This window comes from Lepeophtheirus salmonis, chromosome 6 (genome assembly GCF_016086655.4).
Source record: "Lepeophtheirus salmonis chromosome 6, UVic_Lsal_1.4, whole genome shotgun sequence".
In the NCBI taxonomy this organism is placed as follows: domain Eukaryota; kingdom Metazoa; phylum Arthropoda; class Copepoda; order Siphonostomatoida; family Caligidae; genus Lepeophtheirus; species Lepeophtheirus salmonis.
The window spans coordinates 12448168-12589887 of NC_052136.2; the positions used below are offsets into that span (position 1 = coordinate 12448168).

Below are 141720 nucleotides of genomic sequence, written 5' to 3' on the forward strand. Positions count from 1 at the left end.
GTTAAAAGTGATGTTCCTTTGGAATTTTGTAATCAAATTACGTAAAGTATATTATAAAAAAACGCATTAAATAATTGTTTTCTGATAGAAAAATGATGGAATCCTGTCCCAAAATTTCAATGCATACACCAGCAAAATCTCGCAATGTAATGAATTCTAACCTGAGAAATAAAATAGGTAATAAAATTAGTATAATAAAAAAACAACCATTCCAAAGGAAAGTGCTAAATACTTCTATAATCATAAGACATGATTGAATATTCATACTAGAAAAAACTCATGGATTTACGAACAATCTTAATATGAGGCATGATCATAATTCCAAGGGAAAACAAACATTTAATAATTTTATAGTAAAAAATATATTTTATATTGTGATTTAAAAAATTCAAAGGGATCATCAATTTCAACCAAACGACGTATATACCTCATTTATTTAAACATTAAGGGGAAATATTCTTGAAAAAATGGTTTTACTGTTAAAATATCCTTAGGCGAATTGTTTTGAGGCAAAATTACCGGGCACTATGAGTTAAATAGATTCAAGATCGAAAGGACTTCATAAGCCCCAACCAACTGGATTTCTAACGCACTGTTCATATGTAGATAGTTAGTTTTTTTATGTCAAAAGTTTAAATAACACTTCATTAATTAATAATTAAGTCATTTGTTGAGAAATCAAATTGGGAAACAAAATCAAAAATTTCGCCCCAAATACATTTTGATAAAAAAATTGTCACTTAAAAAAATAGATTCCAATGAAAGACTAGGCGACAAGACAGTTGAAATTAGTTATGAAGATTGCGTGTATTTTGGGCATGTTAAAAAAATCAAGCGAAAATCAACATGGAGAGACTGGCAATTTGAAGACTTTTTGGAAAAGAAAAAAGAATAATGCACATTACGTTTCATTAGATCGCTTTTTTTAACTTTTAAATTTTTTTTCAAAAATCCAGTTATTCACAGAAAATTAAATTTTGAAGAAAAAATTTCAAAAATCTATAGTTATTTACAGAAAATTACATTTTTTGGAAAAAAATTTAAAAAAGTTAAATTTCGAATATTAAATTTTTAGGAAATTTTTTTCAAAAATTCACAGTTATCCAAAAAATTTTTTTTTTTTTAAATAATTACAAAAATCTATAACCATTGACAAAAAACAAAAATTTTTCAAAATTTATAGAAAAATTACATTTCAAATTTTACATTTTTTGCTTGGCTGCATAATTTCCCCGAATGATGAATAAAATTTATAGTAAAAAGTTAAAATTACTTAATTTGGAGGGGGACAGCCGCCCCAGCCCACTACAGCAGATGTCCCTGCTGCCTCAACGAATTGGGCAAGGGGGAATATGTTCCTTGTATATATTTAGTGGATTTTTTAATCCCTCGAAATGGAAATAATTGTTCATCAATGGTTATATATATTGATGTTGTTTGTAGCACCTCCAAGAAATGTTTTAACATGAACGAAAGATCTTGTATTTGTGCAGCATTATCTGCCTGAGCAGGCTCTGCACAGGTTTTTTTTGTTGTCAAACTTAATCAATCTTAGCATCATCATGTAGAGGTGATAGACAAAACTGCACGCATAAGAGGTTGAGCATCTATTATCGACATTTCCTCAAGATTCTCTTTGTATTTTCGATGTATACTAGCAGTAAAGAGAAATATACAAAAAAAAAAAATATAATAAACTCAACATTAGTACATGGATCGAATGGTATAAGTGTTGGATTTTTCCACCAGTCAGTTTCATCCTTCACAATCCAATTTGTGTTTGAGATACAGCAGTGGCAAGTTCTACGTTTTTGTTTCTTCATGTTCTATCGAACATCAAAGGCAGCAAAGACTAATATTTTTGAATAAAAATGTAGTAAAGCATTGAAAAAAGGACAACTATTTCAACCTAAATATGTGTGGGTACAATTATACACATGTCGTCTGATAAGGCTGTAAAATTATTCAGTCTGCCTAAGCTTAAGAGTTATATGGAGTTAATCGGTGTAATATTCAATGAACTATATATTTTTAAAGTCAAAAAATAGACGGGAACAACAAAATGCAGAAATATAAAGGCAAAAAGCCTCGAATAAAAAATTTAAACTATATAGAGACTCCTTCAAACTTATTGATTTGCATGTATGTAGTACCTTCGTAATACATTATTCATGGTTTTAATTCGAATGGAGAGTTGCTTAATTTGCAGGGGAAGTTATGTTACTATGCATGTGTGTGTACCACCTAAATATTCTTATCTAAAAATCACATTTTGTAAAGTTACATAGGAGAGTCCTCGTTGAAATATTATTTGTCGTGTAAGTTCTAGCATTTCATTTGTATAACAAATAAAGAGGGGATCTTCTGTTGACTCTTGTATAATAATAACTTCACATATGAGTTAGATTCCTTCCTGGACAGTGCTCGTTAGTCACAAAAACTCGTAAAGTCAGCACAACTTATCCCATTAATAATAATATATAAAAAATAATATATTCCAGCATTAATAATTAACTTGGCTAAATATGGATTTTCTCTATTAATCAAGTTAATGTTGGGTGAGCCCGTAAACTTACCAAGCGATGTGGGACACCGCAAAAGATGCTCGGCTACCTGTGCAATCCTTTCGCATAGGGCCCCACTACACATGTTGTGTAGTTACTTATAAAGTTCGGTCTTTGAAGACGTCAACTTTTTTTTTTAATCCGTTCTATTACTAACAGTCCGAAGGACTTCTAGGATAAGTCCTAAGACTGAACTAGATTGGAACGAAAAAATGAAGACTGAAACAACACTACACACAATAGCGAAGGTGGGCTCTGGTTCTCCCGTCCCGCTATGAAGTCTAAATCAGCTACAAAAAATCGTTTGTCAATGTATATTTTAAGCTCAGAACCTACATTGCATCTAAAAAACTCGTAGGTTGGATCACTCGTATCTCCAGGTATATCTGTAGTTCTGTTTCTATTTATTGTATTGTAATTTATTTTTCAAGTAGAACAGGTGTGTCCAGATAATTAAAAGCTATTACATCTATATGATAAATAATTTTGTTTGTTTGAGTAAATGAGGACTGATATCATTGTTTGCATTTGCCAATTAAATGTTAAGTGTCGTCCATGGACATATGTAAGGTTAAAAGCTGTTTTATATATTTTATGGTCCCTTTTTAGGAAGGTGCCCCTCACACCTGATCAATGCTGTTTTCAATTATGGAGTAGTTTGGGACATAATATCAATCTAACAAAGAATAGTAAAACAATAAAATTATCAGTTAGGGGAAATGATTTTATAACTGCATAGTTTTGAATTCAAGGTTACTTAATTATGTCTGGAATTCACTTCATGTCATTTAATATCGAAATATAATAACCCTACCTTCTAGGAGTCATTTTGTTCCTACATAATAAAGGTTCATATAAGGTAGTAGCTATAAAATCAAGAATGAAAGGTTTTGTGACATTTTAACATTTGTTCTCAACTATTTACTTAAAGATTATGCGAATTCGCCGATTGTTACAGGAAATGTACTTGAAAGTAATAATTTAAAATAACCACATTTTTAGTGTTCCATAGATTAGAATTGTATAATGAGGCGTTCAAAAAGTATGTAAATATTTCTGTTTCGTATGTTTCTGGATACATATTGTTTTATACAGCCTGGGTACATTAAATAATGTTTAAAACAAAAGTGAAGTCGAGTCCATATTTTTTAAAGTCAAGTTCGAGTCATCAATACCCGTTCTAGGTCCGTTAAAAAAACACGAGTCCGGACTCAAGCACTGGTTTATACTTATTTTAAATTCCTAAGGCAAACATGTAAAATTCAGTTAGGAACTGGAGACAGTCAAGGACTATTTCGTCTCTTGTGGGATGAACTAGTTAAATAATGGAAAAAAGTCTATTGTCAGTGTCGCAAGTATTATTTTTTTTTATCAGGGAGGTAGTTGAAATTACATCAGAGGCCAAGGGGCGAGGAGGTTGACTTTAATTATCTAAGAAAATGGGGAAACAATACTTCTTAATTTGAGCCAACCTGAAAAAAATTGAATCTAGAGCACAGAGGGAATTAACTTTGTTTAATTTATATTTATTAACAACTAATTATGATTGATATATTTATGAATTTTTTGTTTCTAGTCGTCATTAATAATTAGTTAAACATTAAAAAAAGTAAACAATTTTGTTATTTGTTTATGAAATTCCTTTATACATAATAAGAAATCGGAATTGTCCATAAAGAGGGTATCGGAATTGGCAAAAAATTTGATATCGGTACATCCCAAATTAAAAACGATCTATGGATTTATATTGTAGTTATTCATACAATCCCTCTCAAATATCTCCAAAACATTAATAAGTTCTATGTACTTTTTGGTAAACTGTCGATTTGTATTTATTATTGTTGCTCCTAATAAAAGCAATAATATCAAATAGGTAAATTACCAAATACCAATTTAGAGTGGGGAAAAAACTTGGAGGAGGCGTGTACAGAACTCTAGAAGTGTTTGAAGGATCCACATAGAAATTATAGATTTCCATTACTTAAATGGGGGAAATCAATTAATTTAGTGTCATTTATATTTAATGTAGATAAATATGAATCCTTCATCTTTTAAAAAATATAATCAATAGGTTTCTTTTTTAAATCGCCTTATTCTCTGTAAAATAAGTCACCTCAAGATATTCTTCAAAATCACATAAAGTGTGATGGATTAATTATAAGGTATAATGGACGTAAAAAAATTTATTTATCTAGTATTTTATAAAGTTTTTAATCAATTTGCGGATGCGATCTACATACATTTTGACCCGACATTAGCACCTTCAATCTTTATTATTGGACAATATGAAAGTACTTAGCCTGATTATTATCATTTTTTTTCAATTGCAGGTAATTAAAATTAACAAATTTTGGAAAATACTATACTCTGTTAACTCTGAGTAATACTCTATTTAACTATTTTTAAAAATTTCAGAGTGTGCAGTTTTAGAAGTGCACACATGCACCTTAATATACATTAGAGTAGACTTAACTAGAGTTCAGGCGGGACATAAAGAACTTAAAATTAACTCTGAGCTCTTTTGCTTCATTTAAAAATAAATAAAGAACGTAAAATGTTAAGAATTATTCTTGCTGCATTCTGGTATATATTCTTGCACACTTCTAATACCGACTGTTGAATTGGGGTTCGCTTTACTGTGATGTTAAGGCTTATGGTTGGTCAAAAATACCATATCTTATTCTTTTTTCCTTCTCTAAACCTTAAAATCTCCTTTATTAAAAGTGTGTAAAGATATATACCAACCTGGAGGGAGAATAATTTTTAAAATTTTACGGTCTTTATTTTATGTTTTATATGAAGTAGTCGTTTTTTAGTGGAAAAATTAGTTTGTAGAAAAATGCTATTTTAAGGCTACCATGCCCTTGAAAGCCAAACACTTTGTTACCAGAGTCATCACTAGAGCCTTAAAAACCTACAGGCAAAATTTCAGTAAAATCTTTTCCTTGAGTTGTCTTTTACCTCATAAAAATAATTTTGTGGAAGTTTCATAAATTTTGATTAACATTTACCTGGCCACATCAATGTTAAAAAATGGGAATATCACAAGATTTATGTCCGTAAACTAAATATGTGAGACAAAATTAATTTAAATCATAAGAAATATATTTCCTGTATATACTTTATTGCTCAATACATAAGCCATTAAATAGAATTATTTGTTTTTGATCTTCACAGCTACTCATGTTTACTTACTATTACATTAGCTTTCTCTTGCGTAATCCTCCCCTTTTCTACTACTTGTAAAACATTCTGCAATTGTTCTTCTAATTTAGCAACACCAGTAAAGTCCGAGCTTAGTTTTACACCACTTTCTTCACAGTCATTAATGTCTTTAATGGAATTGATCTTTGATTTGGAAGACACATAATACGACAAATTTATCAACTATGAGACTTTTTTGGTTATGAAATTAGTTTCTAAGCCCAGCAGTGCAAATCTGCAAGCGTTACCGTATTTTTCCCATGCTTTGACATGTGAAAAGAAAGAAAATCATTTTTTGGGGGTTCTGAATACACCCTAGACCCTCGCACTTTTTGCTTAAATTTTTGAAAATTGTCATTTTTTTCGAAAAATAGTACTTCTTCATCAATTATTGGAAAATGGTTGACAGCACAAGTTTTAAAGATGAAACAATTTACGTTTAAATCTATTTTTGTCATGTTGCGAAAAAATTACGATAAGGGCTATTTTTTTTGGTAAGATATTAGCTAATTTGTTGAAAGCTCAATATATCATCCATTTTGATGGCGGACTCTTAAATCTACAAAAAAGAAGAAATTACGGGTTTTAAAGTTTCAGTCACTATATCACTAAAGTAAATATTAACCAACAAATTGACTTTTCCGGATAACACTTCCGGACTGTCCCGGATTTTCATGTTCAAATATCCTTATGAAGCAAAAGTTTTTTTCTTATGAAATAAAATTTAAAAAGTGTAAGAACAAAAATTATTGTTTGTGCTAAGACAGTAATACACTATTATTTAAAAAAAGTTGTCAGTTAGTTAAGTAGGATTTTATGAAATTACCATTTTACAATAAAAACGTATAAAATGGTAAAAATATGTTATTTAAATACACTTATACGGACTCCAGATCCTCGAAGTACCTTAAACACAAGCTCTTTAGCTTGTTTAGACAAATAAGAATAATACTCTTATATTCTTTTTGCCACATTATAACGTATTGCAACATAAGATTGTCACGTACACATTGTCCTGTCTGTCACGGAGTTCATATTTCATACCTATGAGCTTCTTAGCCATATCGTGTCGCTCACTTAAATTACTGATGAGGGCAAGTGATACACTTTCTGCAGGTAAATACCACAGATGACGAGATGGAGCAGATATGGGACTGTTAGACACGGTTGGATTGATTACCATATATTGCTGGGATTTCTTGGAATGACAAATAATTATTCCAAAGAGTCTTTACGGCTGTGTTTCATGTATTCCGCTATGAAATGTAGATAAACATACAAAATTGACAAAAACATGTAACTTCTCACTCTGATATATGGAATGAATGGTTCCAGTTGATAAGGATAATATATTGTGGTGTAAAATAACAATTCTGATTGAAAACAGCAATTTCAAACATCCAGTGGGGCTTGTGTACTGCACCAGGAAGTTTGAGGCAAAAAAACCTTGTTGCTGAGGGCTCCTAAATACAACAATTATTTAATTATTGAAATTTTTTTACCAAAAATTGAATATTTGAAATTTAATAATTGAATTTTTTTCCCGAAAATTTAATTTCATCTGAATAAATATGGATTTTTGAAATTTTTCCTCAAAAAAATTAATTTTATCTGAATAGATATGGATTTTTGAAATTTTTCTCCAAAAAATTAATATTTGTTATTATAATTTTTTTCGTACAAAATTAATATTTCCAATTTTTTGTGCAAAAAATTAAATGAATTAAAGAAAAAAAATATAATCCTGTGGACACCCTCGAAATGTATTCGTTAACAAATGTTTTTGAAATGATGGTTACTAGACGAAAACAATTATTTTTAATGTTACGACAGATTACAAACAAATCTTTTCATGAAGTCACCATATAAAGAAGTGACTAAATTTGAAAGTACGGGACAAACTGTAAGAAACTGGTTAACAATGCTATTGTATACTCGTAAATAAACTTTAAAAATGTACAAATTACCATAATATGAAATTAAATACACAATTAAAGTTACTTAAAGTTTATTTTGAACCAAAATTATGGCTCTAATTAATATTATGTACAATTAGTTGTGACAATTTATGAAAGTTCTAAATGTTTGTTGAATATATACATAATATGAGATATGAGCATGTCTTATAAGTTAACACAAAAATAATCTCGAAGAAAAATCAAGAAAAGGAGAAATGTCAAATTTATTTTTTATATAATATATATTTATCCAATAAAATATATATTATATTTCATATTATACATGTTACACTCAACTATAGGTATTGTATTCAAATTTCTAAGATAAGTTGAAATATCGAAGAATTTTAACTCTCCGTTTGTGAACAGAGAACATTCTTTTTATAACAAGTTTAATGAACTGGATAAAAAAGAAAACCCCAAAAAATAAAACGTATTTCATTATAGTAATTACGTCATTTAAATTTTTATCATTTTTTTTATTATTGCTTCTATTTTTCACTCGTAAATGGCAAATAAAATACTAAAAATACTTCTATGAATATAAAACATCGATAAAAATTAATCTGTATTTTAAGATAATCTTAGTAACGAAGTCAAGTGAGGCCGGAGTTCCCTGCAAGACAAATTTTGTTAAGTATGACTACAGGATATTGCATAAAATTTGGTTGTAAAGAATATTTATCACGTTGGGTCCCACATAATCTGATAAATGATCAAATCAAGGATCGTGTCGATTGGTGCCAGGAAATGCTGGCAAAAAAAATGTGAAAGGTGAATCAAAAGCTGTGTATTATATTTCAACTGTTGATCCAACATGTAAGCATAAAAAAATGAATCAGGGGCATTGCAGGGGGTGAACTGGGGGAGGGGGGCCTATAGCCCACACCAAAATAAGGGGTTTCCCCTTTTTACTAGAAAATATAATATTTCCTGTTTTTTTTTCAAAAAATTTATTATTTGAAATTTATTTAATTTTTCAATTTTTTTTTACAAAATTTTTTATTTTTTGTGAAGAACAATATATTTTTGAAATTAAAAGATTTTTTTTTGTATAGAGCTGTGAATTTTTGAAATATTTCTCCAAAAAATTTAATATTTGACATTAAACATTTGACATTTTTTTCCATAAAATTTAATTTTTAGAGAATAGCTATAACTTTTTAATTTTTCCCCCTTAAAATTCTATTTTTCGTGAATAGCTGTGGATTTTTTGAAAAATTTTAATTTTCATGTGTTTTTCAGAAAATTATAATTTTTGATTTTATTCTTTCAATTCCAAAAACCAAACCCCCTCCCCCCAAAAAAAAAAAAAATATATATATATGTATATTTAATCCTGAAGACGTCCCTGGCAATAGACATTATGGGCCTTTCAAAACGAGCCAAACTCAATTAAATTGAGAAATTGAGTTTTGTCAGAGAAGCACTCAAAGCAAATGCTGCCTGTTTTTGCGGTTTAAAATTACTGAATGAAAGGCTCGTTAATATCTGCTACCTGTAATATGTTTTTTTTTGGGGGGGGGGATTAATTACAGATTAAAAAGGAAGCAATTAGAGGACCATATACTCTGAAAATAGCATAGTGTAGTGTTAAGGTGGATCGGACTTTCCATTTTTTCGAAAATCCAATCCTGTAGTGTTTGTTTACGCTACATCAATTTCACTTTGAAAATTAGAGAAAATGCAGTTTTTTCTATATTTTCCAGTGCTGGTTTTCTTTATATAATTTATAGATATTTATATTAAAGGAATATATTTATATGTATTGTCCTTGATGTGAAGAATTCAAATTAGAAGAAATTTTTATCATTAAAACCCAATTATTTGTGCACTTTAAAATAGATAAATAAGCAGGAATTTCAATACTGTTTTTTTTTTTTTTGGAGAATACTTAAATCATTTACTTTTATTTACTAACCTTATGATGCATATCTGTTGATGTTACATGTATTTAGTTTGTTTATTTTGATTCTAAATATGTCATAAGAGAAAATAAATATCCGAATTCAGAATAATTTATTTACAAAATTTTTGTTTTATTGATTGATGAAAATATTTAAATTACACTTTAATCAATTAAAGAGTTTCAACTTTGTCTTTCAGTGTATCTTTCTTATAATTTATTTAATTTTAGAAGGTTATAGAGGTCGGAGTCATTCTTTGACATACCTGTTTCCTAATTACTCCATCTCTCTTTTCTTGTGAGAATTACTGGGAAGACCATTTTAAAAACCCTCTCACAACTTTTTGTGTGGCATGGCCATTTCAACACTTTCATTGGTGTTGTGTTTGGATAGAGTTCTTCAACTCGAAAGTTAGCAGTAGTGGATCAGCGGCTTTGGTAAACAGGTCCGATCTGCGAGAAAATCGTCCTTCCTTGATAGCATACACTAGCATATAATCATAGTGTTAATATGTAACAAATATTAAATAACCTTATCACAAAGTTTGACTTTTGGTGGGCCAATAGAGATGGGGGAACGTTTGAATTGATATCCAAGGCTGTATCCGAGTCTAGCAACTTTTACTATTGGTGCAAGATTTGGGTCATCAAGATCAAGAACTATAGGGTGTAATGAAAATTAATTAGTACGCAGAGTACACATTAACCAGACCAGTTTTCTCCCAAACTTCATTTCAAGTTTTCGTATAACTCAAGTATTTACACTCTAATTCACATTTGTTGAGTTCCCTCCGATCGTTATGATATTTTATCAAAACCTCTCTCCTTTAACCATTTAAATATAAGCTTTGTAATTTGTGTAGCGTGTGATTCCTCCTTGTTTGCTTTCTTTGTTATAAAGTGGAACAAGTAATTACTCCCAGGCTCAATAAAAACACTATAGTGTTCTTGTTTGATCCAACCCATAAATGACTGTTCACTGCCCATTTCTTCCGTCACCACATTAGTAAAGTCGATTATTCCATCAAAGAGACTACAGGAGATTGGCTCCCTCCTCTAAACCTCTTCTCAAACTCATATTTCCTTTCTTTCATCAACTTCTCCTGCACTTTTCTAATCTTATTGTTGTCAATGATTTACGTTAACGTTTTATTAAATTAATTCATGACTCTGTTATTATGCGTGTTAACTAGTATAAAGTCGATGTAAATTATGTAGAAATAAACATAGAATAATAAAATATTTAAAAGGTAACTTAAATTACCCATGGGGCTCAATTAATACTCTGATATCTACCCTAAATATAGCATCATCAAATCATAAATTTACTTACCTTAATATTAAGTTATGATTAAAATTTCTTCATATTTGAACTCTTACCATCAATTGCAATATACATACATTCCCTTAATATGAATATCTATAAAGTACATAAAGAAAAAATCGTCACTGGAAGCATCGAAAAAACATCATTTTCTTTAATTTTCAAAGTGAAATTGATGTAGCATAGGGTCATTCTATTGTTTTGAAAATTACGTTTTTGAAATTTATGTAAAAAAACAAACACAGTAAAAGCACTACTGGTTTTTGATTTTCGAAAAAATGGAAAGTATGACCCAGCTTAGTGTACTCTGTAAAATATTATACTTATATTTAAATACATATATGTATGTTTCATTAAGCATATTTTAAACAACTTATATCAAAAATAGGTAATAATTTTTCCTACAGAAAAAGGTGTTTACTCCATCACGATCTATTAAAGAATGAATAAAAAAGAAAGAAAAACGATTAGACCAACCGTTTTTCTTTTTATAATCTCAAAACTGTTATTTTTTTTTCTATGTCACGCTACTTATAAGTAGGTATGTGTAAAACGTAGAGAAAAACAGCTGCTGCTATTGTTTATGTTTATTCTGTAATGCATCTTTTTGGTGTTAAAATCTCGTACTGTATGTTGAATTCCCAACTAAGATTGCTGTTTTTATTTTTAAATGTATTTTTTTTATATATTATATGCCTTAATATAATTTCACTGTATTTTTACTGCACTAATGCCATTTTCAATGTTGCAAAAATACGTTTTCTCCCTACAAAATTATATAACAGGGAGCTGTTGTTAAGAAAGATCCTGCAGAAGTCTGGCTCTCCCCTTCTTCTCACCCTTATAAGTTATATGAGAGGGTTTCGCAAAAGTGATGACATGGACTCGAAAGCTAAGACTCCCCTGTTTTTACCGAACTTGACCCATTTTTTAAAGAAATTTTCTCCCAATCATTTCAAAGGGACAAACTCAATTCGAGTCAAAATACATATTGTAACAAAATATGATTCTCAAACTGATCTTGATAAAACTATTTAATTACTTGGACTTCTGAACAAAGAATTGATAATTAATGGACTCAAAACTCAATACTTAAGGCCTGAAAACCTTTTTGTACATGCAATATATGTGGGGCTTTCTACCACTTCCGGTTGTTATGCCTTGTAGTACACTTTTTTTGCGTATTATTCCATATAGGGTACTCAAAGGCTTATAAATACATTTTTGATTTGATAACACGACATTACAAGAATATATTGTGTATTTTGTTGTCAGCTGTCGATGTTTCTGTTTTTTTTTCTTCAAATCAATGCTCTGAACGTTCACTAGTTTAATTCGATTTAGCTACTATTTTTAAACTGCAAACAATTACAAACAATTACTAAATAACAATTCCATATTTGGGGGAATTGGTTTACTTATGTTTGACAGTTTTTTTTTGTTTCTTTCCATGAGAAAGGTAAAGTGATACAATAAAAGTCACAACCTGATAGAAGACATCAAACCATGCTCAAAGTTGCTGTGTCATCCTTATTTATGCCCATTATGTTCATATAGTAATTACATATAAATTTAGTTCGTGGAAGGAGATGACTTTTCTATATGAACAAGCCTTACTTCGAAAATAATGACTCTTATAAAATATATGTTTATACATATTTATTATGTATTGAACATGGTTCTTAGCTCTTTTTATTCATAGTATCAAAATTATGTTGATATAATCGTAGGTATAACTATCATCTCTTTATATAGATAAGAGTTTCTCAAACTATTTCCAACTCTACATAGATAGTATGACGTCATACGACAGGAGAATCTAATCGTTTTGAGGTAGAATTGCAAATTATTTATCGAGTGACAAATACAAAAAGAAAAAATAATTAATTCTGTTATTAAACAGAAAGAAATAGATTTATCTGGTTGAGAGTTGGTGTGTCTTCTTCCAAGAGATGCTACAAAGTTATAATTGACGCGATACGTGCCGGTAGTGCCATTTCTCTGACTTTGCATGGGCTTTACAAACGATTATAGTACAATTATGATAAACTAAATAACAGTTTTATTCATTTCACAAAACATCATTTTAAACAATTAGTCAAAATATTCCATATTTTATTGAATTCATGAGTGATTCTTTATTAAATAGTTACATTTGATTGAATAAGGAATTCCATACCTAAAATGCTTTCATTAATTTGTCCATTTGTATCAACTACAACATGCAACAGTATTTTTACAAACAGGCTGAACCCCATATTTATAACACAAAAATGACCGTTGAAACTTTGAACCTCTACAAGTTTGGCCTTAAAGCCTTTTTTTTAAATCAAGATTTTAAGGTATAGCTACGATTCAGGGGAATATTTCGACATAAAAGCACTATATAGATGAAAATCAAAGTAAATTACAAATTGATACAAAAATGAATTATCTATTAAAAATCAAGTAAAATGAAGGACCTTACTTAAAAGCTAATAAATTTTTGTTTCAAGTGCTTATTATCCTAGCTGAAGTTATAGAATAAACCAGACATTTAATTTTTTAAAAATGTCTATCAAAAAGATCGATTTTGATTTATTTTTGTCAATTTAGTTTTCAATATCTATTAAGAAATTTTCATAAACTAAGATTGTGTTGAATCCAGATTACAATATCATTCCGACGAAAAAAATTTGAACTCTTCATGAGTTTTTAAGTAATTATATATTAATATAAAAAAATAATTCATATGTAGGGGACTTAAAACAAGTTTGTAGACGGTTATTATTCAAAATAATTGATAAAATGGTATATATAAACAATTTTATTTTATGTTACATATAAACGATTTTTTTCCTCCGGAATATTATTGTAACTATATTCACGCAACCTATCTACTCTAACCATTACTAAACTAATCGTGTCTTCCATTCCACGGTCCCATTTTTCTTCTTTTGGAGCTCGTGACAAAGCATCTGCAATAATATTATCTTTTCCTTTCGTCTATGATACTTTGAAATGGTAAATGTGATGGAACATTCTATTCTTCTGCACTTTGGCGTTTTCAATTTGGTTTAGAGTAAATAAACACAAACCCCACTGCGTATCTAGGAATCATATAGACATGAATTATCAATACTACTCTGAGCCCAAAAAGGACTTATAACTCTTCAACAAATCCCCTGTGTTATTTTTCGTCTTTTACACCCTAGGGATTACTTTTAACTTATAAGCTATATGTTTTTAAAGACATCATTAGATACAATTCTGATTAAAAAAAAACCTTTATTTTCTCATCCCAGACGCAATTCTTAAGTTAATTGTTTTATTATGTTGGTACACATGTCCACGACTTAGGTTGAGAATATCAGCCATTTTGATTAGTTAGTTTATTTTAATAGATTAAAATATCGGATATCTTTTGGTGTGCTCCGTGATTTTCTATTATGTAATATAATGGAATGAAAAATCAATTCAAGGGAAAATTTGTAAAGAAACTTTGGAAATAATTTATATTCGTCTAAAAAAGTTTTTCTTTTCTTTTTTATAAATTGCTACATTTGAAAGAATAAACGATATATCAAAAGTGTTTTTAAAGTTTTATATATAGATGAAAACTTTAAGTAACAACAATTGATAAAAAACGTTGCAACATTCTAAAGGTAAATTATTTATTAAGTTGTCCAGACTATATTTCCTAGAAAATGGGTCTACTCATAAAAAATCAAGTAAAATGAAGGATCATAATATGAAAGTAAAAAAATTCAATTGCTTTATAATGTAATAACTAAAACTAAAGAATTAACCTCATTTTAAAAACTTTAAAAAATTTGCTCTAAAAAAAGTTCGATTTTGATTGATTTCATCAGTTTTACTTTTATTTTATAATATTGAATAACTAAGTAATGTAATGTTGTGTGAAAATGATTCGAAGTTAAATATATTTAAGTCAATTAATTGACTAATTGTAAAGAGTTATTAATGTTTTTAGAGGGAAGGAAATTTCAGAAATTTGATACAAATAAGTCGATTGGATTACTTACATCCAATAAATAAATACTAATGAAATACCTTGGATGTGAAACATAATCAAATTAGGGATAATCTTCATGCCTCTAATATATTAATGATTTTATACAATACATACGTCAAATAATCTACTGAACTATACTAAACTTCCAAAAACTTTCACGCAACCTTACAGTGCTTATTTATTAAATAATCCCATAAGAAAATTAAACGTTCGACTTAAAAAATCAATCAAAAAAGAACATTTGTTTGACAGCAAATCTTTTGGAGTTGTATCATACAGTTTATATTTTTGTTTTAGCTATACTATAATGCAAACAATTGCAAGCAAAAAGATGAGCTTCCAATCAAGCCCCTTTATATAATAGCTAAAAATCTAGAATAAATTTTATCAAAAGGTTTGCCGTCAAACAAAAATGCAATTTTGATTGATACGACCCATTTTTTAGGAACTGTATCCAAGATAAATTAATAAATATTTTATCTTTCCAATGGTGAAATGTTCTTTTTATTAAATTGTTATTTCCTTTCATTTTTATGCATATAGTTATTTCATTTCGATATATGGGTCTAAATCGAAATTATACTCTAAAAATGTGATTTAAAAAAGGCTTTAAAGGCCCAACATACTCTGATTATTTTCAATGGCTTAAATAACAATTATAGTTATCATAGGTTTAGCTGGGACGTTCCAAAACCCTTATTTTTTGTTGCTAATTAAAAAAAGAAAAATTCAAACTCTTCGCATCGTTTCCTCATGGTTCGTGACTCAGTGGTTTGGGATTTTTGCCTTAAAGTATTTCAGTTCAATGAAGAGGATAATTAACCAATAATACAAGCTGAATATTTATTTATTTTGTAATTTATATACTTTGTTAGTTGAATTCATTTTTTATGTGTGTAGATTTGTATCTGGTTTTTATTTGCTCAGTTTTATTTTTCTAATGAATTATTGGGGTCAATCGATTATTATTTTAATTATAAATTAAAATACTTATTCCTGTTTTTCTGACGCAATTCAAACCGATATATTTTTTAAATTCCTATTATATTCATAATATATACTAATGTTGAGATTCGGTACAAGATTTTTTTTCGGTTCAGTCTTAAATATTTTTTTCTATAATTCCTTGGACCGATATTTTGATCCAGACGACAATCTCATACCATGGACCGAAATTAAATATTTTTCAAATAGTAAACCGGTTTTTTTTCTGTTTCAATCTTTGAACAGATTTTCTCCCCGTTACTAATTTAAGAGTTGTACAAATGTGAATTGTCAACACATTTAACTTCATATGACGTTATTGTTCTCTACGTTAACAATTTTGAAACATAACTTACATCAACAAAAATATCTCTATAAAATTCGTCTAGAACAGTCCAAACCCAGCCCCACATTATTTATCATTTATTCATCTCTACTATGCAAATTTTGAGAGGTTAAGAGTTATTGTTTTACAATTTTCCCATGCGCAATCTTGTAGAACACATCATTAGTTGTCGATTACTAAGAAAAACATTGTCCTAGTTCTCACGCTGAGCACACAGAACTGGAAGATGATTAAGATAGCAGCTCTCCTACACGCGTAATTGTCAAAGAAGGCCTTCGGGGAGCAGACTGGGGCCTCGAGAAAGACGGTTTATAATGTCTTCTATGCATGGGCACATGCCTTTTCAATCCTTTTCTCGTACTGTATGCTCAAGGTAGGGACTATGACATTTTTTTCTTACCAAACAACACCTAATTATGTGTTCTACAACATGGCTCATAGGAAAATTGTAAAAAATATTACTCTAACTTCTCTTTTTCTTTTTTTTTTACATAATAGAGATTAGAGATGAGTATATAATAACGGCGGTTGGCCCTGTATAAACTGAAATAATCTTGGAAATAAAGACACGTTATGAAAATAATTAAAAATAGTTATGCAATCACATACTAATTTGTAGGTTTTCATTATCAACAGAGTAGTATTGAAGGAGGTGTTTGTGATACACAACCCCCTCTCTGCTTATAAATACCATTGGTAAAAAATTGGACATACGTTCAGAGGCCTCTAATAACTATCGGGCCTACACCTTTAATATTTTGTTTATTAGTCGTAATTATTGGTCAATTATTCGTGAGTTATCCATAATTACTCCGGTAAGGTTCCCAATAACAAAACAATGATAGCAACACTGGTCGGAAATTTTGATGTAATGTCAGCAACATTTGTAATATTTTGTTCAAAAGACAGCGGTGTATAGCAAAAATTTAGAATTCCATAATATTTGAAAAAAAAATTAAATGTATTTTATAGGAAAAGGTAATTCCAAATGTTGTTAAAAGTTAAAAGAAGCTTATATTTTACTTAGTTATATTATGAGATAATTGTAATGATATTTCCTGGGAATTCATCGTATATCTAAAATAATCTTGGGAAGAAAACTTAATATTGATGGTTATGAAATAAACAGAAAATTTACTTGAATAAGACCCTCTTTAATAATCAACCTTGGATTTGTTCGCCCTTTCCCGTTCATTCGTTCGTTTTATGAATAGTTTACGTTCATTCATTATTTTTTTTATTCGCTAACTCGTTTATTTTGGAACTAAAAAATGTTAATGCAAATTATTGCATAAATAAGATAATAAATAATTTAATAGACAAAAATAATGAGACAAATTGAATAATCTCATAATTAAATAAAAGGAAGCCATGTGACAAATTGAATCAGCAAAAAAATTGGCAATCATTATTGTCACCTCCCTCCCAAATTATAATGGGGAAATATGATTGGTTATGAGCAACTATTGGTGTATAGTTGGCCATCACCATCAGTTAGTTGCTATAAATTCCCAGTTTGGCCTTGGAAGTGAGTTACAAGTTGCTACTTTGATCAACGCCGACAAGAGTACTCACGTTATCATCTAACACAGAGGTCGGGGAATAGCGTTAAATGATCCCAAATGGGGTAATTTAGAAAAATTTTGGGGTAATGGGAGTAGATATTTTAAGTGAGGAAATGAAAATGAAATAAACATCGTGCCACTGGTTTGGGGTAAATAAATTTTACTACAAGTTCTATTTGGGTAACACTAAAAAAAAGTTACTTGACTCCTGATCTAGCAGGTGAAGATCCGCCAATATACCGTTTATAATGTCCATAAATGATTAGGAAAGGGAAAAGCCTCAAGGATCTTCCTGACTCATAATGACTGTTCAAACTTAATCCTGGGACCAGAAAAAAGGTATTTAAATCCAATCCAGGAATGTTAATCGATGAAATTAGCCAGAAGAAGTCCGTGTGACCCACCACCGTATACAATTATGAAAAAGGTGCCAGACTCGAGTCCTTGAGATATTGAAAAAACACAGAAAACTCTGTTTGGAACGTGGTCGGTGCCCATTAAATTTTATACAACATCATACCAATTTTATTGCCATTTTTCCAAATAAGAAGACATTTGATATTGATTCCGTAATAAATTGGCAAAATAATTGGGTCATGGGATAGATTTAATGAAATACAACACCTACTCTGGACAAAATATATTTTGCATCAAATATTGAAATAATGTAACGTTGTTAATCATTTTTGGGGCTAAGCCACTCCAAATAATGAAAGCTCGTATGACCTCTGTTGATATACAAAATCGCAAATGAGTCTCAAAAGTCTAATTTGGTATTCTCATACTTTAAATATTGTTCAACAGTGAATAAAAAAAAAAATATATATATTTGATTGAACAAACTTTGGCTTCCACAAAAACCTGACATGAACTCATTAGATTACTCTATAGGGTGGCAAATGTAGCCCAGAGCCTGTCAAATACGCCATAGTAATATTGAAGATCTGAAGTCAAATGCCAACAAAGAATGGATAAAAATGACCATGACTATATTTATAAAGTTTGTATGACTTTCCAGCATCGCCAGGAAGTCATTATTAAGGGCAATTCTGATCATATTAATGGTTAAGGATACTTTATATATGTTGAATAAATTCATATAAAAACAATACAGTAATTGACTTCATCCAACTGAATTAGGATTAAAAAATTAATCTAGTAGTGATGTGTTAAAATACTTTCTAAAAACCCGGTATGTAGTTAAATTAAATGTAGAGAGAGAACCCGATGTTAATTATATACTCACATAGTTTTAAAGTATGAAAAATAATTATCAATCAGCAGCTGCTATTTTTTGCACTAAAGTTTTGTTTTTGTTTTTATGAGTCAGTAGTTTTGAAGTTGATCCATAGAATTGTAAAGTTAATTAATTATTCTACGCAAATGTGAATAAAAAACTTTCGTCATTTATTACCATACATACTCTAAGTACACAAAAGAATCCCCAGAGACTCAATGCCCGTCATGCATCACTTTTTTTCTTTTTATTTGTTTTATAACATTCAAAGTGATACTGACATTATTCAGATACATTTCACAACAATTATTCCTCACAAAAATATATATAAAAAGTTTTTCTGTCAATCAGCAAAAGAATTACAAATCCTTATTAAAGGGATAAAGTACAATGATTATAGGTGTAGAGAGTAGTGTTGTGAACGTCCTTATTTATTCTGTCCAATCTAGTATTTGAAACGATCCTATCGGTCCTTGGGAACAGTAGATAGCCGTCGGTCCTTTTAATCTTTTCTAAAAATGTCAATGGTTTTAATAAGCCAAATAAGAAAATATATATTAAGAGTCAGGTCACATTTGGCCGGTTTTCGATTTTGGCTAAAAGGAAATACATCTGAAGGGAGATCATAGGAAACAGACAAAAAGAATGTAAGGAAGTCAAAGTGTCAACTTATTTAAGGACTAAACATAAAGAGTAAATTGACCCATATAGGAAAAGAAAAAATGATCTCTGTATTATTCAAGATATCTAGAGCTCCATGGGATAATTCAGAGGGGACAATCAAATTATTTATGTAGACAGGACATTCCTTCTCATTGGTACATAAAGTACAAAGTAGGGGTGAGGACTTGGACTCGATTTAATCTCAGAATCAAAGACTCGTGACTTGACTTGCACTTGATGGCTAGTTTATATAGAGCTCCAAAAAATCCAGTCGGCTTCCTTAAATAAGAATTTAATTAAGGTTTTATGACATAATAAATTATATAACTAAGTTAATGTTATATATGTTTGTTTTATGTACATATATCACGAGGTTAATGACAGCAATAACATGTGCAAAGCTCTGATACATATCTCATATATATACCACTTTATATTTGGCTTAATAAACACACGGCATTTTTAAGCAAAAAGTTTACTTCCAGGATAGAACCGTTCCTAACACAATACTGGACCGAATAAATAAGTACCAGCACAACACTAACCAGAGATTCAAATAAGATTAATGCTTGTATCTTAAAAAAAAAAAATTGAATGACCCGGTACTCCTGACAATTTGAAGAATGTTTTGGAGTAGAGCATCTTAGCATTTCATGAGGTTTCACGATACCCATCTTCAATTCAATTGTCATGACTAGTGATGGGACGATTCCCAAAAAAAATCCCGATGTCGATTCCAATGCAATTCCAGTAAAAATTAGCAATGCTGATTCCGATCCTTAAAAATTTAAATTATAGTTAAAAAATACAATTTTGCTCAATTTTTTTATGTTCATATTTTAGGGAGAGGGGACAAAGTTTTTTTTCAAATAATTTAATATTTGAAATTTAATTTTCAAATATTAAATTATTTGAAAAAAAAAAAAATTTAAATATTAATTTTTTTTTTCAAAAAATTAATATTTAAATTTTTGAAAAAATAAAATCACATATTAAATATTTGAAGAAAAAAATTAAAAATATAAAATTTGATATTTAAAATGTTTTCCCACAAATTTTTTAGAAAAAATAAAATTTTTGGAAAAAAAATCAAAATTAAATTTCTTATATAAAATTTTTTGTTCAAAAATTAGAAAAATTAAATTTTTTGGAGAAAAAATTAGAAAAATTAAATTAAATTTCAAATTTTAAATATTAAAAAAAATCAATTATTGATTTTTTTAATTTTTCTTGTAAAAAGCAAAAATTCCTTTCTTTGGGGGAGATATTTTTATAACTTAGAAAAGTAATCAATAGTTAAATACCAGTAATAAATAGTTGTATATAAGAATAGGAATCCAAAATTAAACATTATTTTCCTGATGCTGATTCCGATTAAAAAACACCTGATTCTCCAATTCCAATTAATCGTCCCATCCTTAGTAATGCAAGCATCTAATTTAATGAAGGAAATATACTTCAACCCCACTCAGTATCTAGCAATGATATAGAAATGAAGTAGTACAGCCATGTCGATCCTCAATTCTACTTCAGCCCAACAAGGACCTCATCAAATCCTTATATTTACTCCTCGACGTTCATGCACATATATCTTTCACGTCTGCTATGGACCCTATTTATAATTATGGACTTGAAAGGAGCTCAAGAGAAATATTCTTAGAACTCTATAAAAATATTCAAGAACTTGGATTTGACTTGAGACTCGATTTGTACTGGCAGTAGTAAGACTTTTCTCCAACTCATGTGGAGTCAACACAACTCTATTTACGATCATGCTATACTTTATAAAATCTACAAAAAAGAATAATTAAAAAAAAATGCCGAAAAGTGTTGATCCCTTATCTTTTTTAATTTTATTTTTAATGAGTTGTTTAAATTAATGAATTAAAAACTTTCGAAAACAATATACATATACATTATAAATAATATCATTTAACCATAAAACCCTACTATTATAATTACTCTTTATGTGCCTCCTCATTTTTTTCTAGTTCTAAATAGAAAGCACATGCCCCCACAACACAAGAAAAAAGGAGAAACAAAATCTTTTTACATGTCATTATTGAATGAGGAGGGGGAGAAACTTTCAAGGATTTTTTTGTGCGTGATTTAATTTTCTTTTCTTTTTTAAAGGGAGAACTTGACAGAAAATAAAACAAAATAAACTAAAACAATTCATGAGATAAAATGATATTTATAATATTAATATTCCAGTCAAAATTCGTACTATACATCATCACCTGTCATAAAAACATTCCCCAAATGAGAAACATTCTACAAGGGTGGGTTATTTTTCAGCTTACTTTCGAATTTGGAAAGAAAAGGACTTATGGAAAATTTCACTACTTTTTTACAACAGTGCAACTTATTTCTATATAAGAACGACATCTATTCAATACAATCTTCAATCATATTAAACACATGCACTAACAAACCGGGGTACTGAGAGGTTCTCGTATTTCTTAATTTATATAAAATATTCTGTATTTTGATAACAGTAAAATGTATTTTTTCCGACTCAAGACCAATATAAATAAAATAGAAATCTTTTGGTCTTCAAATCTAGTTGAATTTAGAAAAAAAAATCCCGGGTAATGTAGTCCCATATGTTACTACTCATTTATTTAGAATCAAATAAAAAATGGTTTTACGTCTCTATATTGTTCCTTCAGAAGAAGCAAATCTTTTCTACGATAGACCTTGCCTGAGTACTACCAAAAGGGAGAGTGCTCGTAATAATTCGATATTTACACCAATATAAGGAAAAATCAAACTCTACATTCCGGAGGGCCCTATGGGATTAGATTCTCATTGTATTCCTTGGATCTTTCCCTCAATCAACTGTAATATGTTATTTTTAATTACGAGGTTTCATTGCACACCCAAAACAAGGCTGAAACAACAAAAAAAAAAGTTTTCTTATGATCTCTTATGGCTAAATGTGAAATGTCGGACAGCACCTAAAAAGGGAACACGTATACGATCTCTTCTTTGCCGGTGCTGGTACCGAAAAGGCTGGAGATACCTATAACGCACACTACTTTATTTCCCTAAAAAACAGCTAAAACTATAAAAATTAACATTAGTTTTACAATTCCAGTTGTAATTTAATTTTATATAACTCATTCATCAAAAATATATTAACTTCAACGGGTTTCATATAATTTTTAAAGCATTTATCCTTGAATTTATGGAAAAAAAGTGATTAATACTGGCATTGCTCATTTCTTAATTTAATACTTCTCCAGATTCTTTAGAATAAAGCCTAATTGGAAAAACAAATGACTCAATGACTAGTTGTTCATGTATAAAGACTTTATTGATAAATGGACGCATAATGTATATAGAAGTATTGGTTGACAGACAAGAAGAGGGGAACATGTTCATTATAGAGGATATCTTCCCAAAATAAAAATTGTGATAGGAAAGATTTAAGCATGACGAAAGTTGTGTCAAGTTGTGTCTTGGAAATAGACATGAAAATAGGTACATTTTTTGGGGGCACCATCTTTTTATATCAAACAGTGCGCGCTTCATTGATTATTGAACCCTTGAAAAATCCCTTGATAATTTTTTAATAGCATAAGATATTCATTAGATGATGGTACACATATTTTTTTTTAAATGACGCATAAAAAAATTACTTCATTTGGGTAGGTGAGGGGTGTCCCCTAAACTTGTATTAATCTACGTTCATTTCTATTATCAAGACGCAAATTTTGCCATGGTTAACTCCTTGCTATCTCAATTTTTGTTTTGGACAATACCCACTAGATTGTTCAATCTTACAGTACACTATCAAGCAAAATCCTTATTTGGAAAAGTGCGCAGGCTTATTTTATTTAATAATCTTCATTAGTGATATATCTACCTATCACACTTTTTCTTCTTTATTAAAACAATAGATATATAAATAATTTTATTTATTTAAATCATAAAAATAGTAAAACTTTCACAACAAAAAAAACAAATTGTATATAAGTATTAAACTTCCAAAAAAATTACTGTAAAATAGTTACTTTTAATTAATTGCCATATTTTTATTTAAAATTGTGAAAGCTCTAAATAGCCTTCAAAATTTAACTTAATTATAGTATATTTTTTGTATAATCTCATATGTATAATATACTTGCGAATTAAGTTATAAAAAACAATATTAGTGTTCATTAACTTATTTTTAATGCCTGGACAACAAAATATAGCCACATTTTTATTAGATGTATACAAAAAAAACTTAATTTCCCAATATTAATATTTATGGGTTTTGGCCGTTTTTTCTCTAAGAAAGAGCACTGTGCAACGTCAAGAAGTTCATTATGGAAGGGGATATTGTTAAAAGGCTCATGCAGCCAAAAAGAACCAAAATACTGAGGCAACAATATGGCTGACTTAGGGGATGCCTCCATGTGGTCTCCCCTAGTCCTGACCTCGCCCCCATTGATTTTTCAGTTTGGGGCATCTAGGAGAAGAATATCTGCTGCACAGTTTTTTTAAATTGTAAACTGAAGAATGAATCTTCTTTTCCTCCCCTGTTGTCATTATTATGTAACTCCTGAGAAGTGAACATCCTTTCCTACTACACTCAGTGATATTCAAAACCTGATGGAACGTTCGTGTGTGTTCCTAAAAGACAGAGAGTAACCTAGAGGATTTGTTGTGGAGTTATAATGGTAACTCCTTGTTGGACTAAAAGTAGAATTGATGATCGACATCAGAGTAGTAATTCTTGCTAGTTATTTTTTTTTTTTTTTCTCCCCCCCGACTCCCTTGTTACGGCTGATTGTAGCTGATCTAAGGAAACTTTTGACAGCTAAACTGCTCTCCATTAAAATATTCTTCAAGTGGTTATGTTTAACATGTTGATTTTCGTTTTATTTTTTTAACATGACCAAAATATACACGATTTTCATCACTTCAAATGCCCAATTGTTTTATGCAAAATAATGAATAATATTTTTCTTTCGTCTTTATATATAAAATAAAGACGTTTTACTTATTTCAAACTGACACCTATATGTAAGACGTCCCAAAGACGACAGCTGAGATCAAGGATTGGCAAAATTTTGGGAAGTAGGGGCCAAACAGCTATTGCTGCAGAATTCTGGTGGAAAACCAAATTATTGAATATATCATTGATTTTCTAGGTGTTTTGAGAAAACAAGGATTCAATATCCTTATTTTATAAACACAATTAAAAAAAGAAAAATCTATATTTTACTAAAAAAAAAGGAATGTAGGAAAAATATTAATTAAAAACATCCAAATAAATATTTAGGTGATTGTAAATGATAAAATGGCGGGCCGGTCAAATTCACTCGTGGCTTGGGGTTGCCAATCTCTGGCTTAGATCAATGAAGTTATGCATTGGTTCCTTTTTTCCAATATGGCAACAATTTTCCGCACCAGCTGTAGTCAAAATTTGGAAAAAGTTGAAAAAGAATCCACAATATTGTTCCTTCTTTTTCTTATAGAAATCCTACTAGCAATAATTTAATAATTTTTCTTATTATAATAGAAAGTTGTCGAGTCTTCCCCACATGCAAGTAAATATATTATGTCTATAGACTGTATGTAAGTCTTAAAATGAATGCAGCATTATATAAACAAAAGAAAAAATAGTTTGTGAATTTTTTTCTTTATTCCTTGTACACAAATAATAAAAAAGGGCTCAATAACATATACAGTCAAACCTTGAATAGGCAAGAGAAACTGCAAAAGTGACCGCTAAGTGCAGGAGGTTTCATATTTTGGAACAGTTCAAAAATGAAGTATAAAAGATTACAATAAAGGAAACAATTACACTCTGGATATTTATTCTCAGATGCTTAGGGGAGGAAAGACGGAAATGTGTTAAAAAACCTCGACAATGAAGGCTCTATAAGTAGTGATGTGAATAGTGTGTGTATTTTTTAGTTGATCCGCTTTTTAGGAATTGATTATCTGTAGAAATGATTCTCTTTTCCTGGGCAGTTGTCATTATTATTTAACTCCTGAGACGTGAACTTCCTTTCCTACTACATTCAATTATATTCAAAACCTGATTGAACATTCGTCTGTGCTCATAAAGACAGAGAGTAAGTAGCCTTGAGGAATCTGTTGCAAAGCTATAATTATAAGTCCTTTTTGGACTCAGAGTAGAATTGAGGATCGATATCAGAGTAGTAATTCTTACTAATTATCTTGTTTATTTTCCTTTCACCCTCCTCCCTTGTCACGGCTGATTGTAGCTGATCAAAGTGAAAAGTCATGACAGCTAATCTCCTCTACCCCTAAACATTGTTTTTATTGTTTGGATTACCATGTTGATTTTCGGTTTCTTATTTTTAACATGCTTAACATATACACGATTTTTATCACTATCTATAAGTGTATAGAGTGTTGTTTTCTTTTTTCTCATATATTGCAGACGCTATCTTGGGGGCTCTAAGTTGATATTCTTACTACATAAAATGAAAAACAACTTCCAATAAGTCGCAATGAAACCTCGTCAAATGGTTGTATGAATTATAAAAGACTAAACACCTTCAATAAATACTACATACATAATGCCAATGATAGATATTGATATTTGAATATCATAAAAATAATTACACCTTTATAATTATTGTATCACGCAACCTTTCCTCGAAAAAGAAACAGAAAAAAGACCCAAAATCATCTGGTAGTTAGCAAAGTAAGTCAGTTGTACCAATTGCTATTTATATCATATATACTCACAGACTATCACTGTGACATTATTTCTTCAAATTACATATTATTAAAATCTACATAGTATTTTATTCGATACTGTATTATAATATTTGATTAAAAGAGTAGTTATTATATTATTTCTATGAAATAATAGCCAAAATTTCTTCATAGGAATAATATAATGGCCAATATACTATATATTGTATAAACGACGATGGATCGACCAGAAATTGTATTCCTGTTAATTTGGAAACGGAGCATATGTATAGAATAACTTTTTACTTTGTTTATTTATCCAAAAAATGAATTATGAAATAGTCAACACGTATCAAGTGATACAAGGGAATCGACAGCTGACAACAAAATACATAGGGTATTTTTGTGTTAGTGAGATATTACTGAGTTAAACTTTTAAATTGATTAGGGACTAGAAAAGTTGTTTAATTGAAGAAAAATATCTTATCCCTTCCATTGTAATAGTAGTTTTTATTTACAATATGGAAATAGGATTTTATAAAGATGTAATAAGATATTTTTAATAAATATTAGTTTTTGATATATGTACACTAAAATTAGGTATTAGAGGGATATAATCTTTGATAGATAGTAAGGTATAAGTTATTTTATTTTGTTTATCCCATTTTGACATCTAATGGTCATAATATACTTTCCTTAATATTAATGAAAAAGGTTTTTATTGATAGAAAACTTGGTCCATATCAAAAATGATGACGACACGTGAAAACTCTCTGTAGCCGGTCACTCTTTCTATGTTTTCTACTCAAACTAAGTGTAGATAACCACATCTATAATCAGAGATACATAAAATATGTCCCGCTCTGTGCCTGGAAAACTTGCCTAGAGAAAATTGTCCGGGACAAAATTGCCAGTATAAAATTTTATACTTAAAAGATTATTCATATAATTTGCATTCATTTTGGGTCTTTAAAAATTATTGTATTATTTTATGAAGATATTTCTAGAAACAAAATTATAATTATGAAAATTTATGTTATTTACCCTTTACTCCCAGGAATAGATAAATTATTTCCATCTGGAATCCGTTAGATACTCTAACCTTTCCAACAAAAACAAACAAAAAAAATAATTTAAAAATTGAGTGTACCTATTACAAAATTAATGAAAAAACAATTATTGATATGACTAATGAAATACCAATAATGTTATTTGCATGTAACGTAGCATCCATAAGAAAAATATTTAAATGGCGTAAAAACACAGAAAAAATGAGGGGTTCCTATCCCAGGGCGGAGGGTATTCAAACATATTTTTAGATCCCTAATCTATTTATTCTCCCCTCTTTACCAATCCTCTGGATCCATTTATTAGGAGATTGGATTGAATTAAAAAACGCATGGAAATTGTATTGCAAAAATATTACTCACACTGGAGGGTTTCCCTGGGGGGATGGAACAAACTTTAGAATAAAATAGTGGCACTTTTCTCCCAGGCAATTTTCTCCAGCTTTCCTAGTACCGTTTCCGCTCGTATGTACAAATAAAATAAAATGGAAATGATAATTTTGACAATTCTAATAATATTTGGGAGGAGAGAAGCTTATTAGATATTAGAATGGTTATTAGATCAGCAGCAAGTAACCGGGGACGGAAGGGAAATAACACCGACTCTACCCCTTATATAGCAAGGACGAATAAACTAGGTGTCGTTCCTCAACTCTACTCCGAGTCCAACAAGGACTTAGTTATAACTCTAGAGAAGCACTTTCCGTCATTCATGAAAACACACACACACTAGTGATTACTTTAGACTTAGATGTTTTGTCTTCAAGAATGATAGTAGCGTAAGAAAATAAAAAAGCATGTTCAGATGACCAACCAGAAAAAATCGCTCCCAATTTCTATGACATTTTTATACATCTCTCTCTCTCTCTCTCTCTATCAACTGTGTAACGTTATCAAGGAGTACTTTTATTTATATGGTGTGAGCAAAAATGAGATTTTATTCTTTTCACTTGCATGTTGCGGCCAAAAAAAATAAAAGATATATATGTAGATATAAAAGAATAACACTCCTATAAATTTAGTTAACATCAGCTGCAAATTGCAACGTATTTTCATCCATTGAGTTTTAAAGAAGATTCTTTGGTGGAGCTAACAAAGATGCAAAGTAGGTGTTCATTTCCTGGATGTCGGTCTGGGTATCGCCTTAAAAATGAAGAATCCAAAGTCTTGGATGAAGTAGAGGGTAAAATAACGTTCCATCAATATCTGAAAAAGTATCCCCATCATTTAATACAATTAAAATTTGCTCCTTACATTTTAGGGATCAAGATTTCTTGACAGAATTGATAGATTCTGATAGTTTCCTAATGAAGAAGCAAAAAGATTCAAAATTGACGAATAGAAGATTAAAATATGAGGACAATCCTTAGTGGTTCCAAAACTGTCCTTCTTATTTATCAAGACATCAACCAGAGGAGCGCTTGAGCAACTACTCAAGCTCGTTTCCAAGTAGAGTATTGGTTATATTTTAAAAACTATCTAATGATTTACATCTTCCTAAAATCTGTAAAGATGAAGGATTTATTTATGTTGCTGGATATGTGGACAAATCGTTACACTCTTGGTTGTAATACTTCCAGCATCCCAGTTCCTCCAAGTACATGGCTTAAAACATTTGTCATTGAATCTATTTTGAAATTTTGCGAAAAAATTGAGAAGCATTTAATGAAGTTCCATGGGATTTTTTTTGATACCGAACCATATGTGATGGATCGACTCATCAGCATAATTGCGGAAAAGTATCCTAAGGAAGAATATGAAGCTATAAAAAAATGTATTCGCAATCGTACATTCATTATTATATAAATATTGTAAACAAAAGTAGCATAAAAAGAAAAATAGCAAGTAACGTGTGAACAAAAACAGCTCATTTCATTAGTTAAAAAATAGAGACGGAAATTATACATATATTTTTTTAGGCTCATTATTTAATTTTAAACAGTAAACTTTCGAAATGTGAGTGCCTGTGTTCTAGTTAACTCTAAAAACCTTGTCAAACAATTCCTCGGAAATTGGATGGCCATCATTTTTTCCCAAGTAAAATAGTTCTTCTTTAACAGAACTGTAATTCTATTGGGAGCGAAGTTTTCTTCTTGTGTCAAATCCACAAAGAGTCAATATGGGAACTGTTTGACAGTGAATTAATCAGATATATTTCAATAAAGTATTCGTTTTAAGATACTTAAGTTTAATTAAATCATTACATAACAATGCATATTATAATTTTTTTTAAATTCATGATCCCCCTAGTGTATGTAATTATGTTGCACTTTATCACAATGACCTATTCTTTAATGTCGGGAGTGACAAAGTAACACGATATTTTGTTAGATTGAACTCCATACATTTTCCAAGGAGTTTTCATCTAGTCTCTTCTATTTGATGAAGAATGCTCATGATAATTTATAGCTATCCTAACAAATGACAATCTTATAAGTAACTTATAAGTAATTACAATATTGATATATGGATTGAATTTATTGTTCTTGGATTGAATGATAGAATTGATGATGACAAGGCTAAAGAGTTAACACAGAATAACTAATAAGTAATAACTAATAAGCCTTCAATTCTATTTTTCTAATGGATTTGAGTGAAATCTGACAATCTTCTTCGTTCCTCGCTGTAGTCCACTATGGCAAAGTGATCCTCTGTAGAAACTGAGACTTAGCTTCATATGCTTCACTACGACGCGGAAAATTCTCAATGGGTTTGAATGTCTATTAATAAAAATACCTTGGCAAATTGTAGAATCAAGAATGTAGATTGTTTCTTTTTTATACGATGGAAAATGTAAACAAAAGAGACAACTACTTATACACTAAGACGTCACTATTAAAAGTGTGGTGGAAGTCAAACATCAGTCGTAAACACGATATGGTACAACCTTGTATTTCAATTAACCTTGCTACTTCGACAAGTAATAACTTGTACAAGCAAGTTGGAACTCAAAAAGTTAGATGAATCATTTTAAATGAAGAATTTAAAACTTTTTTGGAATGAGGAGTAGAGTTTAGAATCGGTTTGAAATATATCTTTTTAATGTCTCCCTGATTTTTTTTTATACCGTTGACTAAAATGTTCTTGGAACCAAAATTCTTTTTTTAATTCATGGTCTCACATAATTTTTATGTTCTCATTAAAAAAAAATGCTATTTTTTCCTGTATTTCATTTTTTTTAAAGAATATAACGTGGAACTGGAAAACGGAACCTTTATTTCCACACAAAACTTTACTACAAAACTGGTCCAGACGAAGTAGTAACGAATTAGTTAAAATGATATTGTCCTCGGACCCGTATAGAATTTACAAAGCGAACCCCGACACATCAGAGATCCAATTAATGGTTTAATTTTTCACTATTTTGATTGAAAATGACTAATCGATAGGTCAATATTCTGAGGCATATGATAAAGTCACAAATGCACAAAGACATATTACTTGTAAATATAGACTAAATGTATATTTTTAATTTATCAAGCTTAAATGAAAATTAGTAGTAGCTAATTAAAATGTTTCACAATTGTCATTAAATATTTTTTATTTTATCAATGGGCTGATACAATTTACAACTTATACACAATATATACAGGGTTGATCTTATCTAATGGAACACATTTTTTCCCCCCAATTTTTAAACAAAAGATATTTTGCAGATATTTATTTAACAAAATTATCTGAAAATAGTGTTCGACACAACTTTTATTCAATATGTGAGCCATCAGCTAAAATAGTTGCCTCAATACGAGGCCTATATATCTTGCAGAACTTGACTACGTTGTGAAGACTGGATCTTGGTCACTCCTTCTTGATGGAGCCTCTAGAAACTGGACACTCCTGTGAGGAGAGGGGCACATCCTCTCCTCCAGACGCGTCTAAATAGAGTAATCAAAGATATTCTCGGCTAGAAAGGAGGGTGGGCACATTTTGAGGGCCCAAAAGTTTGGAAAGTCGTCTCTCAGGAAGGCCTAGGTCTTAGCGGAGCAATGTTACAGAGCTCCGGTTTTTGGCGACAAAGTTGTCCCCAAACTTTTCTCTGACGCAAGGTAGCACTCACAAAACTTCACAACGGCCACGACCATAGTTCCAGCTGGATTTTTTGTTCTGAGGACATGTTTCACTGAGGCTGAGACATATGTAGACTAGATGGTCGGTCGTAAGAGAATCAATTTCACAATGACATCAACAGTGAAAACATTTTCATTAGAGAAGAGCAAATCTTTGACCGAATTTTGTTTCGCCCATAGAAAATTTAGAATCTTCTTTGCTCTTTCCAACCCTCTCAACTTACTCTGTTCGGAGATAAGTCGTACTCCTCCAAGATTTCGTACCAAAATCATTCAAGAATGAAAGTAATAAAATGTGTAATACTTGATAAGATCAACACTGAACTAATTTTTATCACAAATATCTTATATATAAGATATTTGTGATAAAAATTAGTTTAATTTCCGTTTCCTTAGATGATCCCCTCCCAATTTAAAAAATAATCCCAGCGGGAAAGAAAAACATCCAAATACGTAGGGGTGAAAATGATTGTATATAATGGAAGATTCAGTTTGTATACATAGATATCTGGAGCAAATTATTTATTGTATTTCCATTAGGCAATGATTTATAACCTATAACTCAAATAACGAAGACCTCGTGATCAATATTAGTACAAAGCAATACCTTTTTTTTTGTATGTCATATGCGTTGGGTATTTTTGAAAATAAGTCGGTAACTAATTTTCCAGGTTCAATGAATTCAATCTTTTAACTGAATTAAAAATCTGAGTTCTGCAAGGGTAAGAAAAATTTGCATACCTCATGAAGGGAAATAATGGCAGAGAAGGATTAAGTGAGGTCCTCTTTGGTAGCATAATCAGTGGCATCTTACGTGGGGCCAGAAAGATATCAGTACAACCAGGAATCTCTTAAGCTAACATTAGTGAGCATTGTATATATAAGGTGTAAAAAGAATCTCAAGGAGAGAGAAAATTTGATAAATTCCATTGAAAAAGTTCAAATCGATTACAATTATTAGGAACGTCCACAAGAGTGGGTAGCAGGGGTTGTAGCCCCCCCAAATTAAACAATTTTTCTTTTTAATAGAAAATTTAATATTTGAAATTTTTTTTCAATAGCTGTGGATTTTGGAATTTTTCCCCCCCCAAAAATAATTTTTTTGTGAGTATTTGTAGATTTTTGAATTTTTTTGTCAGCAGGAGTGGATTTTAGAAAAAAAATCCAAAAAATTTAATTTTTTTTTCGTGAAAAGCTGTGGATTTATGAAAACGCCTTTGAATTAAAATACTTATAATGCCAAGAAATCTCCAATAAATCTCCAATCATTTATAAAAGTGTCAAAGTTGTAAATGAAAATCGATAAAAGAATCTGGAATCCCAAGTTATACAAAGGCGTTGATCAATGAAATAATCAGTTCCAGTGAATATTCCAAATCTATCTAGGAACAATTGGATGAGGCCATTGTATTTATTACTTTCGAAAACAATGTAAGTCAAAATGTTATTCAATATATTGCAGGATTTATATGTCACTTAGTACAAAAATCAAGAAAGTGTTATAGCTGTAAAAATCCTTTTGTCTGTTGAAAATAATAGCAAAAACTTATTTGTATTTTAGGATCCTGAAAAAAAGGAAGAATTCCTTCAAATCTGTCTTTAAAGGTGGCCTCTCTGCACCATCAGAAATGTTTTACATATGAGTATATACATAGTTGTTTTACTTGTGAGCAATTTCTATAAAGAAATTTGGAAAATGATATCCTCGGGAAATTTACTAAAAATTCAGAAAGTAATCAATCACTATTTGACGTTGCTGCTACTCAGCAAATGGAGGCAGAAAACTTATTAAATATAACTATAAAAGAAGAATAACAATTTAATTTCCTTAACAAGACCAACAAGCAACATGATTCTATGAAAAATGTTCTTGGTATTTATTAGAAATTTTGTCAAGGAATGAAGGATCATGATTGCCAAAATTGTAAGAGAAAAAACATGGATTGTACTACTGATCAAAGAAAAAAAGTAAATGAATAATGCTTTATAACAAATAATTATTGATCTTCTTAATGATCTCAATTATCGAAAAAACTTCAAAATATCCGGATATCGAAAAAATTAAATGATTTATTTAGTACACTTAGCTATATTTATTATGACGACTAATGTATTTATTTATTTTGCAGTTCTATCCCTTGTTAGTTTATTAGTTTCACAGTTATGACTCCCTCTCTAAAACCTCGTCAAATTTGTCGAAAAGATAGTTTACTTTTGCTCAAACATGAAACTATGTTGTCACTATTCAAAATTCATAAAATTCGTGTTTGTCAATTTCTTTTTAATTTTCATTTATAATAAAGAAAGGAGGCCATTCAATATGGCTATTAAAAACGTTAAGTCAAAAGGTTCAAACAAAAGCCAAACACTCTGAAATAAAAATGTTAGAAACGGTCTCGACCACTCTACTACTGACTGTTTACTAAAAACCAATCTATATTTGCATAGGAATGGGACCAGTTACTTTCTCATATTAGCACAGCTGGCTACGAATAAGGTGAGGGGAACTGGTGTGTTCTAATAACTTATACAATTCTTCCAGGTGGAATTTTAGAAGACTGTTTATATCAAAGCAGCCCACAGACACACAGAGTATAAGCCTATTTACTTTATTAAAAATACAATGAAAGAGTAAACATTAAAAAGCAGGTAAAACAGGAACACTGTTATGTTAAAAAATAAATAAACTTGGTCAACCTGACAATTTGAAGAATATTTAGGAAGAAAGCAGCTTAACTATTATGACGTCTCATTAAATTAGCAGCTTCCAGCTATGAGATGAAAATCTAACAATGATATAGTAAAGAATAACAGCGCTGTCGATCCTCGATTATACTCCAATTCCAACGAGAACTTAGACTGATAACTCCAGAACATAATTGAGGATCGAAATCGGAATAATTCCACCCTATATGTCCTAGCCATATACAGAGTGGGATTTAGGTTTATTTCCTTCATATCATAGCTGATTCTAATAAAACTTACAAGACTCGGACAAGAAGATTATCAAAGTTGACCAATTTCACAACCGCTTGCATAAACAAGTGGAAGAGGTCCAAGGTGTTTACCACAACAAATATCCAGACCAAAAAATGATCGTTGGCGTTTTGGCCTCTGATGAAAAGAAGATGCTTATGTTCTTATTCAAGGCTGGATAGAAAATCGGCACAAAGGCCTACTGTATGAACCAAAGAGATGTGGCCCCCTTCCTCACCAGATTTAAAACCACTGGACTTTTCTATATGGGGCACTTTGGAAAGGGAACCCAACAGGACCTCACATCCAACTGTTGACTCACTGAAGTCCTCCATAGTGGCTGCATGGAACAACTTGTCAGAGAAGTCTGTCATCAACTCCTGCATGGTCTTCAGGCGATGTGTAAAGGCTGTAATTGATAATGAAGGTGGGCATATTGAGTGAAAACAGTTTTACAAAATTCTTGTCTATATATTTTGTCAACATTATTTTTTTTTTCATTGTTATTGAAAAAATTAAATTATTGATGTATTTCTATTTCCATCTCTCGAGTCTAAGTTTTGCTGCCCTACTCTATATATTATTTTTTTATTATTATTATTAAAGATGATATTATTAATCTTTCATTCTTGAGGAGAGAACATCTAAATATACATAAAGTGTAACTATGGCTATGTTTTGCTCATAAATGAGGCAGAGTAACTATGGGGAATTATAATAGATGGGATTTGTGTAAGAGCGCGAGGAGGAGGCGGGAGCGACACAAATGGCATTACTGAATTAAACCATTGTGAACTCAGGCTTCCTGTTACATGATTTTGGGGAGAGAAAATGAGTCCCTGTTATAATTAGGCGAATCTTCAGCATTTAAAAAATAGAATAAGTACAAGGAAAATATTATAATTATACTTATTTTTTACAGATTTTTAAATCAATTTACACCAAAGATAAGGGAGAATTCTTCTTTTAGAGGGAGATGTTAATACTCACGACTTTTAAAGTAAGGGACAAAAGAGAAGAAAGATGTGTAAATACATAATAAAGTTGCAGTAGAATTGAGGATCCAGATCAGATTAATTCCTCCCTATCTCATTACTATGCAGATACAGAGTGAGACTATACTATTTTCCTTTCTTTAAATAAGGCTGGTAGCAAATCTAATGAAATGTTATGAAAAACTAAGCTCCTCTTATCCCTAACATTCTTTAAATTGTCAGGGTGACCACATTCATTTTCGGTTTTTTTTCTTTTTAAACTGGTGGATCGTATTATTTTTATCTAGGATGTTTACGTATCCCTCATTCGTTCCCTCTATCCCCAGATCTACTACAATTATAAAACTATATCTGTAGAACTGTCCCACCCCTTCCACGTTAAAAATCCTTTTTGTACCCCTTTTTCCCCATGACAAATGGCTTCTCTAGAGAATATAATGCAAATAGCAGTAGCAAATCGTATGAAATCCTCCTTTTGGTTCTTGTTTGATCCTTTCTCCATGGATCTCTCTATAGGAATAATAGGGAAAGAACGGAATGTTATTTTGATTGTAATACATCATTGCTTCGTATCAGAAGTTTGTTATTTTCTTAGGTAATGTGAAGGTGTATGAAAAAAAGTCATTTGGCTTCTCTGTTAAAGTATGAACAAATATTTTTCTCTAAAGTATGGGTTGAAAAGGTTTTTATCCTTGGATTTTCAAATGGATTTATACTCTAAGTAATGAGTAGAGGTGCTTAAAATATATACTACAAATGAGGGAGTTACTTTTTCTAGTTGTTCATCTGAACAGGCTTTTATATTTTCCGAAGCTGCTATACTTATTAGCTAACAATTGAGAATGGTACATCTAAGTATAATGTAATAATTAGTGCGTGTGCTCATACAAGACGGAAAGTAACAATGAAGTTTTATTCCTCAGGGGTTATAAGCAGAGATTCAGACGGTATGAAACGCTATGTGTATATAAGAAGTAAAACGAAATTTAACGTATTCACCTTGATCGTTTGAATAAAGTTTGAGATGAGAGCAGCTTAACTGTTATCCGGTGTTTCATTGGATTTGTAACTCCGAATTATGAAGAGTAAATCCATACTTGGGTTTACAAAATTCAATATTATTTTCTCAAAATACTAATCTAGATTTTGTGCATTAATATTCGCATTCAGATTAAAAGGGAATTAAAAGAGTGTTAAAGAAACACTATGCTAAAACGTCATACAATACATTCTTGTTCCAAAGTGATGAGCAAAATGCAATTTTTGAAGTTTCATCAGAATGGTTCATTAATGGTGTAATTTATCATTTTTTAGAGGAAAATTATTGAATTATAAGTACTATGTGGCACTTTAGATAATTATCATAGGATAAACGGTTTTATCACTCGTAGATATATTAGTAATGAATAACTAATTTGTTTTATTAGACCAAAATGTAATGATAAGACAAATTAATCGTTGGCAATTAAAATGACTGATATTATAATAAAATACAATGAAATGATACATTGTAACTTGTACAGAGCAGTTTTGAAAAATTACTCTTGTGAGCTTAGGTTAAAAACAATCTATTTTCGAATTTAGTAATAATAATTGTAGCAAGTCTCTTAGGGGCTGATATAGGAGCATCCGCAGGATGTGGACTGGAGTGGATGTAGCCCTCTCCCCAGTTAAGTATTTTTTTCTTTTTATTAGAAAATTTAATATTTGAAATTTAATTTAAAATAGCTATAGATTTTTGAAATTTTTCTCCAAAAAATTTAATAATTGATTTTTTTTTCTCCAAAAATTAATTTTCTACGAACAATTTTAGATTTTTGAAATTTTTTGTCAACAGCCGTGAATTTTTGAAATTTTTCTCCAAAAAATTTTATTTTTTCAGAATAATTATGAATTTTTGAATTTTTTTTCCGTAAAATTTAGTTTTTTGTCAATAGTTTTGAATTTTTGAATTTTTTTTCCACAAAATTTAGTTTTTTGTCGATAATTTTGAATTTTTGAAATTTTATTCCATACAAAATTTTAGAATATTTTTTACAAAAAATTTACATGTCAATTTAATTTTTGAAATTGAATATTTCATTTTTTTTTAAATCTAATTTTTCAATTTTTTTCGAAAAAAAATCAAAAAGCCCAGCCCTCCCCAAAATATAATCCTGTGGACACTCCTACGATGTCTTAACCACGCAAATTTCTGAAAGCTACAATCAATATTTAATTGTTAATTGTCCTCAACGACATTTTGTGCTAAATTTTTTAGTGAAAAAGTATCATGACAACGCTATTCTACGTTAAAGTACTACTATTCCCCTGTCAAATTAACTGGGAGAATGACGACTCAAAAGGGGGGGGGGAGTGGACTTTAATACAATTTTGACTTGTACAAGTTGCAACATTTACAAAATCCTAATTTGTAGTGGGTTTGAGTAATACTTGATCTCAACGTATAAAATACTCGGAAAAACGGTTACTCTTTCGTGCAACTACTCGGTGTTGGTCATTTTTTGTTTATTTTTTTCAAATAACCACCTGTATTAAATTACCCGCGGATGCTTTAATATATTAGATAAATTATCACAAAAACAAATCTAGAAAAAAAAGTCGAGAAAAGGAGAAAATGTATGTTTAATTTATAGCCTCTGCAACCTCAATTTCGGGATCCAGAAGGTTTGTGATCCTCTGCCTTTTTACTTCTTGCTCACTCAAGATGAAAGATTTGAGAAATGTTTATTATTGTTTACTTATACAAAAAGAACAGGAGATTCGGAATAGGCAGTGGAAATCACAAAACCTCTCTATTTGAATTACATAATTAGAATTTATTAACAGTCTACGTTTTACTTCCGAGCCCTGTATAAGATTACAAATTACTCATGGAATTAAAATATCCTGTCTTACCAAAGTCTGAAACTCAATTACCCTGTCTACAGTCTTCAAATAAAATACACAAACCAAACAGTGTCAATAGCCTCTTTTTGAGCCCCCAAAAAAAAAAAAAAAAAAAAAAAAAATCTGAGGCCCCCTAAAAACTTTCTCATATATACGAGAATATATATGCAGTGTACAAGTCGCTTGCAACTTGTACATATTGTACATTTATATCTCAATAATCCATGGAACATTCAAGTATTGCATTGTCATCATCTTAAGTACTGAAAGTGTTCTTCGCTTAAAATTCTTCAACTAATTTTTTGCTTTCATCTTGTATAACTTTTTTGTACAAGTAGTAGGAGGCATTTGCAGGAGGTGGGGTGGAGGGGCTGCAGCCCCTCCCTCCCCAATATCCAAATTTCCAAAAAAAAGTATTTTTTTTTCCAAAAAAGTAATTTTCTGTGAATAGCTTTTGACTTTTAAAAATTTTTTCCAAAAAATTTAATATTTCATTTTTTTTTTTCAAATAATTCAAATTTTTTTGTGAATAGCTGTGAATTTTTTAATTTTATTCTATAAAAATGGATATTCGCAATTTCATTTCATAAATTTTTTTGCAGAAACTTTAGTATTAAAATTTTTTTTCGAAAAATTTAGTATTTGAATTTTTTTGTGAATAGCTGTTGATTTTTGAATATGTTCGAAAAAATTGGACATTTGAAATTTTTTTTTTTAATTTCAAATTGAAATTTTGATATTTTTTTTAATTTAGTATTTGAATTTTTCCCCCAAAAAAATATTTTTTGATGAAAAGCTGTGTTTTTGAATTTTATTCGAAAAAATTGGATAAATTGAAGTATTATTTTTGAAAATATTTTTGAAAAAATTAAAACTGTTGTAAATAGCTGTGAATTTTTGAATTTTATTCGAAAAAGTTGGATATTTGAAATTTTATTTTTTGAGAATAGCTGTGGATTTTTGAAATTTTATTTTTTGAGAATAGCTGTGGATTTTTGAAATTTTTTTTTCCAAAAAACTCAATTTTTAGTGAATAGCTCTGGATTTTTCTCAAAATTTTTTTAAAAAAACAAAGCTCTTTCCCCCTAAAAAAAAAATACATATGTATATATAATTTATGGGTATACCAATATGGTTAACATAAGTACAATGCCAATAAAAAGGAGAGGAAAACATAGCATCCACACAAAATACATAAAACATATTATTGATTTTTGATTGTATTCGATAAGATTGGAGTTTTTATTATTATCTTATTGTTAATATTAGCGCATCAAAAAAAAAAAAACTATTGAGGCACTTTTTCCTATCTCTCATTGCCTTTTTTCATATTGTGAATGAGAAAAAGGTGTTCAATATGTGCTTGTAAATATAGCACTAGCATGGTTCTTAAATGTGCATTGTTGTTTTAATGGAAATATTTAGGGAAAACCTGTGGTACTGTAGTTAGTAGTTTTGGATCGGTTTTAAAAGACTTCAGTCATTTAAGTCCGGTCCTAATATAATTTGACACGTTTTTGTTTTTATTATAACTCCTGAAATTACGTAGTTACTAACTATTAATGTAACCTTTGAGTCATTAAATATGTCCTTTTAGCTCTTCAACATAACTTTATTCAAGAGATCAGATAGCTGAAGTTTACAGAAGGAGGTGGGTGCCTAGAGCTTATTATTAAACGTTCTAGCTATCATTTATTATTTTCTTCGCTTATATATCAATCAATCCTAGCTATGAGTGAAGAATAAATATAAGGATAGCTAGGACTGAAGGACCGAGGTATTAATCTTTAGGACCGTTGAATGTTAAAAAAGATCGCACTGATTAAAAAAAAAAGAAGTCTGATGGGGAGAAAAAAAAACTGATTCGGCAATCAGTTCTAGGACCGATCCAACACTAACAGTTAGTGATGGAAATTGTGTGTATTTTGGACATATTAAAAAATACAGCGAAAATCTACATGGTAACTAATTATGTAAATCCGGTGTGTTTCATTGGTAACATAAAGAAGGATTTTTTCCCCCTCACATGGTCCTTGTTTTTATACTTTTCTCCTTCCCTTTTTGCCACAGCTGATTGCAGCTGATCTAAGGAAACGTCATGAGCATTATTCTTTTTCTCCTCTAAAAAATTCTTCAAATTATCAGGGTTACCATATTGATTTTCGGTTTCTCTTTTTAGCATGCCCTTTGCCCATTCTACAGAGGATTTTCATCATTGACGGCAACCATTACAATTTGAATAATGTTTTGAAGGCGAGCCGCTTAGCTTTCATGATATTTCATTAGATCAGCTACAAGTAAGTGTGACCAGGGAGGAGGTGGAAATACAAATAAACAAAGACATAGGGAAGAATTAATCCAAGGTCGATCCTCAAGGGCTTACAATTATAACTCCACAATAAATTATCTCTCCATCTTTTATGAGTATTGAGTTCACACGAATGTTCATCAGGTTTTGAAATAATGTAGAAATGAAGATCACTACTCAGGAATTAAATAATAATGACAACAACTGAGGAAAAGAAAATTCAGATTACCAAATCCTAAAAAATGTCAGGCTACAAAATGTAGCAGATTTTTATCACTAACTATAGTAATATAGGGTGGCTGTAGCATTTAAAACGGTACTACACTCAATTTATATAAGAATAAGTACTTGCTGCTACACTAAGTTATAGAAAAATTGACCTCCTGATGAAGTAGAACTTCGTAACCATCAAAATTGTCTATTATATATATATAAGCAAGAATATAAATTTTCTCTTTTAAAAACTCCTCAAATTTCATCAAAAAACCAAACCCTATCCGATGCATGAATCATGCGGTCATCTCTGTAAATGCATAAAGATTCCCCTTGACAACAATTTATCCTTATATTTTTAGTCAATAAGGCAAAGAAAAGTACTTGTATTTGTACCAAAACTTGTACCAGAATTGTTACCGTGACGACACTTATTTGTGGTTCATGGTTCAAAAATGTTCATTTTGGTAAAAAATGAATCAATTTTTATCCATTTTTAGAAGTTGACTGCATCACCATTGAAGATTCAAAATTTCATAATTTTTATGAAATAAAAAAATTATTTTTACCTGTATAAGATCAATTAAAGTAAATGTATAGCATTTTTTAATAAATAACTATTTAACAGTCTTTCAAAGGTATTTAATAGGTTTTCCCTAAAAGAAATATTTTTTTATAAATAAAAAAAGAACAATAAAATAATGTTATATTGCGTATAGCACTCACTTTTTCGTGCCTTAGGTATAACATAAGATCTAAACTATTTTTTAAAGGTTTTTCAAATTGATATAATATCTATTTTGATCTAAGGGTCTGTCTTCCCACTATTTGGGGGAAACCCATATTTAAGAAACAGTATAATATACAATAATTACATCATATATCAAAGAAAATTTAAATTTATGTCACAAAAGGTTAAGAAATGTTTGTTTTGAGTGTGAGCTACCAGGACAAGGGGAAAAAGGCAAGAAAAAATAGTCATTTGAATAACTCTAAATAGTCAAAAAAAAAAATCAAGGTTAGGTATGTTTACACGTTACATTATTTTAATATTTGGTAATTTTTTTCTCTGAAAAAATAAAGGAGTTTCACTAAGATAAGGCCATTACTCTTCATGGTTAACTCAAACCAGAATTGTTCATTCAGGTTATATTGACACTCCTAGTCAATTAGTAGTGAGGCTCGGTCCAAGGCCTTTTTTTTTCTATTCAGTCTTAAGTTATTTTTTTCTTCATCTTGTGTTGTCGAAATCAGTGTCGTAGTGGCATGGTGTTCACATGGGAACCCGTGTGTAAATTCTATCACTCCTACACAACAGATTAACAAAAAAAAATCTTTTTTAAGGAGAAATTTCGAATATGTTTTGATAAAAAAAGGCCTTTTTAAAAATATCATTGTAGATTAAAAACAGAATACCAGCTTTGTGTGGATGCAAGCAAAAAATGGATAAAATATTTTGCGTTTTCATCTGAAAATTCAGACAAGTGATGTCCCCCACTTTCTATTCACTAAATAAACCAAAATGTGCTATTTTAAAACCAAAAGATTTTTTTTTCTGTTTCCCTTTAAATAAACTTTCAGACAGATATATAGTTATTTTACAGAAAAAGTTGCACATTTTAATTGGCAACATTTCTTATTTTATCAACTGTGGATTATATGTTGATCAAGTAATTAGATATTAGCATTTTTTCAAAGGTCTTTAATTATTGGTTTATCCGTAATAAATCCGATTTTTATTAAGAATCCTTGTAGTATATCAAATGCTTTGGCTCATATTTTCGCGCAGAGCTAATTTCGTTTGACGAATTTTTCTAGTTTCAAATTATGATAATGAATTGATTTATATATATATAAGAAATTGAAGCAAGTAATTAATTTTCATCAATCACACCAATAAAAATTCAAAAGATAAATTACATTTACTATAATTTTATTAGATATTCTGTCAAATCACTTTTTTTAAATATTTATTTTCGAGGACAATCGCACGTTCCTCACTACTCAAACGCATTATAGCAACTGACTGAATTTTCCAGAAAACTTTAGAATCTTGCCTCTAGAATGAAACCACATCTTCCCAACTACTTCTTTCATAGCCCGATTACCACACACTATAAAAAATAAAAATTGGAGATAATATCTTGCAAAAAAAATATTATTTTTTCATCAATATATATAAATAACACGGGCGTATTATTTAAATATTTTTTAATTAAATTTTTATTCTATTAAATATTAGATGGAAAAAATCCACTCAATGGCGTAAGGAGGGATATATTTTACATTTTTAATATACCAACATGCAGGGCTGGCTTTAAAGGCAATTGTTCCATCCCCCGTGTTTTGAAATTTAGACTCTCCGTTCTAAAAAAGGCCTGAAAATAAATTTAAAATTTATTTTTTAATTTATAGTCTAGATTTTAAAAAGGGAAAGAAAAAAAATCTAACTCATTTATATTTGCTCTAGGGCTTTATTACCTTAAAACTGACCTAATGAAAAATTTGACTAGACGGGATCGCAGTTCTTGGTCGTAAATAAGGACCGACACAAAGTTAGTTAATTCAATAAGAGTATTATCACCCTGTGTCACATTAAACCAGAAAAGTTAATTTATTATTCACTAAATAAATATTGTAGACACATAAGTGACTGACACGTGTCAAAAAATTAATATATTATTTGATAGTTTACTTGCTTACTAAATAAATATTGTCCTCGTTACACACTTTCCCTTTTTTTATGTAAGGATTCACTAAATTTGTTATGTCCATAAATATGAACCCTGTCAAGAGAGGTTTTTTTTTGTTTTTTTGTTTTTTGTAAGAGCGCGAGAAGAAGGCATGTGCGATGAATAAAGATTTTTGTTTATATCAGCTGCTTGTTTTATGATTTTGAGGAGAGAAAATAATAATTAATTATAATTATTATTTATTTAATTTATTATACATTTTTAAAACAATTTACACCAAAGATGGGATATAATTCTTCTTTTAGAGGGAGATGTTCACACACGCAAGATTATTAAATAATTAACAAAAAAGAAGAAGGAGCACACGCATCAACCATTTTTCTTTTTCTAATCGCTATACTTAATTTTTTCTTTACACACATCAAAAATCAATAGCTATTCACAAAAAAAAAATCAAATATTAAATGTTTAGAAAAAAAAATTCAAAAATCCATTGCTATTCACAAAAAATTAAAAAATTTTGAAAACAAAGTTTGAAAAATTACAGGGTTGCTTTTTTAAATTATAAATAATTGGCTCTAAATCGAAAACTACAATTCCAAATTTTATTGAAATCTTTTGAAGCATTTAATTTAACTATTAAAAATATGAATTTATTCAATTTGCACACCTTTGGCCTTTTTACAGAAACCAATCTCTTCCAACCTGAATTACGACTGGCACGTACTACATCATCTAAAATTTGGTTTCATTTCTTCTCAAGGATTGCCATGAGAGCATCCTTACTTCTTGAAGGATAAGCATTAACCTCCCTCTCCAACATTCCCTAAATGGAAAAGTTCAGGGGATTTAAATCACCTGAAGAGGGCGGTCACATAGACCTGTCCCCACAATGCAGAGTTTTTTTTACGTCATTTTTGTACTGAGTAGGCACCATAATTTGGAGCTGAATCCTGGGTGAAGTAAACTTCTTGACGTGGAAATGCAGTTTCAATTCAGGCCTTTATTTTTGTCTTCAAAAAGTCTAACTAAACTTTTTAATTGATTTTTACCTATGAGGAATCGGAATATAGATGATTTTACACTAATTTGAAGAAGCCATAGTGCTCCAAACCATGATTGACTCTGCTTTTTGCATTTTCTAGGCAAATTTTTGGCTGGAATCAATGCTGTCATATGGTTTTGCTAAGGCTCTGTCATTTTGCTGGTTGAATTTCCAACTTACAGTAAATAACATTTCCTCACAATAAATCAAGATGACATTCTTTGTACAGCATGCTAGTTGAGCAAAACTTTGATTCTCTTTGTAATGGGACCCTTTGACAAAAGATGACGATACTGAATTTTGTAAGTTTTGACCCCAATGTCATCTGACACGATCTTGATCATAGTAGTTCTGCTTACATTGTGATCCTGGACCAGTTTTTGTATGGATCTCTGTGGATTTCTCCGAATTTTTACACGGACACCCTTGACCAACTTTGGAGTTCGACCAGTTTTAGTTGTTCCACTCCCCTGCCCCCTCTCCTATTGGATTCAATTCCATCCTCAAATCGCTTTTTGTACATGTAAACAATTTTTTTTGACCTTGGCAACCTTCTGGATTGACTTGGAAGTGTACCGAGTTTTTAATAGAGTTATAATCTGTTCACTTTGGGATGATGCAATAATTAAATGTTCCAGGACAAACTATGAAAATTTAGTTATTTGTTCACACGTATTTTTGGAACAAGTTATGTTTAACAAAACAACATCACCGAAAGTTATTTTATCAAATACATGTCTTTAAAATATAAAAGTACTTTAAAAAGCATCCCTGTAAATTTTTTGGAATTTTTTTTCAAAAATACAGAGCAATTCACAAAAAATTTCAAATATTTAATTGAAAAAAAAGTTGAAGTTATTTTTTTTAAGAAATTCGGATATTCAAGTCCACCCCCTGTGGACACCCCTGATAATCCGGAAAGGGGTCTACAATTGTTGTATATGCCCATGATTCTAGATTTTTCTTTTGTTTCTTTCTCTATGTGAGGTCCTTCTTGTGTATATACGTGTGTATTTACTGTAATTACAATAGTATGAATATATGTACACCAAATGTCATAAAAGAAAGCCCTACTAGGTCTCTTCTTTTACTACGTATAATTCTTGTACATCTATACAACTATCTATATATTATTAAAAAATGTATACGATGATTATTTAACGTTAAGGGACATTCCCCCCGAATGGCCCATCTTCTGTTTTATCTCTCTCTCTCTCTCTCTCTTAGATTATACAGTAATTCTATCCTAACTATACAATATATAGAGGCATGCCTGTCTGTTTTTGACTTATTATAGATAGAGTTCTAGAAAAAATGACCTAAAACGAGTGCAAGACTCTTTGTAGTTCCAACCTAACTCTGTTTTGATTTTTAATTTCAAAAGCATTTATCATTATTGGGACGTCCGCAGGGTATTCCTCCCAAATATCCAAATTTCCAAAAAATTGAATTCTTCAAAATTAAACTTTTTGTGAACAGCTATGGATTTTTGAAATTGTTTTCAAAAGTTTTCAGTTTTCAGATTTTTTTGTTTAACTAAAAAATTCCAGAAACCTAATCTTTCCCAAAATATATATCTGGGGCACGCCCCTGCAATACTCCTTCATTCTTGAAGAGAGAACAATATCAAAGTATGTAACAATCACTATGAAAGATAGAGATTAAAACTAACGGTTTATTTTCCGACTTACTAGTAGAGTTGTATAGATTATGACCTATCCGTATAAAAATTGAAAATGGAATGGTAACCCTGATGATTTGAAGAATATGAGGAAGAGAGCAAATTAGCTGACATGACATTTTATTAGATTAGCTGAAAACAGCTATGAGTACAAGGAAATAAGCACTAATCCCTCTTTGTAACTAGCAAGGGAGAAATTATTCTGATGTGGATCCTCAATTCTCATCTCCTCCGGGTCCAACATGAACTTACGCTTGTAACTCCCCAAGTAACCATATTTATTACTCTCCGTCTTTTATAAGCACGTACACTATTGAAGAGAGAACATTAAGTAATGAATATGGTTTGTGCTTATAAAAGACGGAGAGTAATAAATATGGTTACTTGGGGAGTTATAAGTTCATGTGGGACCCGGAGTAGAATTGAGGAAATAATGATAACATGCTTTGAAAAATAAAAAAAATGTTTAGACTACAAACTAGAACAAAATCTCACACCAATCCCATGGACGGCCTTGCTTGATGGAGTGTGATGTTTGTGTTTAGTTCCTTCTTCTCACAGCTGATCTAATAACACGGCATAACAGCTAAACTGTTCTTCTCCCATACATATACTTCAAAATGTCAGTTTAATGTTATTTTTTTTTTAGCATATACAGATCATATTTTCCACAACTCTAACTAAGATGTCCTCTCCTTAAGACTTAAAGAGTAATTGAAATAGCGTTCGAAAATGAAATCATTGCGGACAAAATAAATTTCACACGCGAATAAATGATTAGAATTTACAAGGATTAATAGGTCGTCTTGGTGTTTACTTGGCCCTCTGAAGTAAGAATTCTCGCTACTCTTAGGGGTCAATTGTTTTAAAAATACATAATCAAATAAATATATATATGTTTTTACATATAATTATGATACTTTTCCTTTAATAATGCTATTTTACATGTCGAAGGTTCTCTTCTCTATAGCAGTAATTCATTTTCTCCTGCCAAAATAATAAAACAGGCAGTTGATATTAACAAGGGTGTTAATTCAGTAATAACATATGTCTAGCTCACGCCTTCTTCTTGTACTCTTACAAAAATCCCATCTCTAGGAATAACTACTTCATAAATTGTGAGTTTGCGTCATGGGTACTCCTATATTTTACTCGGTAATTATGTATAAATACTCAGTTCCTATACTAATATAGCATGATTTGGTATAAGACACGTTTGTGTAAATCCTGGTACCACTACAGTTTGGCTCTGCTAATAATAATACTTAGAACATGATCATAAACATAGACTTCTTTGTTTCCTACCCTAGGCTTCAAACATCCAGTTCTACTTATCGATCCATACAGAAGGTAAAATCAATCCCTCGAGACATCATTGAAAGTTTTTTTGGTTTGTTTTTTTAATTATTCCGTGATAAGTAGAATATAGTATATACTTAAGTAAAAGTAATATATAATATGTTCGTATTATATTGCATTCTAATACAAGATGCAATATTTTTTTTCAAGATATGTGCATTGTGCAATACACTTAATACATATCTCAAATATCTTATTTGGCTAAATAAAATGAACGATAAATAGTTTTAGAATACAAATGTAATCGAGACTCAATTTTAATTAAATCCTTCTAGCGTGTTTTTGTGTTAAGGAGCCACATATTTGGAAATAAAACGATACATTATTAGAGTGACTTTTATTGATATATTATGATCGTGTTCCTTAATCATGTTGTTTTTGGCAAGAGCCTGTGAGGGATGTTCTTCTTTAGAGCTAATTAATGTTCAAAGAAAAACATGTGTAAATTGTCTGAATCTTCATGAGCATGAAAACCACGCCGGAGATGATGTTACAAAGAATGTATGGTTTAAAAGACGACACGCCGATACTTCACCTGAACTATAGCTGAAAAATTGAGGTACAATTAATTTCCAAACAAACCCCTTAAAAATATAGTTTTTATCTTTAAATTGCATTTTCACCTAATTGGATTATTGCAGATGAAATATCAAACACTATTTGAAATTAACATACTATTTGGCAGAGAATAAATTTACTTTCACGAAGATTAACAGGTTCGTCCACAAAGTAATATTTTGGAAGGGGGTTGGTTTTTTTGAAAAAAAAATTCAAAAATTCATAAATATTTACAATAAGTTTAATCTTTTGAAAAAAAAAAGTAAGGAATGAAATTTCAAATGTTACATTTTTCTAAAAAAAAATTAACAACTATTCATAAAAAAATATTTTTTGTGTAAAATAACTTCAAAATCTATAGCTATTTACAGAAATTAATTTTTTTGAGAAAAATGTTAAATGTTTAGGAAAGTTTTGTAGGAAGAGTGTAAGTTCATTACATCCTCTCCAAATAAATGATTACTTATCCCCGTGATTACTGATTTTTTTTAAATTCAGAAGTTGTCTCAAACCTATAAAAAAGATCAAAATACTAAAATACTTCAAATTAAAAATTATCAAAACCAGGTTTCAAAGAAAAAAATACCTACAGATTCGTGATAAACGGGTCCATTACTACATATTATATATGGATTTTAAACAAGGGAGTATGCAGGGGTGGGATGGAGGTGATTTAGCCCTCCTACTCCCCCCCCCCACTTACCCACCCTAATTAAGGTATTTTTGTTTTTTACTAGATTATTTAATATTTGAAATTAATTTTTCCGATTTTTTTCCTAAATAAATTAAAATTTATGTAAATAGCTATGAATTTTTGTAATTTTTCTCAAAAAATTAAACTTTTGTGATTTTTTCACAAAAAATTGGATTTTTTGTGAATAGCTGTGGATTTTTTCCGAAAAAAATTTTATTTTCTATTTTTTTTTATAGCTTTAATTTTTGTATATTTTAAATAACATTACAGGTTGTGGATGTGCAAATATGTTTATAAACAAATGAATCAATGTCTTAATTTGAAGGATGTTCACTTTGCATTGTTTAAAGCAGGTATATTCTAGGTTTAATTTTGGATACAGCAACTCAAAGATCATCCTCCACGATCTATGTTAATTTGTGATGTAAGTTAATTCGGAAAAAATCTTTTCACATAATTAAATTGATCCAAATGGTAGAAGTAAATCTAGAGCCGCTTTAGCCAGCTGTGGATACTCATTTATCACAGAAATCCCGAATTTGTCTAGTGTTCTAGAATCAAAATCGTTTTTAATGTTTCGTTACATTAAAGTTTGATAAGTGCATCTTCCATGATAGACGATGGATGATTAGCTTTGGGATAAAAGGGGCGTTTTGGTGAAGCTTTATCTTCAGGGAAATACTTTTTTCAAATGATTCAGAAGAGACTTATAAAAAATATGCGGATTCAACATTATTTAAGTTTTGATGCCATAATTTAAACTATATTCTTCCTTTTTGGAAATCATCCCGCGACCCCTCCGTTATGTCCAGTATCCTCTGTCACTTTGGGAACCACTGACATAGATGACGCCGTGAAAAATTTATGTTACGTACCCAAGCTACAGAGTCTTCTACCACCTGTCGGATAATTCATTATTTTTAATTTGTTCGTGCCCTATTAATGAAAGCAGAAATATTTTGCAGTTTATCAACGGCCTACACACACTTTTCTGTTTAAATTTACACCCATAAGGATTCCATCAACTTTTACACTTCTAAAAAATTTCCAAATGTAATAATTGGCAACCCCTCGGCCCTTGAGACGTTTTCATCTCGCATTTTCAAGAATATACACTTTTTTGAGTATGTAATCATTTATTAAATTCTTATTTTTTATTATGCCTTCAAAAATAAAGCAGGTTTTATTCGACAAAATGACTTCAATTATCAATAACGGACAAAACCGTCAAATAAAACTATAAAGGTTCTGGAATATTCCTATATTTAGTGTTAAAGATCCCTCATCGTACTAAAAATCCCTGAGCATCCCTAAAGACTCGAGTGTATCTCACTTCCTCCTAAGTTTATTTTATCCAGAAACATTAATTATTATATATTCAGTAAACAGTAGTTTGATAGTTAACAATAATTAAGTAAATACCTTATTATATTTAATGTCATAGATATCCATGGGACACTACAGGGTACAAGGGGAAATTAACTCTCTCGCCTATAAAGGAGATAACCCCAAAGGCGTCCGCAGGTTGATATTATTAGGTAGGGGAGCTTGGTTTTTGAATTTTTTGGATATAAAATTCCAAATTTAAATCATAATTATCACGTCATTCAAGTAGGCAATCAAGCTTTTAAATACTTTCTGACAAATAAAGGATAGGATACAAACAATAGTTGTGGCTTGTTTTGAGGTATTTATGATAGTGGGGTACTCTCATTTGTAATAACGTAATTCTAAATCCGCCATTTAAATTGACATGATTGCTGATAGAGCTCCAATGAGTGAAATATACCATTTGTGGAGTGAGAGTGTGACATTAAGTGGAAATGCGTGAGTCTCACTCCAATTGGTTGAGACAGTTTGTCACGTTTTCATGGATTGCTCTTATCTGATAGTCCCTATATTTTTCAATTTGATTAGACTTTAACTCGTTTGCACAGTTTGTTTCATCTATTTCCGGCTATAATCCGTCAATATCTTTGATAAGTCTTGAACATTCTATCATATTAGTGGAGAAACCACGTTGTGACCTCATTGATTTAAAAATTTACACTGTATTGTGTTGTCACCTGTTGATTTTTTTATTTCACCTCTTATCAGTGTTTTGAACGTTGATTTGTTGAATTCGAGCTTAAGGTGCTATGAACAATTTCAAACAATTATAAAATAAAATTCCAAAGCTTAGCTTATTGCCAAGAACTGATTTTGTGCCTATTTTTTTTTTTTTTTTTTTGGTTAAATTCCATGAAGCTGTAAACAATTCCATACAATTATTGAATATTCATTACATAGTCGATTACATAGCTCACTGCTATCAACTGATTTTGAGTTTTTTTCCCCTATTGATTGAAAATAACGTCTACAATTTTTTTTTTTCACCGAAAAAAAATTATGTTACTGAAAACAGTTCAGACCTAAGTAAAACCGAAAATGATAACAGTTTCTGACCGGTCCAGGAATTTCAGATCCAAGCCGCAACACTAGTAACCAAGTGATTGATTAAATGATTTTATAGTACGTTCAGTATCTGAGTATGACTTTTTATACAATTTTATTTATGCCTATAGAATACTCGCATCTAGTATTTTTTACCTTTGTATTCACAGAATACAATTAAGATCTCCTTTAAGAAGCCCTGCGTTGAAGCTTTTCTATCCTATTCACTTAAATAAATATTATGTAGTTTAACACAGGCATTTCTTGGACAAAAATTGTCTTTAGTGTCATGTGAAATAAAAATCTATTTATTCACGAAACCATGATGCCTCTTATATATAAATATGCATACAAAATTCGGTAATGTATGCTCTACTTACCAATCCATGAAAACTTCCTTCGCAACGTGATTTATTATCGTATTTATTGCGAATAATAATGTTTTTTATTTAATCCCTTACACCTATAATTATTTTAGGAGAAAGCTATAAAAAGGAGGGGAGTTTTCTTCTGTTTTTCTTGTTAATGCAATTAACCAGCAATTGAACTATGTATACTACAATAAAAGAAGTTTTAAAAAATGTGGGAAATTAATGTTGGAAGAAAAAATATGTGTTTCCTTCCAGTAGTAAATCTTTTTTGAAAAAGGGAGAAATGTGTATGTAGAAACTTCTTCTTGGATTATAAATCAAAAGAAAAGATTCTAAACATTGATTACATTAAATAAATAAAAAATGAAAAGAAGAAAAACATTACATAAAAGAAAGAAATTTGAGATTCCAAGGGAGATCGAGGGACCGGAGACATGAAATGTGGAAGAGAAAAAAACAAAAATAATAATAATAGGAGGGGGTCAAAAGTTGCCAGGTTTTGATTAGGTACTAATAATAAAAACGCTCAAGAGCTGTAGTTATGGGTCCTTTATAGAACCTTTGTTGTAGATGATATGTACTGTATACAAATGTAGTTGAGGAAATGTGAGGGTAGGTAAAATTACAGAGTAGTGAGCACACACGACAAAATAGAACGAACACACATCCACAGAATGATATGATATCCGTTGGAAAGAAAGAGAAAAAAGAAGAGGAAAAAAACGAGCGTGTACTCTTCTACGTGTGTGTGAGAGTGAAGAGAGAGACGATAAAAAAAATTGGCCGTCATTGGCGCGCGCATTATTTAAAATCATTTGTTTTTCTTATTTTTTTCCCGGCCGAGGCCGCCGTTCTAAAGTAGCTATATAATATTTCTTTTCTTTTTTTTTATTTCCATCAGTGAATTAAACAAGAAATAGTGATTTTGCCGCTCGGTCCTGAGTGCTCCTCTCTCTCTCTTCCTCTCCCTACTTCCAATGCCATGACGAACGAAGTCTGTGAGATCTCTATCCGTCGTGTCCGTATGGATGATCATACCAAGATTGTCAAACTCTTTCAGGTCAGTTGCTGATGATTGAATCCATTTTCTTTCTTTCTTTTTCTATTCATGATAATAAATAACAATCAATGGCCATACTTTATCTTTATAATATAATAATAGGCCTTGATCGACTTTATGTATTTGGCATTTGGTAGCACTTTTATTTCTCTCTCTTTTCTTATCATATGAATTATGATCAGAATGATAAGTAGGAGGATGTCCAGAGTAATGAATTTCTTTTTCGAGACTCATGACCGAGCCAAAGTAGACATAATCCAGGCATAGCTCTTCCCTAAGAATGAAAATGACTCTCTCACCTCCTTGATGCTAGTTGGCTATACTAGTGGTTGATCCACTTTCAGTTATGTTTGATAGTTCATTTTTTCCTTCAATGAGCAAAGGCTAACTAGCTAAGTGGCTCCCATTCTCAATTAATAAGCCATCCTTATTTATTTCATCTTTTATGGTAGTTGATTTTTCTTTCCAATTGGGAATCTATTGTTCATTCACAATTTACTGCTTCCTCCCCACATATCAGAAATCTACAATCTCCCCTCTCTCCCTCCCTTTGATGGAGTCCAATAGGAATCAATTTCTTCTTTCCATGTGCAATATACTATTATTATTTTCATCATCTATTCATTTTTAATATATTGCACACTTTTGTCATGTTTCAACTCCCATTGAGTTATTTTAATCAACTTTCCCACCACCCGGTGAGTTCCAAATGAAAGCAATTGCTGTTACTTCCTTCATTTTCAGCATCATTATTGATAGTTTTGGATTCAAATAGTACCCGTACTACAGAAAAAAAAACCTCTACATTACCAAAGCTCTAACTCTCTAAAAACTACTCAAACAATGTTATTTGAAAAACATACTTAACTCGAATTATCAAAAAAGGTGAAGGAAAAAATTCCTATCCAAATTTGTTTGAAGAAGCAATGAAGTACTTATCCATTCGTTACCAAGCGAGAAGATATTTTCTACTGCTGTTTGGCAATTATATCGAAAAGAAAATATAGAATTGATAGTGGTGCGGCTTAGATGTTAATGATAATACAATATGGCAACCTAAATTAATTTAATTTAGGCTTTGCCCTGATTATTTAGATGCAACATTAACAATTAATGTCCTACTATGCAAATAAATATTTCATAAAATTACCTACATTACTTGATTCATGCTTAAAATACTACCTTATTGAAGTGAAGTCAAACTGACTTCTTTGTTGAGCCTATTGTTAGATTTGATCCATTCAATGAAAACATATTTATCCTTGTCGAATGCCTTTACTCGAACTCCATAGTTATAACTCGAATCCAATAATAATTATAATTGATAAGCTTTTATTATTATTATGTACAAGGAACATCCCAGTAACCTTCTCTCATCCGTCATTTTTTCCATCCTTTTTCAGACATTTGACAAAGAAAAATACAAGTTCATTAAAACAGGGGAGCACAATAATAACAACAATAACCGTTCCAATCTCTCATTGGCGGGTCTTCGGATCGATGAAAGGGGAGGGATATATTTGAATCCTCTACTGGATTCACATTCAGCATATTTTAAGTAAGAGAACGCCACGACGGCTCAAGGTTACTATTCCTCGTATTTACTACATAATAAGAGATAATTATTTTGAAAAAAACCACATTATTTGTACCTTTGATAATAAAAAATAATATTCGTATGTCGTGTACATGTTCCAACTTGTGTAAGCAAATTATATAGCCTTCAAGTAAAAAACAAGATAAAGAAATTTAAGTCCTTTTGATGAAAATAATGCAAAAGTTTCATATTCAATGGATAGTTGAACTATTACTGGTGTAATTTTTGACAATTTTGATTACTTATTACCAAATAATTATAAGTATTATGTGGCACATTTTAAATTTCAAATGGGCATAGTAATTATGCTAGTTGTAAGTATATCATAAATTCTTCATTTTAATAAACCAAAATGTGATAACATTAATAGCTAGTTGTAATGTATATATAAATTCTAACTTGTACAATTTCTTTATACAATTTGCAACATGTACAGAACATAATATACATATAACTAAGTATATATTTATTTTCCCTCTAGATGCTACGTAGCAGAGGATTTAAATTCAAAGATCCTCGTGGGCTACATCCTATTCTTCAACACCCTGGATGAAAAGGGCAATGATGATCCTGTGGCTGTGATAGAGGATTTATTTGTCAAGTCTGCATATCGCTGTCGTGGTATTGCAACTCAACTATGGAGAAAAGTATTGAAGGTATATATATATTTATTTATCTACTATATATGCCCAAAATATACTCAGATTATCTCTGAGTTAAACTTTTACAACATGAATTATTTACATATTTTGTGTGTATTATATTTAATAATGGTGCGTAGATTCCTCGCCTTTCTACGCCCATAGAAGAAATGGTATTAATCCTTCAACATACGGAGTTTATTATTTACCGTTAAACACAGCTGGTATTTGTACAAAATATGGGGAGAAGGGAGGGATCTGAAGGGGATCTTTTGTTATCATTATTTTTATTTTTTGACTATATATACATATGTTCATAAAAAAATATCTTATTACTCCTAACGACTATAAGGTTTGCCATGTGATCATTATTATAATCAATGGTCAACTAGCAAAATCAATTTAGTTAATAGTTTTTATTTAGTTATGTACTAAATAAATACGGTTAAATTCTATAAAGCTTTTATCAATGAACTTTCGTTTAGAAAAAGAGGTCAAGAATGATTGGAATGGGCTCTACGTTTTGATTCTATACATAGATTTTCAAATGATATATAATATAATATGCTGGGGAATCTGTAATTTCGTATTTTTTTGCTTTAGAAGAAGTGTAACAATTATCCAATGTATGGCCCGTTCTAGTCGAAAACTTGATGCCATCGGTAATCCAACTTCATAATACCCTTGTTGCTATTGGCAAAACACTCTGACAACCAATTTTCCCAGGCCTCTATTGAGGCCAAATTTGTAACCCCTAGCGAATTGGCAATAGATAAGGACAGGTAATAGTCACTTGGTGCCATGTCAGGACTGTAGGGTTGATGCATAAGAACTTCTCATCCGAGCTCCCGGAGCTTCTTGCGCGTCATCAAAGATGTATGCAGCCTAGCGTTGTCTTGATTATGTCTTGTTGTCTCCTATTCTACAATACTGGCTGCTCCTGTTCGATCGCTAGCTTCAAACGGTTGAGTTGCACACAGTAGAGTGCAGAAATGAGCGGGGGGATTGCTCGAACCACATTTCTGCAATACAAACCGAAAGAATATCGGCTACATATATATAACAAATTTTCTTGGTCTCTTTCGACACGTTTTTCGCTTTCAAGTAGTAAAAATGTAAAATATGGCGAATTTCTTTCTTTGAGACCTCCATACCCGACACTTGATAATTCACGACTGAACTGGCCAAGCGCAATACTGCCCAAAAAGCGTTTATAGTATATACTCACACCTTAGCTTATTGTATGTTCCAATGTCACCAATAATGAACAAGATATACTTAGTTAAAAAAAGGGGGTGGGAAATACGAAATTACTTTTTCCCCAAACTAATAGTAATATTTAGATTCTTACATGATAGATTGAATAAGCACGGAGTTAAGGGTTTGTTAAAATCAGAACTGGTATGAAAAATTTAACCTGCATTTAATCTGTTCATAACTCTTGCTCCGGTCAAGTTATTAAACCATGAAATTTTAAACATAGGCTAACTAGATATTTATATCTAAGGTGACCTTGTAATAAGTATGCATGTTTTGGGCCCTCTTCCATGTTCGCGTTTGGTTCACATAATCTCCATATTTAATTATAGTTTATGTTTGCGATTTCAAAATCCCATCTACCTGCTTATACATGTACTTTATACATAGCTTCTAAAGTTAGTTATAATTTCATCCAAATCTCGGACATCAGTTGTGTTCAGTACGATGTTTTACATTTTTATGTAATTACCCATATATAAACATTCTATATTTACGTAGATTACTAGACATATATTTCTTAAAGAAAACTATTTATCTTTGGCATTTCTTCGAGTATTTTCAATAAAAAGAAATGGAAAAAGCAATAAGTAACGTTGATCTGTTTTGTATAATATATTCCTTTTTGCAAGAAAATAATACACAGATTATTTTGGTGTTTTTTTTCCTATTATGTAGGAAAAAAACAAAAAACGTCAAGAGCTAATGTAATTATCCTTCATGTTTACAGGCTTCACTGGAGCGTGGATGTTTTTCTTGTGAGACACTAATGATCCCTGAAAATATAGATGGTATCTCCTTTTGGAAACATCGTCTTGGTTCAGTACGGATTGAATCCATTCTTAATGAACCTCGCGTACGAAATCATGAAGTTATAGTTAGACTTAATCGAATGGAGATGAGGGAATATTATGAAAGGAGTGAAATGAATCAGGAGGAAGATGAAGAAGTCCTGGATTTGTTTGATGTTTTGTGATACATGGAACCAATTTGAATATTTAATTACTTCTCTGACTAACTCTTACTGCCATTCATTCAGTCGAACAAACCTTTTTGTCTGTATACCTGTCGAATTGACTTGTCTATATTCACTTTCTATTTAAGTGATGTGCTATGATTGAATAACGAGGTTATTTTTTTTGTTGTTGAATGAAAACAATATTTAAGACCTTAAATGCTCTATTTATAAGGTTTAAAAAATACTAAAAAGATTTACCAATAATTTATTTTGTTGCATTTTGTTAACATACGAAATACCCGTGACATTGAAAGTACTAATTGCCTATTTAACAGGTGTCAACATCATACTAATAACTACTCACAAATACCAACGGGGTAGTTGCAGATGTCAAACTTGTTGAATATTATTTTAAATATGCATTTTATTGGTATGTTTCATATTTGTACCAAAAACCATTTAAGGGTTAAAACCATTTTTCTTAGTTGTTACATCAAAAACTAATAACTCATTTAATACAAATATACGGACATAGAATTGAATAAAAATTGTGAAATAAGTAAATATATATTTTTTTGTCATTAAAGAAAGAAATACAAAAAATCGTAACAACAATATATTTTTTTAATAGATTATCATAATAGCGTAAAATTTATATTTATATATTTCCGACTTTAAAAAAAAGATACATCAGCCACATCATATTGTTATAAAAATGGAATCTGCATCAATAACCGTATTTCTCCTAAAATGAAGAGCAAATAATAATTAATTATGTAAATAAGTAAACGGGACCTTTACAACACTGAACCCACCTGTATTTGCGAATAGACCCCAGACGCCATTCCGGATAATTTACTAGCAACCTTAGTCACACCTTGTCTTACACTTTCTTTAACATCTTCCATATCTGGAGATTGGATACGTGAGCCGGGAGTAACCTCCGTTCTGTTAAAATAATCGGCAGAGGAGATGGAGTTTGATCCTTGGAAGCGGTTGAGATTAGCGTCTTGAGAATCCTAATGGATGAAAAACAGGATTAGATAAATTGCATTATATTAATAAAATCAATGGAAATCATCCAGTATCACATACTTTCACTACAGATATCTATCTAATCTTATCTCTGTAAAGCTCTTAAGCACAAATCATCAATGAATGTGACTACTTACATTGCGATCATTGTCAAAAAACATGTCCGATGAAATTGCCTTTGCCTCACCAAATTTTTTGCTAGCTTCCACTGATGACGCACCATTGTAAGAATTAACTTTAGAGGACGACCTGACAAATATTAATAGATCATTTGATACTAAAAAGGTTACAAATTAGATCTACCTGTTGGAAGACGAGTTACTAAAACTATTGCCCCAAGAGCCCTTATCCTTAGTTGTATTTTTTTCCATTTTTAGTTTTTCAAATTCGCTTTCCCAGGAAATCATGGGATCAGAAAATCCTTTAAACATATTATCATCATTGTTAGTGTCAATATCATCCATATAGTTGGAAGACCGATCAACAAATAAGTTGTTTTGTTTCTTATACCCAGAAGGCTCCTCTTGAACAATTGTTATCGTATCACTCATTAGCGAGTGGCTGACTCCTGAAGAAGCCCGGAACCCCATTCCGAGACGTTCAACTTGTTCAGCCTTTTTAGGATCAGTTTTTTTCAAATTGTCTTCTTTTTTCTTTTGTTGGACGGATATATCGTGGTAGGCTAATCTCATGGATGAAGTTATTTCTTCCTCATCGACTTTCTTAGTACTTTCATCTGCCATTTTGGAACGAATTTGATCAGCCATCTCTGCTTCTTTTTCAATTTCTGAGAAGTCCTTCTTGACTTTAGTTGCTCCCAATCCTCCACCAAGTTTTTTAGCTCCGAGGCCACCCTTTTTAGCAGAGCTCCTCTTGTTCATAATGGTGGATTTTCGTGGAGCTTGCACTGTTGATGCATGGATGCCATCTACATTAGGTCCTTCAGTTGGATCAACTACTTCTTTTTTAATTGTGTCTGAAAGTTTTGGCTGAAAATTAAGAAAAAGAGACATTATATATATTTATATATATAAATAGATTGAAATTATCAGAAAAATTACAAGCTGAATTACTTATATGATATAAAATAATCTGATGTGCACTTTTTTATACATTTTTTTTTTTTTTTTAAATAAAGAAGTCAAACAAACTTGTGGTTTTGTAGAATAAGTATTAATAACATATACAAACACTTGCAAGTAATACTGAACTTAATATATCTTACCAATTGACCGAGATATTCTAAATCATTCTACAATTTAAAAGATAAAAAAAAAGATCACTATATAGTTAATGAACTATATCTCATACAAAGATAAATAAAAATAAAATCCAAATATTGCTTGGATGAAGTAAAAGAAAGATGCATAATTACAATGTTTTCTGGAAGGGGATTGGAATGATTTTGCGTAAAGAAATCCTCATCCACCTCTTTGTCTTCAGTTTCCTTCTCCGGAGCCACGGCAGCACTCTCAATGAAGAGTTTGCTTCCATGTATTTTAATGGCTTGAACAGCAGCATTATGAAGCTTCTCCCGATAGAGTTGTGCCGTGCGAGACTTGTATTTAACTTGCACATCCGAAGTGAGAGTGTTATACTGTTGAAAGAACGCTTTTGCCCCCGCATTGCCCCCTAATTGCATTTGTCGTAGCTGAACCCATGTCCAATTGCAATCCAGGACGGTGGAGCGCACAAATGTCAAATGCACCCCCAGAGAACGGTGAATTCCAGAGCAGTCGATGCAAATGAAGATCCCGTAGGTCACGGAGCTCCAAGTGGGATTATTGGAGCCGCAATCAAAGCAAACCTACAAGTAGAAAAAGAGGAAGGAGGGATGACGTGGCTCATCACACAATCAAGGGAAGGCTCCCTCTCAAAAATAAGGGTTGGGCAACACTTACTTTATTAGCGGATTGGGACTTGAGGCGTTTGAAGATATGGGCAATGTCGTTCTTAGAGAGTCCATCCATGTTGGTAGGAAAATCTACGGGTCCACTTCCCAAGGGATGATTCTATGAAAGCAACGAAGGTGGAGGAAGACGTCAGATAGCTGCTAAAACTTAAAGGGAAAAACACTCACAGAAGGACACAGTCACAGTAAGAGAACGCTCCACCTCCATATTCAGCTGAAGGTGCTGTAGAGCAAGAAAGAAGAAGAAAGAAAAAGAAGGCCACAGTGATAGAGAGAGAGAATTAGCAGGAACGCTCAAATGAAAATGGAACGCGCTCTTGTTGTGATTGACGAAAGTGCAAAATAATATTATCACATTATTAAAGTAAATAGTCAATTAAAAAATTAACAGCTCATATCTTACCCATTTCAAAGTCTACTTAAATTTCTTTTTCGAAAAAGTGTAATAAATTAAATAATTATTGTTTCAAATATATGGAATATGGATTATATATATATATTTAATTTAACCCAACTATTATAACATAACAAATATACACTTTAAAAAACTCAAGATAAAATGAACTTAATTCATAATTCAATCAAACTATTGCGGAAAAAATTTAGCAGTTGAATAATTTTTTGAAGCATTTTTCTTTTTATATTTGCATAAATTTGACTGTTTAGAAACAACATTTTTAGCTTAGATATTGTAGAATGTTGATGCAATTTGATTGAAAAAATTGTTTAGTAGGTGTTTATTACTGCATGACGATTTTTGAAACCATATTACTTTGATAGAAAATTGATATGCTCTTGCTTATTTAAAGAAATTGGCTAAGATACATATTGTCATTGTGTAATCGAATATATTGTACATAATACAATTATGTAATTCATTATAAAAATTAGGTTAAATCAAAGTTAAAATCTAGGGTTAAATAATGCACATATTCTATGTCGTTTAAATGATAATTGTTTAATTTTTAACCTTTCTTTCAAAAGAAATTTAATCAATTTTTGAAATGGGTAAGATAATATGCTGTTACAATTTCAATTTACTCTATTATTAACATATAACTATTTTGCACTCCCGTCAAATACAAAAAACATAGTATAAGGATTTCAAAATTCTCTGGAAAAGTACCACCTGCACATTTTGACGTCACATAATAAAGTACGCTTCCATCAGTAATCGCTAGTTAAGATATTATAATGACCTTATTCATCATGATTATACAATAATTTATAATACTCCATTTTAAGACCAATTTTATATATTCATTAAATGTATCAAAATTCACCGAATATATATAATAAAATATTATAGTATTGAAACCATCTAATATTTTACCCATCAACTTAAAAATATGTTAGAACATACTTATGGCTACATATTGTATTTTCTACAAGGTCAAATGTGGGAAAATGGGTGATTTTATATAAATACAATGTACACATACTCCAAAAGATGTAATTAGTACTAATAATTATTATACTGTATATTTGTTGGACAGTACGTATACAGGGGTGATGATGAATGAAATGAAGGTTAAAAACCATGTTAAAATCTCTTGAGTCAAAGATGCTTCAACAGCTGTTGTGACGTCATATTTTTCCCCTGTCCAAATTAATATTATGATTGAATAACATCAGGGATAAATAAAGAAGTCTTTTAAAAACCAAAGCAAGCATTAAAATCATTGAATTGATTAGTTAATTATCTCAACTCTCAAGGAGCCATATTACTTTTAAAATGCCCGAACATAGTGAGTATATGTTATTCATTCAGTATTTTCTCTCATTATGTGTTTCTTTAATAGGAGAGGCACATGACTTTAATATTCCGGAGCCTCCTTCTAGTCGACTGACAAATGAGGACTTTCGGAAGTTAATGATGACACCTAGGGCAGGTGGATCCTCTTCTTGTGCCACTCCATCCTCTTCGACATCAGCAAGTGGATCCGCCTCGGCCTCTTCATCTTCGTCAACACTTAACAAGGGGTATCGAAAGATGTCATTGATATATAACTAAATTATAAGTACCCTAACCCGACAATCTTTGTCCTCAGGAAACGCGAGAAAGTTCCATCCGAAGTATCTGAGCGTCGTAAGAAGAAAAAGAGCTATTATGCTAAATTAAAGAAAGCTGAAGATGATAAAATGGCTGAGCTCGCAGCTAAATATCGAGACAGGGCTGCTGAGAGACGTGACGGAGGAACAAATCCCAACGCTCAAGCAGCCACCACCGCCAATACAAATACCGATGAAACTCCATCTAACACAGCAAGCTCAGGATATCGTGCCGTTGCCCCCGATGTGAAGTCTTCCTATGATGCTGCTGAACGAAGGAGGCAAATGATTCAAGAATCCAAATTCTTGGGGGGCGACATGGAGCATACTCACTTGGTGAAGGGTCTTGATTTTGCTCTCCTTCAAAAAGTTAGAAGTGAGATAGTTAATCGTGAGATTGAAACCGAAGAAGTTGTTCAGCCGGAGGATGAAGAAGAAGTGGAGGAGAATGAGGAGAAAAAAGAAACCACGGGTGATCCAATCACGGATCTTATTCACACATGCAAAACCAGTATGGCCAAAGGCCTTTGTAGAAATCTTTTTAAACCAGAAGTCCCAGAACGAAATGACTTTTTTATTCCTGGTCGAATGGCATATATTATTGATTTGGAAGAGGAATTTGCAGAGTCGGACATACCGACTACTTCCATACGAAGTAAAGTTGATTGTCAAGCCAATGTTGATCAACAAACCACTCTGTCAACAAATGATATAGTTATAAACAAATTAACGCAAATTCTTTCTTATCTCCGTGCTGGCTCGCGAAATAAGAAAAAGAAGAAGGATCGATTAAAGGAAGAAAAGATGGCCATAGAGAGTGGGAAGAAGGGATTAAATGAAGACATTTATCAAGACATTGGTGAATATGATCCTCAAGTAAAGAATGATAATCGTCGAGATCATTATAGAGAAAAGGTTAAGGATCGTAAGGAAGATCGGAAAAGTAATCGTTATAAGGACGATAAACGTCACAGTAGTCGATGGGATGATAGGGAAAGGTAATTGAATCCTTTATTTTGACTTTTTGGGTCTGACCATGATTTTTTGTTTCAGAAAACCTCGAAATTACTTTGATAAAACTGAAAAGGAAGAAAAAGAACCAGAAGAAGGGTTTTCAAAAAATGATAAAGAATTGTAAGCATTGTAGTCTTTATAATTTTGCTATCTTATTTAAACTTTTTCCATCTTTTTACGCTATTAGTATCTCAAATTTAATTAAGAAAGAAAATGACAAAGCTGCTCGTGAGGCAACTAAAAATTTAGATCTAATGTCTAAAAAGGAGCCGGAAGGCTACGCAGAGTGTTATCCAGGACTAATGGAAATGAATGATGCAATAGATGATAGTGACGATGAAGTGGATTACTCAAAAATGGATTTGGTATTCAATAATTATATACATATAATCACTGTTAATTTTGTCTTGTTTTGTCTCATTGAGTCTCATTGTATTTCGTCAAATCATAGCTGACAAAATTAACTCTGCATATAATAATTTGAATTTTTATAAATAATAGTTCACATTTTATTATTCCTCATTTAATCCACTAGGGTAATAAAAAAGGTCCTGTTGGTCGATGGGATTTTGACACACAAGAGGAATATGCGGACTACATGGGTCGTAAAGAAGCCATGCCCAAAGCTGCCTTTCAATACGGCGTTAAAATGGCTGAAGGTAAGATAATATATTCATTTATATTTGTATATTTTCTTGAAACTATTAATAAGTAAGCCTCGATTTGCTAATATTTTGACAACGAAGCACAGTTTATGTTTTTCTTTGTGTAACTTAGATTAATTGTCTATTATATTCACCCATATTTTAATTCTGAAAGAAAAAAAAACTTCTTGTGTTTAAATTTCCTGATGAAAGATGTCTTTTAGATTCAATTACACACTGATGAAAAAACTAATACGCTTAGTAGTTTTAAAGGAACGACTATTTTTTTGCGAAAGGAATGGCTAAAATAAATGATAATAAATAATATTATCATGTATTGCTATAAAAGTTAAACATGAACTTTTCACTTTAAATGTTTTATATCTCTTTCTTTCTATGGAGTGAGTGACTCATTTGAGAAATGCACTCTATGATGAATAGAGAAGGAAGTAATGATGAATTTATATATACATTTTTTGGCCAACTTATTTTTTGAATGATATATACTATTTGTATATAAATTTGTATAAAATACATGAAGTCTGTCAATACAAAAACAAGCTTAAATGATTTTTTATCAAAATTGAGTTTGAATTATTATATATTTATATTGACGAATAATTATAGTCGTTCTATTAGAAAAATTCGGTCTGGATCGGTCTCATTTAAAATCCAGTCTAGACCGATTCTACAGATGAATTGTTGATGACGTCATGTCTGTTTCAAAATTTTGAACAACTGCTCAATCTATGTTATATTAAGCTAAAACTTAAATGTGTTGCATAGATCATATTTTTACATCTCATAAATTAGGATAGGGGAGAAAACCGGTCCATGGATCGCTCCACAATTTGAAAATGATTAAATTTAGGTTTGCGGTCTGGACTGAAATATCGGTCCAAATCGGTCTAGAAAAAATCAAGTAAGACCTAACGGGAACATAGGAACAAAATCAGTCTTGACGGAGTCTCAAAAATAGTGGATACTGACAATTCATGGTCTGATAACAAAATATTATTCAATGGGCAAGTGCGTTGTTTTCTTAAATTGGTATGTAAACACAACACATTGCTTAAAAATATAAAACCTCCCTTAATAATAATTATGATTATCCGTCGAAAGAATACTAGCTACTAGCTAGAAAAAGACTTCAGACAAAGTTGAGTCACCTGTTGAAATAAGTCCTTTCATTTTATTACTCATTGTTATTACTTATTTGAGACTATATCAAAGTGATTTTAATTTTTAATAAGTGATAATTAAATTAAAAGTATTCTTGACTCAAAGTGGTTTTCCAAAGATGAGTTGAACAACCCAAGAAGTTAATTTCAAGAATCTATTCTTTTCAATAAATAAAAAAAAGTATGAAGTCCTTTTCGCTAGTAGTCAGACGACAGTTGACGTAATCCTAAAAAACAAAACAAATGCGATTTTTTAAAGATATCGAATAGGGCATGAGCAAACTAAAAAATATACATTATCCGCCAGGGGGTGACTCACTATAGCTTGGGCTAATATCAGGCTAGATTGTTAAAGGCGCGAGTATTTTTTAAGATTACCTCAACTGTTGTCTGACACCAATGTATATTTTAGCTATTTTAATAATATTACATCTTTACAAGTTGTAATATTAACTTCTTCTTGACATATCTTGACTTTCATGCGAAGAAATGTTGGTCCCTTTTATCAGGTGACTACTTCATCTGAAGTCTTTCTTTGGCCGGATAATCATAATTATTATTCAGGGAGGTTTATTATTTTTCTGCAATGTGGAGCTACTCAATGGTGGTGTGTTTACATACCCATTTAAGTAAACAACGCACTTGCCCGATTAGTTTGTTTCCTTTGCATTTTGTTGATTAATTAAAAAGGTTGACTTGTGAGAAACAAAATTTATTTGAGCTATGAAATATGAATTCATCACGGTTTAGTTATGTTAGCAATGTGACCATTTATAAAAAGGAGCAATTTTTATGGAAGGCAAAGTTTGTATTGCGCTATTTTTAAGAAGTTTATAATTTTTTATTTATAGAGAAGAAACACTGATTGTGGAAGTTATTTCAATTAAAACTAATTCCAGCGAGAATTAGTCTCATTTTTAGCGTTAAAAAAAGTAAAATAGTGTTCTGTTCACAAATCTACAAATGATATATGTACCCGTATCCCTATCTTCCATTTTTATCAGGCACTGGAATCGTACGATTCATTTTGGAGTTGTAATCTTTTAAAAATATGTTGTCTTTAGTGTTGGATCATTCTAAGAAAAACTGAAAATATATTTTTAAAAATTTAGTCCTAGGATTGGTCCTTATCGGTGTTTTATTGTAACCACAATAGCTGAAATGACGTAGTTACTATGTACTTTCAGCTGTTTACCATAACTTCTTTCAAAAGAAAAGATAACAACTGAAGTTTAAAAAAGCAAAATGAAAAAAAAGGAAAAATGGACAATTTTATATGAATGGCCATATCAGGGCCAAAATAAGTGTCTTAAATCAAAGAAAATTCTAAACGATAGCTAAAATTCTTCGGCATCTCAACACGTTCCCGTAGTTTGAATTAGTAATGAGACGATTACTCGGAATCGGAGAATCGTTAAATATTATTCTGTCAATAAATATGTATTTCTGAAATTTTTCTCCAAAAAATTTAATAATTGATTTTTTTTTACAAAAATTTTATATTAGAAATGTAATTTTTGAACTTTTTTTTTTTTTTTTAGAACAACTAGGGATTTTGGTACATTTTTCCCCAAAAATTAAATATTTGAAATTTTTTTTCAAAAAAATTAATGAACATTTTCAGTTTTCATTAATTTAAGTTTTCAATTTTTTTTCCAAATATGAATTAAATATTCAAATATGTCTATGAAACATTCCCCTGAATGTTGGATATATATTAAGTAAAAAAAAAAAAATTGGATTTTCTCCTTTTTGGATTTTTGTCCAAGATTGTTTTTATGTTGACGCATAACATATAAACAATGTCAATAAATAAATTGACCATTTCTTCCTATCCTTGATTTTTGTTCAAGATATTTTCGTAGCTATCATATATTTCTTAATATATTTTATATTACGTACGTAGCTTTGATCCTACTTACAGTGGATTAATCTAAGGGAAAGCTGAATTTGTTTGTTAATGATAGGTACTTATAAAATATTTAGCGGTTAATGTTGTTGTAGTCGTTGTTGTTGTTGTCGTAGTAATAGACGCTCATTGCATTCAAAATGACAATCAATATTAATGGTGTTTTTTTTTCATTTATTTTGTTACTCTTCTTATAATGAGTTAGTTAGAGTTTTTATTAGTGTTGGTTCGAGTTCGGTCAAGTTCGAGTAACTGAATATTGAGTCAAGTTTAAGTTTTTCAACATTGAGTCCAGTGGAGTTGGAGTGAAAGTATCAGTAAAGAAGGGATCTGTGTAAAGAAAACACTAAATATAGCGATTAGAAAAGTAAAAACCGTTGATGAATATGCTCTTTTTTCCCCCCAATATTTAATTAGTCCTGGTTATGTTAATATCTCCCTCTAAAAGAAGATTTTTTGCCTATTTTTAGTATAAACAGATTTTAAAATGCAGAATAATATTAATCTTTTATGAATTTTAACATAATTACAATTTGTTCCTTGCACTAATGCTATTTTTTTAATGTAGAAGCTTCTTCTCTTTAAAGTTGTAATTTTTCAACCCCCCCCCAAAAAAAAAAAAAAATCATCATCATCATCATATAACAAGCAGCTGATGTTAACAAAGGTCATAATTCAGGTGTCTCGTTCCTCCATTCTTCTCCTGGTCTTATAAAAAAAAAACCATCTCCATCTCTCATATTTTATCATAACTGATTATAGATGTTACTGGTGAAGGTGAGGATCTCCCAGAAAGTTATAACAGCTAGGACCGTCACTAAGTCGGATATAAAATAAAGATATATATTTTTGATGGACAACTTAAAGGTTTAGGTCCTTTTACTTGTCAGTCTCATTTTGACATTTTCAAATACACTTAATTAAGTTACTATTTTCTTTAATCTAAATTTTTAAAAAAGAGTTTGTAATCATATAAAATTTGAAAATAAGGGCCTCCCCTTTCTCCACCAAAATTTGTATAAAAGGCAGCTGATATTAATAAGGGTCTTATTTCAGTAATATCATATGTCTCGCTTCGCCTTCTCTTGGCGCTCTTATACAAATCACATCTCTAGGTATCGGGAAAGAAAAATATGTTTTAAGGTCAACATCTGAGCAACATCACTATTAGTAGTGTTGTTTCGGTCCTTCTTTCGTCTTTATATATTTATGTATGTCCCGTCCAGTTCAGTCCTGCATACTAGTAATAAAAAATTATAAAGTTCGGTCCTTGATGACGTCAATCAACTTTATTAATTCATTTTTTTACCAGTTCTATTGTTGACAGTCTAAAAATCGGTTTTAAGTCTAGACTGGACCAGATAAATATGGACAGGCAGAACAGAGATCACTTCCTACAGGGATGATACTAGGATTTTTCTTTACAGGGTTAGGTGAATATTTTTTTTTCAAATTTTCCAATAAACATTTTTTTTAAATAATAAAAGGCCTTTTTAAGAAATAATTTGCTTCATTTTTGATCGAAATATTTTTTTATTAGAAAGTATGTTAATTTAATTAACTTTTTTCTTTCATACAATGGGTAAAAATTTTAGTTTTCACAACAGTTTTTTAAAAAGAAATATTCGATATATTCTAAAAAGTCATTTTTCTGGAAAAATGGATATTTTATTTCCCTTTTCAAGGGGCTTTCATTTTTTTAGGGCACTACAAAAATTCCGTGTGACATCCTATTTTTTCCGACTCTGATACTCTTGGGGGAGGATCATCCTCGCATCCCCTACTCTGACTCCAACATACAATTTAATTATAATATATTTTATTGTCTATAGAAGTACGATTGAGTCATTTGAGTCTAGAGACTATAAATATAGATCTAATTTATAGCTATAGGTAGTTATTAGTTTTATTTAATAAATAATTGTGCCATGTTTAAATAAAATATTTGGAATATAAGATATTTTTATAGCCTGAGCCTGTACAAATTTTCCCACTCCTTACTTCGACTCCACAGCCCTCCTTGCAACAGCTCTGACTATTAATTATCCTTTATCAATATTATATGATTTCGCTGGGGTTGCACAAAAGTGGGGTCCACATGGAGGAATTTACAATGATCGAACAGTTAATTGCTCTTCTTCTTTCAAAAATTGTGTGCGAAGTTTTTTTCCCCAGCTGTAGAAAAGAGTATCCCACGAGTCATTAAAGTTGCTGAAATGTATAAGTATGCCATATATTGCTCAAACAAACATGGAAAGGACTTTTTTATCGTTCAATGAGGGATAGTTTTAGAAACAACTGGATATGAGATTAATCAATTCTCGAATATTTCGAGTTCTGATCATTTGAGTTCAAGTTTTCCAAGTAATATTTCGAGCCATAGTTTGAGTAATTTTTTGAGAACGGTGGACTCGTGTGGTCAAGTCAAGTTTTTTTGAGCTCAATTAATACTCTAATTCAGCACTTGTTTCAACTATTGGACTAGGAGTACACTCAACTCTTTATCAATAATAGTATGTTTACATAATTTGAACATGAAGAATGATTTGACACTAAAGAGAGATATAATCTCTTATTATTATTTGAAAAATTGTCTATTCGTAGGAACAAGTGAGAGAGGAGGGGAACGAGGGCAGTAGGTCAAATGTATAAGTGTTATGGGACTAATATTATTCATGATTATATTTTCATTTATTATATGAATGCGAAATGAATCAAATTAATCCACATGGAAAGATGTAGCTCATTGGACAACGCGCTTGGGATAATTTTTTTCTCTTTAAATCCATGTATGGCTAGGCTTGCGCCTCGGTCGTTCCTCGAAAAGAAATATACTTAATGTGTATGTATTTGCAGAGATTGGCTTTTTTGTAACAACGTGAGGAGGAGAAGGTGGGATCAGTAAATATCATTTCCCTCAGTTAAGACCTGTCTTAATAACAGCTGCCATTTTTTATGATTTTGAAGGAAGAAGAGGAATTACACTGCTATAAAGAGAAGAATTTTCTACACTTAAAATAGTGTTCGTGTAGGGAGAATAATTTAATTACATTTAATGCATTTTAAATCAATTTATACCAAAGATAGGCGATTATTTTTCTTTAAGAGGGAGATGTTAACCCACGTTCTCATTTCTGTGTTGCCATAAAAGACATATAGTACCCTTGAAAATGTGGATTTGTTGTGGAGTTATAATTGTAAGTCCTTATTGGACTCAGAGTAGAATTGGGGATCGACATTGAACTAATTTATAAATTACTAATTCATTGGCACATTATACAGTTCAAATGCCAATGGAGAGATGTAGCTCAATAGACACCATGCTTGGGTGAAATTATTCTCTTTAACTCAATATGCATAGGTTCGATGCACGGTCACTGCTAGGGAAGTCAATATTGACTTCAAAGATAGTTTCTAGGTTAGTTGGAGAATTGTAGTAGTGTCATGTTTACTTATATTATTTAATCAGTGCAACTCCATCTGACCAATTAATTGAACATTTTAAAATAACCCACACTTCTTAAATTACTCGTAAATACATAGCAAATAAGGTATTTCAATAGATCAAAAAGGAAGGATAGTAATAATTAATGGTTGTTAATTAGAAGGATCAATGAGACGTGCTTATTGTAACTTGTACAGCATGTTTATACAAGTTGCAAATTCTACCCAACATATAACCTTTCATTTATATAATAATTGAAAAATAGATAAAATTGACAATATACTACATATAATAGTTTGAGTAAAAGCTCGAAAAGTGTTTGTAATTGTCATATAGATAGATAATGATATTTGTTGTGTGATTTCAAAATATGATGGGAGCTCCCTCTAGTGGTTTTGAAGGAACGTTCTAAATAGTTTAAGTCTACACTAGTATATATTCAGTTAGGTGGTGATCATAATGGGAGTACTTTGAGATCCTGCTATTTTCTAAGTTCGTACCTACTGTAAAAAGTTTGAGAACGACTGGATTAAACCATTTAGTAGTGATAGGATTATTGAGAGCAATTTTTGAAGGTGCTGACTCTTGAATGCCATAGTCTGGTTGTCATAACCAAGTTCAAATCAGAGGAACTACAGTAATACCTTGAGATTCCAGTTGGATCCTTAGGGAAAAATTACGTGGAAACTCGAGCTTCTTTATGGCTCTAGGACCACGAGCATTTTTTCCGAACGGACATTTCGCAGAACAACAATTTACTGATATATACATTTTGCCAAAGGAGAATTAGAGGAACGGATATTTGGCCGAAAAAGGATATTTAATATGTATACGATCTGATATTTTAATTCAATCTAATATAATTGTATGATAATTAGGTATTGGTTATAAACTATTTATGTTATATAGGTAAATTAATTCGTGCTCTTATATGGAAAGCCCTTCTTTTTTTTTTAAATTATAGTCATTAATGATCACTATCTTAACACAACACAGTACTATGTGGTTCGAATCTTTACCGTTGTTGTACTTTCAATAATAATCAAACACGACAGCAACTTCAATGGAAGAAGAGTTAATCACTTCTCTGCTATCAATCAATTATGATTCGACATGATGGATTATTCATATGGGATTGACAAACATGCATCATATTTGAAAAGAGCAGTGACCTTCCTATATAGTGTTGAATAAATTTTGAACAGAACTTTAAACAGAAAGAAATTGTATTTTTTTGCTTATAAAGCCTTTAGATATGAGCTGGTCGATATTTATTTTTAACGGGTCGAATTAAAGATATCTATCAAGGTATTACTGTACTTATAAAATGTTTTTTTTTTTTTAAATCAACAATATCAATTTGATTCCTTTAGTCTGTGTTTCTCAAAGTCTCAAAAGGGTTCATGACGACAACACTACCCTTTAACATATGCTAATGACTGTTTCCTACTATTGAATTATGACCTGTCTACTTTTTATTCAATTTCTAACTACACGTCTGGATTTGGTGGCAGTAGCTTTTTAGAACATTACTTATATTCATGGTGATAGTAGTGTTTCATGTATGTCTATTGTCTATAATTAGTATTGTTGTTTTTTGTAATGAAACAACACCATGATTGAAGTGTATCACAATGGATAACTAATAGCAAATCCATCATATCATAGACTAGACAGCAATAAAACACCACAAAAGTTTTTCTGTGCCTTTTTTTTAAATCCATGAGACACAGTTCCAATATTATCATATTGCTTATTAATATAGTTGTCAGGGGGTCCTCAAAATTATATTTTGGGGAGGGGCTTGGTTTTTTTTATTTTTTTGGAAAACCCGTCCAAAAATTAGATGTTTTTGGGGAAAATTCAAAAATCCAGTGCTCTTCACAAAAAATATCTTTGGAATAAAAATTCAATAGTCCAATTGATTATTCACAAAAAAATTAATTTTTGGAAACAAACATAAATATTAAATTTTTTGGAACAAAAATTTCAAAATTCATAGCTATTCTCAAAAAAATAAAAGTTTAAATTTCATCCCTGGTTGTGGTATATGTTGTAAGTATTAGTGATACTTAGCATTTTTAGTGTCCGAGTTTTTTGTTGATGGTAACCTGATTTGTCGTTTTTTTTTTTTTTTTTTTTTTTTTCTTCTAAAGCTGTTGTCATGATTATTTAATACTTCAACAGAAAACATCTGAGTATAAAAGGTTAGAGAGTAATGCTGATGAATATTTTGGTAGATATAAGTGTAAGTTGTACTCATATAAAGATTGAGGATCGAAAACGGAGTAAATCCGCCTATTTCCTTGCATGATACATGATATTTTCTTCCTCTCATGACTGCTTGAAGCTATTCTAATCGAACGTCATGACTGTAGGTTAAAAATATATATAGATTAAAGATTGCCCTCTATTTGTAATTGCAATCTGAAGATGATTTTTAATTTTCCAAAGCTGCTATGATTATTCTTTGTTTCTTGAAGAGAGAAAAATAAGTATACAGTATTCATTTATGCACACAATGATAAAGAGTAACACGGATAATTTCTTGTGGAGTTCCTTGCTGGACTCGGAGTATAATTGGAGGATTGACTGAGGAGTAACTCCTATATATATCATTATTAAATACGGATTGGGATTTGTGTTAATTTCTCTCATGTTATTCTGTTATCCTGCAATACATTCTTCAGACAGTCAGGGGTACCATGTTATTTTTTATTTTTTTAATACACAAATTCTTGTGATCGATCTACATCCCTCATTAGAATGCAGTTACTGGGTGCGACGTTGAAATCTGATCAATCAATACTTTTAACTTCAATGAAATATATGAGGATGGTTGGAAAAATTTCTGAACTCAGCGTGAATATGCTACAATTGTAAATAAAAGCTAGTCATATCTATATATCATCTATTGACAGTTACTCACCAAAGTTTCAGCCATTTTGGACAAACAGATGCTATGTAACAGTCGTTGAAGTGAGTTAATGAGAGTTTTTTTTTAAAAATGGACAAAATCGAGCTGTGATTAAATCTTTGTTTTTGAAAGGCAATACGCTTACGCATATCAAAGATGAGTTGAATTCAGCTCCCCGAAATTGCACATTTCTAAATCGTGGTACACATACACAGAATCCAACTCATCTGCGATTTGCGTTGGGGTATCGCCTTTCAAATACAAATATTTAATAACTCACTCCAACGACTGTTACATAGTTACTGCCCGTCTAAAATGGCTGAAACTTTTGTGAGTATCTGTCAACAGATGCTAAATAGATGTGATTAGTTTTTATTTATGAGTGCTCCCATCTTCATGTTCAGGTCGGAAACTTTTCATATCTCCCTCGTATTTCCGTAGCTGTAACGCTACATTGTCTCCTCTAATCTTCAATGTATTCCCCTCTGCCGTCTACAATGGCACCAGTCGCCACCTGAAGGCTTGATACGTTTTTCTTATATATTCTATCATCCAGGTGTTAGTTTACATTGACCTTCATGGCCATGATATTTTCGTCCCTCAGGGTACATACCCTGGACTGCACACGTGACCAGTAGTCCAAAGGGTTGACGTTGGGTTGAGCATCTTTGGCAGAGTGGGCCGTCTTTTTTCAGGACCACATTATCATCCGGAAAGTTCGTCCGAACTCACAAGAGGAAATGATCTCTAGATGTTATCTCCTGCATCAAAAAGTGCGTGGATCTTCACGTGAGGGTCACGTTCTGGCGCCATTTTCTCTATAACTTCAAAAAGATAAACAAATTAAATTTCTACACAGTGTTATGAAGTGTTCAACGTGCCTATCTTTATTTATGTACGCCTCTTACAAACTCACCATAACCTCTCAATTTGCCAATATCCTAGTGTTCAAATTTCAGCGTTGTACCTTATATAAGTACAAGTTGCAACCCAAAAATGAGTAGAAATATTTAAAGTGAAGAATTTACGTTAGAACTTGTGATTTGTGTTGTGTCGGTCCTAATTTCTTTGGTCCGGTATAAGACTGGACTCAAGGACCAGCCCATAAATAATTCTGAATAATATTTATTCATAAGGAAGGAACACTTCTATGATGTCACGAGGGATTGAGTTTTCCTTTTTTTTTTTTTTTTTAAGAACTGCAAAGTAAGACTGGACTAAATTGACCTGAAATGCAGTCCTCCGTTCTAAATAATGACCGACACAACACTAATTGTGATGAGTTAAATATTATACCAAAAATTGAATTGCTACGTTCGGGTAAGATGTCTGGTTAGTCTCCCTCTCCAAAGTGCCCCACACAGCAAAGTCCAGCGGGTTCAAATCCGGCGAAGATGATGGCCACATTTCAGCCATGTTGTCGGCGCAGAACTTCTGGCATTTGGTCGATGTGTGTGAGGGTGCAACATATTGGATCCACAAATAGTTGTCGCCTGGGTATGTGGCCTTGAGCCATAGCAGTATGGTGGACCTCAGCATCTTGTAGTGGGCCTTCTAGCCGATTTTCTTCCCAGCCTTAAAAGGAAGTGAGGCATCTTCTTGCTGTCGGACGCCAAGTTCCCGAGGACCATTATTTGGGCCGGATGTTTTGTACAGAACACCCCGTTGACCTTTTCTGGGGATCCCCCAAGCCAAGGGTCGTTCTGACGACTGTAGACCTGGTCCACGGTGAAAATCTTCTCCTTCACAGCCCTCCTGATTGTCCCCTCGTCCACGTCAAACTTGTTAGACAGGCGATTCATGGATTTGTGGGGCTCTCGTTCATCTTCTTCTTCAGGTCCCCCAGAAACTGAGATTACCTTTTCAAGTTGTGTCTCCCACTTCCTTCTTTCCTTGAGAGGTATTTTCCATCCTTTTTCATCTTGGCCACCTTGAATATGAGGCTCCTGGAGAACCTCAGAATGTCCATAATCTCTGCCGCCTCAATTTTGGCATCCAGAATGTCTGAGATCCTCTGCCTTTTTTGCTTCTTGCTCTGTCTTTATGGAAGGTTTTATAAATTTTTATTCTCGTTTACTTATGCAAAAAGGACAGTAGATTCAGAATATGTTGGAAAAAATCACAAACCCTCTCTTTTTTATTACATAATTAGCATTTATTAGCAGTCCACGTTTTTCTTCCGAACCCAGTATATATTGTTGTTCTTTGTCAAAGGCTGTGAAAAAGTTCTAGACATTAATCAATATGTCTCAAAGTTTATGCTTCTTCATTTTATATTAAAGTAAACTTTTTCGTACTATGTTTGCCTAACATTTCGAGCAAAAAAAATGAACCAGTTTAATGTATGTACCTTTAAAAAAAATTAAAATGAAATAATAACTAACATCAATTAATATTTGATATTAAAATATAGCTGGAGTCATAAATGAATAAAAGGCTGCCAATTTTAACTTGTAGAATCATATATTCAGCACTTTAAACTTTAAATCCATAGTTGAGAAACATGCCAGGCCTCAATTTTTTCGGGAGAACTATTTTTTTCAATAAATCCATTTTACAGTTTTTATCCAATACCTCAACAAAAAAAAAAATATATATATCAATAATTTGCATTGTACTATTCAATTCTAATGTAAATTTACCTATGTTCATACTACAGAAAAAGGACTTGTTTCAATCGTTCCGTTGTTGTAACTGTCCCTGGCTGCGGAAACGGTTGTAACTAGTGATGGAACGGTTCCAAAAATATCCCCATAACGATGCTTCTAAAAATTCCCCGATTCCGATTCTTCTGGTTAGAGCGTAATAAGTACACTTGTAGGTCCAACGCAGGATTAAAAGAAATACAAGGGGATATTATAACGCTTTTAGGACTTATGTTTGACTTCCACATCGCTTTTTAAGAGTGATGTTATAGAGCAATACTGTTACTAAGAGTAAGAGTTGACTGTTACTGTTAAAGTAACGCTGTTATTCTCAATGACGTCAAAAATTCTAGAAAGGCCGATTACATGATGGTCAAACCTCCTTATATTTAAATTAACCTTGGGTCGAACGATGTTACAGTATTACGAAAGAGTCTTAGGGGTAAGCTGCTGATACAGTATCATTCACGTTTAGACACGTTCGATACGGTCTCATATACAAGATAACATAGTATTATTACTAGATATAAGAAGGATCTGAAACATACATATATAAAGGGAGTAGTACTGCTCCTTGTCAATATATGTTTTGTGAAGTGTAGATCCCAAATCGAATCTAATACACAAAGTACTTATTTACTTCAAAACTTAAAAGCAAGGGTTTTTCCAAAGTGTGTCTTTTACTTGTGTAGAACACGTTTTGTTTTTTTTCGTTCAATTTGTTAATTCTCCGTTTTAGAGCATTTGGTTATCATAAATAGTTTAATTACATACAATTATAAGACTAAAGTCCTCAATTCACATTGTCATTTCTTGTATCTTATGGGAAATATTTCATATTTTTTTGTTCATAACATATAAAAATTATTCATAAGAATCGAAATTGTAGAATTGATAAGCTGATTCCAGAAAAAAACACCCATTTCTCAGATTTCGTTTAATCTTCCCATCACTAATAATAAGTAAGTAACATAAAACAAAATGAAAGTATGCCATCAGCTGTTCATTAAAATGACACGTGTTATAACTAAGTAAATAAACGTTATTTACTTAGAATGATTAATTTCAACTTTTACAAGTTACAACTTGTACACAACATAGGTATATGGTCATACAATATACGCGACTCAATATTGACGATTCCACTTGATTGTACCCCTTTGGTTGATGTTCAATTATTGTTGATATGATATGACGTATACATTCAGTATCATTTATAATTTGTACCAATTAAATGGTGAGCTGGTATACATGTGCTGGCTCATTTTAAAGAAGTCAATTGTACCTACTATATATTTGTTTTTAGATGGATTATGACATGAACTTTTTCATATGTGACCCGCTTCTCCTCCAGTCTTTTTGATATCGCAAAAAAATTGATTATAGATAGATTTTCCTTATCTACCTTTATCTACCACATAAACAGGCATATGTATTGTATACCCATATTAGAATACCTTCTCTTTGTTCAATAAAGTGGAGGGGAGTTTTTAAATGTTCAAAATAGAAGGTCCTTCATAGTCATGGGGCGATTAAAAAATTAAATTTTTAATATAAAGTTTTAATAAATTTCAAATATTTAAAAATATATACAAAAAGCAAAAATTGTTTAATTTTGGAGGGGACCATTTTTTTTATAACCTAGTATAGTAATCAATAAAAATTGTAAATGAAAGATTATATCCATTTTACACTTGTACATACAAAAAAAAAGTTACTTAAAAAAATCCTTGCTTGAGTTAAAAAAAAAAAAGAGAAGAAATACATTATATTTTTTGAATTAATTTTAACGCCATTAAATTGTGATATCAACAAGATTTAAACCTTTATAATTTCATTTTTGATTAAAAATTTTATGAAATATTAATTAACATTAATGAAATTTAGGTACTACAAATGTATTTACTTATTTTGATGAGCTTGCAGCTATTATACGGAATAACAGCTGGTATTACATTTGTAATACAAACAACGCGTATATCTTTAATTGAAAGAAAGCAAAAGAACGACGTAAAAGCAATCAAATTTACCAAACCTTGATTTAGAGGAACCTCAAAGGCCCTAAAGTTTTGAGTATTGAAATTTTACGGTTAAAAAAACAAAAACAAAAAACGTGAGTTGCCTGGAAACATATTTACCGAACAGATATTTTACCGAATGACAGTTTGCCAAAAGACAATTCGGGAGAATTGGTTCGAAAAATAATATATTAAATATCATTTTGGATATATTCGATCGCATATTTTAATTTAATTTAAAATGATCGAATGATAAAAAAGTTCATATGCTATATATGTCATATAGGTAAATTAATTACTGTTGTTTTGCAGAAAAATATTTTTTAACCCTTAAGTGCTTTGTTTTTTTTTTACTTTTTGGACTAAAAATAATTTTTCACGTTAAATTAAAAGGGATATAACGAAAAAAAAATCTAATTAATAATTATCTCTTTGGCATGTTTTTTTAAAAATATTAAAGCATACTAATATCTCCTCACACTGTCCAAGAGGTTTGTTTCAGATGTAAAAAAAGTTGTAATTTAACACAACTTTGTTAAATATTTTATATGTATATATATATTTTTTGTACGTTGTATATATGTCACAAAAACAATAAAGGGTTAAATTTTTCAAAAATTCACAACTATTTACAAAAAATTAGAGTTTATGGAAAAAAATTTCAAAAATCTTCAGCTATTCACAAAAAATAAACATTTTTAGAAAAAAAATTATAAATATCAAACTTTTTGAAAAAAAATATTTAAAAATGACCCTTTGTTCTCCAAAAAAGAAATTTTTGTGATAAAAATTTGAAAAATTACAATTTTAATACAACACTTTTTGAAGAAAATTAATTAATTAATTATTAATTTTTCTAGTAAAATATAAAAATTCCTTAATTTGGGGGGGACTATTTTTCTCCTACCTTAGAAAAGTAATAAATAGCTAAATACGAGAAATGAATAAGAATGGGAATTGCAAATTAAACATTCTTTCCCTGATGCCAATTCTGATTAATCGGCCCATCACTAATAAATAACTACGCGACCTTCATAAGTTCACCCTTTTAATTAAATTAACCAGGTAAATACTGAAAAAGGAAGAAAAGTTTTCATACTTTACGAGGAAGAAAGATAACGTCATCTCCATTGGTGTTTTAAAATAACATCTTGTGGGAGGGAGGGGAGACTTTTTCCTTAGCCAAGGAAATATCCTTAAGCTAACAGGTGCATTATGTCACTTTGCTTTTGGTCGACTTGAGTCGATTCGACAATAAGAAAAGGAAGATATAAATCAGTCACTCCCAATTTTGAAAATAAGAGAAATATATAGTTTATATAAATATATTCTTCATACTTTATTGATAATTAAACACTAAAACAAGTTAGAAGGGTTTTTCTCAAAATTAAGTGTGTACATCATGTGTATACTTTGACTAATTTCTAAGAAAAAATTATTCTTATGAACCCATTAGGATGCACTGCAATGTGCACTTTGAGGAACCAAAATTGATTGTCGCAATCAGGGAATGAGAAATAGACAGTTTTTTTAAAGGCAATATCGTGGTGAATATAAGTCTCTTAAATTAAATAAAGTTTCGAAACTATAGTAAAATTTCTTGGGTATCTTAATTGATCCCACAAATTTGAATACAAAACCTAAATTTGACTATAGTTCGAGTTCCTTTGCATATTCTTATAGTCGGTTCGTATAAAAAAATAAGTCCCATAGTTTGGGAACCAGTGTCAATAGAAAGTCTTTTGACTCACTTGGGTTATGATACCAAATATATACAATATTTATTATACCAGGTTATTCACTTTTAAAATAAATAATATATTTGATGCATAAGGTAAAGAATCCTCGGTTGAGCCATTTGACAATTTTTTCCCTTAAAATCCTCATGGACACAATAAAAGATATTCAATGAACTGATCATTTAACAAAGGAAACGTGAATTTCTAATGAAGGACCTTCTAGTTTTCCAAACTTATGGCCTTCTCAAAAGAGTGTCAAAACCATATGTTGGAAAATATTAATTTGTATAATGAATATCAGCAAAAACAGTCGTCATTTACTTTAAATTAAAAAAAAAAAAAAACTCAAAACTGATATGAGTTTATTTAAACACATTAATCATGTAAAAAAATTGCTCTTAAAAAGGAAATGCAAAACAATCTGACCTTGCTTATATTTAGTAGGCGTTAAAAAAATTATTCAGCCTCAAAAATATAAAATATTGATATTTTTTTAAAAGTAAGTGTAAAAAGGCAGTGCGTGTGCGCTCTCCTCGCGCCTGTGTCAGTACTGGGAATACTGCTGAGACTTTTGTGCATTTCCATCCCGACTGCTTTCATCATCAAAAAGTCTACTTTAGACTCATGCATAAATAAAGTTCTTTTGTATCAACAATAATGCTTGCTTCTGGCATCCTTTCATGTGACCCTCCTGCTCTCCTGACCTCAACTTAGCGATGTTTGCAGTTACGGGCGTCTTGTATGACAATGTTTGCCGCACCTCTCATCCAAATTTGGGTTCGCTCTAGGTTGCTATCATGACTGCGTGGTACGTCATGGACAAGGTCTTCATTTTTAAGACCTGCCAATCTGTTCGCCGGTGTGTCGAGGGTATTATTGCTTGTGAAAGAGAACATATTAAATAGAAAAAATATATAAATAGAGTATTTAAACAATTTACTAATTGGTCTTGAGTTGTCCTTTTCTTGATTCCATAAAAATGACGTTATTTGTAATTTAGTCATTCTACCCCAAGTTTTGGGTACCCAATTTGTAAACTTATCGAGTCGACAATTTATCAAGTTGACACAACACTACCAACGTTTTTTTTGTTGTTTTTTATTATTAGATACTTTGTACCTACAAATTATTTATTCTCTTCTATTAGCAGCCCCTCCTTTACCTGGATATTAAATGCAGTAATCATATGAAAGTAATTGTAATTGTAGATTTTCACAATCATTTTTATGGGAAAAGGGATCAAGTTTTCAATTTATCAGACAAATATTGGAGACACCCATTGAATATTTTTTTATGAAATTATAGAGCATCAAATAATTGCATGTCTGGCAAATAAATATCGAACTTATATTAAGGCTAGGATTCCCACCTGTCCAGTCTGTGTGGTTAATAAAAATTGAAATATAAATTCAAGTTACTGAGAGCGAAGAGAAAAAGGATTGAAGCTACTCTTCAATTGAATTGGTAATATTTTGACGGGCAAACTGCTTTTTCGGTCACAAAATAGGTAAAAACAGGTTAAGACACACTTCATTTTTATTAGGATACTTACCAAATGTGGACACCTATTTTTTTTTATCAATCCAACTGTTTTTTGTTTCTTTTAAAAATAAAGTTTGGAATTTACTTTTTATTGTCTGGTTTGTTTGCTTTTTGACGAATTTGACTACAAGATTTTTATCAGGGTAGTTTAGCATCCTTCCATAAGTGTGGGTCTTGTTCCTATACTCAGCTGTTATGATCCTTTGCTCATAATAGCAATTCAGTTAGATAAATTCCAATATATAGGTCCATAAATTTATCACCAAGACATACATGTTATTTAACTATACTTTTTCCCCCTGGACTCCAACAACTAAACCCAAAACGGTATGGATTCGAACGCCAGACCGCCAGTTGAGTAGTCTTACCCTTTAGAATGCTATAGCACGGACATCTTGGGCAGCTGAATAACAGACAAGGCAACTTGCGATGCAAGGGTTGGCTTAGAAGAAGTTCACGAATATGTTATTTTTTCTATGAAAATATATTAGAACAGTTTTTCAATACAGATTGTACGAGTTAAAATCTACAAATATTTATACATTATAGGACAATTGATAAGAATTCAAGACTAAATAAGCTGCAATATATCACCAATATAATTTACATTAATTATTTCAAAAATAGATGAACACACCAGGAAAAATTAATGTTCATAACTGAAACATTATCAGATTGAAGTTTGGCAACCTTTTTTTAGACTTGAGCTTGTTTTCAGATGATATTTTTCTTCCTTCCTGTCAAATGTTGTCATTGCAACATAAGATACTAGGGACATGGAACTGTAAGGCAATTCGACTTGAAGATTTGATCATAGAGGGCCGTACTAAAATTTTTGCCACTGAAGACAAACAGAGAAAAGACAATGAAAATCTGATTCTATTGGGCTTCTTGAAGAGTAATGTCATCTGTTCTAAGATGAAAGACAATTTGAAGAATGAATTGGCTCCATGTCTTGTGATACAAGAAGTTTTTTCAATAAGGCCATGAGGATTTTATATGTCTTTAAATTATTCAAGCTCTCTTTTGATACTAAATACGCAGCAATGATTACTGATTACTTCAGTTACGGATTTGATGACATTAGTCTTTGTGGTCCGAAATTGGGAGCTGTTATTTAGCTTATGATTCCCTTGAAAAATTTGTAAGGTTAGATCTTCTTGGATTTCAAGGCTAGCCTTAATATGAAAGCCCCTAATTTCAATCGTTTTCAGCTTAACGTGGGACAATTTGGGGGATTAAATGAGTATAAATCCCAACGGTAATGTTTCCAGTGAAACTTATCAGTGATCACGTTAACAGTTAGGCCTCTTATTCCTCAAACATTTTCAGATCCAAGGCTTTTTGACGTTCGTTTTCGAACTGTAGTCGTAGGCCGCTAGTGGATGCTCGGGTGGGTCTTGGAAGAGGCGGAGGAGAAGAGAGGTAGAACGGAAGGTTTGTCCACACTAAAGGCATAGCATTCTTTTTTAGTCTCCTGAAAAGTTAATTAATTCAATTAAGTACAGATATCAATCTTTGAATAAGTTGTATATTTTAATTTGAAAGTAAATTGGCATGTTACCCAAAGCTAGAACATGTACAATGTTTATAAGCAAGAAATAGTGTAGAGAAGACATTAAAATAGTAAAAATTATAAAATAATTTTGTCTGAGAGAGGAGATATATAATTTTTTTCTTTATAAAATGACATTTAACTTTTGTCAATATTCGATATTTCTAAGTAGTTTTTCTCAATGAATGGTCAGTGTTTACTCATTAGTAGTTATTTTACCCGAGGATAGTGGCGTTTTACCTTGCGTTCATTATTGTTTATTAGTAGCTTGTAAACATAATTTAAATAGATTCAAATAATATTGAAGAACCAAACAAAAGATAACCCAAAATTTGTGCATTTGTTGAATAAGTTGGGGTATTTTCACATTTTTAACTTGTACAATCCGATTGTTCAAGTTTCAACCCAAAAATGAATTGAAGTACTGTAATTGAAAATGTATATCACTTGTGATAGGTAGATTACAATAACTGAAATTCATTTTGTTGCTCTCTTTTTTTTATAAACCGAAATATATATTTAATAACAGCAAACGCCAGAAGACATCTATAGACCCGACAACAGAACACACTTTACACAATATCAAAATAATATGCTAAAAATAAAATATTTTGAAGAAATAGCAACACTCATTAAATTATTAAAGCAAAGTTTTTCTATATATATATATATATTTGTATGTTTGTATACATAACGTCAAGTTATTTTTGAGTGTAGATACTTGATCTTAGAAATAACAATCTTTCACCTCCTACTCCAACAAAATTCCATCCCTATGTATCAGCAACTATTGACAATCAGCAGGAATGGATTCACGCCGTATTTTCCCGAAAATTACTGCTTTTTGATCCAGTTTGGTCTTGAGGGAAAGCTTTCAGCTTAAAAAATTTATTGAAAGAATGGTATGCATCTTATAAAATACTTTTTTCATTCGTCTGTACAAAGTTTAAGAGAGCAATAAAAAAAAAGGGGGGGGGGTGAACAAAGTTATAAATTGATTATAGTATAAACGTCCATGACCTCATTTGATATTTTTTTTCAATAGCTCCTTTAAAAAAAAATCCCGTTCTAGGTCTCAGGTGCTCAAAAATTATCTGAAATTATGAGCGGCGTATATTGTCACGTTCATCTACTAACCGGGTAACTTGTTGATGAAAATAATAATTAAAATACAAAATAAAAGAATCTATGTATAGAGCGCTTTCACTGACGACACAGATTGTACAATAAACTGAAGTGTAACTATATTGAAAGCCATTGCCATAGCTCATAGACAACGCGCTCGGGAGAAGTTATTCTCTTGAATTCAATGTGCGTATGTTCGCGCCAAGGTGATTCCTAGATAAATAAATATACTTTATGTATATAGATTTCGGAACCGTGAGTGTGTTGGTGAACCCCTCCCAGTTACCTTAAGAAAACACTTGATGACTTCTTTTACAAAATGTGGCGTAGTCGTCTTAAAAACAATGTCATGATGAAAGAGCCAAGATCAAAACCAGTTAAATTTCGACGTGAATGCCTGAAGCTGCTTGTTCAAGCCTACTCAGGGCATGGACCATTCCTTGCTCCTCTCAGTAAATGGAGGAACACAAGTGCACTCTGCAATATTTGCAAGGAAGAGACTCAGAGTGTCCATCATCTTATAAAAAGATGTAATAATTTAAAATGTAAGAAGGAGTCTCTTTTACTGTAGTGACACAGAATCCCCGTTGTGCGGTTCTGTTCTTCACTTTTATCTTTATTATTATTATTTTTATGCCAATTGTGAACAGTAAATAAAATTTTAAATAACAGTATATAGATTTCCCCAAAAGATTAGATGGAGTAAATATAATACTATAATATTTACATATACTTAATCAGTGTAATTCCATCTAAACAATTGAAGGAACATTAAAAAAAAAAAAAGCCTAGATTGATATTTTTATTTATTTACACATTTCTAAAAAAAATCTTGTAATTTTGTATGTTTTGGTTGTTATCAATCATAGAATCCAAAACGGTGGAACAACCCAGTTGTTTATTAAGCTAGTAGACGTTTAAAATAACCAAACATGTTCCTAGGATATATTTTCTGTCTGTGAAGTCATATAGAGGTTTTTTTTTTACTGTATCTAACCCTCCTTTTTCTTTTCTCTCTTTTCCTCCCTCTATCTCTTTTGACAGTTCTCTTTATGTCTATTTTCTTCTACATTCATTTCTTGTTTCTATTCCTCTCTAATTTGCACTGCAATGCAGGCACTCTCTGCTGATATAACTATAAGTAATAACTAGTGAGTATGCTCATGAAAGTCAGAGAGTAACAATAAGTGTTTGTCCGGAGTTATTTGCTTGTTGGACTTGGAGTAGAATTGAGAATCGTCATCGCAGTAGTTCCAACCTATATGTCCTTTGTATATACGGGGTGGGATTTTTGCATATTTCCTTCCAATCACGTCTGCTTGCAACTGATCTAATAAAACATCATAGCAGCTAAGCTGCTTTTCTTCAAAACATTCTTCAAATTGTCAGTGTGACCCAAGGTTAATTGAAATACAAGGTTATAATATAACGCGTGTACGACTAATGTTTGTTATACACCACGCATTTAAATATTGACTTCATATGTGTTTTGTCTGTTTTTCTTGCCCAGCAGTCGGTACGATACATCAGATTGAAAATTCTAGCAATAATGACGTCATAGAATATGATTGGTTGTGTGTTTTATTAAAATCCCTTTGTTTTGCCAAGCAGTCCGTACAACACATCAAATTGAAAACATTAGGGTCTAACCTGGTTTTTTTATTAACCTTGACTTTGACCATGTTAAATTATACATAAAGAAGAGATGTGTGTTAAAAAACAAACAAACTAATTTTACCGATTATAAAAGGAAAAACGGTCTGTGCGTGTGCTCTTTTTTTCTTCATTATTTAATCAGTTGTGGGGATATTAACAACTCCCTCTAAAAGAAGAATTCTCGCCTATCTTTGGGATAAATTGATTTAAAAATGCATAATAAAATAAATATATATATATTTACAGTAAACCCATCTCCATTTCACATAGTTTATGCATTACTTTGAATGTATTTTACTATTTACTAATTTAGACTGAACATCCTTAAATGACCGAATTAGTTCTATCCACTAAAAATCAACAATTCAAAGAGTTGTATTATTTTACAGCAAGACTGTGCGTGCCACTCTCTGACACTTTTTTTACAAAACAATATAAGTATACAGCTCCCATACTCTATTGAGTCACATATCCTTTTTTTGGTAATCAATATATGAACATTGAATACCCTAAGTAAATTCTCAAAAATGGGGGGGAGGATTTCCCACCTGATGTGTAGGCCTTGTCAATGAAATACTTTCAGTGTGTACTTTGTGTATTACTTACCTACTTTTGGTATGTACTATTTTTTATTGCTTTATGAGCACTAAAAAACTAATTTTATTAGAAATCGTGCAATCTATTAAAAATTTTTAGTATAATATGTCTAATAGTTATGAAATTATAAGAAAACCCCAATCGAAATAGTAATTGATTAAAAAATTACTAAGAGAGGACAGCCCCACAAGATCCTTCAGATTTGATGAGATTTATACGTAAAAATCAAACCTTCTAAAAAAAAAAAGGATGAAGTCGACTCGGGATTTTTCATTTTTGAAAATCTACTTACAATTTGAGTTGAATCGATAATTGTTCGAGTCGTCACAACACTAATTTAAACATATAATTATCTAGCAAGTTCACATTTTCTGTTTTCACTCTATTGAATCTACATTTTACGACTATAATAATATTATTTCTGTACGAAAACAAGGGGAAAATACGCAGCTTCCTTTATAATTAGAATGCGAATCGCATTGTCATCACACATATTTCTATCTTTTATCCTAAATACACATGATATATAAAATGTGCAGATTACAAATCTACCGTGTGGATATTATGTATTATGTACATACGACGTTGGTCTGATAAGTTTCTGAACTCAACGTGAAGATGGCAGCATTTTCACATAAAAAGTATTCATATCTATCTGTTGAGAGTAAATCACTAAAGTTTCTGCTATTTTTGAACTGTAGTTGTAGTGGAACGGTCGTTTGAGTGAGACCAAATCGAGTATCGGTCTTTGTCACTGTTTAAAGGCAATAAATACCAGTTTTGGCGCAGATTAATTACTGTAGATGAAACTTAAAGCACCATTATGTGCTCGAAATTAACAGTCCAAACAGTGTACTGCAATGCGAGAACCCTCTCCAAAGAAGCAAAAACTATTTCTCGGACCGCAAATTGATGGTACTATTTGGACGGGTATTTATTTAAGGCTCTTATATGCAGATAGCAGATCCACCATTAATTAGGCATAATAATTAAACTTATTTGTTCATCATAGGAGTAAATAGCTGTTTATAGTACATATACGAATGTTCTTATACTTTAAAAAATACGTGGGGAGATCGGAGAGTGTTTCAAACCGGGAGACGGTTGCAACAGGCGCTATTTCTCCATCTTCAAAAAAGATTTTGTTAAAAAATTTGCATTACAATAGTATTGGTCAAATTATTGTGGAAACAATTATGAATAAATCCCAATCAACTTTTATTTCAGTAATAAATAATATGGCTAAATACTGAATTGTAGGGGTAAAATTATTTTTTGAGAGGAAGAATATTTAACTCCACCAACGAAGTTGGTGTACGAGAGTGTTTCCGACCAAACAAAGATACAAGGCATTTTTACTTAATTTTGATGCTTCTTTTTCCACATGGGTCTCCTTGTAGCTCGATACACCTCTCCCAGCGATCTACTAAATAATTGTTCATTATAAACTTTTTGTTTTTGGCTCAATTACTCCAAGTTGGATTGACTAAGAGGCATGAAACGCCGGATATACATTACTAAAACCATCTATTTTCCTGATTTCTTTAACTACACCCGTTATATCTCATTTTATCTTAAAATACTATAATACATTGTAAGTTATTAATTGCAAGGCAAATTCAATTCATTAATGGTTACAATCGTCACTGGTAACGAAGACAGTTTTAACATTTGACGGGTCGCATTTAAATACAATTTGTGAAAAAAACTACGGAATCTTTAAGTATACTCCTATATATTTTTTTTTAAATAGCGATTGACAAATACGCTCAGGGAAATATAAATTCTCGTGAACTAAATATGTGAAGGTTTTGATTTATGTTCGCTCCTAGAGAAGGAAATATCTACAATATGTACATATATGGATTTCAAAGACATTTCCTATGTCAGAGGGAGTAATTGTAGTACAGTAATGTTTATTTATGCTTAAACAGCAAAACTCCATCCGACCAATGTTAATAGAAATACAAGATTATACCAAAATGCTTTTCCGAATGATGTTTGACTTCAACCACGTTTTTTAATAGTGACGTCAAAGAATATAACTATCACCAAGAATGGTTATATATCGTTCTTCCTACAATGTTACTGTTAGACTTTCCCCTTTTATACTCTATGACGTCATATCTGTGTGTTTTGCCACGCAGCCGGTACGGTACATCAAATTAAAAGTTATGACAAGCCCGGTTACATGATGGTCTAACCTTGTATTTCTATTAACCTTGGCTGTAACTAGTATTAAGATGCTAAAAAACCTAATCTATTAACCTTGAATCTGAACAATTAAGAAGAAGTAACATTAAAAGTATAAATAAAATCATATTTGGACGGTTTTAAATTGTTCAGGAGAGGCAAAAGAAAAAAATGTTGCTCTTGACAAATGTATGTTGTAACCAGTAAATAAAAAAATTGCAAATATAGAATGACTAGCGGTAGTACTCAGCATTGGCCCGAGTAATTAGACGTAGACTAATAAACAAATTTTGCTTTAATAATATAAAAAAAATCCAAATTCATTTTAACATATACTGCACACACCTGCAATATTTCATTAATACGACTGTAGCAATGTTATTTCTTAGATCAAAGTATGTGTATGATATACATAAGGGACCACTGCATAAAATACACTCCCTGACTGGTTTTTATGGATTCATACAGATAAATGTTGCTTTATTAGTATAAATTACATTTTATATGAGAGATTTCTGGGAGTATGTAAATAAAATTTGCAACTAATGAATAACTTTTTGTTTAAAAATTTTAAGTCGTACTTTTTAATGATTATAAATTATTTTTCACAAAAAAATTATTGTTTTCTTAAACTTTACCTTATTTTATTTTATAAGTACCTCTATACTAGTCTAAAAATGATGCACTATTTGAAATATGACATTATTACATGGATAAAACTATTCACGGGGTTTTTTGTTTGTTTTTAATTTGTAACAGATTGGACGTTTTTTTATTTTTAATAGTGATATATTTTGTTAAAATTTGGCTTGTATAAGTCAAGTCAATTCAGTTTCATAATCAATTAGTCCCCAATAATTTTTTGACATTTACTACAATGTACATAAGTGTGCAAGACAGACTTGCTAGTTGCTCTACAATTTATGTTTGCATATAAATCAAGGAATTTTGCAAAATACCTCGTCTAAAATATGTGAACAAAATTTATTTCCTTTTTTTAAAAACAAATAAGTGATAATATTAATGACTTAATATTTGTAGTGCGTTTAATTATATATTTATAATATTATTGAGAATTCAAGAGTGTATTGACCTCTCCTCTCTTTCTGTGATAATGACTTTTCTCTCTTATTTTTATAATTAAGAGGACGTCTAAACGGGTTGTTGAATATACTACTAGCTGTTCAATCAAAATTACTTTAGTTTCCAAGTATAATTATATAATTAGAGATGTGAAATTGTCGAAATTGTCCCGAGGGTAATTCAAACATAATATATGTTAGTAATAATAGAGATAGACATCAAGGTGACAAAATGCACAAATGATTGAGCTAAAATTTCAGCTGACACAAAGAGTATATGCCGTCAAATTTCTTTGTTTTTCTTACATTAACAGGTTAAGAACTCAATTCATATAATAATCCACTATTCCTACTTGAGAAATGATATTAAAACTTGCCAAGTTAACCACTCAACTTATTTCCTTTAACATACATTGAAATTATAATATACATACTTGAATAGAATCATTTCACTGACTTCATAAATTGAATCATAATTGAAGAAGACGTCATCTTGGGGGCTCAAAATTGTTATTTGTAACACATAAAATGAACAAGTTTCCAATGAATCTCCATTAAATTTCATCTAATGGCTTTATAAATAATAAAAAAAGACTAGTACAATAATTTGTGGAATCGATCTTGTTTTATGAAAAAATAAACTTAGCCTCCATAGCCCATGAATCTGGTCTTATAAGAATAAAACATAGTCTTAGTTACGTAACTTAAAATTCTAAAAAACTTATGTTTTATGTCTAAAGTCCGTATCTGTTTATGTTTTTGAAATAAGGGACATACAACTATAATATTATATTATAGTAGATTTTCAGCTCTGATATATAATAAAACCAGGAAATTGATGGATACAATTTTGACAGACAGTTAGGTTTAAGTCCTTTTATTTGTTGGTTTCATCTTGACATCCAGTAGCTCACTATTTTCTTTAATATTAATGAAAAAGGGGGACTTTATTGTTAAAAGACTGGGTTGTTTAGGCCCCCACATTAACCGACATCAACAATACTGACGTCAAATGAAAACTCTCTATATCCTTCTCCATAGCAGATTATCATTTCATCCGACTTAATATTTCAGTATAGTACAGCCTTAATATACCAAATTTCAAATTACAATCACTTTATCGTCTCTATGAATTTATTTCTCTGAATATGATTGTCACTTTAAGACGACATTTTTTAACACATGGACTGAAAATTAACGGGCTTAACAAAGAAAACATGTTTTTTTTCCCATTCAAAATTGGTTTTTTACAAATTATTATTATTATTTATTTTATTCACTTTATAGAGTGGAGTTTCCATAACAATTTTCAAGCCTTTCCTCTGTTTGAACTGTATTTTTTCCATTCAAGAAGCAGTGCAAAATTAAAATACAATTTTTTTATCCCTTGTTTTGGAAATAACAAAAGTATTTAGTAAGCTATCTTTTGAAAGTTGTTACTGACTGAAAAGGAGGTGAATTAAAAAAAGAAAAATAATGTGTGAAGCCCCTGAGTTTTCGGCCCATGTGTTATTTTGAAAGAGATCACTGTATAAACTAAAGTGCTCTTCAGAACCGTGACTAGAATTTTCTTTGGTCTTGTGTTGTGTTTTTTGGGTTTTTGACAATTTTTGCTGCAATATTTTAATATTCAAAATAGGGAAGGAAGGAATTTAATTAATAAGAGCGACTATATATCTTGCAGGTTACCAATATATATATGTTACATTTATTTTAATTTATACTCGTGAGAATTTTGTCAATTTTCACAAGATAGTTATTTACTTAATTTTTTTAATAATGTGTTCTTGCAAAAGAGGACATTTGTTTTATGGTCTAGGATATTTTGCTCTCAGTTCAAAGGGATGGGTGAGTTGGAAAGTCAAATAAAAAGGACACACACTTGTTCCTCGTTGTTTAATTTAGGGCAACATGAGTATGGGTTTAGAGTATTGACGTATTTATTTAGATCAAGAGCTACTCAGTGTCATCAGGACATTAATATTTGTGTACCAGTTTCGAAAACAAAATTGTTATCCGTATATCATAATGATTTTACGATGAAAGATAGAAAGAAAGAAAAAAAAACATGTCAAGTTCTAATATTAGTAATTGATGAGCTTATTACGAGTTATTGTTTATATATCAACTCTATTTTCGAGAATTATTGGTTTGAATTTTTAACTATTTATACAATTAGTGTAGATTTGACCTAAATTTTGAATATAAATAAGAGTTTGGATTTTATGAGAAATTGTCTAATTCTGGAAAAAATCTCGTTGATTTTTTTCTTCTAAACGAATTCGTTCACAGGGTCCGCAAAATTGTATTTAAAGAGGCTTGGTTTTTGAAATTTTATTTTGAAAAAAAAATCCAAAAATTGTTTTTTTTCAAAAAAAATTTCAAATGTTAAATTTTCCGGGGAAAAAAAATCCAAAATCCACAGTTACTAACAAAAAATTAAATTTTCCGGTGAAAAAAATTCAAAAATTCACTACTATTCTTACAACAACAACAAAAAAAATTAAATTTTACGAAAAAAAATTCAAAAAATCCACAGCTACTCATAAAAAATTATGTTTTTTGGAAACAAAATTGGAATTATTCTCTTGAGCTTAATGTGCCTAGATTAGATACTCATTTGCGAAAAAAAAGTCAAAAATCCGCAGCTACTCACAAAAAATTAAACTTTTTGGAAACAAAATTGGAATTATTCTCTTGAACTCAATGTGCCTACGTTAGATACTCATTCGCTGCAATAGATAATTCCTAAGTCAAATGGAGTCATTTTAATACAATAGTATAATATTTACTTATACTTTGTCAATGCAAGTGGTAATACTAATATATGTCATCGTCTTGAGAATGGGGGGAGGGGGTACGAAATTGACAAAATCTGATATTTTTCAAAATCATATGATTATAAAATATGTCATAAGAAGCGGGAGTGTGTTTTTTTAGTTGACAATCTGCACAAGTTTTATTTTATTTTCCAAGGCTATAATCATTAATTTTATAGAAGAGAATATCCAAGTATAAAGTAATAATAACGAGTCTGTGTGCTCTTGAAAGACAGAGAGTGACAATGACCGTTTACACAGGAGCTATAAGTGTAAATCCTTGTTGGACTCGGATTATAATTCCTGCCTTTATCATTGCTATATACGGAGTGGGTTTTGAATTGATTTTCTTCAGCTGATATAATACAACGTACTGACAGTGTAACTTAAACTCCTACAAAACATTTTTCGAATTGACAGGATTATCTCGTTCATTTTCGATTTATTTAATTTTTACATTAAGGTAGGACATATTTTATACAGCACTGTTCATGATGAAGGGGGGAGAAGTATGATTTGCATAATGGATAGTGATGAAAATTTTGTGTATGTTTAAAAAAAAAAAAAAGAGACCGAAAATCATCATGGTAACCCTTACAATTTGAAGAATGTTTAAAAGAGGTCTGTTTAGCAGTCATGGTACTCCATTAGATCGACTACAATCAGCTCTGACAATAGAAGGGGTATGAAGGAAATAAACAAGTACATCGGCATTAATTACTCCACTGTCGATCGTCTTTTCTACAAGGACTTTCAATTATAACGCTGCAACTAATCCTCCAGGTTATTTTCCGTATTTTTTGAGGACACACGAATATTAAATCAGGTTTAGTAGGAAAATAAGTTCACTACTTAGGAGTTGAATAATTATGGCAACAGCTTTGGAAAAGATTACCAATTCCAAAAATGCGAGCCAGCTAAAAAATACTAACAATTTACATTATTAAAAATGTACATCCTATTTTTTAGTATGCTAATTGTAATTTTTAAATGATGTATAAATAAAATTATAAAAAAGGTATTATAATATAATTTATTTTCTTATAGAAAGATCAACTGAAAGGTGGGTGGGGGGAGGAGAGAAATGATCTACAGTGAAAAAAAAAATTAAAGAATATTTCTAGAGGGGACAGGTTTTTTAAATTGAATTAAATTTTTATTCGTGGGTTTTTATAACCAAATTTTTGATTCATATTCCCTTTCTTTAATTTTACTTTACTTTTATATTGAACTAATGTTATAGTACATTATAATTCATAAATATAGAGCCTAGACACTTGTCTGCAATAATGCCTTATTTCTTAACTTCCCCTCCTTACACTGTCACTGGGGGGGGGGGGCAATTTCAAAAAAGTTGCAGTCTGTTACTCATTCATTATGTGTCTCAAATTATTGTAAAGGAGGGGACAGTTTTTCTGATACTCTAAGCTATGCAATTCATTCTGTCAAAATATTGTCCAACATTTTTCAAAACATTAATGTCACCTCGACAATATAAAAAAGGCTCTTGTATTTTTCTTTACACTCAATAAAATCAAACCGGCCCAAGTACCACAGTTTGAATGTAATTAAGTTCAAATTTTTCAATAATAAAGGTAAAGAAACCATATACCTGCAAACTAAAGTTAGAACTAGTTATCCTAAAATATATACTAAAATAAAATCGGCTGCTTTAAAGAATTAAAATGTTCTGATTTTGTGGGTAAAAATGGTTATTTTTTCAAATTCTATACAAAGCAAAAAAAAAAAACAACATCTATATGTTTATGAATCCCCAAAAATTTTATTATATATATATAAAATAATAACCTGTTTATATAAGTAATTATATAACGGTGTTGATAATTTTTGGGGTTAAGCCACCCCCTCCACCCCAATGATGAAAGCTAGCAACTATAGCCATGAATATAAAAATTTCGAAAAATTGGAGACCAATGATTCCAGCGTCACTGGACCATCCCTTACGTCTCTAAACCAATATGATATTCAAAGGGTCATCTGCACAATTGGATTTTTGTTTGTAAGGGGGGAAAGGATAGCTTAGAAAATTAATTTATAAGCCGAATCAACCACCTCTACATACGCTCCTGGTTATATACATTCCTGTTTTTTCTATTAAAAAAATCATTTAGATATTGGCATATGGGAACTTAATGATTTACCTAATATGGTACTTATATTACCTAGCATAAGGTGGAGGAGCAGATTCGTTGCTTAAATGATCCGTAAAAGGGGTTAGTATTACTTATGTAAGCATGACTTCCTATTGAAAGATCATTATTCATTATTCAATGTGGAATAAGAATCCTTTAGCTCTGTATTAGGTACGTAGATGGTTTGTTTGACCTACCAGGTGGTGATGTGAGGGTAATGATGACTATGGAGATCAGCGATTTTTATTCTTCGCCTTTCTTTCACAGCAATAGCATTCTTTCCTCTTTTTTTTTGTTGTTGATGGCCCCGATGGTTGAGTAAAAGAATCCAAAGTTACTTACTTCTAACCTCCTTTTCAAAGAAGAAAATAAAAATTATATACATACATATATAACCATAAAAGATGACTTCTAAAAAAAAAATGTTCCCTCCGCCCATAACCTTATACAAAAAATCAAGCGTAAAACGTTTTCTCATAATAATAGTTCCTTTGAAAATGAAGAAAATAATAATAATATATTATGTTGTGTTTTTCACAAATCCAAGAATATCTGACTAAAATATTTCTTTTTCCATTATTATTATCATTATTTAGGTCGCAAAACCCGTGGTAAAGTGGGTGCCAAGAATGAACGAGCGAAATTTGATAAGGAATGGAACAAAATATCCGCCATCATTGATAAAAGGAAGTCAGACGGGGGTTCTGCCTCCAAGAAAGCGAAATATGATGATTAATTTAATATTACATACAATTTAGTACTATGTAGATTTTCCCGAATTCACAAAAAATATAATATATTATAATACTATATAGTGTATGTAATAAAAAAAATATAAAAAATATTCCCTCCCCATGGTTTCAATAATAATAATAATCATAAAAAGAATTACACCCCTCACATACACACTTACAAACACGCTCGCACGCACTCAAGCACACCAATCCTTCTCCTCTTCCTTTTTGTCTTCCTCCTTTTTCAATGGACTCACAACCAAACTTGCCTTGCTGCTGCTTCTATTACTCCTGCTTTTTACTCCCCTTCTTCTGTTTCTTCTTCTTTTTTTGTTGTTTTTACGAGCACGCTTTTTTTTCTTTTTCTTCTTCAGTGTTTTCTTTTTTTTAGCATCAGCTTCATTCAGTTGATATTTAAGTGTTGAGAGGGTGAGGTATCGATGAGTGAGTGAGGTTCAATTTTTTTTCTACATATTTAAAGAAGCAAAAAGTAGACCATAACTGATACTAGCCAAACATTACTTTATATTATCATTTATATAATATCTACAAGAGAATAAATAGTCTCTTATTATTGATGGATAAAGTAATGACGAGGACGGAATAATGTTTTGTCTCAGGAGTTCGGATGCCATCAGGTAAATGAGAAGAAATGAAGTACTATTTATTAAGTATGAGGGAACGAAGTAAAGCTATAATTCATCTCATGTTACGAGGAGAGAGAGGAGGAGTGCTCTGTGTTTTTTTGTTTTTTTTTTACCACCCGCAATCAATGTTGTATCATTTCTATTTTTTGTGCAAAAACTCATTTGGGGGATAAGGACTAGAAGGGCAAGAAATGTCTTATTGATTGACTGATGGATGATGATTTGAGTGTTGTTATTTCTGCGTGCGTCAAGGACAGTTATTTGCATGTGCAACCTTGAGGGGAAAATACCATTGCTTCTGCATCAGGAATTGCATTCTACTACCATTTATTCAGCGCTCTCCTTTAGTTCAAATGCATCCTACATGGATATTATGTTCCATAGCAAATATTGCTTCGTAAAATACCTGCACGCAAGTAATGCAGTTTTTTGCATTCCTCTGTTTGATTTACCGTTTTTTCAGCTTTTTGCCTCCGTATGAGTGTTGTTGACTGTCCTTGAAGGAATATTTATAATAAATGTATACTTTTTACAAATTTGCAGATGAATTAGCACAAGTGTGATCTTCTTTAGATATATATGTATACAGATATACCTATAGTAGCAACGTGTCGTTTTTAGCTATTAAAACTGTCTTATTATATCCTATAAAATCAACAGTCTTATATCTTTATAGTTATAGAGCTTATCCAATATGTAGTAATAACTTTTATTATTCTTGCCTTTGATGAGTGATCAAATATTTGAACAAGAGTTGACGTAGAATGAGAAATTTAAATGTCAGATAGGGGGCATTCACCTAAATTTCGGATGGGTGAGCGACCTATGTACTCTTTTATGTTATATAATTGATGAGGGAACACAAAAGGAATATTGAACCCAAATCGATAAAAATGAGCAATGCTCTTCTTTTTTTTTTTTTTTTTACATCAAATCTATTATATATATAAAATCCATCATTGTATAAACAATTTGGTCAATTATTATAAGCTTATTATTCACATTTTCATGGAATGATTTGCGATACCCCCCAAAAAGAATAGTAACCATAATTTAAAACCATAATTTGATTTATGGCCTTTCAAATACACAAATCAATTCATTTCTTGTTATTTCGGTATGTGACGATAAACTTTGCTAATGAATCTGTAATTTGTAGTGGCTACTTATAAAAACACTACTCAGAAATGAACGATGATGATTTGTCAATATTAATCCAAATGTACATAATTCCAGACTCAATTTTAAAATAAATCATTGTAATTGTCTTTAGAGCTGATGAGCCGTATATGTTGTATACAAGGTATTACTTGAACGAGGGTTATTCGTCAATATAAATACTGGTGTACTGGTCTCCATATTAAGGGGGGCATTCTAGCTTGCTTTAGTGTTGATGGGCCGTATATATAGATAAAACTTCTTTGATCAACAATCCCTTCCAGGGGCGTACACAGGGATGGGCTGGAGGGGATGTAGCCTCCCCCATAATTTAAGGGATTTTTGCTTTTGTTTTTTTTTTATAAACATTTTAAGGGTAAAAATTATTGAAATATTTATTTTCTTAAAAAAAAAGAAGTCATTTGGGCAAATTATGCAGTAGGCAAAAAATTTAATATTTGAATTTTGTTTTTCAAAAAAAATCCTAGACCCAAGCTCCCCCCAAAATATAGTCCCTCAGACGCCTTCCTTATATGTACCTCAAGGGAATGGAAATAATGATAGAGGAAAATGCAATATTATAACTCTGAGAAAATAGGAATGAGGATGCAACACAGGACTGTAAAAAAATAAAAATAAAATAATTGTTTCCCCCCTAGATTTTTATTTTGTTCATTTTAGTCACGCCTTTTTGGCCAAATATCTCAAGAATGTAAGTACTAGTAATAAGAACATGTTGTAAAAATAAACATTGTATGACTATGAGGAGCTGCTCCACGCTATTGTATAAATATATGTACGTTTCAATTCTAGCTAGCAATATATGTATTATACTTGTATAGTATAGTCAGATATTGAGTAATGTAGGCGTAAGTGAGAAAATATTCCTAATTTCAATATAAGTTATAATACTTATCAACCCCATTGGTTTATACCTCAATGTGTTGTTTTTTTTTGTGACGTTCTTTAAGGAGTCGTATGTGTATGTTGGACCACTTTAGTCCTTATTATTCTAACCAGTGCTTCTCAAACAAACTACGATACGCAAATTCCAGGGCCATTACTATAATTTTTCTTTTTATGACAAATATTTACTTGATATTTATTTGAATCACTTTTCTTCTTTCTTGACAAAAAACCTTTTTGTCAACAACAAATAAATATGGAAACGTAGCTCAATGTACAACGCGCTGGGGAGTAATTTTTCTCATGAACACAATGTGCGTAGGTTCGCGCCCCGGCCATTCCTAGAAAAGTAAATATACATTATGTATATGGACTTCAAAGACAATTTTTTGGTCAGCTAGAGTAATTATAATACTATTACGTCAACGTATACTTCATCAGAACATAATAATTTGACCAAGTAAAGGAATTTTTTTTTAAATATATTAATAATGTTAATTGTGACGAAAACGTTGACTTTGTGAGAAATTTTGCAAGCATATTCTCCCATAGTCATAGACCTAGCAAGAGTTCTCTAAGTCTTACGTGAAGGAGTGATCCTGATATTTTCTCTGGTGGTTCGCAATGTACTAAAGTATGAAAATCATTACTCTGTACCAGCACTGGGCACCTTTTTAGGACCACATTAAGCTAATTGTAATTGTTATAAGGACCGTTTTCTTAAAAAAAAAGAAATTTTTTTTAAATGTATACTATTCTAAAAAATTTAAATTATATGTAAAAAAAGGCAAAATATGATATTTCTAAGAAAGAAACATTGATCTGTCACAATGATACTCTAAATCATTAATACCTCATTATCTTTTTTTAACTGGCTATTTACTATTTTTCTTACGCCTTACCATGTTATAAACGTTGATTGGTTGACCTCTACTTACATATTTCTAACAGAGTGAACAATTCTCCATGAAATATGCATGAAGAATAGTTCCATTGCTGAGACTTTACTACCAGTAATTATATTTAGACACCTTCTTTCTTTTTTTTTTTTTTGTAAAATTAATAGGTTGGGAGATACACTACAGATTGCTATGCGTTTTTAAATTAATAAATACTTAAATGTAGGAACTTCACCTGAATCCCATTTATCACTGCTATTTGTCGAGTCACATGTGACACTTCTTCTTCATCACTGGACTTTGGATTTTTTGGCTAAAATGAGCAAAAAAAGAGTGCTAAAATTTTGAAAAATGAGTACCCTAAATATTAAAGTTTAACAATCTGTATTTTAAAAGAAAAAAAATATATGCATAATATAAATAATTAGTGCTGTTTTATATTCATCATAATTTATTCATAAATTTTGCTATATTAAATCGAAAAATCCAGATATTAGAAAGATTTTCTTTTGTCAATTGTGGACTTTGATCAGTATTGGTAGTTTTAAACACACTAAAAGACGTCCACATAAGTAGTCGAAGAAAATATCAAGTTGGTGAGATCTTCAGGAGTCTTGTTAGATGGAGGCTCTCATCATCACCACCACTGATATTACATCCAACCCTTTGCATAAATTGAGGATCAGGATTTTGCAATTTGAGGGAAAAGTATTCATCCTTTATTGCAAGATTCAAGGGGAGTTGTTCAACACTCTATTTTGCGCCAAATTTCCTCCAAATAGCTGTTGTCGGAATCTGGCGCCTTCACATATCCGATCATTTAATCATAACCTTCATTGCATCATATCCATAGTTTTACCTCCAAAAAGAGATCCTAAAGAAGAAGGGTTGTTGCAGTTGTATATTCCCTCGAAAAATTTAATCAAAGAATCATTAAAGGTTGTTTTGTAATCTTATTAGAAACCGTTTTTTCTCTATTTATTTCATACCAGTTTAGAAAAATGAGTAATTTTTACACAAAACAGGGGGGGAAAGATCAAACTAAGCCGTTTTTAGAGCGATTGAGCGATCGCTCACATATATTAAGCCTATTCATCACAAACCAAGAGATCGGATTCATCTTCTTGCAATCAAAAAAATCTTTCGTTTTTTGACCTCATGGTTGTATACATACTGTATGTAGTATGCCCACTGATTGCAATGTTGTGTGTCTAGACTGGGTGATTCTTTCTACGTACCTACTGTTGTTCAAAAGTGTCTTTTAGTAGTAAATAAATTGCTCTTAGTTTGTGCAATGTGTAGAAAATACATTTCAGTGGGTCTATGCAAATATATATTTACACATATGTCGTAAGTTATAACTTGTAAGTATAAGCAAATCGTACAGTTTATAATTTCAACGTCTCATTACGCCTTATTTAATTAGATCATTGGTCCTTCTAACTCACAGCTATATATCCACGCTAACATTTCATTTTGTCTATTAAAGTTACTAATTTATTATGTATCTATAACTGGGCGACATAATATGTAACTGGTCAGTTATATTTCAAAACTTAAAAAAATACGCCACTATCCACCGTCCATGTAATATAGAATTATTGCATAATATTCATCATATGTCGACTCGGAAGGTTTTGTTGGTTAAAATTTATACAATTGACTGATACCATTTACAATTTGTAAATCAGTCTCGAACCAATCTCAACACCAATATATATATATATATATACAAATTATGTACTCATCTATCAGCTAGCTCCTTCCAATTTGTCTGTACTTTTTGCGACTGTGACGACAATATTGCTTTGCAAGGATTTTTTTTTAGATTGATTTTATCTCCATAATATAAGATATGCGATGATTATTTTATTTTTATTTTGCATATATGTACATAGCTTCTTTTTGCAAAACACATTTTGTCACAATTTATTGTTTTTCGTTTAAGAAAAACGCTTCATTTTCTACAAGATTCGTTATTGTGTTATTATTATACGACCTTGTTGGATACTTAGAATTTGTTAGTGGTATTTAAGTAGATGATGGACGTTACATGTTTTAGTTTTTGTTCGGGTTGATGGTTAGAGTTGTAAATTCTAGGCATTTTTGAAGTTTTATAGTGGTTGGCAATCTGAACCGGGTTTTTTTTTAAATTTCCAATGGTGTTATCCTTTTAAGACAGTGCGTCTAAGTACTGAGTAACTACGTGTGAGTGTGCTCTTGAAAGACTGAGAGTAACACTGAAGATTTGTTGGGGGAGGGCGAGGGTTAATACTTGTTCAAATGGTTGGAAATATTCTTATCTTATCCAAGTGTCGTCAGTAACATTAATTGTTCGTACATATTTAAATGTTGTGGAGGAGACTGGGGGTTATATAGGTAAATCATTGCTGAACAAATTGACAATCAACATCGAAATAATATTTTCCTATGTCCTTGATAGATCATTCCTCTTGTCTCTTAGCTGATTGTAGCTAATCTAATAGCCTGATATTACTGTCATGAAATCATTTTTCTTCATGGTGTAGGCAATTTCTTATTCCCTTTGCAGAATTCACATTGTTAATTTAATTAAAAGGATGAAGTCATGGAGGTTGTTTAGTTAGTTTTAGAGTAATATTCAACGCCTTTAACGGACAAATAGAAGTGTCACGACCAATTCTTTCAATAAATTTTACTGATCGTGTGGTTTTCGTTTCGCCACTTGGTGTATGTGCTCATGAAATACGAAGAGTTACGAAGAAAATACGAAGATATTTAGCCCAAGATCTTGGGATAGTAACTTAACGTATGGGATGATTTTTATCAAAATCTCGAAATCCTAGGATTTTAAACATGCAACAATAATTGATTACTTTTGTTTGATTATATTTGTAAAATCTTCCAACTTTGTTTATTTAAAGTGTTACAAGCTTACTACTCGTTAGATCGTTTTCAACTCGTTCTCTTGTTTCGTTTTATTTTAACTTCCACTAAATAATATATTAGAAAGAACGGTGTAACAGGTTCGAACTGTCAGCCTCCCTTAGCCTTAATAACGAAACTTGAACTGGAGAAAGTTTATTAACAAGGATACAAAGATAGGCTTAAAATAAATAAAGAAAATGATTTTACTTACTTATTAGCATATATTATTATTGAAAGTAAAGAAGAATATAAAATATAACTGATTCAAGTCGAGTGTCAAATTGTGTTGATATTTTGTAAACTTTTATTATTTCCTTGAGATTTCAGTATTGAGTCTTGGGATTTGTAGAGTGGCGGGTGTAGAATATAGGTACAGGATAAAACTTTGAGTGGAGTCCCTGGTAACACTGAGGAGATTTGTTGGTAAGTTAGAAGAGAAAGTCCTTTTTGGACTCAGAGCAGAATTGTGGATTGATATCAGAAGTATCAAGTATGGCCTAGTTATATACGGAGTAGGATTTCTGCTTATTTTTTTCCACTCATAGCTGCTACGCGTAGCTTATCTTATCAAACATCATGATAGCTTAGCTACTCTCATCCCAAACATTATTTGCATTGTCAGAATGACTCTTTTTCTTTTTACATACCAGCAGTGCTTAGAATTTACAAGCCTATTGATGGTTGTTTGTAAACATACTAGGGGGAGAGAAGCCAATAATGACGTCGTAAGAGGTCGACTTATACTAACAATAAGTGTACCTACATATATTTATATAATATTCACCTGAAGAATTAATTATTAGTCCCCCCCCCCCTTATTTTTACGTTTATTTTTTGTGTGTATGTTTTTTTTGTGTATAAACATAAGTGAGTAATGATTTTTAAGAGCCTTTCTCATCCATCCCCCCCACCCCACTACTTTTCCTCCTTCATCTGTACCCCGGAGGGCCAATGAATGGAATATAGTTTTCATAGGCGCACGTATATATTTATAGACTCAAGATCTGTATAATGTATATTAGACTGTCCCGTTTTCGGGTTCATAGTTTATTCCCTCTGCACCAAGACATTTTCTCCTGAAAACACAGGAGCGTCCGCAAATATATATATGTATATTTATTTGCAAAAATCTATAGATATTTAAAGCAAATTAAATTTTTTGGAAAAAAATTGAAAAAATCCACAGCTGTTCACAAAAATTAAATTTCTTGAAGAAAAAAAATATTAAATTTTTTGGAGAAAAATTTTAAAATACATAAATATTCATAGAATATTTTTTTTTTTTTTTTTTGAAAAAAATTAGAAAAAGTATATTAAATTTCAAATGATAAATTATTTGAAAAAAGAATTACCAAAATTAAATTTTCTAATGAAAAGCATAAATTCTGTAATGGGGGGGGGATACAGCCCCTAAAGTCAATTCCCTAAAAACGCCATCATTTGTGTGCTTTTTATGTTTTATGAAGCATAACATATCAAAGTTTAACACTAATTAAACAGATAGTTGATGTGTAAAAAGGAGGAACATTATCTTTGATAAAATAGAAAAAATGCAAATCATTGTGTACTATATTTCAGACTCCTTAAATGATTAAAAACAAGGTGTATAAAGTATTTTTTATTAATAAATCAAAGAAAGTCAAACCTAGTTTAACAGCCATCTGTTTTAAGCGTGTCACGTGGGAATATCAAATTTTGAAATTTAGAATTGTTACAAAATAATAACATAAAACAAATCGGGTTTGAACCGAGCAACAACTAACAATATAATTTAAGTTTTCCTTTCATGATCGCGTAATACAGATTTAACTCTACTAATAAATATAAAAAGTTTCATTTTTAACTCATAGTATCGTTATTAGGATGGTACAGGAGCCCTAAATACGGTCAATTTGTACCACGGTAAAAATAGTTTACGAGGATTATGGTTTTGCCAAAGTCAGTTGTTTGGTTGTCCCCAGCAGAAAAGGTGGTTGTGCAGGGGGGAAGGATGTAAAAACTCTAATTCAAAAACGCTAGAATATAATTATATACAGAGTTTGGCCCAAAAATATGAGAAGCATTTAACTAGATTTTTTTCTCCTGTTATTTTTAATGACAAAGTTTGATTGCGCAGCTTAACGACAGTTGAATAAAAAATAAACAAGTTTTGTGCATATCTCATGTCTGTATGCATAAAAATATCGGAGCAACAAAAATTATACAGCAACCATATGCCTAACTTCTGTCCTGCCTCCACGTGGTCCTCTTCCAGCCTGACTTTATCACCCTGTACTTTGCACTTTTGGGCATCGTGGTCAAGAATGTCTGATGCGCATTTCATCTAAATTTTGTTCGGAGCTGCCATCATAAGAGCGTGGGAGGCGTTGGACACAACCTTCATCGACAAGTGATGTCAATGTGTTTGACGGCGTGTAGAGGCTGCTACTCCAAGCTTTGGGTCCACTCTGTATTGATTACCATTGTCGACTCTTTATTCCAGATTTTAGTAATGATTCCATGCTTTACTTATGCATCTGCTAGTAAAGTTTCTATTTAAAATTAAAATGTCCTGAGACGTTGTTTGTTAACTTTGCCAAATTGCGTTTTTGATTGTGCCCCCCCCCCAAAAAAAAGGTCATAGTGCAGTTGGAATTAAATATTAACCCAAAAACGGGGCAGTCTAATATACATACATTATATATACTAACATAGGATGAAAGGGTGCACAAACGAGAGTAGAAGTACACAGAACTGATAAATTGATATAAAGTTTTTTGTGTGTGTTTTTTTTTTATTCTTCTTTATCGTCTTCTAAATAAGTTTTATTTCTTGTTGTTGTTTTTATTGTTATTATTCTTTTTTTTTTTTGCTCCATTTATATTTTTGAAAATTAAAGAGTATATATTTTGTAATTTTATTCTTTTTTGCTTGTTTGTTTATTTGTCCATATAAAAAACAATAAACCTGGATGATGTTATAGCTAGGCATAAGGTATCTACAGAGTTGGGCATGTTCTCCATTTTTATCATTATCACTAATACTAGAGTACGGTTTAGGTTTTTTTTAGAGCCTGGGTTTCTCCATTTTTGTATTCCGTAACTTAAATAGTTAATGTCAACGAGCTAATTTTGGGTGGAGTTGGGAGCTGTATAATTGTGAAATACAATACCCAATCCGCCGTCTAAAAGTCAACTCGCATATCACTGCAATCCTCGTAACTCTTTTTATAAATATAAGGGAAATGCCACATCTCATACTGATTGTAAAATACACATTATTCAAAATGTGATTCTTTATTACGTATTTAACGTTTCAGTGTCGGTAAATTGAGACAATGGAAGAAAATAAGGAATCACAGCGAGTCTTCATTTTCTACCAAAGTAGACTTGAATTGTAATCAGATAACAGAATCCAGCTAGGATTGACTAATATATCGTATCGTTTCTATTTTGAAAATGTATAAAATCTATCATATAGACTGGTGGTTCTCAAACTTTTTCCAATGATGAAATATCAAGATCTCCAAATGACCTAACTGGATTTACAATAGCTGAGGCTTGACCTACCATTAAATGTATGACGTTCCTCGGCACAAGGTCAGGTTGTTGTTGTTTATGGGGGATTTATGAGAGAATGCTATGCAAAAAAAAACAACAACTTTGAATGAACCCCTTGTAGACACGGGCCTGCTTCTATGTACTACTAAAGGAAATTTGCGTATTAAAATTGATAGGTATGTCCAGTGATGCATAATAAATATCCAAGCAGTATGTAAACATAAAAAAAACAGATAATTAATGTGGTAACCCTAACCATTTGAAGAGGGATATTTTGGAGGAGAGCAGCTTAGCTGTCATGACACTTTATTCAATCTGTTGTAACCAGCTGTGAAATAAAGGAAGTCAACACACAAATCCAATTCTGTATGTAGCAAAGAAATATAAACTGGAATTACTTTTCTACTCTGAGTGCAACAAAGACTCACACTTATAACTCATGTCAGCAAACCCTTATTGTTACTCATCTTTTATGAGCACACACATTAGTTATAACTTTATACTTGAATGTTATGTCTTATCAGGAGTTAAATAATAATGACGATTATTAAAGATTAAAGAAAATAGTGTATCAACCTAGAAAAGGTTACTCCCTTTCTAGGACATATTTTATACACCTCTATGCATATCTCAGATCCAGAACACCATCCATATACAATTAAGTTGTTGCAGCAGTGATGTATTTTACATAATAAACATTCAGAGGGGGGGGGGTGCAGTTAGGACTTTTAAACTAGAGGGGTATTAAATGGTGTTACTACATTAATGATGTAAAATTTGGCGGATACATGTTCTCCACCTCTTACGACGCCCATATCTTGGAGTATAATTTGATTTATTTCCACTGACATTCTTGATATTGATTTTTAAATCTGTGTTAATAATTTACTCAAATTCTGTAATTGTCTCAGCTCAAGTAGGTACATGGCTTGGTATGGATTTTTTCCCCCCCATGAATCGATTGGATGATTCCTACAATTTATCTTCTCATTATAATCATAGTGGTGATAGGGATTCTAATCTATCTTTTATTTTCTGGGTAGGACAGGAAATTATGTTCGGATCAGTAGTGAGTGACAACGAAGCAGCTCTATTACACATATTTATTTTACCAGCTGAAACAAAGAGACATAAAATTATTAAACCTATGTCATTTTTTTTTTTTTTTTAAATACGCTGAACCAAATGTTTTTTTATCTTTTATTGTTTCTTTCGTGGAGCTATTTACTATCCACTATGGAGAACAAGGGCTTCTAGGAGGGAATAAATGACTTATACGTTAGATTTGTGTTTCTCAAACTGTACATAATTGCACAATAGTGCAAATAGTTTATTTCCCCATTTTTCTCAAATCCTTAAAAAACTTAGATCCAAATATGTCCCATGGTTTTTGGTTATCTTATTAATACGGGCCACACGTATTCTTTTTTTTTTTTTGGAAAACGAAATTTGATAATTCTAATGTATTGTGTAGTTAGGAGTGTTGAGATTTGGCTCAAGAATATTTTTTCCGTATATTACAGTCCAATCAGTGTTCTTCAATCGTGGTGCAATGTCTTCTAGTGATACGTGTGGAAAATATGAAATTACTTTTTTGAAAAATAGTACCCGCTATTGCTCGGAGTTATTAGACAAAAAAACCTTGCTTTAATTGTATAGTTATTTACAGGGCTTTAAAAAATATTAAATTTAAAGTGTCCGCTCTTTTTGTAATTCCTTTCTGAAAGTAATTTGTTATTTACAACACAGTCATCATTACTCTTTTATTCTTGAAGAGAGGGAACTATAAGTATAAATAATCCCTAGTTAGCGAAGGAGGATTATTTGTGGAGTCATAATTGTAAGTCCTTTTTGAATTGAGGATCCACATCAGAGTAATTCTAGGCTAAATGTCGTTGCTATATATGGAGTGAGGCTTATGTATTTCACCTCATAGCTGTTTACAGCTAATTCAATAAAAAGGAATGACAGCTAAGCATATCTCCTCTCAAACATTCTTGTAACTGGCAAGGTGACCACGTTAATTTTCATTATTATTATTTTGTTTACTTACCGGTATTTAATATTATTTGAATCTCTGGTTATGTGCTTCCTTTTTCTTTTTTTATATGGGGGACTGAGCTTCAGACGCTCCATGCTACATTGTTATTTATTAGATCAATTAGTCATGCAGTTCTAAGATATTAAGGCTACACTCAAAAATTTTGGCATCTACAGAGAGGCAAACTACCCTCATGAATATTGAAGATATGTTATTATTTTGTTGAGCGAATTTCACTATGAGACCGTTCCAAACGGATTTATTACGGTCTTACAAAAATGATATTGATCTCAGACCGCTCTGGTATTTCCAAACCAAAGGCCATCACACTATGTACTAAATAAAACAACAAATTGGGCATTTGTTGGATGTCATTCAGTAGGAAATGGTGAAGGGTTCTACATATATGTTTATATAGTAATGGGATACTGCATTCAAGTCCACTTATTGTTAGTTATGAGGGTTTTATTATTTATTTATTATTTGGTGGACAAGTTTGTTTTTGTAATAAATTATAATACATAAAAACGAACATCATAGATGGCATCTTTTTGATATGTACTACCATGTTCTTTTATACTTATCTATTCAGATTCCATATGTGTTGTTATTTTGGTTGTTTAAATACATTGTATACACTACGATACATATAATAATATATAAAATATATATGGAGGTGACTCATCAGATAACAAACTATCTTCTTATCTCTACCGTCAACTTTGGAATACTAGCAATAATAAAAAAGTACAAGTCTAAAGCCATGTGTGAGAACTTTTTAGTATGTTTTTTTTTTTTTTACTTGTTCTTCTATCTACAAAAGTTTAAGAATCATGGATCTCTCTCTCCCTCTCAGGGTTAATTTTGTCATTTTCATCACTAACATTACTTATCATTTCTAAATGATGTATCACCTACCCACCTAAATACTATACATATGTATATCAGCAGTGATGTCAATCGGGAGCATTTTGGGCCTCTTAAAATAACAAAAATCAACATGGTAACCCTGATAATTTAAATATTTTGTAAAAGAGAAGCTTAGCTATAATTATATTTTATTAGAACATCTACAAGCTGCTTTAACGAAGGAGGAGAATGAAATAATCAACTAAATTGGCAAGAATTAGTGGGAGGGCTACCCTTAATTATACACTGAGTCCAATAAGGACTTATAATTATAACTCACAATAAATGCTCAGGATTACTCTCTGTCATTTATGAGCACACACAGCTTTTCAATCCGGTTTTGTATATATCAATGAAGGCTTGTATATAGTAGAAAAGTAAGAACATTTTAGGGATGTTAAAAAAAAAAGAAATCGAAAGTCAATATGGTCACCCTAATAATTTGAAGAATGTTTTGGAGGAGAGGAAGTTAGCTGTAATTACGTTTCATTAGATCAACTACAAGTAGCTCAAAAGGAACATCTCATGAGGAAAAAAGTTTTTGGAAGCTAACTAAATTTGGACATAAATTGAGCATGTGTGATCGTCATTTCGTTTTTGTTTTTTTTTAAATTAATTTTTTAAAAGAAATGACCGGGAAAAGAATGTATGTATTGGTCCAACCCTACATCAATTGCATGATAATTGAAATTTTGAGAGCTCATAGCTATTTTTTTTACTACATTAAATGTACAAGTTACCAATAAATCTTAATTAATCTTCATCCAATGGCTTTAAAAATGAAAAAAAAAACTTAACTAAATACTATCTTTTTGATGCGAATGAGAAACAGTGATATTTGAATACAATCAAAGTAACGGGTTCTGAAAATCCTTATGAAATGGCTAGATTTGATGATTTAATTTTGTTTTGGATCGATTATGGACGAAAAAAGTGGGATAGTTATATAAAAATATCTTACCCTTACAATTGTAATATTTGGTATATTGTCTGCAATATGTACATATGAATATCTAATAATTTAACTATATATTAGGATTTGATAGCGATTCAAGTTAGACATATTTATTATTGAAAGATAGTAAAGGTTTTAAGTCCCATTTTCCATTCCAAATAAACTGCAATATTTTATCACTTTTCACAATTATAAAGAAGAAAGGGCTTTGATTCTAATGAAATTTGATTGTTTATGCCTCCTACAAAATGGCTGACGTCACTTGAAAACGCTCTATTTAATCTTTAATTACAGACCGCAAAATGTTTGAGAACCACTCATGTAGATTATTAATACTATAGTAAATGTGTACAAAAATTGCTTCATTTGAGAGTGATGTTGTTTTCTTATTTATGTAAAGCACATAATGAATTCTATCTAAAGTTCAAATGTCATTGAGTTAGTGCAAAATAAAAAAGTAAATTTCTTTGCAAATCGTGCTACTTTTTCAATTAAATATCGCTACTTCTATTTACATAATATATGTTTTGAACTCTGTAAAGATGATGATAATGATTATTATTAATGAATATTTGGTTGATTGTCTACTACCAGGATGCTCCCGGAAGAATGTGATGTCGGTTGGGATTTGTAGGATAATTTCCGTAGGGATTTAAAAAAAGTTATAATTTTTTTTTAAAGCTTACAAACCTTGAGTATATAACAACAATTTGATTACTTTTCCCTTCAATAGAGAGTCCAGAGTTTTTTCTTTTAGTTAACGCTAAATTCAAACCATTATAATTTATTATCTTGTCGCCAGAACAACAATGGCGGCAAAAGATTGCAACCGTCTAACATGTCAAGGAGAACATAGATAAGGGTGAGGATCTAAGAGTTATCGTTCAAGAATTTTCACTAATGAAATGAGTCCCCTGGATTATAGTACCTGGTCCAAGTAGAGTCCAGGTATGCAGAAGTCGGACGCCTAAATGTTGAGACTTTAAACGACTCTGTCAATGAGCAGTGGTCGTCCATGCCAGAGACCTACATCAAAAGTGTCATCCAAAAAGTCATTAAAAGACATCAATATTGTTTTTATCCCATTCAAAATGAACTAAATTATTTATGAAGAATGGCCTTTTATTCCCCTTTTATTTTATATAAATATTCAAAATTCCTAAAAACAAAAAAAAACTACAACTACTGCCGCTGTAGGATTGTGGGTTCTTGAAGATTCATAACTTGGGCATGAAGGTGTGAGCAAACGTGGCATGTTTATTCTATGATATGTGTCTTATATTTAATATACATATTATGAAGAAGAAAAGAACTGAATTCAGATGTCATTTTTGCCCATAAACTGGTTATGGAAGATAATAAAAAAAAAACGAACTCACTAACGATATATATAAGATTCTTTTATTGATGATAAAGACATGAAATATATGTGGTGCAAACTTAACTTGCAATTTATATATTATTTAATATTCATGAAAAAGTAATGATAGCTCTCTTGAAGAGGCAGAAGAAAGAAGTTGTCTGTCGTGTTTCTCTCGTTTTCTTCATGTTAGTCGTCGTAGTGCTGTATTTTGAATACCTATGTATATACAGATTTTGTTTCTTTCTCTTGGTGTGGAAATGATTCTTGTAGTTTTGTTTTTTCCTCGGTGTTTTTTTTTTTTTTTTTTTTTTTTTTTTTTTTTTTTTTACTAGGAGAGGAAGTTATTAATAATACCTTATTGTTTTATTTGTATTTGTTTGGGCGAAATGAAATGTTGTAGTAGACCCACAAGAGTAGTAGTAAGTATAATGTCTTGTACATAGATAGATGGATGGATATAATATATGATTCGTCAACACTAAAACAAACTCGCTTGATTCTTCTCAAAATTGACCTTCCTTAATTATCACATTTATGTGACCCGTCAACACACAAGCAAGCTAGAATGATTTCCCCCTCAAAATTGAGTGCGAAGTACACAGGTTTTTTTCTATGAATAATTATCTTCAATTTATATCGACAGATTGTTCTAATTAATCTTAAGTTACGCTTAAGTAGTCAAAATTGATCATCTCAATAATAGAATGAGAAAAAGACAATTTTCAAAGGACATCCGGAGATTCATCATTGTTATTATTGTTGATGTGAGCTTCTTACCTGGAGGATGATAATGCGTAAATGATTTTTCATCACCCAGACACTGATCCGGTTCTTTGTAGTCAGAAAATTCCTCTAATAAACCTTAAAAAAATGAATTATTATTCCATGTGCTCCTTGATACGTTAGACGGTTGCATTTGGGCCATATTTGGATACAATAACGGTTGTTGTGCATATTTTTGAAGCAATCAGGGTTGCAATCTTTCGCCTTTGTTTATTCTACGGACACACTAATGTTTTGAATTTATTGTAAGCTAACTATATTGGAGCTAATAAAAGTCTCAATCAATAAAATGTTCTACACTATAAGTAAAATTCTTGGATATCTTAATGTATCCCACAAATTTGATTACAATGCCTTTAATTGACTTAAATATTCGGGTGTAAATACATTGGGATTTTCTCTCTTATTTATTTTTGTTCAACACACCAGATTTGTATTCCTTGGTTTTTGGAATTTTTTGAAAAAAACAAATTAAAATTTTTTATTTTTTGCAAAATTATTCAAAAATCCATACCTATATACAGAAAATTTAATTTTTGAGAATTTTTTTTGAAAAGCGAATCAAAAATCCCCAGGTATTCATAAAAACTCAAATATAAAATTTTTTGGAAAAAATAAAATAAAAATCTACAGCTATTTACAAAAAATTAATTTTTTTGGAAGAAAAAATTCTAGTAGAAACCAAATATTCCGGACGCCCCTGTACGCCCAATTCAAATATTTTTATACATCTTTCGTATTCGCTGCAAATAAGACCCATAAATGTCTAAAAAATATCCCTGAACAGTTATAGAAAAAGGATTCTATTTGTGAGGTCATATTGAGTCTAAACAATGTCATTTAATGTATTAAATGAAGGATCTATACTATAGCTAATATTATTGTGCATATCAATCCATCCCATAAATAAGAATATTTGACGGAAATGAGTCAATTCAATATAGTTTCTATATAGCTATTTAAGATTGTTTTTGTGTTTACGTGCTTCTTCAAAATGGTAGTTTGCCTCTACTAAAAGTTTTGACATAATCCATTTCTCCAAATGTGTTAAGACATGGAACTTTTTGAGACCCTTGTCATGTTTGTATATATTGTACATAGAGGAAGTGAAAGTTCTCAAAGGGTCATTTTCTTTCTATTTATATAGTATATGGAAGATTCCCTCATTTTGTACGTCGTCAAATGGGTATTCACTCATAATAATTTTTGTTGACTAGATCTATCAGTCTTTTTCAACCCTTTTTGGAAGGACGGCGCATTTTTTCATAGAAAGAAATCTATGCAACAATATATATTTTTTTAGTGCCTCGTTTTTTCTTTTGTAGCGACTTCTTTTATCACATTTTCCCGCGGCACATCCGCTAAAAATAGTGGACTAATTGGGTACTTTTACTATGATCCATTCATACTCTTCTACTGGAGATTGACTTTTCAAATAGCCAAAAGGACGCATTTTATTGCAATACTTTCCTACTAAAACATATTACGTGAATGAAATATATTAAATTATTAAATAGTGCAAACTGTAAATTGAGCCGTCAATTGAGATTTCTTCATACTCAATCAACCTTTATTCTTTTCTTTTTTGACGACAACTATAAGTAGTCTCACGACTGTAAGAAATCCCAGAAGACTTCCAACCTCAATTACTCCTCCACTTATTTTTTTAAGTTTGATACATTCCTAACTTTTTTTTACACCTTTTTAAGGGAGTCCGTTTTTTTCTCCCTTTTGCCAATCAAGTTATTGGATGGAGGCGAGGAGTTTAAAAAAAAAATTAAAAAGTACAAGTGATGGATACAGTTTGAAGTTGAATATGAAATCCTATTACCTAAAAAAAGGAAGGAAAAAAAACTGTCAATTTCTCGCACGCCCTTTTTTGAATTTTAATTTTTTTTCTTCTTTTGACCGGGGTCAGAATCTGCTATGGATAAAATATTAAATGTGTGGAGAGGGGCGCCATACATTTTAAGAAGGGAAAATAAAATAAATTTCTTTCCCTCCCTCCCTCCCCCTTCCCTCCCGGTGCGCTTTTCATTCTTCCTCATAGTACATTTTTTTCTTCATTTTTCTGCCACTAACTGCCCTCAAAAAGGGTCCCCCTTTCTTCGTTTCTACCCCGACGAACAAAGAAGTTTTCCTCGTTAGATTCTGTATGTTTTTTTTCTCCTCTTATGTTTCTCTCTCTTAGAGAAATGTTCATAATTTTACATTATAGTTAGTTAGTTAGTAGCAGCTGGGGGAGAGAGGTGTCGATGAATGAATTTTAGGTAACCCTAAGTCCGTTTTGGACATCATCTGTGCAGCAACAACAACAAGGAGAATCTTCCTTCATGCGTGTTTAATTCGCAAAAGGTTGTTCCTGTTCTAAATTATGATGATGACTTAAGGATGATCAATCATTTAATCAGGTGAATTCCAATTCTTTCTTGGGAATGTGGGACAACTTATTTAGTAGTAGGGGGAGACAAAGTGGCCCTTGGATATATTTTTTGTTGTTGTAGAGACATAAATATACATTAGAATAGAACAAAAAAAATCGTGTCATTGAGTAGGTTTTCGTAATTGTCTTTTATTCTCGTGAAGTCTCATTGTATGTCGAGTTTTTTTATTACTATTATATATAATGGGTATGAATGTCGTCTATTTAAATATTCAAAGTCCATTTTTTATGTCAAGCTATATTTATATATTCTTTTTAAAAACCAAGATGGTTTTTTGTACCAACATTTAATGGTATACAATTTTTTTTTGTGCGTAGACATGGAGAATTAAGGTAGTTGTAGTAGGGAGGGAGGGAGAGGAATGAACCAAAGACCAGACTACCTCGTGCGGTGGAATAGCCAAAATTACTTTTTTTTTTGTTCATCTTATATTAACAAACTCTACATATGTATGATTACATTTTTTGTTGGTCTCTTTCATATATCTATCTATCTATGAAATAATAAAGACACAAAGAACTATGTTTTTTCTTTTTAGTACGACTGATTCCTCCCGTCATGGAGATGGGATCGACCTTCCTAGTCCTGCAAGTAGCACTGTAGAAAGTGAAACCTCAGACTACCCAAGAAGTACACCCAGCCCTAGAGATCATGACTCTGGAATAGGTAAATAATACTCAAAACAATCACTTTGTCTGTCTTCGTTATTATAACATACATTTTTTAACAAATAAATAAAAAATATATTTTTTTCTTTAAAGGTTCATTAGAGGAATTTTCAGACTCCAAAGATACGGATCAGGGTCTGGGTGATGAACTCATTGACGAATTATCCTCATCTGGGAAAGACGCTTGTATCAACAATAATAACAATAATGAATCTGCGGATGTCCTTCGTAAAGTACGAGTTGCTTTGGAGAAACTGCCAGAGGGAAGAGGGCCACTCTCATCGTCGAATTGCCTCAAATCATCCTCCCTCAAGAAACGTTTACCTCATAATATTAGTATTAGTTGTAGTAATAATAAATGTAATAGCGAAAAGTCCGAACCAGCAAAAAAGCTTAAGTTGGAAATTACGGAGATGGGTAATCAAGGGAAAATCACGGAGTATCTCTCGGAAATGAAACATTTTACAGCTCTCCGCAAGGAAAAGCTGGACCGTGTTCTCAATCTTAAGACTGAAATTGAATCATCATCATCCCTTCTGCAGACTGTTGTTAAAAAAGAAGAGCTGTCCATTCATACAACTGCAGAAGATTATTTTCAATCCACAACACCAGAGCTGTTATCAGAGTCGTCAGTGGATTCCTCAGAGAGGAATCTTAAAACAACGCCGCCGGATGAGGAGAAACCACCCCCCATTATTGTTGAGTCCCATCAATTTGAAGTCCCTAAGGCTGTTATTCGATTTCCTTCGAAAAGTGTAAATATGATTCAGTGCCGATGGGAGTCTTGCGGACAAGAACTTGAAAGTTGTGGAAAGCTTATTGATCACCTCAAGGTAATTTTTTTTTTTTTTTGTTGGAAAATAACCAAATAATATGCATGAGGGAGACATCTTATTACATTTCTGTATTTATTTGCAGACAAGGCATGCATCTTTGCAAATGAAAGAGGAGGTTCAAAAGTATAAATGTCTTTGGGAGGGGTGTAAAGTGTTTGGGAAGACTTCATGTTCAAAGTCGTGGCTTGAAAAGCACATCATTAGCCATGGAGGTAACAAACCGTTTCAATGTATAGTAGACGGTTGCAAACAACGTTTTAGCACTCAGGTAATTAAATTTCTTTATTGTTAATTTTTATTTTAGTTAAGATTAATTAATTATTATATATGTACTACTTTGTTTATTTCCTAGTCTTTGCTAGAGAGGCATGTCAACTCCCATTTTAAATCCACTTCACTCCCTAATCCGCATGGCAACGTCGTCCGAAAGATCTGCGAAACATCATCTTCGTCCTCCTCGTCAGTTTATCATTCAGCCTCAGGTTCTTCCTCTGGTTCATCAACTCCTAAAGTTGTTTCTAAAGTGATGAAGAAGGCTGGTCGGAAATTGAAATATCGAAAAACTATTTTCTCTGCTCGTCTCTTTGATTTGTTTGATATTGGTATCATGGCTCAACTTCAAGAAAAGTTAGCTGCTATTGAGACCAATTCATGTTGTAAAGTGGATCAGGATAGAATCACCTTATCTGGTTCCGTCATTGCGAAGAAACGAGACGAGTCCGGAAAAGTTATGTTTCTTATGAGATGGACTCCTATAAATCTGTAAGTGGACATAAAAAAATCTAATATTGATAAAGCGGCTCTGTTTAATCAATAGCTATTTAACCCCTTGATGACTTTTGTTAATTCATTATTATTATTTGTAGTTTGGAGTATATGCATAAGTCTTTTTTTTTCTCCATCTGCATAGAATATAGCAGAAACTTATTTTGACAACTTTATTTACTTTTTATTTGTTATGTTTACAGACTTGATGACGAATGGGTTGATAAGGCGAGTGTAAGTTCCTACAAGACAATTCGCATCTGCTCCCTTCCCGAATCTTCTAAATATACATTATCTGAGTCCTTATTTCATCAAAATAATACACCCAGTCTTCGATTTAAGCGAAAGTTTAATCCTTTAAGAATGAAAGAAACACTTTCTTGACATCCAGAATATCAACAACTTTTTATCCATATTGCTGGATCTCAGCAACAAGTGGAATAAACATTTATCCATCACTTGTACATATTATATACATATAAGTAACGTCAACATAATCACCAAACAATGATTATTATAAGTGAAATCCTATTACCAAGGGGCTCTTCTCTAATTGTACAAGAAGCTCAAAACCAGCGATTTAACACTGCCAATATTGTTCTTCGTCGATAACCCATTTGTGGTCATATACGCATACATATAGCTATAACTGCATAATATGCTCTTCAATAAGTAGTAGAAGAAAAAAATAATCCTTTTGTGCTGTATAGACTTCTTTGTTTGTTTTTTAAACTTGTGCTAATATTGAATGTGATCCCTTCTTCATCTCTCCCTTGCAACAATCCATACTGCTGGGGGAAATTTACGTAAAATATTCATACAGATTTTTAAAGATTATTATTTTTGTGCTTGAAGAATACATTTTTTTTTTAAATGAAAGAAACAGTAATAACTCCTTAGACAACATGTCACTGCCAGACATTGAACTGCCGTAACATTGATCTTTCCCACAATGATAAATAATAATATCACATCCCTTGTCCTCCTTTTTCTTTTTTGGCAAAGGAAACTTTAAAAAGTTAGACCATGTTTAGTTAAAATTATCAAAATTATGTTCCTCCAATGATCTCAATTTTTACATAATAAATTACCCAGATTTTAAAATAGGTTATAAAAATGTATTCTACCAAGACAATTATTATTCATTAATTATTTCTAGTCTAGAAAAAAAAAAAAGAGATAAATAATTTGATCCCCATATCAATTATAAAATGTAGTAATAATATTATTATCAATATTCTTACAATGTTGTTTACCTCTTATTTTGGTATTATTAAAAAAGAAAACGCCTTATGATGAATCCCATAATGAATTATCTCTCCCCCTCTTTCAATGCTGAATTTAGAATTTGACGTGAGTCAATTTTAGACAATCTTCTTAATTATAAGGATTTACATGTTTGCATTTTTGAATACCATAACTTTTTCTTCCAACCCTTCTTTTTATGTGCAGTAGACCCCATTTATATGCCGGATCTCAAAAAGCCTATAAAATCTGTTCCCCTTATTGAATTAATTATACAGTCAAACCTGTACTAAGCGACCAGGCTAGGAAAACTGAAAAAGCGACCGCTTAGTGTAGGTGACCTCTTATACCAGTTTTCTTATTTTATAATCATTCTAAATTTGAAAACTGGATATGACCACTTTGTGCGGCGACACTTTTAAAAAGTGGTCGTTAGAGCATGTTTGACTCTATACTCGATTATATAACTAATTTGGGACTTTGATGCATGTCCACTAAAACCCGTAGTAAGCGTTGACGGAGTCTACTGTATGAGGGAAGAATAATGCCTTAAAAACACCACCAACAACGTTCTATTAAGGAATATGATTTAAGGAAAAATCTTGTGATTTAGTTATTATTATTAATTTGTGATTTTCAAGTTTTGAGAAAGTCTAGTTCTTTTGTTTGTTTTTTTAATATATACCTTTTACCTACATATATGATTATTATCAATCCATTTTTAAAGAAACTTTTCTTTTTAATTAATTTATTAAATATAAATAATATTAAACGATGTGATTTTTGTTTTGTTTTTTACTTATCAATTATTATAATTCAGGCATGCTGATATTTTTTGATAATTATTTTAAGAGATCTATGTACTATATAGTACATACATATTTTACCAGCTATATCCATGGCTATGTCTACTGCCTCTATAGCTAATTATTAATACATAATATGTAATGAAAAATCTGTTATTTAGAAACTGCCTAATGATTTTTTTAAAAAGTGTGTTTGATTAATTATGAAAACGTTTTGAAATGTCTTTATATATTACATTAAATACAACAATTATTATTAAAGAAAATTGTGAGTTTTTGAACATTGTTCTACGGTTTATTATAGGGCTAGTAAAAAATCAACTATTTTTCCAATAGATGGCTTTAGTAACGGGTATCTCGCGCTGTATAAGTGCGATAGATTTACACTAGATAACATTAGAAAGATAAGATTTCGTACTTAAAAAACTTGTAAGACAATTTTGTGATTGTTTGACTCAAGATTATTTGAGTAGTCGTCAAAGATGGAGACCAACAAAAAAAATATGGGATAAGACAGTCGGCTGAAAATGTAAATAGTGTTAATTGTAACAGGCAATCACACGTTATTTTAATTTAATCGATATTGTTCCGGTAATTTTGATGTCCAAGGCCTATTGTGGAAAATGTGAATAGAATAATGAAAATCGTTGAGTTGAATAACCATATAAAGCTGACCTTAACCATTACGGCCCCCTATGCTAAATAGAATCTCCTTTTTCTACTCCATTACTTAAAATTTAATTTCGATTCTTACTTTTTAAGGGGGAAAAAATAAGGACTCCTGCGAAATTTTTTATCAATTATCTTTCTTTAGACAATAGTTTTCTCAAATTTGTGTTTTATTCCAGGGCAAGATTCTAATTGAAATATGGCCCACTTGGTTTTTATATATTGAAGTGGCTTAAAGTATGTCCTAGAGCCATCTACAGAGGTCTGGTTATAGAGATTGTGTGGCTTGGGCAAAGATAAAAATTGTCTTCCTTTCATTCTTTAGATATATTTTTTTGGAAAGAAGTTTAGAATTTTAAGAGTAATCTCTCACTTTTTTCGTGTTAAATGCGGGATATCAATTTTCTATCTAAAACAGTCTTTTTCGATAAATCGTGTGCATATGTCATTGAATGACCTTTTTTCCTAAAGTGCAATTCCTTTTTTATACTCTTTTTATTTAGAAATTTCTTCAGACTGTATCTATTTAATTATTTGTGCGAAACTAAGGAAAAAATACGCAGCTTCCTTTACAATTAGAATGTGAGTCGCATTGTCATCACACGTGTTTCAATCTTTTATCCTAAATATATACATGATTTATAAAATGTGCAGATTACAAATACACCATGTGGATAAGATAGAATCAAACAATATCAGACATAATAAGGCTTGTGTTAAAATTTGATGCGTCTAACTCAATCCAACTCTGAGTTATTGAGCCAAAAACAAAATGTATCTTGTGAACAATTATTTAGTAGAGAAAAAAGATGGGGGCTTCGCTGAGAGAAGTCTATAGAGTTACAAGGAGACTATGTTCAAAAATAAACATAAAAATTCAGAAAAAATGTCTTGCAACTTAGTGAGTGGTCGAAAACTTTTCGAACCACTCTCGTTTATCTTGTGCAGGGCTGGAACTAGGTAAGTGTCTTGCATCCATGTAGATTTTGGGGGTAGAGTTGCACATGAAATGATTTTCCCTCATATACCTAATGTATTTTACTATAAAAGAATGATATGGGACTTGGAAATGAGAAAGAAAGGGGTTGTTGACTTAATAGTTAATGGTGGCAGGAGAGGGGAAGAAGGAACCTATTTTCACTTTGATTTTGTGTGTATACTACATATATATAGCTTCTTGCTTGTAACTACATATTATATATATATATAAGTTACTTATAACGAAGTAGAGAACTTTCCTCGGGAGGAGGTGGAGTCTATCCTGTCATTTTTCTAATGAAGATGGATGGTAGTCAGAGAAGAAGAAGAAGGAAGAGTTGGATCCCAAAGAGGCAGATGGCTTAAATCTTATTATTAAGTTAATATGCTTCCCTTTTGTTAGTACGGTTTATGTAGATTCTACTTCGATTAAAAAGATACATACCACACGCATCTCGGTATCAAATCTTTATTGATAGGAATTCAGGTATTGTAGAAAGAAAAAAAAAGTAGTCAATACAGTTAGATTTGCCTAAAGATGTGAGGAGGTGAAATCCTAGATTTTACGATCTTATAATAAACAATATAAAAAAAAGTTCCACAATATAGAGGTTCTTGATGATTTAGATCGAATTCAATCATTCCTATAGTCATCTTTTGTAAATTACAAGTTCATAACAATATATGGTACCCAGGTTTTAAGTTCCAAAAAGTAGAGATATAAAACCATCATAAAATGTATATTTAAGCATTTCGGAGATTAGAAGATCGCATGTACAACTGGATGTTGAAAGTCAATTAATTCATCAACATAATAAAATTGAATATTCATATGGATTGAGCTAAAAGTCTACAAATATTTCATTTTCTTCAAAAAACATTTTTTTGAGAAGGTGAGAAGAGGCAACAAATTTTATGCCGAATATTTGGGGGCGACATTTTTTTAAACAATATGTTTGTATGCTTTTTCTTAATAAAATATATTTCTTGATGATTTTTTTAGAAAGGCAAATATTGCCAAGTAGTCCCTAAATTGGAGTGTTTTCCCGTCTTCTAAACATTTGTTCTATATCTGCAGGGCCGTCGGTAGGATTTTTCCTTAAGGGGGGATTTGTTGGAAATATGTAATGATTTTTTTACTTACCTCTTTTGAAAAAATAGTCATTTTTTCAAAAGAAAAAATGAAATTACCCTTTTTTAAATAGATTTTTTTTTTAGAAATAATCTTTTTTATAAATGTAAGACATGTTCTTGGATTACCAAAAATATTCACACATTCATGTTCCACCCCCTACTCCTCCGTGGTAGCGTCTCTGCTTATGAGTATCACTGTGGTGTCAGATCACCAATTTGGTGAAATTTTTATTTTTATGTTTAAAAAAAAAATTATGACTGGTATAATTTTAGAGACAAAAAAAAAAGAATTATTCGTTCAAATTTTATCCCTTCAACAAAAGTTTTAACTAAGATTATTCCAAAAAAAGTAGTTATTCGTTCCAATTTAGACTCCGACCAAAAATCTTATAGCAAAAGAAACTTCATTCTTCATTCTAACAATTTAAAAAAAAACGGGCCAGCTAAAAAAATTACACGATTTACATCACTATATATAAAACACATATTTATTTATTTTATTGAACATGTTCAACATCACACATTTTTGTCTTTAACATAGAGAAAAAATGATATTTCATATAGAAAAAGTGACTATAGGTGTATGTTTGACGTCACCATGATATAATGAAGCGTTATGCGTTATACTCACCGACCTATATAATAACTATTGTTATACAGTGCCGTTTTAAAGGGGCCCGCGCAGTGCAATGTAATATATATATGTGGAATTGAAATGGAATATATATATTCCATTTAAAAAAATATTAAAATATGTATTTCATATTTAAAAAAATGTCATTAAAGCACATTATATAAGTGTTCATTGGTTAAAATTGAATAAACTCACGTTAAACTGTGAACAATTCACCCTTATTATTGGAGAATTCATAGTCCAATAATTGAGAAGAATAAGGCAATTACCAGTTAATTTCAGGCCTTTTTTCTTTCTTCTTTTGGAGGAAATTTTGTATTTAGATACAATAAAGGTAACTACGTTTCCACTTACATAAAATGTGCATTGTCAGCTGTTGATTGTTCTACTTCTTTGCCTCTCATCAATATTCGGAAATTTGATTGTTTGAATAAGGCATGTGCGATGTTTAATTTTATTCGTTTGTAATCACATCAGTAGTGCTTAGCGCCACATTGCGGGAAAATAATAACCCTCCCTTAATAATAACTATGATTATTCGGCCAAAGAATACTAGCTACTAGCTAGAGAAAGTCTTGAGACGAAGTTGAGTCACCTGTTAACAAAAGTCCTTAAATTTTATTACTCATTATTATTTGATACTTTAGTAAGTGATAATTTAATTTAAAGTATTCTTGACTCGAAGTTGTTCTACCAAAGATGAGTTGTAGAACCCAAGAAGTTAATTTCCAGAATCTGCTATTTTCAAGAAATAAGAAATGTATGAAGTCCTTTTCCCTAATAACCCTTGAATTACAATTTGTATTTAAATTCATTAAAATTAATCCATCTTTTAGTCCAAGTTACTATATATTACAAGGTTAGGCAACAAGAAAAAAGGCTTTTCTAGATAAATATGGACTGCCCCTCCTCATTTTGATGCTACTTTCAAATAAGTTCAATCCTCAGAATCTGCAAAGACTGACTCACCAAGATAACGAAGAGCAATCATACTTTTGGATCAGAATCTTTCAAGATAATACAGATATAGTATATTCATGAATTACTCATTCTCATGAAGTCTTGTGTTGGAGTTAAAATCCCCTCGTTGATGTTCTCAATCTGTACCTCCTCCAATAACACATCCAAGTATTGATCAGGAGTCATGATTATACTGTTGTCATCGATATTAATTATGTTAGCATTCTATAAAAAAGTATGGGTTCATAAATTAAAATTTCTTTGGAAGATTTAAAGACCTTAAACTTCTTGTATTTTCAATGTTGATTTAACGAAAATTTTACTCAACTGGATTTTTACTTACTTTTGACCAAGGAAAACGATATGGATTTGCATTTCGTTTCAAATACTGATATGTTTTCCCTCTCACGGAAGCTATAATTTGTCTTGGTACTCGGAAATCTTCTGCCTTAAAGTGTTTTTCACGCAATAAAGAGTATGATGATGGCTTCCAGATTGAACAATTATCCTTTTCTCATCTCAGAGCAATCTGCTATTTAAGACATGTACCTTCATTAAAAGGGAATTGAAATGGTCCTCCCCTCGAGCATCCAGGGACAACACAATACTATGGCATTTGTATAAATTACAATAATAACTATCTTACAACTTACAAATACCGCAATATTGCAATTTGTAAAGATGAAATATTATTAAAATAGCTAAAAAATACATCTAATCTTATACAATACTAGCGCCCTTAAATATTCCATACTTATATTAGCACAAGAGACAATGAGTCACACCCCTGGCAGATAAATATATTTTTTTAGTTAGCTCTTGTTAAAGTTTGAACAATTTCCAACTACTATTAAATTGATAATAGTGCAATATAATTGGGAAGAATTAGTTAATCATTCCAGCTAATGTAGTTAAACAGAGGCAATGTTTTAGCTTATTTTTTGTTTGCCTGTTGGATTAAGGCAAAAGTTATAAACCGATTATGACCTAACTTGATACGAATAATATATATGGTTACAGTAAGAGACCATTCAATTTGAGAGGTCAAAGGTCAAGGTAGCAAGAAACGTTAAAAATACATAATCGACTATAACTTTGGGAAAATTGAGATACAGAACTCAAATTAGTATCATTATATAGGTTTAATACAAATAATTAAAATAACAAAAAATAATTAAGGTGAAGACTATAGGTCAAAAACCGAGTATTGACCATCACTTTTGAAAAAATTGAGATACAGAGCTGAAATCATGTCTTGAACAACGAAATAGTCCTTACTCAGCATGCTGACATCATCCCTACAACAAAGGAATATTTACATCAAATTACAAATTGTTATTATTATAAGTAAGCCTGGATTAAAATTCATATTGTTGAAAGGGAATGATGGATTTTAACATAGAGAAGAAATGATATTTCATTTAAAAATAATGATCATAGTCAGATGTTTGCACTCTACCAAGTGGCCATTCTAGTTACCAACTGATTTTGGGCCATTTTTCTGCTTCTTTACGAAGGAAAGGTTAAGAGATTATTTAATAAGAATAAAAGGATGATAACATCTTGTGATCTAACTAGAGATATTTGGTAAATATCTCCCTCAATTCTTGATCGATGTTATGACATCAAGGATCTTTTTAATGCGATTATACCTTTTTATTAATCTTACATCTACACGCATTTTTGTCCTGATGGAGCATCTATCTATAGGTTCATTTATATCAAGGGCTATTATCATAAGTAGGGACAATATTAACTCTCATAAAAAATAAAATGTTAACATAATAATTGATCCCCTTTTAAATCATCCCTCGACAAAATATATATTAAGCAGTTTGGTCCTACAAAGAGTTCCCTCACAAAAGCAATAATTTAATTCTATAGAGTATCAAAGTATGCACGATAGTATATAGACTTTAATTTCTTTCAAATTATATAATACTATGCTACATCTGGCATTTTGTAATTAGCAGAGCAGCTGATCTCACGAAGAAAAATTGATCACCGCATACAACCTGTGTAACAATGTATGTACATACATACGTACTTATTAATAGATCCTAAATATTATTTTGCCTCATGTATCACATCATAATCTCCGTATTTTTTGTGTCAAATTAGGGCCATGCTATTAAATAAATAAATAAACTAATTTTATTCTCGTTGAAAATCCCTCCTTTCTTTATTTTTCCTGGAAGGATCAACTGATTTTTATGTTAAATATTTTTATATGTATTATAGGTTCATACTTCATAGTTGCTAGAGTAAATCCTTGTTTGAATCGACATCTGAGTAATTTCACCCTATATGTCCTTGCTTTATAAAAAATTGAAGTTTGTGCTTATTTTCAACTCTCATTTCTGCTTTCAGCTAATTTAATGAACGTCATGACAGCTATAGGTCCGTCCACTTGATAGCCATTGAGTTATACAACAAAATACTCTCAACATTTTTTATAAATTCTTCTTTAAAACAATACGGTTGAAATTGACGATATTTTTTTACCTTAGATATCTAAGCATAATATCCTCTGATTTTGATAAGACCTATCAGAGTTGGATTAAAAAAGTCTCAATTTTCCATGGAATTAACTATATATGTGAAGTAAAATAATAATTTGTGATTTTATATTTTCTTAAAGATTTGTTTTATGTTGACGCATTAAAAGTAATGTCTTCACTTAAGGAGTAAAATTCAAAACCCTCGAAATTATTCAATCGTTGAGAAATGTTAATCTCTTGAAAATAAAATATTTCAATGCTTTAATAAGAGGAATTCGTTCAAACAAAGATCTTTATTTTGTATTGAAGACTTACATTAGATTAAAAGTGATTAATACCGCATTTTTAAGTAGAAATTCATTTTATTTGTAAATGAGTGATTCTTAATCTAATCTTATTTACAATTTGAATATAGTAAATAATTAAAGTTGACAATTGTCTATAAATTACTTTAATTCGCTCGAAAACTTAAATGAAAACTTTACTAAACTCAAACTCGAATGATCAAAACTCGAATTATTAATTAAAGTCAACTCCAGTTGCTTTTACATTTTCATTGAGTCCATTCCTTATAAATTAAATTGTCATATTTTTTGACGTAAGATTTTTTCTTAACTCTAATTGTCACTTCTTTGTTAATTTGCAAAAGAACAAATAATAATAATTACTCTCATTTTTACCTTTCGTAATATGCTGTTGAAGATCAGGGGTTTCCAAACTACTTTACTTGCACAAAATATAGCCCCTATGGTAATCACTAGGGTTTTTATTTGGGGGGTGAGTGTTGTGATTTTTGACAAAAGAATTTTATCAAAATAACAACTATTTCGGAATAGACAAATTTAAATAAAAAGACGGCAAAGAATATTGTTCATTACAAGTTATGACAAAATAAAACCAAATTTTGACTGTATACATCCATTTTTTGAGTAATTTAAGTTATATTTTCGCCAAATTTGAGAACAAGAATTTACTCAAAGGGGGTGCAGCATCCCGTCGTACCCCCCTTCTTAGTCACAGGCCTGATGGCTTCCAACAGGCCTGTACTAGGAAAATTGCATATTTTATTGTTTCAAATTTGTTAACAAGTTTTTTTAAAAGTTATCGCATAACTACTAACTAGTCCTAGAATATCCCATTTTTAGTGACTTTGATACGCTATGGGGTATATCATCCTACCCCTTTACTGTGGCACTGACTTTGTCCTCCAATGTGTTTGATCCCGCCTACAAGAGCGAAGGGACTATAAAATGAATCTTACACAGGAACTATACATGAAAATTACAGGGTGTCCACGATAAATTGGAACTATCTTAAAATTCAACCTGCTTGATAAAAATAGAATTTGGAGTGTATTTGTTAATATGAAAAAGTTAGACATGATATTACACAATAAATTTATTCAACATGTCCTCTCTCAGCAGCCACCATCTTCTGCATCCTGCCCCTAAAGGATTTACATGCCCTGATGATTTCCGCGGAATCGACAGCATTCCACTACATCGTAATGGAGCCCTTCAGGGCCGCGATGCTCTTGTGGCTGACCTTGCAGACCTCCCTCTCTAACTTCCCCTACCAGTAGTGGTCACACGGATTGAGGTCGGGTGAGTTGGAGGACCAGGTGTTGCGATCTCAGAAAGTGATGTCGTGGGAGTTGAAGAGGTTAGTGGTCGTCATGGCGATGTGTGTGGGTGCTGAGTCTTGTTGGAATATGAACTCCCTCCCAGCGGCCGTATCCTTCATCCAGGTGATGACAAACTCCTCCATGACTTCGCAGTACCTTATCGCGTGCGTTAATTGGGATTGAAGAAGAAAGGAGGCATCACCTCACCGGTGCTGCAGATGCCACCCAGGGTCATCACGGAGGCTGGGAACTTTGTGGTGAAGACCACAGGGACCTTTTCTCTCTCCTTGGCAAGCCACCTGTCATTCTGGACCTTGTAGCTTCTGTCGACAGTCCAGTTCTTCTCGTCAGAGAAGAAGATGATTCTTCCTCCATGGCTCTTCAGGTCATTGAGGAGACGCTTACCGTTGTTGAGGCTGGTGGCCTTCATGGATGCCGTGAGGATGTGTTGTTTGGCCATTCAGTATGAACTGTACCCGAGGTCCTCATTCACAGGCTTGGAGACCAGCTTCTTGCTCACTACACGGTTATTGGCCTCCTGGACAAGGAAGTTCCCGGCGAAGCCTTGATGGACTGCCGGAGGCCTTCAAGGAAGCGGGGAGTACGGATTCGGTCACTTCTCATATTGTGGGCCTTGCAGCAGACCTTCCCCTCAATCTCCCAGGCATTGAAGACCCGGTACACCGTGGTCTTGGGGTAGTTAAGAAGCCTATAGATAGCAGAGGGCTTGTGTCCCGCGCGAGTCAATTCGAGGATGGCGTCTCTCCTTGCTTGTTCCATGAAGACTATTGTTTGTTGTCAAAACAATTGTGGTGGAAGTTATAGTGTATTGTTCATGCAACCTTTTATATTAGTATGATTTAACCCCGAATATCCACATTATGGATCTGGATGAAGTTTAAAGTAGTTCCAATTTATCGTGGACATCCCGTATAGTAAATTATGTACATTATTTAGGCAGGTAACAACCATAGAGGACATACTTACTTTTAGAAGTTTTTCTTGTTTTTCCTTCTAAAAAATTTATATATACACTTTTTCAATCTCTAATTAATGTATGAATTTGAATTGTTCTTCTTTTGTTTTATGCTTCATGGACCGAGCTACAACTTTGTGTAATTTTTTTATGTTTTAATTACTCTAACACATTCAAAATTGACTTTAAAAAATTTTTGTTTTAAAAAAAGTTCATAACTTTGTGTAATTTTTTTTTAGTTAAAATACTTTCAAAATCTACTTTTTTAAAAACGTTAATTTGCATCAACTTTCAGATATCTCCGGGCAACGACGGATTTGGATTTGGTAAACTTTAGACTTTTTTCGATCAAATGGTAAAATTTCATAAATTATAATCGTTATATAGCTGTGAGTAGTAAAATTTTGTTTTCTTATCACAATGACTGAAAAAAAAGTATGAAATATACAAAAGACGTCATTTGCAAGTCTTTTTTTTTTATTGATTCGATCTTTTTTACCTTTAAATGGTCCTAAGATCCGATTAGTTGGATTAATCCTGGCTAGGATTCAAGAAAATGTGCATCCAAACTATAAACTTAATGCATTTTTTCTCTTTGAAAGAGGTTATGTCGAACAGCTGAAACTACGCCATTTCAGCTATTGTATTAACAATGAAAGAGAGATAAGAACCGGTTCTTGGACTGAAAATATTAATAGAACCGGACTGAAAGGACTGCAGTCTTTTTAGACCAATCCAAAACTAGTGTTCGTATGCTATATTTTTGTAAATATAATTACAAATTGTTATTTTCCACCCTATGTAGTATTCCGTACAATTACTGTTACATCACTTATGTTCGTGTATTTAGTGTTTGTTTAGTGGATTATTTATTTTAATAAAATCAGTGTTAGTTCGAGATTCTTACTTGCATGTTGCCCCAGTTATATTTATTTAATCGTATAGAAAACCCTATTTTATACATTTACTAATATATGATTGAATTATAAGGTAAACAGATAGGGCTGTGAATAGGATGTGGCATCCAATGTTACTAGAACAAGGATAATAAATAATATGATATAATATTTTTGATTTCTCATATATTTAATTTAATCAGGTAACTAAAACTAAAAGAGCATGTGTTGTGACTACTTGTAAAACCCAAGATGTGTCTCATATCGCCGATTTCCCAAATATCTTGCAAGAGGGGAAGGTTGGATTTTGGCTTGTCGAAGAAAAAAAAATTCAATACTGATGAAACCAGAGTTTTCGCTCATCATTTTGATCCTTTGTGTTTCGTATATAAGATACCTGAAGCACATAATAATAGAGTCTACTGGAAAGAAAAAAAAACCTTCAAAAAAGATATCCTAAATAAATTAGGATAGTATATAATATTTATATAGTATAAATAATAACGTGTACAACCTAATTGTTATAACATTGCTATTGATATATTTCTCATGTAAGAAACATACTTTTTTTTATAAGAGGACACCAATGAATAATTCAAGATTTACATATATTTAATTTTCTTTTGATTTATCCTTGGAACCCAGAAACGCTGCAATGTTGAGGGCTTTAGTCACTGAATTGACATCATATTCAGAATTCGAACAATAGGACACTGAGTTTATTTTTTATTTGAGAACGATTATATAATATTTTAAAGGAAAGAGATCATCTTCCACTTCAAAGCTAGCTGTTATCTGTAACCCTCTCGTATCTGGAAGGATTTTGACTTGTGTAACTTTTGGAAATTTGAGTAAAAATAATCTTGAGGGCAATTTTCATAAAGTTCTGGAGCTGACTGTACTTTGTCCTCTATGAAAATTACAACCTGGAGAGCTTTTTGTAGCTCCTTCTCAAGCTGGAGTCTCTTTGCTCTCGATGATGGCTGTGTAGGTCTAGAGGATGGGAATAGTGGGAACAGGCCTCCTACCCCAAACCAACTATCCCCTGGACCCTTTATCCCCCTCCCATCCTTTTCTATTTGTATGTTTCAGAAGTACAGTTAGTAAATGATAGAGGGCCAAAGTAATAAATGAATGTTATGGTTGTTTGGAGTGGTTGTTGAGCAATAAAACTTTCAAGTTCGAATCGGAAAGTAATTATAAATTCTATAAACCCTCACAATTTTAATACTTAAATAAATAAAAATTTCAATTAAAATAGATGTTTAGCCTGATTGTTTAACCATAGGCATGATATATAAGATACAATAAATATTTATAATAATGCCTCATCTAATTTCCGTAATCCCATGACTAAAAGTTGGAAATACATTGAGTTTTAGTAGGTTATTTATACGTTGAATTTAGGGGTGGATTATGTTGTGTCCATGACGAGGCGAAGAAGACACAAACTATTAAAAGAGGAATCCAGGAACGAAAACAAGAAGAAGGACGGTAAGAATAAGGCTGCGATGTAATTTATGTGAATATGTATATTTTAAACATAACAGATACTCAAAACTACTCTACAGTCACATATATTTATACTATTAATAAAGAAGGTAAAATAGTTCTTCATATATACATATTACATCTTATACTAATAAGAAGGATAAGAAGAGGGAAGGTAAGGAGACACAAATACATAACAGATTATATTGAACGAGTATACACATGATGTTATCATAAATATCTGAGAAGGATTTTCGGATCACTCCTTAAATACGGTGAAATAGAGTCATACATATATATCCAAAATAAATAGGTTAATTATATCTAATTTTTAATAAATGTGTTTCAACATCACAAAAATCAAATAAAATCATCCAAAATCTTCTCAAGTAATATCAACTGCATATTTGTAATGGAAAGATTCAAAATACTGACTTAGGTTCACATAATTATTATCTCTTATTTGATGAGATAAATACTCAATCAATAGTAATACCTATCACTAATATTTACGTCATTAAGTTAAATCAAGAACTCCTTGGTTGAATTAATAATTACGTTTGTATGGTTGTTAAAAGGTTGAATGTTTGGTCGTATAGTTATTATTTATTGTAAAAGGGGGTGAATGACCTGGGGGGGATTAAAGGACGGGGGTAGTTGGTTGGGGATTGAGGGAGGTAAGAGCCCTACAATCGGGAGTTGCAATGAGTGATAGTTAGACAGATTTGGCCAACTAATCTTGCAACTGTCTTTCATGAAAAAAAAAAAGTATGTACACTACGATGTTGATACTAGTATTTGAAAAAATAAAAATGTAAAATTCTAACGCTTAAAATACCCAAGCATTAATAACACTCATAATACCATACTGGGTTTGATTGACCCATGATGTAAAATTTGTAATAAGATGTTATGTTTTTATTAATTTTTCTTGGTTAATATCTCTTTAATTTGAGTAAATATCCTGTAGTAATAAATTTGTAAATAATATCTTGAATTATTTGTTGGTGTCTACCTTTTCGTTTCCCTTGGCATAGCTTTAAGCCATTTCACCACAATTTCATAATCCTACATAAGAAATCCATGAAAACTCACATCAGGGTCCTTTGGACTATTAATATTTCCTTGTTTTCCCCAGGGGCACAGCACTTGAAGCCCATAATTATTAATTAAAAATAATTCAGTCCTAGTCTCTAGAGCAGGTGTTCCCAAACTTTTCAGCCTTCTACCCCCAAAATAACAGTGTCAGTGACCAGCGACCCCTAAAGACACTGGAGGTGGTTTATAATGTAGTTCTCAGCCCTACACATGCACTATGCTCGGGTGTGTCTGTTCTTCCAGACAGTGCGTGCACAATGGCCACGAGGCCATTCACTCGATCGACCCACACAGTGAGATCAGCGTTCGTTCACATAAAGCAGCTGATCATTGACTGACTGCTTCTTAACAGTTGAAACAGAGAGTCTCTCTGGTCACAGCTGCTCAAATATCAGCGTTGCAGCTTATTGAACAGAGCAGAAGCTACTGGTAGTTTGTATCGTGTAGCTGTGTCCGCCTCCAGTCCGACTTGCTCTCATCTTTAGTTTTAAAATTTTGTCAAATAAAATATATTTTTTTAAGCTATTAGGCTGCAGCTATATCATATTATTTATTTCAAAATAGAGTACTTCTTATTTTAAACATTTCATACATATATGGGGAAGACTCAAATAGCTGCATAGTTTTTTGTTTAATTTATTTCAAAGCAGGTTTATACTTACACCTGTATTTTTTATCCTCTTCCGACGAGTTTCGTATTTTCGTTTGTTGTCACAGGTAAAGAAGCTACAAAAATTTCTATCAGCTGGTACATTATGTCCTGGTCCATGTCTGTGACACACTAAGTCCTGTTTGATAGCGGCACTGATTCCAAATCACGGGCTAATTTATCCCCATGCATGGCCAACTTATAGCTATAGGAGTAGTTTTTGCCAATTGTGTGTGGCTTTTTAGCCTGTACAATTAAACACATCACCTCAAATGATGCTCTATGAGCTTTGGGTGGGATTCCTGTTTGGGGGGGGTACGGACTTGCTTTTGGCCTCTTACCTCTCGCTCCTTTCTGAGAAAAAAAATAGATGGTCTATTACCGAGTGACAGATTCTTGGTTTTCAAGTGTCGGATCATTTTTGCCGTCTTGTGGCCCTCATGTGCAAGTACATCAGTGCATATCACACAATGTGAATATTGTTGTTTGTTGATTAGGAAACATGTAAATCTGTAATGGATAAATTCCTCTCGATGTTTTCGATCCTTGGTGTACTGTTTTGACTAGTGATGGATATTGACACGGATTCCTCCATCTTTGCCGAAAATAGACACACTTGAGGACGGGGATACTTGTCTACTCTCTACCTCTGCTGACCTTTTCTGCTCCACTTGCATATCAAGCTCCGATGGCTTCTCCTTCTCTGACAGCTTGTCAAGCTGAGGTAGTATCTCCTTCTCCGCTAGCCTGTCATGTTCCTGTGGGCTCCTTGATTTGGTTGGTATTAACTAACATTTCATTGCGACTGTAAATAATTTTCAAGTCTTTCCAAAAGAGCTTTGGCCAGCTACTGTTTTGACTGGCACTGCTGTAAACTGTCACTAACCTGTGTCGTAAGATGAAAAATCGAACTGGTTTTTTTTTGTTGCTTTTTTGTGTTGGAAAAAAGGGGAAAAAAGAAAAAAAACTGATAGGAAATGTGTAAGCTATTTTATTTTGTGACTCTTATTTTGAAAAGGGGTTTTACTGGATGGATGGGCTGTACTAAACTGCTTCTATGTCACCTATGTCTTGTTTAAGCTGAACCCTTATTCAATACAATTGACAAAAATCAACTTATATATATACAGGGTGTCCACGATAAATTGGAACTATCTTAAAATTCAACCTGCTTGATAAAAATGGAATTTGGAGTGTATTTGTTAATATGAAAAAGTTAGACATGATATTAAACAATAAATTTATTCAACATGTCCTCCCTCAGCAGCCACCATCTTCTCCATCCTGTCCCTAAAGGATTTTTCCGCGGAATCGACAGCATTCCACTCCCTCGTAATGGAGACCTTCAGGCCCACGATGCTCTTGTGGCTGACCTTGCACACCTCCCTCTCCAACTTCCCCTACCAGTAGTAATCACACGGATTGAGGTCGGGTGAGTTGGAGGGCCAGGTGTTGCGATCCCAGAAAGTGATGTCGTGGGAGTTGAAGAGGTTAGTGGTCCTCATGGCGATGAGTGCGGGCGCTGAGTCTTGTTGGAATATGAACTCCCTCCCAGCGGCCGTATCCTTCATCCAGGGGATGACGAACTCCTCCATGACTTCGCAGTACCTTATCGCGTTACCCCTTTCCTTGGGATTGAAGAAGAAAGGAGGCATCACCTCACCGGTGCTGCAGATGACACCCAGGGCCATCACGGAGGCCAGGAACTTTGTAGTGAAGACCACAGGGACCTCTTCTCTCTCCTGGGCAAGCCACCTGTCATTCTGGACGTTGTACTCGACAGTCCAGTTTTTCTCGAAAGATGATTCTTCCTCCATGGCTCTTCAGGTCATTGAGGAGACGCTTACCGTTGGTGAGTCTGGTGGCCTTCATGGATGCCGTGAGGATGTGTTGCTTGGCCATTCGGTATGACCTGTACCCGAGGTCCTCATTCACAGCCTTGGAGACCAGCTGCTTGCTCACTCCACGGTTCTTGACCAACCTGGACAAGGAAGTCCCTGGCGAAGCCTTGATGGACTTCCGGAGGCCTTCAAGGAAGCGGGGAGTGCGGATTTGGTCACTTCTCATGTTGTGGGCCTTGCAGCAGACCTTGCCCTCAACCTCCCAGGTATTGAAGACCCGGTACACCGTGGTCTTGGGGTAGTTAAGAAGCTTGTAGATAGCAGAGGCCTTATGTCCCGCGCGAGCCAATTCGAGGATGGCGTCTCTCCTTGCTTGTTCCATGATGACTATTGTTTGTTGTCAAAACAATTGTGGTGGAAGTTATAGTGTATTGTTCATGCAACCTTTTATATTAGTATAATTTAACCCCGAATATCCACATTATGGATCTGGATGAAGTTTAAAGTAGTTCCAATTTATTGTGGACAGCCTATATACTATAAAAAAATATATATATAAAAGAAAGATATATATATATATTTTTTAAATGTATTTCGCGACCCTGCATCTGTGTCTCCCTCACTTCGGGAAACCCTGCTCTAGAGAATACCTCTAACAATCACGTTTTCAAAATATACTTACCCATCCTTTGCTGAAAAAGAGAACGCTCTATTCTTACATTTATTTCCAGATAACTCTAATTAAAGGAGCCAAGATCCTTTAAATCTAATATGCCTGAAATTTAAAGTAGGTTAGAACTTATTATTATCTCTTTAGCTATCATTATTTATTATTTTCATTTTTAATTTCTTCAATCCTAACTTGGAGTGAAGACAATAAAAAGATAGCTAGGAATGCAAGGCCTACTAATCGGCCCTTAGGACTGTTGAATGTTAAAAAAATCGGACTCATCAAAAAAAAAAAAAAAAAAACTTGAACAGAAGGGATGATTAGAAAATCCGTCCTAGGATTCTAATAATTAATTATCTGCATAAATATTGTAGCCAAACTGAAGTAATTATTGAACTTAGACTTTATCAACACTATAACTACCGACTGATTAACCCCCTACCAACTACCAAGGGGTCCTTTTCACCCTTATACTATAGGTCACATCATTTGAATAAAAAATAACAAGCTTAAAGTTTAATTCCTAGCAATATTTTTTGAACACATAAGTATTACAAATCTTTTTACTTTTCAATTCAATTTTTGCAAACAGTCAGTCAAATTTTTTTTAAATTCCTGTACACAAACCACACACAAACATTTTAGATTTTTGGGATTTCAATGTGTTTTGTTTTTGCAGTCTTTTATATGATAATTCTTACGCTTTCGAAATGTTAGACTTTTTGCTGAAATGTTTTAATCTTCTTGGTCCATATATTGTTCCAGATTATCTGTTTTACAAAACGGAATGGCTTAATTTAGTAAAAACTGTCGGCGAGAAATGTCAATTCCTTGAGTTTTGACATAATCCAGGCATTAATGGCAGCAAGGTCCAATACATTGCAAAATACGGAAATTGACCATCTTCTTGTTAAAAAACTGGAATATCCTTTCTCAATATAACGTTGGCGAGGGGAATATCTCGAGAATTTGCACGGACTGTCCCAACAAGACTCGTTTGTTTCATTAATAAAGTATCGACCAACGACTTACTAGTTGAAAAATAATCACATGTCACGTTGTGTCCTTTGCCCATAATGCCAGCATCATTTAGCAGCGAGATTACAACCTTGAGATACATTGCTTGGCCTTGTAGAGTAATTTCCTGAGTAGGAACGAGCAGTACAACAGTATTTGCTCTTTACATCCGCTAATAACCAGAATTTTATCCCAAACTTATACGGTTTGTTGCTAATATATTGCGTAAATGGATATCGTGACTTAATTGGGAATAACTGTGCATCAACCGTTACTTCATTACTGGGAACATAGTATTTAGAACAATTGTTCGCAAATTCATTCCACACATGGGATATCAGAGCAAATTTATAGTTTTGACGTCTCTATGATTGTTTTGATCGCAAATCAAATCTGAAAAACTTAAAAATTTCTCGAAAACGATTTTGACTTATTCTGTTTTGAATATTTGAACACCCCACATTTTTTACGAATGTTGTTTAATGGGTATATTCGCCAAGACCAATACCCCGTTTGCATATATAAGCCCAACAAACAGCTCAAATTCTTCCATTATGAAATACCAATTACCCATAACCTATTTTCCTTCAACAACAGTATATTTTAGAATGTGACAAAGCATCTTCTTATCAGTCATTAGACGTAGAGCTGGTAATTTGGAATTCCTATTGATTTTTTGTGAAATAGTTGAGATAGGTCCTGTTTTACATGAGAATATGGTAGGGACTGCTTTATGAACGGGTAATTCACTATTGGCTCCTATTTTAGCCAAACAGTTCCATTTTTGCTTATTAGATCATCAGGGGAATTGATTATAGACTCTTCATTGTCGTTATGGCTACTGTGTTGAACTCCACTTTCATAGTCGCAGGTCTCCGAATCATCATTATCATCACTTGAAATTTTATCCATGTTATACTCCTTAAGAATTAATCCAACACATCAAAATCAATCGAATTATCGGCTTTTCCATCCTCAGATTGATCTTTAGAAATACTTTGAAGGAATTTCAAAGCTTTTGGGTGAAACTCTTCGTGATTCATCCCGAGACATTTTATATGATAGTCAATAGATATGTAAATCATAAAACCAAAGTAAAACAAAAGATATTTCAATGAGCACCCCAAAAACGACACTGAACAAAGTGAAGTAATTGTAGAGGGTTGTCGTTAATATTTCTTGAATGGAATGAGCTACGAATAAGAGCATTTAATATGTTACTAAGCTGCTAGATATATGAAGCTATACGAAAAATCATAATCTAAATCCATCATTTGGCTGAGAACTGAAATCCCAAAGCTCAAAAAGGGTTAAAATGACTACTTGGTAGTTGTAGTGTTAATAAAAAATATTTTTCTTTGTGTGATGATTTTATTCAAACTCAACTTGAATAAATGCTTCAAAATTTGAATTCGAATAGACTCTATATTCAATTAATCGAACTCAATAGTTATAACTCGAATCCAACACTATAAAAAATAAAATAATATGTAGGAAGATCAATGTCATGTTGCAAAGTTGCGTGATTAGTTATTATATCAACTTCCGATGTTCCTTATTAATTTTGTTAAAGATAACTAAATAAAAATATATTAAGCATATAAAAAGTTATATTTGATAATGAATATTTTTTTTGCTGTTAAATCGATACTTTGAAATGTATTCATAATATAATATAAATATAATGAGTATATTATAAAAATTACAATTAATCATTTAATCCTTTCTAGCGATGGGAAACTGAGATAGCATTTTTCATTAGTAATTATACTTTTTTGTGATTTCTATTGCTGATTTCTCCTCTCTTATAATGGTGGATTAAAATCAAATTCAGTATTAATTTGATTTAAATATAGTCTGATGGATCTAGGGTAAAATGAACATTTCTCATAATGCATTGTATTTTTTTCATTTTTGATCAATCATTTTGAATAGAGGTGAATAATCAAATTTAGTGTTTATTCATTATTAAAATAAAAAGTTTTAATTATACAATTTTAGAATCAATGATCCTTTTTACGTCTCTTAGATAAAATTTACAAAAAGTATGTTCCTCAGTTCGAAAGTGAAAAATAGATAATGTTCAAGTAATGTTTTAGACAAGTTTTAAATAATTATAACTTATCAAGACAACTGAGTCTATATTTCTGTATTTATTATCAATTTTACTTATGGAGCATAATTGAACCCCCTAAACGCTTAGAAATCAATAATGAAATTACATAAAGTATTTATTTCATATTTTACTCAGGCTTCACGAGTACTCTATAAAAAGTTTAAATGAGAGATACAAACCAATGTATTCTCAATATTCATTACATAATATTAGCACTGAAGTAACTACGTCATCAGAAATTGTTTATTTTTATTGTAACTATTAGCTCTGGTTTGGTTTTAAGATCCTGGTAGATTGATGTCAAAAACGATACTCAACTGACTACGTCACTGTTATACTTCGGATGCCTCGGACAAATCACGATTCTTTGGAATCATGAGTCGAAATGGATGCCGGATATTGATTACTTTTTTAACACAAGACTTGTTAATTGATTCCAATGTTAGGTGAATCGATTTCATGACTATTTTACAACATTTTTTTAATACAACAATATGAAGAAGTATTAAATGAGTACCTATATTATTTTATCAATTAATCCTACTGTACGGTTATAAAGTAAAGTAAATCACTGTACAACAACTTAATGGTCTAAACTCTAAATCAATGCTTCTCAATTCCCATATCCACGTTCTGAATCCGGACCTTATGAGTTGGATTCCAGGGGATTCGGGGAGAAGAACATATGATATAATCAAATTAAATGAATGTTATGGTGACAGATTTCCGAACCTATGCATATTATTGTATACATCATAACTTTTTCTAACTGGACACAATTATTGAGTTTATAGCTTTTGACCAGAGGTTGAAAAAAGTACTTCAATTTCAGGTCTAGTTTCAAGCCTTTGCTCACAATTTAGGTCCTTGTCCAGTTTGACTTCTCAAAATTATTTTGAGCTCATTTCAAGTTCTTTAATTAAATATAAGGTCAATGATTAATAATATTTAGGCTTTTCTTGAGTTCAGTATATAATAAATTTATAGTCAAATTTGGAGTCTTTGATTGTGAGATCAAGGCGAATTGTAAGTCTTCAAAATATTTCCTAATAAGTCTATGTCAAGTCAAGTCCCCAAAACTGTTTTTGACCATAAGGTAGCCATGAATTTCTCAACTACCCTTGTATTGCAGCTTGAATTTCATTCTATTATATTAGAAAGGTATTGTGACTCTCAATTCCCAATTTTTCCGAAATCGTTACAATCATATCGACAACCAATAATGTCTAAGCATGAGAGACTATGAAGCGCAACAAAACCTCCTATATTCAATCTACTTCATGGGGTGAAGGAGTAAGAAATAAAATAATTTAGAGTTCGTGTGATAAACTTAGTTAAAATAGTGATATATATATATCGAATAAATTACTTCTAAGACAATAAGGAAAGGTTCGATGGATCTTTTTCAGCGGAACATCCGGATATATGGCTGAGTCCACTCATAGTTCCATTTTTGTTTATGACATTGGGATATGCATGATGTTCAGGGGTCTCATCTCTTTAGAAGAGGTTATTGTGCTTGACTCGAAAGATGCCATCTCATTTAATCATGTGCAGATGTCCTATAACGTCCTAATTTGTTATTTCATCATCTATTGGTTCAAAAACACATCCGTCGCTCTGGATCTTGTATGGAATCATTGTACACTTCTAAAAGAATGGAGGATATAATACAGATGAATAATACTGAAATGAAATTTACAGTGAGGAACCAAGATTCATATCATCCTTCACCTACAGTTCTTCATAAGTCTACTCTATTTTGTCTCTTAATATTCTTATGAAACTCTTTTATTGATTTGAGTAGTTATGTGTCATTGATGTACATAACAAACACACAAGTCATATAAATAACATTGAATTCATTTATAAGGCTGTATTATTTCTTTAATTCTAGACACTTCATCCTCGCTTCCGATTACATTATTAGTTGGGAGTCTCTTATGTCATTAGAAAAAAAGTAGAAGACCATCCTGGATGATGAATTTAATGTGGTCCTCTTTTCTAGATATCTTTATCAGCATAGCCACAAAACATATTCAACTCTCCTATTACCTATATATATATACATAAATAGTTCATCAGAACTCTTACATATAAATATGTTAATAAATTATCTGTGATTTTATAACTTTAGTAGATGCATATTGGAAAATATGAATTTCGTTTAATGCTTACGATGTGACAAAACTGTATATAAGAAAGATTATTTCAGTATTCATTGACACTAAATAATAGATAATGTTCCTTGACAATTGAAAATCATATTAATATGAGAGTAACAGTTAAAACTATTTTCTTATTTATCAATTGTAAATAATGGTGCAATGGAAATATGTATTTATTCATGTGCTTTGTTGATTAAAGTTTATATTTTTATTTTTTCTTAATTGTTTAGCCTCATGATATAATTTATAGTTGATTAATTTACTACGATTTACACTTACTACAATCATAATTTTAAATATCTAGGTTTGTAGTAAATACTTAAGATTTTTGTTGACTACTCTAATTTGTCAAAGGTTTATTCATAAGTGTCTTGGCATTGAAATACATCGATATGGTGTTTAATGCTTCATTCCAGAATCCAGTAGTAATTACAAGGCATCGAAGTCTAAAAAGTTCAGTGTTGTGTTTACATTTTGTATTCAATATTCTCATAAATTAAAAACAACAGGTCTATATTTAAAAAAATATTTCTTAAACAAAAAAATTCTAAAGAATATTTTCACTAAGTATATTATTTTAAAACTAATAGCAAAACATTTAGTTTCTGAAGTAAATTATAATATTTAAAAAGATATAAAACTAACTTCCTTAAAATAAAAAATAAAAAGGTTCCAAAAAATTGAATAGTGGGGATTAAAATGATGATTATTTATTTCATTAGAACTCTTGATCATTTTCTTCAACCTTTATAAATTTTTTTGCTTGTATAATTGTAATGTACAATTAGTACAAATATTATTAATGTTGAATAAATTCACTACATACAATCTGGGATCTAATAAAGAGGGATGAAGCATGCCTCATACTCTAAAATTGCTGTGGGGAAAGAAAAAAATATTTTGTTCTTTGATTTTTCCTTTTTTGAATATCACTCCAAAGGAAAGAGGAGTATTCAATATTACATTTATGATTTATTAATTATTATTTGTATTATAATAATAAATATATAATTTAAGATACGATTGTCAATTATTGCCAGTGGTTGGAACTTGGACTCTAGATTTGCAACTCAAGTTGGACATGAGCCCATATTTCGAAGACGATCTCACAATCAATGACTCCAGACTCTACTTGAACTCCAAAGCTAATATATTGCGGTATATTAAGGTTTCCCCCTCAGCAAAAACGAGGCTGTGTGATTTCAATCTCCCTGCTTCATTCCTCTTCATACCAGATACAATCTTGTCTTATTTACAATAATAAGTCTATCACTAAAGTAAAAATATAACAATACCACATATAGTATCTCCTCTCCAATGCAACCTCTTCCTTAAAACATATTGTTTGAAGTAAAAGAAACACTTTTTTGGTTTCTTCGAAAAGTCTTTATATTTTGTTTCTAGCTAGTACGATCATTCAAAATAAATACCTCAGCTTAAACACGATGTCATAAGACTACAAGTTCAAAATTCTTAACATTAATTAATACTTAAGTTTGTCTTTAATTATCAAATCTATGGACTAAGGCGTTGCATGGGTATCTTGGCTATTTGCTCAATTCTTTTAATTACGCCACAGCTTCTTAGAAGCCTAAGATTAAATACTATTAATAATTATTATATTGTTGACTCAATCAACTAGATAAATGGCCAAGATCCCTAATACATCAAAAATCCATATTCATTCATTCCTAAATGTTCATTCATTCTCAACATTTAAAGGGAAAAAAATGACATTTAACCCTGGATTTGTCGCTTATTTTTATGAAGTCATAAAATTTAACACATCTTTTCACTAATTTATGTTATATTTTGAACATTATCGCTTGTTGTTTGATGAACAGGAAATGAGAATAAAATTATTTTCTCTGCATGCAACTCAAGCTAGCTACATATAGTATTTAGTATGTATAATATTAAAAGTATATACACAAGCCCAACATGAGCATTTTGGAAGGACATGCGCTCAAATATTATGTATATATAATGCATATAATTAATAAAGATAATTTCCTGATTAATGGTATATAATTACTTCATTATATTGCTGATGAATTAAGAAAATAGTCCCAATTAATTAATCAATTACGATAAATGTGACATCTCATAGTCGATAAGTTAAGATTGAGATAAGTTCACTTCAACTGTTGCTCCCCCGCCTCCCCC

General features: G+C 31.3%; 4 protein-coding genes and 1 long non-coding RNA gene across 9 annotated transcripts; 4 read left to right on the forward strand and 1 right to left on the reverse strand.

Moving 5' to 3' along the window:
* The first annotated feature begins 52375 nt into the window (after positions 1–52375).
* On the forward strand, positions 52376–57909 carry LOC121120934 (uncharacterized). Of its 2 annotated transcripts, none has more exons than XM_040715817.2 (4): positions 52376–52841; positions 54245–54399; positions 54920–55094; positions 57067–57909. In XM_040715817.2, exons 1-4 carry the CDS (start codon positions 52764–52766, stop codon positions 57310–57312), a joined length of 654 nt encoding a protein of 217 aa, XP_040571751.1. In that variant the 5' UTR covers positions 52376–52763; the 3' UTR covers positions 57313–57909. The 2 variants fall into 2 exon arrangements, with proteins under 2 accessions (XP_040571751.1, XP_040571752.1); XM_040715818.2 differs by lacking the exon at positions 52376–52841 and adding an exon at positions 53007–53794.
* ArfGAP3 (ADP-ribosylation factor GTPase activating protein 3) lies at positions 57843–60473 on the reverse strand. Of its 2 annotated transcripts, XM_040715815.2 has the most exons (7): positions 60231–60473; positions 59705–60136; positions 59555–59581; positions 58633–59318; positions 58467–58578; positions 58110–58313; positions 57843–58039 (listed from the first exon to the last, which is right to left on the reverse strand). In XM_040715815.2, exons 1-7 carry the CDS (start codon positions 60297–60299, stop codon positions 58022–58024), a joined length of 1548 nt encoding a protein of 515 aa, XP_040571749.1. In that variant the 5' UTR covers positions 60300–60473; the 3' UTR covers positions 57843–58021. The 2 variants fall into 2 exon arrangements, with proteins under 2 accessions (XP_040571749.1, XP_040571750.1); XM_040715816.2 differs by lacking the exon at positions 59555–59581 and having other exon boundaries at positions 60231–60468.
* A 1255-nt stretch (positions 60474–61728) lies between these two features.
* On the forward strand, positions 61729–95371 carry beag (IC cytokine homolog beag). Its single transcript, XM_040715814.2, has 7 exons — positions 61729–61989; positions 62044–62224; positions 62293–63291; positions 63347–63427; positions 63495–63672; positions 63843–63966; positions 95124–95371. Exons 1-7 carry the CDS (start codon positions 61977–61979, stop codon positions 95261–95263), a joined length of 1716 nt encoding a protein of 571 aa, XP_040571748.1. The 5' UTR covers positions 61729–61976; the 3' UTR covers positions 95264–95371.
* A 262-nt stretch (positions 95372–95633) lies between these two features.
* LOC121119758 (uncharacterized) lies at positions 95634–118398 on the forward strand. 3 transcript variants are annotated; one of them, XM_071889255.1, is made up of 7 exons: positions 95667–95899; positions 105077–105493; positions 114351–114478; positions 114574–115313; positions 115399–115584; positions 115669–116078; positions 116285–118398. In XM_071889255.1, the coding sequence occupies exons 2-7, from the start codon at positions 105399–105401 to the stop codon at positions 116463–116465; spliced, it is 1740 nt and encodes a 579-aa protein (XP_071745356.1). In that variant the 5' UTR covers positions 95667–95899; positions 105077–105398; the 3' UTR covers positions 116466–118398. The 3 variants fall into 3 exon arrangements, with proteins under 3 accessions (XP_040570471.1, XP_071745356.1, XP_040570472.1); XM_040714537.2 differs by lacking the exon at positions 105077–105493 and having other exon boundaries at positions 95634–95899; XM_040714538.2 differs by lacking the exons at positions 95667–95899; positions 105077–105493 and adding an exon at positions 113524–113779.
* Positions 118399–128253: 9855 nt separating this feature from the next.
* Positions 128254–129109, forward strand: LOC121119759 (uncharacterized). The gene is made up of 2 exons (XR_005864839.1): positions 128254–128598; positions 128708–129109. It is a non-coding gene; the product is annotated as an uncharacterized lncRNA (long non-coding RNA).
* The last annotated feature ends 12611 nt before the right edge of the window (positions 129110–141720 follow it).

Coding starts and splice junctions, on each gene's coding strand:
- ArfGAP3 (XM_040715815.2), bottom strand. CDS start 60,299: ATGGATGGACTCTCTAAGAACGACATTGCCCATATCTTCAAACGCCTC. Junction 60,137..60,230: donor AGTCCCAATCCGCTAATAAA/GTAAGTGTTGCC, acceptor TTCTACTTGTAG/GTTTGCTTTGATTGCGGCTC. Junction 58,579..58,632: donor AGTAACTCGTCTTCCAACAG/GTAGATCTAATT, acceptor AATATTTGTCAG/GTCGTCCTCTAAAGTTAATT.
- LOC121120934 (XM_040715817.2), top strand. CDS start 52,764: ATGACGAACGAAGTCTGTGAGATCTCTATCCGTCGTGTCCGTATGGAT. Junction 52,842..54,244: donor AGATTGTCAAACTCTTTCAG/GTCAGTTGCTGA, acceptor ATCCTTTTTCAG/ACATTTGACAAAGAAAAATA. Junction 54,400..54,919: donor TCACATTCAGCATATTTTAA/GTAAGAGAACGC, acceptor TTTTCCCTCTAG/ATGCTACGTAGCAGAGGATT.
- beag (XM_040715814.2), top strand. Junction 63,673..63,842: donor ATTACTCAAAAATGGATTTG/GTATTCAATAAT, acceptor TTAATCCACTAG/GGTAATAAAAAAGGTCCTGT. Junction 63,967..95,123: donor CGGCGTTAAAATGGCTGAAG/GTAAGATAATAT, acceptor ATCATTATTTAG/GTCGCAAAACCCGTGGTAAA.
- LOC121119758 (XM_071889255.1), top strand. CDS start 105,399: ATGCAAAAAAAAACAACAACTTTGAATGAACCCCTTGTAGACACGGGC. Junction 105,494..114,350: donor TTGCGTATTAAAATTGATAG/GTATGTCCAGTG, acceptor TTTTCTTTTTAG/TACGACTGATTCCTCCCGTC. Junction 115,314..115,398: donor AGCTTATTGATCACCTCAAG/GTAATTTTTTTT, acceptor ATTTATTTGCAG/ACAAGGCATGCATCTTTGCA.